Genomic DNA, 131,082 nt, shown 5'->3' with positions numbered 1-131,082 from the left:
CAAAGGCATCTGTCCCCTGTGTGTGGCAAGGCAGCTGGGCTGGGAGGGGACAGACGCCTTCTGAATTTCCAACTTTTCCTGCATGCAGAAACCTTTGTGGAGAAACCAGAGAGGGAGAATGCCACACATTCTACAGGTGGCTGAGCCAGAAAGGTGGGAGCTTTACCACGTGCTGTGTGGATGACCAGGGAGGGGAAATGGTGGGCTGGATGACATTTGTCACTATTTCAGTCACGGTTTCTGGGTGCCCCCAGCTGCCAGCGCTGTGGCCATGGATCCACAAGAGAGGTAGGCTTTTGGCTGAGAAACAAAAGCAAAGCATGGAATTACTGTCATCAGAGGGGAGCTAATGCTGCTCCTGACAGGAGCAGAGACCCTGGGCCGGGTGTCTGGGCCCCGTGCAGTGCAGGCAGAGAGCACTGGGGGATGATGTGGTGCCCGGCTCCAGAGCAGTTTCCTCGGTGTTGAGAAGCCCAGGCAGCCTTGAAGATCCACAGCAGGATGCTTCCTCCCTACCTCCTTATCTCCTTACTAATCCTTTGCTTTCTGTAATGGGATAAAAGGTGTGGCAGACACATGAGACATTGATTGCTTGCTACTGGGACTGAAAAAAGAGGAAGGCTAATCCTCCTACTTTCCTACTCTTTTTTTTCCTCTAAGTCTCTGTTCCATACATCATGTGGTCATAAGAGAATCTAATTTTTCAGCTAAGAAAAGCATGCCATTCATGTTAGCTAGCACAGAGAAAAACATGAAAACTCTGAAGTGTGAGTCAAAGACTAGATTCAAAAGCAAATGTACAGAATTCAACATTACTGGTTTTATTTTTTCTTAATTATGTTCTTTAGGTGACTGACAGTATTTTGGAGCCTGTCTGTCAAGCATTTGGGATTAGCTCTCTTGGAAGGGCATGGATGTGGGCCCTCTAGTGCCACTTGGGAAATGCCAAGATACCAGCCTACAGCTCCTCAGGGAGAGGTGGTACTTGGCAAGTACCAAGGGCATAATCAGAAATTTGGGAGCACCCTAGATGGTCAAGGAGAAAAACAGATCAGTTTTTCCCTTTAGTTCTCCTGCATGTGGCTGGTCCAGCTGGATAACAGATCCAGTGGTAACTCATAACAGCAGGAAACTCTGCCTGTTCAAGGCTGCCTGATGCCCTGTGTGAAATGAGAGTTCAGCCAGTGCTGCTTTATTTATCTGTGGATGGACACTTGCTATCTCCAGGCCTACTAGAGTGAGCACTGTTAGACATATCAAAATAAGTTTTAAGAAATCTTCTGACTGCAAAGCTCAGTGCCTTTCAGTTTGTAAGCACTGAGCTGAGAAATCATGCCCACTGACTGTCACTGAAGTCAGCAGCTGTTGGCCCATCAGTACAATGCCAGGATGCTGGGCAAACTTCTGCCCCTGCTCGCAAGTTCAGGTGTGTTTGAGATGTGCAGCTCAAAGATGACCAGTCTGTTACCTCTGATGTTGGTAAATCAATGGGTAAAAATCCTACAGGTTCAAGATGTGGTGGATGCGACTGTGTCTGTTGCAAATGGAGCTGTTCCAAAATGCAAGCCAGAACTTCTAAGTGTCATTAACATGCTGAAGACCCATTGAAGAACAGGTGTTGGGTATTAGATGGTAAAGGCTTTCTTAGTGAAACTGTTCATAAGAGGAAGTCTGCTGATGGAGGGAGGATCCTACAGTGACCTCCAATAGTATAAGCAGAATGAAAAGCAGCAGCAAAAGCCAATAATGCACCAAATGTTGTGTTCAGCCTAAATCAGACCAATGAATTAGCTGTACTGGTGAATTAATATGCTAACTAATCCACATCTCCTGAACTCTCAGCTCCAAAGCTCAGCCCAGGCAGAAGGTTGTTGCAATGATGATGCTATGGAGAGGCCTGGGGCTCTGTCCCATAGCTGAGTTGTGTATCTGTATGACCAGTTTGCATTTGTGAAGTGCATACATTTCACAGAGGTTGGCAGAGACCTCCAAGATTATTGAGTCCAACCTTTGACCAAACAGTACCATGTCAACTGAGCCATAGCATTAGGTTCTAGATCCAGTAATTTCTTGAATGCTTCCAGGGATGGTGACTCCACAACCTCCCTGAGCAGTTCATTCCAATACTTGGCAGCCCTTTCAGTGAAGAAATTCTTCCTGATGTCCAACCTGAACCTCTCGTGGTGCAGCTTGAGTCCATTTCCTCTTGTCCTGTCACTTGTTGCCCGGGCGAAGAGACCGACCCGCACCTGGCTACAGCCTCCTTCCAGGTGCTGACAGAGAGTAATGCAGCCTCCCATGAGCTTCTTTCCTCCAGACTGAGCAGCCCCAGCTCCCTCAGCTGCTTCTCATCAGAGTTACTCTCCAGACCCTCCACCAGCTCCACTGCCACAGAACAGAGCACAGGTGTGGCCTCACCAGTGCCGAGTACAGGGGGACAATCCCTGCCCTGCTGCCCACACCATTGCTGATACAGGCCAGGGTGCCACTGGGCACAGCTGGCTCATGTTCAGCCATCTGTTGACCAGCACCCCCAGGTCCTGTTCTGCTGAGCAGCTTTCCAGCCTCTCTTCTCCCAGCTCCATGGGGTTGTTATGTCCCAAGTGCAGGACCCAGCAGTTTGCCTTAATGAACCTTGTACCACTGGCCTCAGCCAATGATCCAGCTTGTCCAGATCCCTCGGCAGATCCTCTCTTTTGTACCAGAAAAAGCAAACAATAAGTGGTTCTGTGCACATATTAGACTAAGAAGAGTGTGCGTATTTGTGTGTGCTTGTGCTGGCTTAAGGAATTGTCTGTGTGCACAAGAACAAGTGCTAGTGAACACGCAGCAAGACACCGAGTGGCCATCCCACATCTGCGTGTGAGCTCTCAAAACTGTGGCACAAACAGTGAGCAAGGGTGAGCGGAGCTGTGAGTGCTCACTCACTGTGAGAGCTCACCGAGAGGCTTTGCCAGCCGTGGGGAGAGTGGGTCTGTGCTGACAGCAGGGCAGAGGAGCCCCGTGTGGGCACAGGCACCCACACACGGCGAAGGGAGCGGGACGGGCGCGTGGCACTGCGGGGCTGCAGGGGAGATGCAGGACGGCTTTTCCCCTGCTGTTTATACAACACGGTTTGACTCAGCAAAGCATTAACATGGTAAAGAAAAGTCTAGAAGTGCTTTTGCCAGCTACAAGCAGAGTGATCAGCATACACAGGATGTGGTAAGAGCTAAAGGCGTCCCGTTATTAACTTCACTTTTATTTCAAGGGGATTCACTTCTCTGTTCTGGTTCCTATTTGAGATGTGAAACCCAAGGTCATGGTACCATCACAAAAGAAATACTGGTCACAGCTCATTTGTTTTTCTGCTTTATTATTATCTTTTAAAAGTTACTTTTCTTTTCCTTGAATGGAATTTATTGAAATTGCTGGTAACACATGAAGTCCCCACTCTCTGTTTCTCTGCTGAGGAATTATCCCGTTTGCTCTCATTTGAAACTGTTGACTCTGAGGGGAGTGTTTATAGCTCACAGTATGGTGCAGCCCAGAGCAGAGGGAAAAAGGCAGGTTCCTTCTAAGCACATCCAGCGCCTGTGCACTGCTCACAAGGTGCTTTGTAAACATTTATTCATTCTTGTACACACACCGCCTTCCCTCCCCCATCAGGTGAGGAAATATTATTGTCACCATTTCACAGATGGAAGAAGTGAATGCAGATAGGTCTGGTGACTCACCCGTAACCGCTGAGGCTGATTTAGAGCTGAGGCGTTAAGCTCCCAGCCACCTAATTTAATCCAGCAGGTCACGTTCCCACCCAGGCCTGACAATCTAGGCAGTGCCAGCTCCATCTCCCTGCCACCCACTCGTGCTGTGAGGCAGCAACACTCATCTCTGTGCTTGCAGAATGAGATCAGATTGCCGAGGCTCGCTGCATGCGGTGCTGTCATCAGAGCGCGATGTATCATTATGATATCATGATGTTATTGGCCTGGAACCCAGAACACAGGTAGGCAGCTGGAAATCAGCGGCCGTGTGCTCCTCCACCACATCACAGGCACACACCCTGTACCAGGGTGTTGGTTGATTCCACCACACTGCAAGGATCTGCAAGCAGTCTGCGTGCTGGGCAGGGTCTCCCCACCTTCTCTTTTGGGGCCTGGCTTCATTTCTGGCCATCCAGTCCTGGTGCAAAAGTCTGAGGGAGGAAAGATGGCTCTGCGAGGAGATGGAAGGAAAATGTTTGCCTCTCAAGTGGAAATGACTCTCACAGCACAAGGTCAGGAAACAAAGATCATGGCCCCAGTTCTTTGTGAGGGTAGTTGTTTTTGAGTGCTGAGCACTTACTGGAAACTAAGCCTCCTAAAAGTGGTTCACTACAAGCATTGGGAAACAGAGCCTTCAGTGTCTCATCACAGCTGAACATCCAGGGCCACATTTGCCACTGCTGTTTGCTTTTGCTTTGCTATTTAAAATCCTCGCCTATGTTGTTACCCTCTCCCACACAGAATCAAGAACAACAACAATAATAAAAAAAAAACAGCTCCTTATCATCTTCCTTTGCTTTTCACACTGTTTACACAGGGCATGATTTCACTCATGCCCAGCTCATTGCAGACGACTCAGATTAGTCAGTTCCCCTTTCAGAGCCTGGCTGGTCTGGCTGGCTGGGACTTGGGCCCCATGAGATGCTGCTGCACACAGCTTCACACTGCTGAAGGGGAGGTCAGCTTTCCTTGCATAAATCTTAACTTCTGTTTTAAAATAAAGCAATTGGCATTCTCATCTTTGGAATATAACCTTTGCAATCAGTCATTTCAGCGAAGCTGGTGTTGCTTTTTTTGCCTTGTCACATGCAAAACTTGTTTGCATTGCCATGACGAAATTTGTAGAAAGATCCATCTTGATTTCTGTGGGCTTGGGACCTGTCTTTCAGGGGCTGCTACTGTACCTGTTGAGAGCAGTGGCAAAACGTCCACAAACTTCAAGGTGTGAGAGATAAAAAGTACTCAAAAGTACTTCAGAGTGGGAAGGGAATGTATTTGAGCAGCAAGACTGTTCAGAGGCCTCTCTGCACGTCTTTCAACCATCATGTGTGGGTTTGAGGTGCATTGGGACTTTGCAGGGAAATGCATGAGTCTTGAGCATCTAGAAGGCAGATGGGAAGTTCTTCCTCTGGCCCTCCTTTAGGAGCCGAGTGCCACTCACATCGTGCCAGAGACGTGAGCTGTAGAGAGTCAGGGCAACACCTTTATGGGCTGTTGTCTCTGGAGTTGAGCTTTCTTTTCCTGCCTGGGGGTTAAATGTGGTTTTCCTCAGATGGCAGAGCAACTAGCAGCAGGAGAGCTTGGACCGGCATGTGGAAGAGCCTCAAGTCAGCACCGTTCATCCACAGAAACAGAAGATTCATTGTTGTTGAACTGGCAGAAAGTTAATCTCTTAGTTAAAGTATTACTGGGCTCTACTTGCTCTTATCCTTGCACAGTGCAAGGGGCAAGGGGCTCAGTAGGTCAGCTGGCTGTTACCTGACAGCAGCTGCAGGGACCCAGCCGGAGTGTGACCTCTGCCTCCTTGCTTAGATCCTTTTCCACAGTTCCTGTTGTTCCTGTATAGCCCCTGCTCATGCTTAGTGTGTTCTGTGCTAAACAGAACAAAGTAAGAGCCCTGCAGAGAAGAAAGCCCAGGCCAGAGCTAGGTATGGCTGGCACATCAGCTGTCCTGCAGTAACAGACGCTGCTGAGAAGGGAACTCCAGTCCTTAGAACAGTGCAAAACACAGCACCTGCATTTCAGGGGTCCCCAGCAGGGAAGGCAGCTGTGCCAGCTATGAGAGACAAATAAAATGACTAGCTGAGGAGTCACAAATTCAGAGCAAACACCCAGGTAATACCCCACCTTCTCTAAGTGGCATAAGTCAACACCCAGTGGCACAGGTAATCAGAGCCCTGAACAGCACGGGGCTTGTTTGCTGCTGGTGTAGCTGCTGTGCCTACCCCAGCCACAGACCCCTACTCCCAGACCTAATCCACCAAGACAGCAAGTTATAGTTTTGCTGGCCAAAAAATTTCTAAACGGGAACAGGGAGCAATCCTCACTATCTCTTGCAGGTTCCAGCTCAGCAATGTGTGCTACACCCATTCATCTAAATGCAGAATTAGTTCTGAAACTAATGATAAGGCTTTAAATGCCATCACACAGCTAATTTATTTCCCCACTGTCCCAAAGTGCTTCCCAGGTGCTGAAAAGCTTAGCTGCCAAAATCTCCATGGCCTTTGTTGTCAACCTCAGCAAGACAGCTCTGCATTGCACCACCTTTCCCATCCATGTTGGGTTTCAGCCCTTAATGTGCCAAGCCTCAGAGCCCCCAGCAGTGAATGAGGGGGCTGTTCTTCTCTGACACAGCTGAGGAGAAGCAGCTTGTCCCTGCTCACAGAGGAGGTGGGAGCTGGAGCACCTCCATCAGCTGTTGCCTCCTGTGCTCCACGTGAGCCTGCCCTGCCCGGAGCAGCGAGCTGTACCCTTCTGTCAGTGGGGCTGCACAGAGTGAGCAGTGATACCACACCACAGCACACTGCCTGTGCTGGAGGCACAAGGTCAAACCTCCCTTGGGAAGGGGGGGACACGGGTGTGTTTGCACACACACACGAGCACACCTCGGTGGCTTTGTGTAAACACGTGTGCCCACGGAGTTTCCATCTGGAGACGTGCTCCGTGTGGCACGTATCTGTTCAGGCAGAAAAACAGCACTGCCCCAGTTCCTGCAGCAGAATCCTTTTTTGTTTTTTTCTCTCTTGGGTCCTGGAGTTACTTCTGGTTTACAAAAATATCACCACGGGCCAGCCTTCCTGATAGGTGGAATAGTTTCCCCTTGAGAAGAAGCTGGTGGAAATCCCCTCTCTTGAGACATTTTTAACTTTGCCAGAAAACGTACGGTGGGAGTGACTCCTTTAACTAGTGAGCCGACTGGGATGAGCTAATGGGTTTTTCCATATCTGGTGTCTAGTTCCAGGGATTTCCATGAATTGCTGTCAGGACAGAAGAAGGCAACAGATTGCAACTGTGGGATCTGCTGTTTCAGCTCCACTGACACGTCATTCCCCCAGGACACCCAGTGACCTGGTTAATCTAGTTCTTTGCTTCTGACTTCTCGTAAATGATTTATCAACTGGCGTGGATCCCTGTTTGCTTAAGGGGGCGTGTGATGACCTCTGGCAGGCCGGCTGCCCCGGGCTGCAGCCCACATTTGGCACCCAGCTGCTGGTCCAGCTCGTGACCCTTGGCCCTGGCAGAGCCCGTGGCAAGGAGTCCTGCAGGGCACTGTGGGTGGTGTTTGCGGCGTTTGTGGAGAGCCCTGGTGACTAAGCCCTCGGCTCGTCGGGGAAGGCGCTCGCAGACCTGCCCCGGCCTGTCCTGACCCCCTCGGTGGGTAGGTGCTGGCTGGGAGGCTGCTCTGTGAGCTGTGTGCAGACTGCAGTCCCGGCAAGCATCAGCTGCTGCACCAGCACCAGCCTTTGGGACCGTGCACTCCAGAGAAAAAATGACATGAATGCCTGCCGCCTTGTCCATCCTCAGTGAAGACAGCGCTGTCAGAACCAGGTGCGGCTCTGGAGCTCTTTGTCATGCACAAGCATAGGTCACTACCCACACACAGAACGCTGCAGCTAAACAGAGCATTGTACAGATCCAAACTCAAGTGCTCAAGCCAGGGAGATGAGGGATGATCCTGCAAGCTTTACATCCTGCCTTTGTAGGTGAGGCTAGAGTGTGAAAAGAGATCAGATACCACAAATCAGGCACCCCACTAAATACTGACCCTAAATGTGGGCAACTCCCTCCCTGCCTTTCCTCCAGGCCAGTCATTGCTGCTTCCTGCTCTGATTGTTTCAAATCTGGTTATCTTGAGTTATGCCTGTTCTGGCAAATATGGTGCAGCAGAGGGGAGGTCCTGTTCTCATCAATGCTGTATGCATGCCACAGATCACAGAGATTAGCATGGGAGGAACAGCTCAGATGAGCTGCTCGAGGCAGGCATTGGGAAGCTTACAACAGAGCTGCGTAATGTTTAGAAAATAAAACTGCTTAACAAAATCTTTGTTGTGGAAGATGGAGAGCCATGGTGCCTTTTCAGGTGGCTGGGGGCCGTTTCCCAGGGGCAGCACCCGGCAGAAGGGGCAGCTGGGGCAGCCCTGCTCCCAAAGGCACAGTGCCACACAGCAGCAGCCAGGGCTGGAGCAACCTGCAGCCACACGTTGGCAAAGCATGGGGTGTGTTTTCTTCTCACACAAGGGTGGATCTGGAGCAGCTTTCAGCTTCCTGGGACCTGAGAAGTGGGGTTTATTTTTGTTTATAATCCAAGAGGATGGAGGGTGCAGCTCCTGTTCCCTGTTTTTGGTGGCACACCAGCACCTTCCTTGCCTTGTGCCTCAACAGGAACCTCTGTGTTCATGCATGACAGGCTCCCAGTCTACTCCTCGTGAAGCATCACAGAATGACAGACAGCTGGTGGGATGTGTGAGGGCTGTTCCACCTCCCCAGGAGCAGTCATAGGTACCCTGTGACTCAAAACACCAAAACCACACCCCCAAAACATATTCAGTCTAGGCTGAGCCTACATTCCCTCTGATAATCCCAGTCACAGAGCAGAGAAACAGGACAGGGAAAGAAAGGAAGGCTAGCAAATTATCCCAAGTTATATTTCCAACCTTTAAGTGTGGGTGGAGGTACTGTAGGTAGAGTCTTCAATGTGAATTTCCAAGTATTGATAGATATTTATATGGGCAACTGAGGGTTCAGTCTTAGTTTCAAGCCCAAACTCAGTGTCCATACCACCTCTTCCACACACAGACTTACTCTCCAAACAGCAGAAAAAATCCAGATCCATGTAGAAATGATGTCCTTACCAGCAGCACAGGTACTCCAGGCTCAAACCTCTTGGCTTTGCAAACTCAAACTGGTTTGCTGAGGACAGCACAGGTGTAGAGTGATGCAAGTGCAAAACTCCCCCAAAGCACTCCTCTGTCCCTAGGGCAGTGAAACAAGAGCTGAGTTTTCTCATTGAACTCTTTTGTAGCAGTGGCACATTAAAAAGAGTACCCAGTCTTTGGCAGAGCTGGGGTTGGAACCTGCTTCCTCTCATCTCCAGTCTCCCAGAGCAGGGGAAAGATTGCTTCCAGGTGCCTGGCCATGTTCTAGTCCTGGCAACATCAGGCCATTTGTCTATTCCAAAGGGGTCTTATTTTGCACCTTTTGACTACAACCAAACCATTTTATTGAGCTGTTCTGGTTTTGCTGTGCTAAAATCACCCACCTGGCAGGGCAGTTCAGTGCAGGACAGAGAGGTCACGCCTCTCAGCTGGGTGTTACCACGAGAGATCCTGCCTGGATGCTCCAGCCAAGGTTACAGCTACCTGCCATGCAGTCAAGGCATCCTCCTTTACCACCACTGTCCTTGAAAGGCTGGCTCAGAGGTAGGAGGCAGCTGATCCCAATGTCTTATCCAGGTCCACTGCTGATGAGGCTCACATTGAATCTACTTGCAAGATTTAACAAAACTGCATGCAGAAGGGAACCGTTGTGGATGAATTGAAGTTAAGGGAATAATAACCTGCTTTTCTTGGACCTGGTCCAGTATTCACTAAAGGGACTTCCATGAGCATTAGTAGGATTCAAACCAGACCATAAATTTCCTGCAAATTTTCTTTTGCTTTATTACAGCAGAAGAAAATCCCAGACAACCAAATTAGAAAACTATCTCAAAAGTTGTTTCCCCTTTCTCTTATATATTTATCCTCCTTTACGCCCCTTGGCACTGGGCAAAGCACATCCCCTCTGACAGGCCCGTGATCTGAGACCTTCCTGTAGCATGAGGAATGCCTTCCTGAGCCCCAGCTTTGTGGGCCCTGCAGAACTGCCTTAGCCCTGCTCCACTTGTCACTCCTACCAGGCACCAGCACAAGAGAATTACACACCAAGAGGGCGTTCTTCCTACCTTATTATCACCTTCCCAAGCTATCAATTAAAAGATGTCCGATTTCTGTACCCTGTGGATGTCATCTGCCTCGTTTGCACACTTTGTCCTTGCAGGGTTTTGACACACACTTCCCATGAATCGTCTGAGGAGTAGTGCTGCAGGAATCAAGGCACTTGAAGATGCTGTCATAGTGTCTAATTGGATTTCAAAAGGGCATTGCTCCTGCTGTCTCTTGATGTCAGTGCAGGTCGGGCAACTGTACCCCAGTCCCCACCTGTAGGTACTGAACACCTTTCCAGTCTGGGTCACAGTCTCACTCGCCTCTTAGACACAGTACGTAGCTCTCAGCATTTTGTGAGGATGCAAGAAGTGATGATGATGAGTTTTCAGGAAATACAGAAATGGGGTACTTCCAAGCAAGTTAACTAAGTAACTTTAATCAGAAAGACAATTTATTAACATTTTCTGTTAATAGCCAGATCTGTAGATTCCTATGACTCCCGCTGCCAACATCTCTAGTACAGAAATATTTACGACCCTTCTCCTTCAGAAGGCCGGGTTTTATCTCATTTAAAATAGAGAGAGAATGAAGATTCATTGGTCAATGTTAGCTATGTTAACTCTCCCTTTTTGTCCCCATGCTTCAAAAAGAACAGAAGCATTCAAACCTTAAAATGGAATCGCAGAGAGTCGCAGCGGCTGTGAGCCATTAAATGCTTGGCTGTAGTTTTTTATTGAAACTATTAAAGCAATTTACTGTACAGGTAGCTTTGGCAGAGTCGGGTTTAGATTCTTGTTAGGTTCACAGCCCTGCGTCCCCAGAGGTGAAGCACAGTGTGCTAAGGAGACTCTGGCTCTCCTCCCAGCAGAGCTGCCAGCGCAGCAGCCAGAGCACAAAGGAGCGTGCGCGAGCGTGAGGCCTAATGGAGCTGCTATCGCTCTGATTTCCAGAGAGAAAGAAACCCGAAGAGTTTGTTAGAACGCAGTCTCGAGTGCCCTGAGGTTTTGGGTAGGGAGTGTGAGGCCTGTGTTTATGGCCCACTTTGGGAAGGAGGGCGTTTCTGTCTCCGGTGCGCCGGGGGAAGCAATGGGGCTGCCATCTAGAGGCCAGAGTGACCTTCCAGCACATTCCCTGGGACAGCCTGCTCTCCTCACCACCCACCTGTGGGGTCTCAGCACCTCAGGACTGAGGTGCAGAGTGACCGAGACCACCCTTGGGGGGCTCGGGAGTCCTGGAACGTTGCCAGAAGTGTCTGGTGGCTGGACTTTGATCCTGCACGGGAGACAACACCTGTATGAGGATGGGAGGATTTCACTGGGTGAATGGTGAAGGGATAAGTTAATTAGAGTGTAAGACACAGGGTTTAGGATTTCTGTACAGGGGGGTCTAAAGAAGTAAGATGGAGGAATTGGGGCGTGTCCTGTCCTTCTTCTTCTTCTTCTTGGCCTCCATCTTCTGTGGTGATGTTGGCACTTTGGGATTGGTTATTACTAAAAGTGCACCGGTTAATAAGGGTAAAAGGTATTGGGGAAAAATGATAAATATTGTATACGTAACTTCGAGTATAAAGATAGGTGACCACCCCGGGGGCTCTCAGTGTGCTCATGGCTGGCTGCTGTGCAGACCTCTGTCGGGCCAAGAGAAAATCTTTTGGATAAACAATTAATAAACACCGAGACCGAGGAAAGATCAGAAGTCTCTCCTCGTCCTTTGAAGCGCGGGCTGTCCAAGGCCACCCTGGGCCTTTCCAGGCCACCTAAACAGCCGAGAAACCGACACCTACCCATCAAGGATTCCTCATTCATAAATGAAAGTGCCACACTACAAAGCATTTCTCCATCCATATCTCTCATTCAAGGATTGAATACGCTGCCTCAATCAATCCAGCTCAAGAATGGCCTATAGAGATAATTGATGCGTCTGCCATGGGGATGAAAGACAATATGAAATATGAGATACAAAGAAGAATCTTGCAGAAATACTTGAGAGATTCCTCTGAGGAGCTCTTGGTTTCTGGGAGTATTAGCAGGAAGACTTAAGCATGGGACAGGGTTTGTGTTGCCTATTAGGCACATCAAGCCCTATAGCCAGAGTAAGCATGATTTTCATCTGCTCATCCCATTGCTACTCCTTACTATTGCCAGGCTTTGGAAGAGTTTGCTCTGGAAATGCCCCAGAACTGTATCTGGTTTGGCTCAGAATGTGCTTTTCTCCCATCCCTACAGTGATCTCATTCCTCTCTGACAATAAGGTGGGGAACCAGATTTGCTGTGACCAGGAGCAAGCTCTGGGTGCCTGTCCTTCCCAACCTGTTCCTAAACTGAACACTGCAAGTCAAACCCATCTGAACCCCTGGCAACTGGAGCCAGTCTGTAACACGTTTTGGTGGTTACAGCCTGTTCAGAAAAGTCCTATCTTAGCAGTTGCTTCTTTACCATGGCTGCTCCTCTACTTTGCTGCCTCATCTTCTCTCTCATCTGGGTTAGGAATGGCCTCTCCCCTATGCATGTCCCTACAGCAGGTGTAGGAGTCGTTTAGTACTGACAAATGTTAAAGGAAAACAGGCAGAGGACTCTCAGGGCAGCCTACAGCTCTCCAGAGTGCCCCATGCTAATCCAAGGTGTGTTACACCCTGCCACCTCCACACACCTTGGGCACACGAGGAGGGTGAAGTGGAGTGGGAAGGTGAGGGCTGCAGGGCAAGGATACCCTGGTCTTGTAGCTGGGGAGGTTCAACCAAAGGCCCTCACAAAGCACGTCAGTTTTGCTTGCACGCTGCCTGCCCTGCACCCTGCACCCTCCACATTGCAAAATCCCCTGCTGATGTGACTGAGAGTCACGTTCTGCGGCCTCAGCATTGGCTTCCACCTCTCACAGCCCTGAAATGGAGACAGGGACGTGTGATTTGCTTTCTCTTCTCCTTACCTAAGACTCTCTGACCATGGGTGATTTATGCCCGGGGGGCTGGAGGGACATTTCTGTCAATACTGTTGTATTGACTAAATAAAAACAGATCTGAACCTCACCAGTGCTGCTTACATAAAGGAAAGAGGAAGCAGCCACCGACTCCAGCAAGCTCTAGCAAAGTTCTGCAATAAGCTGCTAAAAATAGGGCTACCCCTACATTTCCATGCTGCCTTTGACACAGTCACAGCTTTCACATCCCATTGGCCTCGCCATTTCCTTGTGGCGGGCTCGCCTCACGCCCCAGCGTCACCGCCAGCCCTTCCTGCCCGCGGACAGCCCCAGCTGTCAGCTTTGAAGCGCAGGCAGCTCCCTCCCACCCTGCTGCAAGCAAACACCTCCCCTGCCCTCTCTACCTGTCCCTCCAAGGAGAAGTGGGGCAAGTCCCCGTGACAATCTCGCCCTAAAAGTCCCAGAGGTACTGAAGACCAGAAAATCTTTCCACAGTGGAGGGTTTTCTCAGTAAATGAAATGGTGGAAAGTGTTTGTTTGAGTACCCTGGGTTAATGTTCCCAAACACTGCCTTTTGACTGTGGCACTTATTCTTGGAGGACTTGGAGCTGAAAATGACCTGAACCTGCTTCTTGGAGTAAAAAGGAAAACAAGTGAACCCAGGGTAGAGGATGGGATGTGAAGTGAGCCCTTCTGCATGATCTGAGACTCAGGTGTCCCCATCCCTGGAGCCAGGGGGTGCCTGTTAGACAGCCAGTGGTGCTGTGTGCATGCTGGATGGCAGCTCCTGGAAAATGGAGATGCATTGGTAATGTGCTACAGGAAGAGCAAGAGTGCTGCCAGTTCTGCTGGTGCTGCTCCTGAGGGATGAACTCAGAGTGGATGGCATCACTGTTAAGCTGAGGAGAAAGCAACAAAGTCTGTGAAGCCTGGTGAAATGGAGACTGTTGAAAATTACCCATGTTGTTTGCCCAAGGTTTTCCATATCCTGGGGAAGTAATGCCCATGGGATTTTGGGCCAACAGAAAGATCACTAACATTTCTGTTTTCCCTGTTTTTCAGTCCAGCAGGTACCAGAAAGGGCAAGGCAGAACATGCTGGACTCTTGAGAGACAAGAGGGATCAGGGAAATCTGGGACCAGAGCTCTGCCTTCCTCTCTGGACCACAAGATGATTAAGCATCTGACCACCTTGTTGCCACGCTGCTGGAGCAGGGGTCCAGAAAGTCTGGGAGCTGATTCATTCCTCCATGAGTTTGGAGTCTGGCTGTTCTGGCCTCAACCTCTCAAGCAGAGGGATGGTATCTTGAAACCACACAGACCCTGATTCTGCTCCCAGGTGCCAAGAGTGAACCAAGAAAGCCAGCTGAGTCCCCCTGAAGTAAAAAGACTGATGGAGAAGAAGACCTGAACTCCTTCTGTAGGGGCTGTGGATGTTGTCTTGGGGTAGCCCTGACTTTGGAAGGGGACTGGAGTGTGGAGAGGCTGCCTTGAGGAGTTGATTGGTAGGGGCCAGAGGTCTCGGGTGAACGCAGGGAAGGAGCCCCCAGCCAGCCAGCCTGCAGGACAGGAGTAACAGCCCTGTTGTAGGGTGGTTAAACACAGCAGAACACCATTCTGCTCAGAAGTCACGCCTAGGCAACAAGACATTTTCTCCAGACCAAGGCAGAGGTTGTTTCCGGAAGCGCTGTTGTCAGCAGACTCCAATATCCAGCGTGTCCCTACCACTGTCCAGAAGCCGCCCGTGGCCCAAGGGTGCAGCTCCCGTTGGGGGCAGCTCCTGTGGGTGCACGTGAGGGGGAGGAGGAGGATGGGCATGGCGGTGGCCGCTTCCTCAGCAGACAGTTCTGTTTCTCACTCTAGTGCAGAAGAGAAGCATTTGTTAGCTCTCACTACTTCTGAGCCTATGTAACCACTCTCCTCTCAAGATTAGCGGGTGTAGGTTTCCTGGGTGGCTGCAGTTTCATACCTGGATCTTAATTCAATCTGTCCATCTCCCTCCTTCACCCTGCCAGAGCTCACAAGGGTGGGCAGCCCGACCCTTGGTGAAGCTGTCGGTCTGTGTTGCTAATAAGATGTTGTGGGGATCGGGGGAGCGGCCCTGGAACCACCACTGGGCTGGAGAAACAGGTCCACAGCCCTTCAGAGCATTTCTCACCGTGGCCGTCATGACAAAGAGACTTGCAAGGGCTCGAGGAAATGCCAGGGAGTCCAAATGATGGGACCTGGATTATCTGCACACACAGACGTGCCTTCCAACAAGCAGGTCCTTCAGGAGATCCGCACGTGGCTCACCTCCATGGCTGTATTCGAGCCTCCCCCGCCGCTCCTCCGCCTTTCCTTCCGCTCCCCGGCAGGTGAACGTGCTGCAAACCACACGGGCGGCCGAAGGCAGAGCTCCGTGTGTGTGTGGGTGTGTCTGTGTGTATCTGTGTGTGCCGGGGCGTTCCGCAGAGGCAAAGCTCTGGGTCACCCGCGCGATTTTGAGGCGATTTTGATGCGATTTTGGAGTTTCTGGCGGCGCGCGTTCCGTGAGGCGGTGCCACAGCGCCCCCTGGCGGGCCGGGCCGCGCGGGGCTCGCTCGGTGCCCGGGATCCGCCCCGCGGGAAGCGGCGCTGGCATTTCGAGCTGGGATGGCGCTGCTGCCGTGCCGGCAAACCCCGCTGGCACCTGAACAGCGCCGTCACGGTGAGGAAGCGCGTGGGCAGCCGCAGAGCCCAGCCCGAGGCAGCCCCTGCGCTGCGTCACAGCGCAGCTCCACCGCAAGCACACGCGTGAGCCGCTCCCAGCGCACCCCTCTTCCACGCACTGCGGGCGCTGCTGGTCAGGGAGCAGAGATGCTCGTGGGAGGGCAGCACAGCGCACAACGCGGGTTTGTGAGGCCTGAGCAGGGTTAAGTAAATTCACTCAGGTTTTGAGGTGTTTGCGGTGAGATTTGGGGTCTCAAAATATACTGTCATTGGTTCTCGCTGGGAAATACAGTATAGTGCAATAATCTTGGTGCTCGCAGATAAGAGAGACGAGGTGCTAGACTAAAGGAAATTCTAGAGTGTGTAGAATAAGCAGATGTGGGGTTTAGACCATCCAAGTGCCAGAACTGGGGAAAGGTAAAGTAAATGGAAACAAACAGAGGGCAAGTGTGGGCAGAAATCTTGCAGCAAGCATTTTGGGCAAACCTGGAAGGCCAGTCTACACGATCAGTAATGGTTCTTGCACAGTGCTAGAAACAGGCTGTGACAATTTGAATGAAAAGAACAGGGAAACTTTAAACATGTAAGAAAACCTGTGTGTTTTTGAGCACATCACTTTTCAGCTAAGGCATTCACAGGAACTGGCAGTGATGCAGGGAACATGGCAATGGCCGTATGTGTAAGAGACAGCAGAGCTGCTTGCCTATACTTGTTAAACAGCCAGTGTGACCCAAAGCTTTACTGGGAAAAATACATAGAAAGGACAAAACCAGTGCAACCAACACCAACACTTCAGACTGAAGCACTAGATGTGGTCTTAAGTCCATGTCTGGTGAATTCCATTTTTGGCTGGAGGCATGAAAGGCATAGGCTGTGAAGAGAGGCCCTTGAGCCTTTGCTGGAGCGGGGCAGAGCGATGCAGGTATGGATCCTAGGGCTGTTCCTACTCGGGATCATGTTGTTCCTCCAGCACGGTTTGGAAAGACAAATGTCTTGTCCTCGAACACAGGCCACACCCTTCTCAGCCCCTTTTCACAGTCCCAGGAGCAGTGGCACAGGGACAGCCAGTAGATGGCATGAGCTGGAGCCAAACCTGCTCAGCAAGGAATCCTGGCCTTCCTGGCAGGAATATTCCTCATCCTCCTCCTCCTCACCTCCTTTTGTTTGGCAACCACATCTGAACACACAAACAACACTCACTTTCCTTTTCTCATCAATAAAGCAGAGATGTGATGTGGCCAAGCACAATAAAGTTTATCTTCATGAACCACTGGGATACCCTTGGATCAAAAGCTGTGTGTTAAACTGACAAAAATGTCATTAGTAATAAAGAAGTGCCATAAACATCACAGAAAATATGCTCTTGTTTTGGGGGGATGATGCAGCCAGTTGCTGAAATGCAAATCATTGCAGTGCTTGACTTCCAGGTGACTGTACCCCATGCTGCAAGCAGTTTCATGCTGTAGGATAAGGCTTCCTTCCCTTGGGAGGAAAATATCCTGTGGTAAGAGAACTGCTAGCACATCATGCCAAACATTGCAAAGAATGAAAGAATAGTTTGGGTGGGAAGCGACCCTAAAAATCTAGTTCCAAACCCCTGCCATGGCAGGGTCACCAGCAACATGGCTTTACAAAGGGTGTTAGCCTTGAAGCCTTATATGTACACAAGTTGTGTAGGCAATCTAAGAATCTCCAGTACAGTATTTCAGAAGTGACAAATGAATTTACCTCTAGTAAGATTCTAATTCCCATGGCCATTTGGTTGTTGGTTCCTCTGTTGAAGTGTCAGAGCAGAAGGTATCACACAAACCTGTGTGCAAGGACTGCAGAAAGAATCCTTTTGCCATTTATTCAAACAGCCACTGCTGGCCATGACAGTAAAATCCTATCCTGTCCTCCAGTTAGTCAGCATCTCGTCACTTACAACTGGTTTCTATTTTCCATTTTCTTGCTTCTATACGGGTATACCTACAAAAAAATTTCTTCATGATCGTGTCAGAAAGACTGAAGTGAGCTACAGCAACAATTAAACAAAACTGCAAAATAAGCCAGAAAAAGGATTGATTTTATTAGGAATGGTACATTTAAATACATGTAAGACTTTGGGATTAATTTACATATTTCTTCCAAAAATGTTTCCCTTCTTTGACAATACAGAAGTTAAAAAAAAATATCTAATTCCAAATTGTAAGAACAACAGTATTTGCAGTGGAAATTTCTAATAATCAAAACAAGTGTGCATTCCGGAGATTTTGACAACACTTTTCCTGGGAATTTTTTTTGCTGCTCTCATTACTAAAATAACCTTCCTTTCCATCAAGACTATTGCTAGTCATACACATGTTATTCAGTATCACACTTTTGGGTATGAAAGCTATGTCACTTTTATAAACATCAAAAACATGGACATGCATATTGACATTTCTGTGCAGTTTTATGAAGTCACCTGTCAAATAAGGCCTATACATACAATACCACATACTAGTGAATTACTGTAAAATTATTATAATGGATTCCCAATAAACCTGACATCTGGATGGTATGTCTTACTTTAACAGAAAATTCCAGCTTTCATTACTGCTTAACATTGTATTAATCCATTATCCAAGTGAGCAATATTCAACTAACCAATGTGTATTCCTGAAAGTCTTTTGCAAATTAAGCATATTGTCAAGGTCATGTAAAGCTGGAACTTAAACAGCCTGTTAAGCCAAGCAACAGGGAAAAAGGGGAACTCTAAACTAATTTTATCTGGTCCATTCATTCTCGCACAGAAAAGTAGCCACAGAACCTTAAAGGAATTAAATCTATACTTCCTGTTCTCAGACTTAATACCAAGGACAAAAGCTAACATAGTATTTTGGAAGTCAAAGGCCTTGGAGGTGGAGGGGAAAGTAGGGGCAAGAGAGGGAGAAAGCAGCGTATTGTCTCATCCCATTACCTCAGCATTATGTGTACATAATATATCTATGATAGAAATGTTTACTAATAGCAGGGAAAAAAATAAAAAAGACTTCCCACTCCAGACTTCACTGAAAGAAGAAAGCTGACAGCCAGCCCCTCCTCACAGAGATGGCCTATTTGATGACAGGCACTTTGGCAATGTAAGAGGAGGTCACCCTTTCATCATGTTAACTCTTCCCCTCCCAGATCTCACATAAAACTTGTCTCAAGTCTTGAAGAAACTTGAATCAAATTAATTAATACATCTCTCAAAGCAGGTTAACTACGGCTGTGAGCAGAGCTCGACCTAGAACGAGATTTTCTTTTAGAAGAAGAGGGAGAGGGGGAAGAAGCTATCAAGCTGGAGCGGTGGCTTTTGTGGGAGTAACTCTTTTTGGGAGTGCGACTGCGAGAGCGAGAGCGGGATCGAGAGCGAGAGCGGGACCGAGAGCGGGAGCGGGACCTGGAGCGGGACCTGGAGCGCGAGCGGGAGCGGCTGTCCGAGCGGGAAGATCCCGTGGACCTGGACCTGCTGCGAGATCTTGAGTAGCTCCTCGACCGAGATCTGCTTCTAGAAAAACAAAATTAAAAGCTGTAGTCTCACCTCTTGCTAAATTTAAAACAATCGTGTAAAATTCACAGCTTCTCTGTACGCGCGGCCCATCCATGTGAACCTGTGCAAGCGCTGTTCACAGCATTCAGCCGTTTCACAGGGCTGCTAGGTTTCTGCTCTGCTCCATCATGACTGCATCTTCCTAGGTGAAGGCCAGCAGGAACTGCTGGCCTTGACACTCTCTGCTAGTGGCACAATATGAACTGCCTAATAAAAGAGGCCTTTCCCCAGCTCCTGCCAGGAGGAGAGAAATCAATTTTTAGGCAGGGGAATCTCTATCAAAGAACAATTCTTTGTCTGCAAACATCCTGCCTTGAAGTATCATTTAATTTATCAAGAAAAACACAGAAATGGAACTTTATACCTGTGGTGTTTATTCTCTGTAGAAATGCCATGCAAACCAGAGTTTCTTTCAAGAGGCTAAGTATCTAAAGGTGTGGATCACCAGAACACTTTAAGGCCGTAGAGTTTTAACACCTTCACTAGTAATGCATCCCTTTTTTAATGGAAAGAGATAATGAAAGAGCTGCAGCCAACATGTTTTTTAGTGACTGAACAGCAGAACTGCTTAGGAAAAATGCAAGCAAGCTAACTGATTTTCTTTTATTCTCACGAACAAGTTGGCTTTCAAACTATTTGAGAAATATTTCACAGGACTGTGAAACAGCTTTCCTTTAAATTAAACGTTTTTAACAACAAAATTCATGTTTTAAGAAGTTCCTTCTTTATAACACCACAGTTTGTCTTTAAAAAAATTTTACTCACATCCAAAAGTGTTCTTTTTACCCTGTTTAAGCAAGTTAGTTCTTATCTTAATCTGTTTACACTGCTAAAAAGTGGTTCTGTGCAGTGATATTTAGCTTGGGGCCAAAAAAACTACATAATCAAACTTTGGCACAAATACTACCCAAATCCATGCCCTCAGCAGATTTTTATCATGCCAAGTGACATACCTATGCCTTCTGTGGTCTTCAGTCAGTTTAATTCTGCGTCCATTCAGCTCAGTGCCATCCAGTTTTTCCAGAGCACTCTTCATGTCACTGTAAGATGCAAACTCCACAACCCTGTATACCATAATAAAATGAAAGAAAAGTTACAGAGAAGCAAAAAAAGTAAGGAGAGCAAGTGTTTTTTAATCTGTTTATTCACAGCTGTTTTATCTTCTGAAAGCTAGTTTTTAACATGGTTAATAAGAAAATATGACACCAACAGTCCTAGTTATCCATACCTCTCACATCTACTTAAACAATAGCAGAACTGCCATCTGCAAGGAGATGGAGAAAGTGCAGGAAGCTACACAAACCTGCATCAGCTGAGGAAATACCTTTCAGTCCTCCACTAAACTGCATCCCAAAGCTGCCCATGAAACAAAACAAGTCTGCACTATCTTCTGACCTATTTAAGAATTTTAACAGTGAATAGACAAGTCCAATCTTTGTGGTTTTTAAAGTTTGAACTCAAAAAAGGGTCTATGTTGCATTGGTTTGCAGTGGTCCAAGAGCAGTTCTGCCAGCACAGACACTTTATTCACCCTTCCTTCCCTCCTGCTTTGTTGTGCAGGATCTTTGTAGTCTGCAGAACTGAGAACAGAGAGTGGGCAGGCAGGTATTCCCCATGGAAGTTGGTTATGTTCATTTCCCATGACTCTGACTGCTGAACCAGTGTAGAGCAGCCACAGACAGGTGGTGTTTCAGCCTCAGGCCTCAGATCATAAATGATTATATAAAAATAAGACAGCAGGGCTTAACATTTGAAAGGAATTCGCCCTTCCTTTCCTGCTTTCATGATCGAGAATAGAAACTGAACTCCTAGTTACTATCAGTTCATGTTTTGGATTGTTTTGGTTCCTTAACGGGAGAAATTTCAGCATCTAAGCCGCCCCATAGATCTGTATTTTCACTTCTTCTGTATTAGAGGAAAAATCATGCCCATATCACACAAAGACACAAAATGAACTTACCCTTCATTCCTGTTGTTTCTGTGTGCATCCACATAAGTGACCTCCCCTGCCTTTCTCATGACATCTTTCAAGTCCTACAGCAAAAGTTAACATTTTAGTTTGAACGGGACACGAATCAGTCAGGTAGCAGAATACTCCCCTAAAACTTTCCCTGCTGAAACTGCTTAATGCTTTTTAATTTCTATATATTAAAAAAATATATATAATTTAGAAAAAGTTTCTGAAACAGCTTATGAAATAGCAGCTGCATATAGAAAGGATGCATCATTTTACAGCTACAGTGAATAAACCACTGCTTTCAAGATAATCCTACATCCCAAAACCTGCTGTTATGAAAACACAATGCAATACTTAAAATACCAACATGTCCCCTGAAATCAGAACTGAAGAAGTGCAGTAGTATTAAATCCAGATTTTCATAACTAAAGTCTCAGTTAAATGACATTCCAAAAAGTGTAGACAAATTCAACCTTTATGCTCACCTCCCCCAGTTTCAAAATAAAATTAAAAGCAAAAAGGTCTAACTACAATGTAATTAAAAATTTTACAAAGGAATTTTTCTTTAAAAGTTTCATTTGAGTATCCGTCACGCTACAGTGTCACATCAATGGACATCCTTGTCTTAAACTTAACAGAGGCTAAACGTGGACAAGTAAAATTACTTGCTTAGCAATAGGAGAAAGTACAAACAAATAATGCAAGAGGTCACAAAAAAGCTAAACATTTGTCTAAGTTAAGGCAGCACTTTTACCCAACAGTATCTGGCATTTTATAATCCCACACTACTTACCGCAGCACACCACAAGTGGCAGGTGATATAAGAAGGTACCTTAAGCAAAGAGCTGCTTGTCCAATACCTAGCTGGCCAAGAGGAACTCTCTTACATGAGAAAGGCAGTGATGGCTCATAGCAATATGCTTCACGGAGGTACCAGAGGCCCTGAAAGCACTGGACATAGTCTCCAGTCTCCAGAAGTGGCTAAAGAACCCGAGGATGATCTGTGCTAGCCAATCGAGATCAAACCCAGGCAAACCAAGATCTAGACTGCCAAAAAACAGGAGTGTCATAGGAACCAAAAGGAAAATTCAGAACAGGCCAAACCCTAGAATTTCAGCCACTAGAAAACCCCCAAATCTTTGGTTCTTTTTCCTCCACACAAGAAAAATGAAGGTTAACCAAATCAAGGTTGTTAGAAGAAGTTCAAAATGCACTTGGTTAGAATTAGAAATACGCTTCAGGAACAAAAGACTACAAAACAAAAAGCCAAGAAAAAACTTTAGAACATTTGCCACAGAATATAAAAAAGCTCAGTTTTATCTAGTATTTTGATTCAATAGTTTTATGTTAAAAACTGGTATGTGGAAAGTAGTAGATATTCTCCTTGTTTCACAGGTCTTACTATAAAGAAACCCTAACAGCAAATGAAAATCGGTCCCTGTTAGTACCATTAAAAACAATACTTCAAACTACCTCAATTTAGAGATGATAGACAAAATTTTGGCTCTGCTCAAGTCAATGAGACTTTAACCAGACCAGGACTGGTAAGTCAAAAGGGAGTTAAAAAGTGTTAATCTACACAATTATTTCTCAAATCAGTAACTTTAGGCTTTAAGACTGAGGCTCCCACAAGACTGCCATACTATGTGCTGAATCCTAAGAAACATTAACATGAAATATCATTTGCAATCGCAATGTCAACACAATTAAGACGCCAACATTATTTCTCAAAAGAGGAAGTGTGCATGTGTTATAAAATCTCAACATTCTGTAGTTAGGGAAATGTTTTAAAAGTTACCTGGTATCACCTAACCAGTGCAACAATCAAATTTTATCTTAAGTTTACTGTTCTGGGTCACCTTAAATAGCACAAGAAAACCCTGTTGTCCTTAGCACCAGAGAGATAATAAGGTGTAGGGCAACCATAAGTACGAAAATATATCTTGATGTAATACAGACCTACTTTTCTCAACTGCTTGAAAATTTGATACAGGGAAACTGATAAGGTTGGTTGGAAAGCTCTAAACATGCAGAAATACATGTTTGCTAAAAAAAAAAAAAAAGGAGAACATCTAGCAGTTTGTCCACTACTTAGAGATGGGATTATCTATTAACAATACAGTCAACAATCTGAGGAAACTGATCTGAATAGAAATTTTTCTGGCTTTTTCTATGTTTAAATATCCCAACACAGTAACTTTTAAGGGAGATAAATGTTCTCAAAGTATGGGGATCTGGACACACCAAAGATTAAATTCTGTGTGCAAGTTTAAAAACAACGTTCCATAACGTGTGTGCTTCCTAGCAGGGATTAGAAGGGAAGAATAATGGCACTACTGTTAATGGATTAGCTATTTTAATGTGTTACAAGTAGCACAGTTAGAAGTTAAAACACTATAGTCAGTACCAAAGCAGTACAACTTCAAAAGTAAATGTAGCTTGCATATGGTTGTTACCTTCAAACAATGTCTGCTTATGCAGGTATCGAAAAGTCTCTTATGATAACTTATAATATATTTAAGAGACATTAAAACATTTAATTAGAATACTAAAAGATTCATCAGTATGAAATCTGAATTGGGTGGGCTTTAGATTAAAATGTAAGTACACATAAAGCCATTATAAATATTCACAAGTAAAAGAAAGTTACAAAAATGTTAATTTTTTTTCAAGTTATGCATTTAACATTGAACAGCCTTATAGGATTCGTTTTCCTTAACACTCCAGTATAGCTTACTTCTCTGGTCCCTACTGTTGTTTCCAAGTGACAATCTCTTCATATATGTAACTGCGTAGCAAACCCAGAAGATATTTAGATTAAATCCAGTTGATGATCACCTCAACTCAGCTGGTTTTCTTTAGTTACTCAATAATTAACACAACTGTTCTATTACAAACCCTTTGAACCTGTCATGCAGAAGATAAACTGAGTTCGACCGTTGATCTAAGTGGATTGCACCCAACTCTTACGAAACACATCAGCAGAGCTCCAGGCAAACCAAGAAGCCTCCTTGTGGGGAAGCAGCTCCAAGGCCGAGGCTTTGAACATTCAACATGTCCTACTGCATCTTTCAGGACTTCAACCAAAGTCTCTTTATTCAAAGAATATATAGCTTAATGAACAACACTAAACTCCACTATTCACTCACCTTTTGTAAATAGCATCTGTTGCTATGTCCTTACAAAGTGAACTTCCTATACACTGTACACTACACAGAACATAACTAAAACAATTGATTACATGGCTATTCTGTTAAAAGCCAGCTAAATATTAGCAAAACATTAGCAAGAGGTGAAAAAACAACAAAAAAAAAAGATGGTAAGAAAGCTTCAAATTACAAGTACTGAAAGTCTGGGTTTTTAAAAAAAGGATCTACAATAAGCATAGTCAACATAGTAGCTCTCTTAAAATTTCCTCTATTAATGATGTATTACCAGAATTCTCAATCATTAACTGGGTCACAAAAATATTTTGCAAAATGTAAGAAAAGACTATAAATTACAACCAAAACAAAGGCATGCATCTCCAGGTGTAACGATACAACAGAATGACATAGTTTGAATTAATGCAATGTTTCAATATTTTAGAAACAACTTAAGAGTCTTCCAAAGTTCTATCAGCTGGCAAATAGAATCAGGAATCTGTTCCCAACTACAAAATCTAGTTACAGAATATTTGCGCAGCTTTGAAACAAAGGACTTCTGTAAGTGCTTGAATGCTAATTTTCACCAATCCCTGAAGCTTTTTTCTTATTTTTTGTTGACATTAAATATTTATGATGGCTTTATTAAGAAATTAGACTGAACACAGTCTACTTACGGAGTAGTAAAATAAGGTGTAAAAAAGCGAAGGCAAGATGCTAACTCACCTGCCAGCTGATACGGGATGAAAGGTTTTCAACAATGATCCTGTGTTCAGTACGAACAGGAGGCCCATACCGGCTGGAAGAATTCAAAGGGGACAAAAAAGAAAAAAATCTCCAGTGTAAGGAATGTAAAGCTTAGGAAATCTGACATTTTCTACAGGTCGCTGAAAGATTTAAGTAATTTCCTTATTGCTGGACTGCAGACTTGATTCTTCTTAGTCAAGAGTACATTTAAGACTCCGCTAGAATAGTGTCCCGAGCTTTTTTGGAACACCCGGATCTGCCAAGTATTTAAACAAGAGGACTCAGAGATATAAAAGTGGCAGGATGACTCTCATTTTTCCATTATTGCAAACCTCTTCTTGTCTAGTACTAGCAGTCTGACATCATGAACATGACCACAACGTCAGATGCCCACGACCTTCAATCAAACAAACTTGCTACTTTGAAAGTTCACTTGTAGCCTGGACCTTGGACCAATTACACCACACCAAGGTTACTGCCACTAAAGTAAAAAAAATCCAATTAACACGCTTGCATATGCAAATCAGATGTTCCAGACATTGGTTGGTAACTGGCAGCAATTCTGACTTTGCAAATGATGTGAAGGTTTATGTCCCATGTACCTTCATCTTTCTTCCAAACTCTACTCTGCACAGGCCACAGCTATGAATGTTTCTACAGAGTAAATTCTTCCACACATATTTCCTTCACACAGGTAGATATAAAGTGAGAAGATGTAATGTGTAGTTGGCTGACAGAATACATGCAAATCTGCAGAACTTTCACTGCATGTTGGCACAAGGTTCACCACTGGCTCTAATCACTGAAAGTGAACAACTCCACAAATACTGTGTGTCCTCTAGAGGTATTCTAGAGATGAGCTGTGTCCTGGTTTGCACATTCCATCACTGGAGAGAGACTCTCCTGCTTGGTCAGCAAACTTAGTCAACTGGTATTTACTAACACATGCAGAAGTGTTTATCTTGTGCCCTAGAACTGCTCCTTTTCTGGGCTGTGCTGAAATAAGCATTTGGATAATCATACAACTGGAAATGTGAAAACTTGGTTAGACAGTAAATACCTTGAATTACTGCTCTACAATATCCTACTTATCATGTAAGCTCAATTTGGTGACAAAAGCTGCAATAGAGAAGCTCTGCATTTCTCCTGACTTGGTGTTAAAATCAGCCAATCCAATTGCAGCAATACTCCTTCACATCATTTACATGACAGCAGGAAACAGGACCGGCATAGTGCCTACAATATGGCAAAGGCACATTTCATAATAGGTTTGTGAACCTCTGCGAGACAGTGAAACTGCTTTAAAATTCCCACTCTCCTCAGCCTGAGAGGGCAAGTAATAGTAATGAATCTGCAAGGTTTGAGAACATAAAACTTTTTTTTGTGAAGCTATACAGGGAACCAGAGCTGGATCCCTAAATCACATAAAGAAAACTCCAGCTCTTTTGTGACTGGAAGTGGAAAAGGACACAGTTCTTTTGTGACTGGAAGAGGAAAAGGACTGAGAGCCCAGACCACCTACCTAGATCCACTCTGCGACTGGTAATAACTGAACCGTTGTGAGAATCTTCCCCTTCCTCTTCGGGCTCGAGCATGTTCAATTGTGACCCTTGTGACAGGAACAAAAAAAAAACAAGCACATAAAAAAAATTAAAACAACAAACTTCAAGTATTTGACATTGACTGGAAGCAAATGTGCACAAGCAAGAATTATCTTGCCCTTGCAAGCAATGATTTATAACACAATCACTGGCATTTCTTAAAGAGCCAGACCAGTGTTTTTTCTCATTGGTCTCCCTCAGATTTTCATGAGAATTGTCATTGAGTCTGTAATTCAGACAAACACTTGAATATGCTCAACCAGTCCAGGAGTACTCACAAAGAGAAAAGAATACTAAAATAACCACCAACAACCTAATGACCTAACATACAGCTTCCATAATCACAATAAAAATTACTGCAACATTCAGTGACTATAGTTCACATTGCTGCCAACTGAAGGGCAATGATCCAAATGGTAACAGGCTATCATCAGCTTGTCTTCCGGTCAATAGGCAGATAAATACCAAATAAGTTCAATTCACTCTTACTAATTTTCCTAATGAGAAGATCCTGAGTTACCTCTGAAAGAGAACTAAGTGCAAGTAGAGAAAATGGTCAGCCCTGCTCTAAACTACTCCTCCCCCAGCCCCAAACTTATCTTTGCCTTAAACAAGACTGGATCCCAATGACTATCTTTAAAGTTATGGAAGGTACATCCCACCATAGAACCACAGGAAATGGGTGTCAGAGCACAAGATGATGCACTGCATTTAGATGCAAAGCACTTTTTCTATTCTTAAGGGAAAATATGGTATCACACTTACCTTTCATCACACAGCTCTTTACCATTTAGTTCATAAATTGCATCATCAGCATCCCTGTGGTCTTCGAATTCCTAAGAAGAAAATAGAAATAAAAATGTATTTTCCCTCACGGTACATGCAAGTACTAATAAATATACTTCTTTATAGATTTTACATTTCTACAGCAAGTATCACCAATAACTTTGAATAAGGAAACTAGTTCCTGGTACATTTATGAGTGAAAAGCCAACATGTTCCTAGTCACGATAATTTCTTCTCCCTCCATCCCACAAACTCCTTTTGCCTCCCCAGTTGTTTCAGTATAACTTATTTGCAGGACCTATTAATTAAACTACCTGGTTTGCTAACAAATATCTAAAATACTTTTGGGGACAGGTAGGGGAAACTACTTAAAGGCATATAATTTAAAACACAGCTCCACATACAGGAAAATTGAATATAACAGCATGAGCTGATCAAATGCGGGAGAGCTGTGCACTGCCAAAACTCCCTTAAGATTAAATTCTTGCTGAACCGGCAAAGAAAGAGTGAACCAGAAAAAAAAAGCCCTCCTAATTTTTTCAGAGTGAATTCAGTGACTAGCTGGGCAAAAAGATGCCCATGTAGGAAGAGTGTGAAACATAAGCCCTTCCTCAGCGCTGGCCACCTGCAGGTCCAGATCAGCTGTAACAAGCACAATTCCCTTCACTGTTGCAATGGAATCTGTCACTTTGCTTTTGGCAGAAATGCTGCTTTAGTCAGCCTGAGTAGCCTCTGCCCACTATCCAGCCTACTGGTTCTTGGCAAAGCTGCTTGCACAGCTCTGCAGGAAACTAGGTCAAGAAACCTACCCAGATGAAAAAACAGCCCACTTTGTGCAGGAGGTGGGGGTCAAAAAGTGTTATTTTTCAATCAGATCAGCTTCCCAGGTAGGTTCATTATGTGTGGCTGGATAACTGCAGCAACACCACGAGAGGCAAGGGGACAAAGGAAAGAAATAAAGCAGAGAGAACAAGCAGCTGGGTAGGGACTGCTGGCAGCAACAGTGCAGATGGAGAGAAAAAATTGTGGAACTGCAGCTTGCAAGGAACGAACAACAGAGAAGAAGCTTCCCAAGTTGAAGAAAGTGTTTGCATAACTATAAACAGCTTTTCAGAAGCAATACTGGCTTAAGCAATCTTCCCCCTTCTGCACTGAAATTTGCTTCACTACCAAGTGAAACATCACACACCCCTGCATAATGATGCAAAGATTATCTTAAAACACATAATTTAAGTCCAGCCCTTAAAAGTATCAATAGCTGGCAACTACAAGTTCCATTATGTCAACTACTTTCTAACAAATTGACCATGTGCAAGTCTATCTAACTTTATGGTTTGAAGTTTGAAAACACTATGTTCTGAAATCTACAAAATTTAAGTAAACATAATTAGTTTCAAAGATTAAGCAATGATTTTAATCAAGCACAACAAAACATGCTTTTAGCACTATAAGAATGTTCACTTGGTTTTATAATATGTTTTATAAACACAAGTCTTAAATAACAGAAAATAAAGATGGAACTGACAGCACAAGGCCAATAAAGTATCATGAAGGATAATGCCATTCCATGTGTTTATAAATGACATGGATGACAGGATCAAGCACAGCCTCAGCAGTTCTGTGTCTGACACTGAAGTGGGAGGACAAATAAATTTACCAGAATGAAAAACCATCCCACATAAAGACCTTGATAGGCAAGCAAGAATCACAAATCCTAATGAAAGATGGTCCATGACGTGCTGCATGTGGTGTCAGACAATCCCAAGCAGCAGAATGCGCTGGGGGCTGAGTGGCTGGAGAGCAGCTCTGCTGGAAAGGCCATGGAAATGCTCGTGGAGAGTCAGCCAAGCATGAGTCAGCAGCATGGCCTTGCTGCAATGGCAGCAAATCGTATCCTGGGCTGCATCCGTAGGAGTACAAGCAGCAAACTGAGGGGTGCTATTATTCCACCCCACCTGGCATTTGTTAGGCCACACCTGGAACACTGTGTCCAGTTTTGGTCTCTCCAGCTCATAAAAGACATTGAAAAATTGGACTGAGACTAGCAGAGGGCAACCAAAACTCATCAGAAGGTTGGATAACAAAGAGAAGCTGAGAGAGCTGTGTTTGTTCAGCAGGAAGAAAAGGCAGCTTCAAGGGAATACAGTCAGTCTTCCAAAACCTAGAACATAGTTACACAAAATGGAAGTGATTTCTGATATGGGTGCACAATGATAGGATGACAAGTATGGGAAGGAAAGTTGTTTAGCTGCAAAAAAAAAAGCATTTTATCCTGAGAACAATTGCATTATTTATATAAATTCATGAGACAATTATTCAAGCTTACTAGTGATCTTTGCAAAGAAAATGGCTCCACCTAGGAACTAGAGAGGAGGGAGGACTGACTGACTCGCTTACAGGAGTTGAACAGAAGCTGTTCCTGAATGAGTCAACAGCCCTGCCCGGGAAGAGAAGAGGAACACTCAAGGAAAGGGGACTGAGAAATACCAGCAATTGGAAAGAGCACTCTAAATATAAACTCAGGCTCGTGTCTACATCAGCCACTTACCTCCAGACTTTTAAGAGACGGGTATTTACCTGCTGGCAGCCAACAAGCAGCTCATAATGCAAGGGAACCAGAAACTACTATGTGTAGGAGTTAAGGAGCAATACTCACATGAAACTAAAGTAGGCAAAGCCTGTCCTTTTGTTCCTTTCCAATAACTTCACTCAAGGGATTGATCTTGGCAGAAAGAGTGACATGTAAGCCTGCCATTATGTGAGGGCAGTATCAGCCTTTCAAGTCTGAACTAAGTGCTGCACAACAGCTAATTCTCAATTCTCATGAGATAAGTTAAAACACAGGCTGATTCTGAGTCAATCTGTAAAGCTGCAAAATTTGGACACTTAGGAGCAGAGAGCTCTAGAAAGCAGTGGTACGTAACTGAGATACAATGAACTGTCTATTTAATTTCATAGTCTGGCAAGCATATATGCCCTACAAACATGTACTGATGATGAGTATGTTGAATTTCAGCTGCACAAGCCTTCAAAGCTGTGCTAATTGGATCCACCAGCCAGCACCCACTACACCAGCTGTCTTAGCCAACTAGTCTGCTTTTATGACAGGCCATTATTTAAAAAATATGACCAAGCAGACTGCAAGGGCTGCGAGTGGCACTTAAGTGGCTCTTATAAACTCTTCTTCTGGGTCAAGACTGCAAAACTTTGTACTGCCATAACAGAATATTTATACAGTCTTCAGAAATGAGGGGTAAATGTTAAACCCATGGAAGACTATGATCAAACAATGTATTTAATGTAGCTGGAATATTACAGAGATTTTAAGCAAAACCTGGCCATAACTGTAATCCAAAATTATGAAAAGCCTTCTGAAATGTTTATTAATATTTTCCATTTCCCACTGCAAATATTATCTTAAACATCTTCCTTCCTTGACATCATCCTAGCAAGGTTAGTACCTGCAAGAAGAGCAAGGAAAACAAAGCTGTAACTTACCACAAAGCCAAATCCATTCTTCAGATGGATTTCTCGTATGCGCCCATATCCCTTGAAGAACTTCTCCACATCCCGTTCACGAGCACGGGAGCTCAAGTGTCCAACAAAGACACGGCAGCCACTCATCTTAAGGGTGATGCTAAAAAAGAAAACAGCACCGTTTATCAGATTAACAAACTTTAAATAGGGTGATTAAGATCACTTTTACATCTCAGAAATCTTCGTTAAATAGGATTTGATTTTACTGCCCTCCAGGTACACATGTTAAAAGCCTGACTCTCTACAGCCAGAGAAAGGATAAAATCCTGTCTTGCTGACTTCTAGCAGAACCTACAAAGAACTTCCAGTTTTGCACTTTTTAATCATAAAGCTCAAAATCCCAAATCTGTAATTTCAAAGATTTTACTGCGTTAGCAGCTGCTGGGGAAAAAAAAAATCGTATGCTAATCATTAGAATAACAACAACAAAAAACATTCTTAAAACTTTTGCTTTCATCTAGAAAAATCTCTGCAATAAAATTTTATCAGCACACAAACGATAAATGGTAGCCATCAAATTATTTTCATTTCCAGTAACCATAAATATAAGTTACTTTAACAGTCTATCACGCTTTGAAGAAGAATTTTGCATTATGAGATTTCAACAATGGCAAAAATAAAAAAGGCTATTTGAGGCACTCAAATTTTTAAAGCTATCCACTGATCCAGTATATGTAATTCGAGATATTCTATGTAAAACTCTATTTTTAACCTTAAGGTGTCGCTTTTTCAATTTATGTGGTTTAAAAAATTTTAACATCTCATACCTGGAAAATATTAATTATTTGTCTCACTCAATGCACCTGCTGGCATAGAAAAAAAGCAAATATTTTGAGCCCTAAGGCATGGAAATATGACGTGATCTTGCACGACAATACTGGGCTCTAATGCAGGCAGAGTAAACAGACAACACGTCACGTTAGCTGTGAAAATAACTCCCGTCAGTCGGGATGCAGTATTTTGAATTAATGTGATTTACCTTCTCTGCTACCGTACACCCATTAGGTTTCTATCGAATACTTTCTTTACTCAGCCTTACCGTGCCCTCAGAGAAGTGCCGAAGCTTTGGAAGCCTGGGTACCGGGCGTTTTGTGGGGCGAGGGGTTGCACGGCGACAGCACTTACTTAGACCGGCCTCAGCCCCGAACCTCGGAAGAGCCTACGCTGCCCTGCGTAGCCATTCTCTCCTTTGTGCTCACCCGTGCACTGTGATGCCCACAGGGAAATCCAGTCCGGGGGGCTGGTTCAGCTCCCTCGCGGAGTGCCCGGGGTTCCAGCACACGGCTTCCCCGGGCACCCTGACCGCACCGGCACCGGCCCGGCCAGCCGCGGGCGTTACGGGAAAGGCAGGCCCTCGCAGAGGAAGGAAGGACAGCCTTACGTAACTGTGTGCTTTAAAACACGGCAAGAACAGCCACTTTGGTAACAGCGCTCGTTTTGGGAACAACAGAGATTTGAAAGATTAAAATGACAGCGTAACTGCTGTTCGATATTTTTAGTTCTAGAAAAATAAAGCGGGGAGAAGAATCACAAAAGGAAATGAACACGGGGTGGGTGGGTGGAACCGATCACCGTTAAAACTGTCAAATATACTGCGAAAGACTTACGAACAACCCATCCGCGCGTTATTTACTCATTATCAAGGAGCACAATGGATGCGAGATCTGCACTGACACCTGCGAGGCGCGGAGCTTCACGCGTCGCTCCTACCACAATGAAATCGAGCTCGCTCGCTGACGACTCAGTAGGTGCGGAAAAGCCCTCGGGAAGCACGGACCCGCAGCAAGCGGCCATCTGCTCCGCCCTCCTTTCGAGCCGTGAGGATCCGGGACTGCGCCAGGCCTGCGGCCTGCCCAAGGCGGCCGGGCCCTCTTCACACACAGGCCCGCCGCCATCACGGCGCCGGCCCACGCAGCGGCGTCGGCCCCTTCGGCTCCTCGAAGCTTTGCGCTCGCCTCCAATCCGCGACGGCTCCTCGCGGCCATCCCGCCGGGATCAGCCCCCCCGCTCGGGGCAGCGATGGATGGCGGTCCCCCCCCTCCTCCCCCCCCGGCCGCGGCCCCGCCGAGCGCTCGGGCCTGCGGCGCCGCGCGGCGCCAGCGCGGCCTCCGCCCGCCGCCCCCGGGCCTCGACCCGTTCCCGCCCCGCCGCAGGGTACCGCCGCCAGAACCCCGCCGGTGGCTCCCCGCGCCCGCCCCGGCCCCCCCGCGGTGGAGGGGCGGCCACGCACCGTCGCGGAGCGGCGAGTCCTGCTGGCCGTGAGGAAACCGCTCTGCGGCCGCGGCGACAATGGCTGCCGGCTGCTCCACCGACCGACCGCCGCGCGACCGCCGCGCCTGCGCACAGCCGCGCGCGCCGCCCCGCCCGCAGCGCGCCGCGCGGCACGACGGGAGATGTAGGCGCGGGGGGCAATGGCGGAGCGCCCCGAGGGCATCCCGCTCCCGGCCGCCGCCGCCGTCAGGGACATTTCCCGCTACACCGGGATGCTCTGAGCCCCGTCCAGTCTGGCCTTGCACACTGCCACGGGTGGGGCATCCACAGCTCCCCGGGGCGGCCCGTTCGTGCTGAACTGCCCGTGACTTTTTGTGTAAGACCTGGCAAAAGAGATAAAAACAATTCCGCTTTACACGTGGAGGGGAAAAGTCACACGTGCGGAGAATTCATCCGGAGTGATGCCCTCGGCAGCTCAGCCCTGCCAACACTCGTGTGCCGCGGCCCTCAGCACCATCTTCCCTTGGGCGCACAGAATGATCCGCTTTGGACAAGGCCGCAATGTTTATTGGGGATCGCTGACACCAGGGGGAAACCTTGGCTGGGGAAAAGCGTCTGGTGCACGTCCAGGCCTGGATGGCACAAGCAGTTTTTCCATGAATAAACGGCACACTCCTGCTTTATCAGTCAGATATATGACTTTATGGACTTCTTACAGTGTCATTAATGACAGTTTACAGTATGATGACCAAGATGAAAATTATCTCTTTTGTCAATGTAGCATAGCTTGTTAAGTCTTCACTGTCCCAATGCTTAAAATATATCTACAGTTTGGCTTGCCCATTTTTCCCCCCTTGTCTGACAGCATCGTGTCCGGATTTCCTGTTTTAACTTGAAGTAAATATCTAAGTTGCACTTATGATATTGCGTGTTAGATTCAGGCATCATTCAAATTTTTTGCCCTCTCTAGGAGGGAGATAACCTAGACACTAAACATTCACATAATAAATAGAATCTTTTAGGTTGCAAGTGATCCTCTTCATTCGTTCCCACTCAGGTATTGAATCATTCAGCCTTCTCCAGCTGAGCAATCCCAGCTGCTTGGCCTCTCCTTGCATGAGAAGTGGTCCAGTCTCACGCTCATCTTTGAGGTGATGTGCTGGATTTGCTTCAGTGAGTCCACGTCTCTTTTGTGGAGATAACACTCCAGATGTGGCCTCGCCAGTGCTGTGTAGAGGGGCAGAGTGGCCTCTCCTGACCCTCCAGGGACGCCCTGGCGAGTGCAGCTAGTGCAGCCCAGGATGTGGCTGTTGCCACAAGGCAGCTGATGTGAACTCAGAACACAGCTAGCTGTGATTAAAATAGAAAATGTGGGTAGCTATAGCTGGTGCAAGTATGTCTTACAACTTTGAATACAATGTGTAGTTGTAAGGCTGCTTTATTTGATGAGACAGTCCAGGACACTCAAAAGGCAGTGCTGTGACTTTTTGTGCAAATTCTGTGTAGGTGGCAGAGCTGGACTATTACAGGAGCAGCAGCAAACTCTGCGAGACTGTGTGCTTGAGCTGCTGTGTTAAGAAGCTCAGAAGCAGAAAAAAGCTCCTTAAGTGGCAGTCTTGGAATGGTGTGGATGTAATAGGGACTGGAGTTACTGGCAGTAATGAAGATAAGTCATGCTAGAAGCCCAGTTAAAGATTTTTTGTTTTATCTTGCTTCTCCTCAGCCTCTGGGATGGTGTCAGCAGGGAGGAATGCAGCTGTGCATCTGGAACACAGCTCTGCTGCTCCGGTGGTGCCTGAGCCAGCCTGGAGTCCTGCTTTCCTTTCTTGGACACCCTGCATGGGTGGTGAAGGCATGAAATACATCAGTAGGAGAATCTGCTGCATTGCCTCTTGTGTGTGGGTAGTGTTTCTGGAAGCTATCACATGCAAAATCAACTTTAGTAATAACGCTGTGTTTTAGCTCCCTCGTTATTTTGCTTGCACTGAAACGTTGGTCTCTCAGAAGCACATCTGAAAGCCCACTGGGAACTATTACTGTCCTGGCTGCACATCTACAGATGTAAACAAACACTTATCTGGAATCAGAATACTTAAAAACCACAATCTGTTTATTGTTGGGGTAAATTAACTGCTTTCTCACTTCCCTGAAGAAGAAATTTTATTTTCTCTGTCCCAGAAAGCAGGATGCTGTGGCTCAGCACCACAGATTAAATATTATGTCCAATTCATTAAGGAGTGAAAGTCTTCAATAAAGTGATGGTGATGATGATGATTGAATGTGCTTAATAATAAAGGTATACAATGCTTTCTTACCTCTGAAGATTAAAGCAGTCCTTATTTTTAGGCAAATCTGTACAATGAAAGCCACAGGGTGATACAAAAAAGCCACAACAGCCATAAAAAATCTAGGGGGTGGTCTGAGAAAAGGTTTTAACTAGTTGTGGGATGGCTGCAGCACTCAGGCTGGAAGGTGACGGAGCTGGGCCAGTTCATTGCTCCACCAAGAACCTTCCTGAGCACCACAGGCAGGTCACCCCTGCCTGGGGGCAATAACCACTGCAGCACTCAACAGGTGCCAGCCATCCAGAGAGAATCCAAGCCACGACGTAAAGCTAGATCTTGTACAGGACATTTGGAGACCAAAAATGCCAGCAAATGAAAATGCAAATGAGTGGGGTGCTGCTAGGAAGCCCTGGTGAGAGGTGTAGGTCTGAATATCCTGCCCCTGCTCAACACAAATGCACCTGCCTGCAGCTGGTCCCAGAGCCTTCTTCCACCTGGGATCCAAAGGATGGTCTTGTCTCCAAGAAGAGTGCCAGCTTGTGTTTGTAGCAGGGACTAACTAGGGCTTGCTCTCTTCTTTGGCTGCCAAAAGATATGTACAGACCAACAGCTGCATCTTGTAGAATGCCTTGTCTTTTGGAACACTCATTACTCTGGAAGCTCAGGTTTGCTGTCTTCCTCAGACTGAAGATTCAGGCTCCCACCCACCAGAATGTCCTAACCTCTGTGTGAGCCTGTGCTGGTGGAGGAGGGAGGCTCCTCTCACTCAAATTCTGCCACTGTGGAGCAGAGAGCTGAGGGAGGGCAAGTGAGGGAGAGGGAGGCCCAGTGCTTGGGCCTGTTTCCCATCCTAAGGGTCTTTATCCTGTGGCTGTTTAATAGAAAATACCTAAAGATACCTCTGTCAGGGACAGAAATGCAGCATTCTTTCTGCAAACCCATTGCTTAAACCATGAGGATATGGGCTCATTCTTTCTCTTCTATTGCTTGAGTGCTTATTTCAGGGAGACACTGAGTGAGGGCTGAGGAGATGCTCCCTGGCCCAGCCATTAGGTTTGCTGCTGGCTAGGGTGTAGGGCTAGGAGATGTGCATCCTGAGGAGGGATGAAGTGTTGAATTTGCATTATTCCCCTAATGTGAAGATATTTTAGGCAGCTAGGCTTCTGTGGAGCAAATGGTTGGCAAACCCACCTTGAAACGTGGCAAAGGAAGCAGCCAGACTTGCTGGGCTGTACTGCTCTGTATACATGAAGTGAGATTTGTGGCCCCTGGTGATAATGGCTGTTTGCAAGAGGGGTACTTAGGCTCTGAAAGGGTCTGTCCCATGGGACCAGGCGTCCAACAGTTTCTATCTCCCACTCCAGACATGCCCTGAAGTAGAAACAGATATGTGCAGGGAATGTTTAGGTGCAACAGGGAAACAGGGAAAAGCCTAGTGAGCAATACCTCCAGACCCGAGCACCAGTTTGGATTGCAACTGTAAATAAAGGCTTCATATTTCTACCTTCCAGTGGCATCTAGCCCTTTTCCCTGTGCCTTCTGTATGTGCACAGTGGGAGTAAGACTAGGTGTGTGCTGCAGCAGCAGTGAGAGATCATGTCTTTGCAGACGCTCTGAGGGTCAGGGTCACTGAGGCATGATGATAACTAGAGCTCCTCAATATTCTGCTTGAATGCTGGCTTGGCCACCAGGATGTGAACTACTAATAGAAAGCAGCTGTAAAGAGACTTGCTGAGAAGAGGTGAGAGGAGGTAGTGACAGGAGGTAGTGCATTTTGTACCAACATATTTTCATGCATGTATGTCCCAGAAGTCAAAGCAGAGAACAAAACTGAGACCCTATTTTCTGGCTGTGGCATGGTATTCAAAGATGGGAAGAATCTATTTTAATATCTTATTGGTGAGATCTAGTCTGTAGTAGCTCAGAGCCCTCAGAATATAGAAGAGATTATTTTTCTCCTGTCATTTTCAGTGGGTTCAAATTGCTGAGATTTGTAGCTATCTGGAATAGCCTTAGAGATGTACAGATGCAATCATCCAACTTCATCCTTTGCAATGGCTGACTTCTCTACTGAGTGCAGCACTTAGCACATTTTCCAAGTGTCTGCTGGGGAATGTTCTGATCACCTGCTTGCACCAGGATATGCCCTAGACTTTGTTAATCTATGTTTACTATGCTAAGACTTTCCCAGCAGCTTAGTGCTAATGCAGAGGATTTTAAGGGTTTGCACAGTAGCAACTCTTTCAGGAGCCAGAGTCACCTCGAGGGTTTAATTAATTCAACAGGATTAAGTTTTTTTCGTAATCTGTGCTACCTCAGTATCTGTAGTGCAAGTAATGTTGTACAAATAATCTTCAATAATGTTGTACAAATAATCTTCATGTTGTGGTATGAAAATTATATTTGCATTCTGTTTTCTTAACAAAGACATTTTAGTTCATGCTATTCCTTTTCACAGCCATTACAACCCCCCACCCACTCCTTTATTTCCCTGATAAGACCAGTCAGTCTGATTCGTCTGGATGGAATCTCCATGGATATATAAATACTTCTTTGAAACCAAGTTCATTCAAGGTTGCAGACTAGTTTCCTTTCATTGTCTTCTGAGACTTCTGGCTCTGCTCCTGCACTCTGCTCCAAACCAGATGCTGGCAGCACTGAAGACATGCAACAGTCACAAGATTTGAGAGGCTTTGGGAAATGTGGTTGACATTCTGGCAGGCAAGACAAGACCCATGTTGTTTTCTGCCCCTGTACTATCAGACAGACAGGCTGAATAAGGCAGGTCATTGAGATCTCAGCAGCCAAAGATATCAACAGTCATGAAAATAATTTCTTGGCTAATTTATTCAAAAAGTATTTCAATTTCCACACCTGAAACAGTCAGGATGGGAGACTGACAGAAATGGTTTACCTTTGAATGGAAGGAGTGAGCTTGAAGTGGATTGTCCACTTTTTCTGTTCCTGGCAGACAAAGGGGCAGTTGCTGAGCTGCAAACAGCTGCTTCCAGAGAGGAATTTCTTCAAGGCTGATGCCAGGCCTTGGCTAAAGAATGGTATGTTAGCTGCAAAACCATGAGCCTAATACCAAAAGCTGCTTTCACATTTCAGCATACTAAGTGCCACAGACTGTTAGGCCACACAATTGCAAGACAAATCTTGTGCTGCAGATGAGGAAGGTGAATGTCTTGCAGCAGGTCACGTAAGCTCTGGCCAGTTTGTTGGAGGCTGTGCCATCTGAGAAGAAACATGCCAGTATATTTTAGGCACACCTATTGCCAATATTTTTACCCCATTTAAGTATTCAAGTACTCAGAAGCACAGGCCAGACCCTTCTGTTGCTGTTGACACCTCAGTTTCACCAAAGCAGTGCTGGGGTGCCAACTTTCACAAGGCTGGAGCCCACACATTGCCACCAATCTGCAGTGTGAGCAGGGATGAGCCACCTGCTTTCTGTCATAAAACTAGGAATACTTACACCCAGCTGGTGTTTCCTGTTAACACCTGGTCACACATTGCAACACTGTCACAGCTCAGAAAAAGATTTTTATGAAGACCTTTTGGAATCTCCAAGTACAGACTTGCAGAGTGCTTGTTGCCAGGATCATTCAACATAATTTGGCTTCATTCTCAGAGTGGTGGTAGACCTGGGCCCAGAGTCATGGCCCAAGGAGCAGCTATGCTCTTTTCTACCCCTTTTGCAGAATAACATGGATCTTTTCTCCAGACAGTGGTCACTTAATAGCACAACAGATATTCCCATTCTCCTCCACCACATTTTTATGTTTAAATAAGTAAATAAAAAGTATTAGAATATCATTGCATCTTCTGGAAGAGGTACAAGCTAGAGAGATAAATTTTTTTGAATCAATTTTTTTGACAGTGCAAATGTCCATTTTTGGTGCAGCAAATCAAGAACAGGGCAGCTACCGTGGAAAAGAGGATTACCAAAGCACGGGCAATGGATATTCAGAGGCAAACTTCAATATAAATTATCTGTTCAGGCCTCTAGTCATCCTCTCTGCTGTTTTAGCTTTCAAATAGATGAGTACTATGCTATATACTTTAAAACATGGCAAGGGGAATCAGTATACCATACCTTTGAAGAGGACAGTCCCATTTGCAGCAACATAGTAGTGACATAGGTGAAAATCAAGTGGATTAAATACTGGTCCAAGTCCTACATTACTGACAATTCATATCAACCCCTCCAGGCTTTTTAGTATCACGGGTTTCAACACAGGAGGCTTCAGCTCAATTCCAGCCCTCATTAACAACACAACGATAGCTAAGTTGCACAGTGTCTCCTTTGAAGACGAACTGTGTCTATGTATGAAGCTAAATGGCATTAATTTGCATGTTCCCTGTGTTATCCAGCCTGCAGGAGAATGCAGGTCTTGGTGTATGCTGGAAAGAAGTGTGGTAGCAGACATTAGCATCCCCTGTCCACACAGCAGGCAGATACTGTCATGTTGGGACACATCACATGGCGCTGCTGTAATTTGTACTGTGTCCTACTGAAGGTCAGGAATAAACCAGAAAGCTGTGCTGAATCCCAACCCACACTGAATAATACCTTCCTCAGGTGGGTATGCTGAACCCAACCATGTACAACACCTTCCTCAGGACTCAGCTCCGTCCTGGGGAACAGAGGACAATGTTACCAAGAAGCTCTTGGCGAATCTGACCAAAAATCCACCATTCCAGCAGTCGTTACTTCAAAATACAATCTGCCTTTGGGACTAGAGACAGAGGTATGTGCTTATACCTATAAAACACTTACTGGAAACCTGTCATGAAGCAGTAATGTTATTTTAATGTTATTTCTCCTAACCCTATGTTTCCTAAGAAAGTTGTGGGAGGGCAGGAAATGCACCTGTAATATGAGATGGCTGCTCCCCTTTGCCGATTTCTGAACACATGCATGAGTGTGTTACTTTATGACTGAATAAAACTCCCACAGGAGTTGTCCTGAAGGCTGCTTTCTTTTGTATGTCCAGTAGAAAGATGACCCCTGGAGGAATCTATGATGTCAGAAGATGCGGAATCAAAATCAGTCAGATGTTCAATATTGAGCATGGAACAGTAGATGAATTTTTCATGGATGGTTTAAGATATGGTGGTTGTTTGTACAGATCTAGTAACTAATTCTGCGCTAGCTTTTAAGGAGTAACAAGAATAGTGCTTCTAAAGATAGGGGTGTATTTGGGATTTAAAGTGGTCATTAAGCTGTGACAATTTCAACATTATTCAGCAAGAATGAAAGGGCTGTAGGGCTGACAACCATACCTTTAAATGTAGTGTAACTTACTTCTCCTTACCACGTTTAACTAAATAGGATTAAACTATTTTACTATACAAATGAATAGTCTAGAGTTGTTATCACAAGAAGTTTTTAATATGATTTGTGACAAGCAATATCAAAGTTATCAACTCTCAAGCTTCATGTTCTGAAACCAGACAACTCTCAGCAACAAAAAAAGTTGTGCACTGATAAACATAGGAGGCGTATTGTATTTTTTAATTAAATATGAAAACATGAGCTGTGTACATTATTTTTTCCCTAGAAAACACAGCAATTTCAAAAGTTTATCATAAAATATTTTCATGAAATGAGTGAACCAGCAAACACATGCACTTGTGTGCCTTCCCCCCTCCCAAGATAAAAGTGATGAGAGAGACATACGCAAATGTAATAGTTAACAGAACAAGTGGAGTTTTGCCATAGTTTGGTTCTTTTTGGAAAGGATGGAATGTAACATTGTGCTTGACTTCCTATGTCACAACAAAAAATATTTGGCGCAATATTTTAACATTTTCTTTTTAAGTTTCAATCTGGTGGAGAAAAATACCTTTTTCTATAATAAAATATGTCTGTTCTTTTTAAAACGTAACTTTTCTGCACAAAATAATTTTGTAAACTGTTATTTCAAGGGCAAGGTAGGCGGTCCCGTGTCAATGTCCTCCCCCCCACTTAAAAATGTGATCTGTTATCTGAAGCAAAACAGGAAAACACAAAAAAAGAGCGGAGCAGAGGTTGCTTTGCAAAGAGAAAATAGGGCGTGTTGGACGGGGGAGAGGGGAGGGAGCGTGTGGTGCGACAGAAAAAAGTTAAAGGTCACTTTCGCCGTAGAGCGCTGTGGAGAAGGACATGTAGTCCAGGGCACCGGGTACAGCATCACGGCCATTGTAGGGTGCCATCCTGGCAATGCAGTATTCCGCCTGGTCAGGAGGCAGCTCCCGCCGCAGCTCATCCACAGTGATGTAGTTCTGCAGTGAGGACAAAGGAGAAGGCACTCGTCACTTCCTGGAAAGTGACTTTCCCCCGAGGGACCACCACCCCCCTGTCACACCAGGGCAGCAGGCAACGCTCAGGGACAGCATCCCAACAACCAGACCCGCACACCCACACAGGGAGCTCTCTGCTCTTACACCCTGGGAGGACATGCACTCCCCTTCCCGACTGTTTGGACAAGCAAATGGTTTTTACAGTGAAGATTGGTTTTGCAGGAGAGATGCTGGTGCAGCTAAAGAAAGACCTGGAGATAAGTCAGGCAGGTTATTAGTGTCAAGAATGTGCCTTGCCGTTGACAAAGGAGGTCCTGCTGAAATTAGATGGGAGAAAGCAGAAATTTAAATTGGATGCTGTCGCTCACCAGCAGGAGGTAGCAGCTGCTTGCGCTCCTTGGGAGTTGCCATTCCCTCCCTCCAGAGAAAGGGAAGGGGCCAATCCCCACTAGTTCTTGCTAGTGCACCAATACAAGCAGCAGACAAGCAAACACTTTGTATTGATTCCACAGCTCCAGCAACAGTCTTTTTACTGTGGACATTTTTAATGAGCAGGCAAAACTTATGTAAATTCAGCTTCTGGAGACTCACTGTGCTGAGCTGAGCCAGCCCAGCCTCCCTCCAGGCAGCAGGTAACAGGAGCTGCCTGTTTGCTAATCATAATCACTATGTTGTCTTTAGCTAACTCACTCACGGCCATTTGCAGTCTGTCTCAGCAATAGCTCAGGTTTCACACCATCCCTCTCTCTCCTGTGACTTCTTATAATTCCTTTTTCCCTTTCACTTTAATGACTGGGGTATGAGGGACTTTTCTTCATAATGAAATATTAATTCATGTTACAGCCACCAGAGCATGTTAAACACTGACAAGTGTATGTAACATACTGCACAGAGTAAACAAGTTAATAAGTAATACTGCATCTCAAAGTACTTATTTATTCAGTGGTTAGCTTATCTGAGTAACATGGAATTTTCTGGCCTCAAAAGACAATAGAACTGGCTTTTGTCAGGTATATGTCTAAAGGACAGGTATCATGGGTTTCTAGATTATGATTAAAAAAAGATCCTTAATGAAGAATGGAAACCAGTACTGAACTGAAGGATAACTCATTACAATCTGAGAAATGGTATCCAATATTTCATGTGAGATAACTAGAATCATTAGCAAATAAAGAGATACATTAATATTACACATACATATTATTTGTTCAGTCACATAAAAGATTAGCGGGCATTGTTATATAAGAAAAATAAGATTACATATTTTATCAGCTGCTTCCCCTGATGATGTAAATTCCAAAAATTAATACTTTTCATATCACCGTAAGTTTTCCTACATTCAACCAATTTCTATGGTTAAAAGATGTCCCCCCTGCAGATACAGCATATCCTTAATGAAAGTCTATTGATTGAATATCCTCAATGAAAATGTATTGATTGTGTAACAACTGATAGTGACATGTAGATCTGAGAAAGATTATCTCAAGTTTACAGCTGTCAGTAATGAACTGTTTTCAAGACTAATCAAAACCATCTGCTGAACTTGTTGATTTTAAAATAACAAATTGCGACCAAGCTCTTAATTAAAATTTTGAAGCAAGAGTGGGCTGCAAAGTTCTGACAGCTGAGCAAGGCTTTTGAGTGCTTTAAGAGACTGCTCATTAACCCACAGTTTAACCTTGCACTCCTCCAGCACTACAGAATGCTCCTGTGAAAACACCCTCCCATGGCAGAGTGCTTCCCTTGACACTTTCTCTCAGAGACAAGAGCAAAAAGAAAGCAGAGGCTAAGCAGATAGAGGAAACTGAGGAGTGGAGCCTGACCTTGTCTCCAGCCAGGATCTTGAAGGAAGCCATAACCTGGTCAGCAGTGTCTGTGTCTGCCGTCTCGCGGGACATGAAGTCGATGAAGGCCTGGAAGGTCACGACACCCATCCGGTTCGGGTCGACGATGCTCATGATGCGGGCAAACTCTGCCTCTCCCTGCAGGGCAAGAGAGTCACGTCAGCCTGGGGACTCAGGCAGCACTGCTACCCAAGTGAGGAGAAACTGTTCAGCAGCTCATCTCACAGGCTAGGAAACAAAGCCAAACAGAAAACACCTCTGGGGTCTTTTTTTAATCAGGATGTTCTTTTTTAGCTTGCTGTTGTGTACAAATGCTTCCCACTCGTTTGTCCTCTGAAATAAAACATTGCCAGCTATGCCTGAGGATAACACCCAGATCTAGGACAATGCTCCTGTTGGGGAACAATACCAGCTGACTTCAGAGGAATACCCAAATTTCTCTATACATGTGCTAGATGTCTGTAGCAGTATTTGAAGATATACACTCCTCAAATCCTTTTACTTTCATTTACTTAAAAGATAACTTCTACAGTTTTTTTCCGCTGACAGAACAGAAGAGACATCTCTGGGGTATTTCATAGTATTGTACTCATCTTTAATAGCAGGCTTTGCAAAGAAGGACTTGCATATCTGGAGTGGCCCAGGGAAACAATCTCTACAGGGAAGATCCTGTAGATCCTTGAAGAATTTAAAAAAAGACTGGATGTGGCACTTGCTGCCATGATCTAGCTGAACAGTTAGAACATCGGCTGGACTAGATGATCTTATAGGTCTCTTCCAGTCTTGAAAATTCTGTGATTCTGTGATCCTACACAGAAGTTTTACTACAAAAACAAAACATTATAGTGTAGTTTTCTTTATTTCCTTCTGCATTTAAATCAAAGATCATCTGTTCTCATCTCTGGGATTCCTTCATCCCCAGGTAAAGAGGAGGGAAGAGTAGAGCAGAGTCTTCTCCTGGGAACAGGCTCTCCTAACACATTCAGAACATTATACCTTCAAGAGCAATTAAGATACCTAATCAAATGTTACAGTCTTGGCACACTACACCCAAGAGTCTGCATTTATACTGGGCTGATGAGTAAGATGATTAAACACTGCTTTGCCTGATATCAGGAGTAAAGACACCAAGAGTGCCTGCACTGTGCTCTTCCCCTGCCCTTTGATGAGCATCAGTCTTTGGTGAAGCTCTTCCTATTAGCTGTCATGCCTCTCAAAGTGCCACAAGTTACCGCTCTGAATATTCAGGTATTCTGGTGAGGAAAAAGCTACAGGGAGAATGACTGGAACTTGAACTTACATGTCCAGGGAAGGAGATGTGAAACAAATGGCAGGAATGAGAGGAGCAGCATTTTGAGTGCATTCAGAAGTGAGGTCACATACACTTCTGAATGATTTCAACTGATATTCAGGGCTGGGGAGGTTGTGTGTGCTATGCAGAGAGCAGGCACCAACATGAGGAAGTTTACTGTTTCTTCCACTAGTAGCTACATAGTTTGATAAATATAATTTTTATTTGAAACATACAGGAATTAGACAATTATTTCTATTTTTGTACCTCTGGCTAGAGCTGTGAGACAAGAGTTTTACATGTACAACTAAAACTAGATTTAACAATGCTGATAATTCTGGAAAATAAAGCTATATTTACCTTGATTCACTACACATTCTCCCTGTATTTCTGAAGGTGCCTACAGAATCACTTTGAATAGGAGTGACAGAGGGCTCTACATTACCATATTGTAACCCATGGAGATAAGGCAGGCTCGGAAATCTTCACAATCCATCATACCAGTCTTCTTCTACAGAGAATGACGCAAAGATGGAAAAAGCCAAAAGAGAAAAGGGAGACCAGTCCAGGGAGAAATGAACCCAGAGGAGATGTTATAAAGAATGAGTTTCAGGGGGGAGAAGATAGAAGGAGGATTTACAGGACAATGAAATTAACAGAGGAAAGGTAGTTTGTGAAACAATGAAGAAGCAAAGGTGGTTTTGGACATGGAATAGTTTATACACAAGAAACATATTGGTGATGAAAAAAGGACAAGAAGATATTAAGCAAGACAGATTGAGGAATGGACAATGAAAGGAGTTTTAAGTGACACAGAAGTAAACAGAACAGTTTGAAGACATAAAAGAAATTCTCCCAAGACAAAAAATTAAGGAATTAAAAAGAAATAGATACCAAAGTGCATTTAGAGAGGAAGTCGTATAGAAAAGTGATGTATATATAGTCAAACACAAGAACAACAACAACAACAGATGGATTAAGACAAACAAGAAAAGAAAGGAAAAAAACCTGTTATTTTCCACAGTTTAATATCTGGCTGTGTTCACCACTAGCTTTCAGTACCTGTGCATCGTTTCCAATATCGTAACCCAAGCTGATGAGACAGGCTTTGAACTCCTCAGGGCCAAGTGTGCCGGAGTGGTCCTGGTTATGCGGTGTGCCAGGCAGCAGGACATGCAGTGCCAGCGCGGTGACGTGTGCGGCGCGAGGAGGGGACACACGGGGCACCAAAGGCACGTGAAAGGACAACAAACAGGTGCACCATGCAGTGGGTGAGGAGAGAGGAACAGGAAGAATGACATGCAGATAGAAAGACAGGGAAGAAAAATAAAAAGTGCACAACATTAGATATCACAATGACATTTCAGGATGTGCTAAAAATGCTCTTGGAACAGTTCCTTCTCAGAGAGCTCATGTTTAGAGCATTTGAATGACAAAAACAGCTGATGCTCAGAAGCCTCAAGATCTCAATCTCCCAAGTCAAATTACTTGCATCACTGCTTGTTATCCAGTGTCAGAAGCCCTGTGTTTCACTAGTAACCCAGAGTGCAGGTAAGCAGGAAGAGGCAGTGGGAAGCATTGCCTTAATCTTATAGTCAACAGTTCCACTAAAGGAGTAGGTGAGGGCAGGTATGTTTGGCAACACACCCCAGGAAGCTTAGCTGTATCCCAGGAATAGACAAAGAAAACCAGCTGAAGCTCAGGGGAGCAGCGTTATGGCTGTATTTATGAGACCTGCACAGGGGGTGGAGCTTTGCCTGGCAAAGCTATTTCAAGTGCTCAGCTCTGCCAGCAGCACGGATGTACAGTGCACACAACACAGCCTGGCAGCTGCTCCTCCCTTTGCTCACTGCCCGCTCCCCCAGTATTTGGATGTACCTCTCAAATAATACACAAGCTACTACAGGAATTAAGAATCCCCATCCATCCTGCAGAATTTTAGCTCAGAACAGACCCAAAGCACTGAAGAGCCCCTGCCTGCTGCCACCACCTCTGGACAGATCAATGGAGTTACAGACAGGATGATGGGGCCAATTTCAAGTGACTTTCTTCAAGAAAAAACAGTTTTTAAAGTCAATGTTAAGCCTTCATAATCAAATAGTTGAAAGTGGGAAACCCCTATTCTGTCTGCATTAACATTCAGACTGCTGTGAAGGAAGGGGCAAATGATATGAAGGTCAAAAAATAAAATCTTCAGGGCTTCATGGGTCCCTCTCCTAAGAAAAGAACCCATGGTTTATTTTTCTTAGACAGCTAGAGAAGGGCTGAAATAGCCAGTGTTCAGCAATTTAAAAGCATTGCCAATCTCTGAGGTCAGGCTGTCCTCAGATATAGCAGAGATGGTATAGAAGCTGGAGAACAGATGGTCCCAAGAATTTTATAAACCAAATAATTATTTGCTCTCTGGAGAGGAATGGATAAAAGTCTAATTGCCTAAAAAAGCCTTCAAACCTCTCCATAGTCTTGCTTTATCAGGAAATTTTGCAGTTTCCTATGAAGACATACCTCTCCCAGGCTAACAATCACTTGGCAGTCTTCACAGAAATGAGTGATTCACAGGAGTGGCATTTTTAACAATGAAACATCTTCTGTGACCCCATTTTATCAATGACTGCTTGTTTTTTATTGCACTGTGCAGTCCACATGGGAGCTTGTAGCTGCAGTCAGCACTGACTTACCCTGTCAAAGTGGTTGAAAGAAGCCCGGAACTCATTCATCTGTTCCTGGCTGATTCCTTTGGCATCACGGGTCAGGATCTGGTTTTCCACTTCGTTGATGGTTCTAGCAATTGTTGTTAGTAACTGCTCCCAGCCCACACGGATATGCTAGTAAAAGAGGTCAGGACAATATCGAAATTAAGAAGTCGCTCTTCTGCTTCTGAGGCCAGTGGACCAGATGTGCTACTTATTGCAAATTAAATGATCCTAGTGTGCAAGGCAGTCCCTGGTGTCCATTCCTCAGAAAAGATTCCTTCAAATCTGCACGTGTTTAAAATCTGAATTTTAACTGAAAAAACCCATACTGAAGAGGCCAATTTCTGATCTTTCTTTGTCTTTCTTAAGAAAAACTTGGTCCTATTGCAAAATTCTTTTGCCTCGTCAAAGCAGCATATTGGAAGCCTTTAACACAAATGAGAGGCAAGCCCAGTGCTTCTAGGACTTAAGCAGAAGACTCTCCTTACCAAGAAACTGAATAAAACACAGTGCTTGGAAGACACTAGTGCTCCCCTGCTTCTGCTCTTGATTAATGGAAATAGTCAGAAACAAAAAAACAAGTTTCAAAGCCTGTGTTCAGCTGGACTAATGTTGAACTCGGATTGCTCCCAAGAAGCCTCACATTATCAACAGGAAGCCAGTCTCTGACTTTAAAAAAAACTTCAGTTGAACTTGTTTCTTCTGCCAGGTAGTGGCAGCTCAAAATCATCAGCACTTGCCTTTCTAATCCCAGCTAACACAATCAGGTGGCAGGAGAAATGAGACTTGTCAATTTTTCAAGGAACACTGTGGGATTCAGATTGTTTCTGTTGTCTATATTTGGAAGTAATTGGAATGGGTTGGCATGAAGTACAGTAGGGCAAAAATGAAATTCAGTGACATGTCACTGCACGCTTGGCCATATTATCAAGCTCTCTGCTTTCCTGAGAACCCCAGCACATTGCCAGAGCTACACGTGGCTAACCCTAACTGGCCACAGCAGATGAGGCTGTCTAGTTGCTGCCAGAACTTACCTCCATGGTGTAGTTGGTGTGCTTGTTGTCAAAGATAAGCGCCTCCTGGATCAGCTGGTGGTCTCCTTCCAGCTGGTCAATCTTTGGTTTGTAATTCACAATGCTTTTCTCGTACTGCCGCAAGTGGTTGAGCTGGTCCTCCAGGGTCCCATGCATCTCTATTGAAATGCGGCCAATCTCCTGCATTAGCAAAGCCAAAGGAGTTAAGACTCCACTGAAAGGACAAGCCCCAACATGCTTGACATTTATTGCAGCAATTTCACTCTCACACAGCACGATGATTCAAAAAAAATAATCTCAGGGAGCAGTTACTTCACAGGAGCTGAGACAGTGTCAGCAAAAAATTTAGCACAGTGATGAACATTTTTCAAGTGAGGTGAATCACGTAAGATGTGTCTAATACAAGGATACAAAAGAAAGGGAAGCTGCAGACCATAAACTAGTAATCTACCAAGCCAAATCTTTTTCTGATGTATGGTCTGCCATTAAGTTAGTTCTTCATAGAGATATTGCTGTAACTGCTCTCTTCTTTCCAGCTCCTGCCATCAGTAATAGCTTTGTATTTTTACATTTTATCAACTCCAATGACTTTAATTCACATCTTACCTAAAGAGAGATCTCCCTTAAAAATGTCTCCTATGCAGATGTTTGGCATATTAGTTGTATTTATTTAGTCACATGTATCAAGACCATTGGTGTGTAAGCAATTACACAAACTGTCTCAGATTTAGGATTTTGAGTTTGTTGCATATAAACACAAATCTTAAAATACCAGTGTTCCCCATTGTAAGTAAGTAGTTTTTTCTGATACTACAGTTGGAGGAAGAAAAGTACAAGCGCCTCAGTAACCAATATCAATCTTGGGACTCTCGGTATTTTCTATGATGTTTCTCTTTTTGTACCTTGAAGAACAAATGGCTGTGACGGTGGTCAGCAGAGATAATGAACAATAGTATCAGTGAAGAACTTTGCAAAGCCCTACCTCCATCTTGGTCTGGATCCAGGGTCCAATGACGTTGGCCTGTGCACCAAACTGCTTACGGAGCCGTTCGTTTTGCTGCTGGCGGGCGTGTTCCTCCATCAGGGCTTGATCCCTTCTGGGAACCAGCTGCCGCACCTACGACAAGGAGTGACAACTCAGCGTGCAGTTTGGGCACACAAAGGCACACGTACGGGAAATGCAGAAGTCGCCACAAGGGAGGGAGGAGTGGGTGCTTGCACTGAATACAAGCAGTCACGTGGTTTAAGTCACGGTGGGCAAGCTCTCAGGATGTGAATCCTATCTGCTGTAGGATACACACAAACTCGTGTCAGGCCATGGAAGAGCAGAAGCAGCTTCCATTCATTATTTGGGATTTTGGTGGCTAATGAGAACTGAGTCGCAGGATTCTGTTCAGATCTCACATGGGTGATTTTGTTTGTTAGTAAGAACCATAAGCACAATGGGAAGGGACAGTAGCTGCTCTTTTAGGATTACAGCAGGGAAAGGCTACTTGGCTGCAGAGACAGAACATCTGAGGGGCTGAATGGTGACAAAGGATACTGATTCACACGCTATACTTACCTGTAGGTCAATTGAAGACTAAAACCCTCAAAGCTTTCAAATTTAGCAACTTTCATTTAAAATTAGCATGTAAAAGGAGGTCTGTGCCTTAGGCAATTGTACCAAGTATCTTTTCCACTTTCCAAGTATACAGCAACAGAGCCAAAACTAAATGACAAAACCCCACTAAACTCAGCAGTGAGCACAAGAGGGGAACTGCAGAGTAAATAATCCATTTCCTGAGCCCACAGTGTTTGAGCAGTGACACTGTCCCCCACTACCCTGCAAGGCTGGAAAGAACTCACATGTTCCCATTTGCCATTGATCTCATGTGGGGTGATTGTAGTGTAAGGATTCGTTCCTGCCATGTTGACATGGTATGTCTGGACAATCTTTGAGACTTCATTGTGGATTCCCAGGATGGCTTGTCGCTCCTTGTCCGCATCTGGCAACGTGGCTTTGAACTGCTCATGAGCTGTGGTCAATCCCTGCAGAAGGAAGGCAGCAGCAAAGGGAGGGTAAGAACATTACTTATGGAATAGCCTCTTCAGCAAATGTACTCCTGAAGTGACTGCAAAAGCTAACATATTCCCAGGACACAATGCAGGCTACTCTAATACACTTTTCAGGTTCTCTCAGTATCATTAAATGGGAAGTTTTAAGTAGATAAATTATGTGAAGTCTTGTTTTCCTTCTCTTTCTGTCCCATGTTGACCAGGGACAGAGACCACATACCAAAAAAAGGAATAATAATGACTATAATTTAGGGGAAACTATTTCTCCAACACTGCTCAGTGACTGCTTGTCAGCCTCTTTGGGGAAGAAGATCTGACTACCAGAATTACTATTAAAAAAAGTCTCACTAGTTTAAATGTGCTATATGCTCTTCTCCCACGAGGTATGCGCTATTTCTACACCCAAAGTAACTCCAGGTGAGTACTGAGGGTCAGATTCAATTTGGTCAGAGTCAGTTAGAACCAGGTGAAGGTCTTCCAGCCAACTGCAAACTTGCACAGGCATCAATGCTCCTGCTGCTGGAAAACAGCTCCTTGTTCCTGACCACAACAGGCCCTTCCTGTTCCCCATCTCGCTGCGGTGCCCGGGCTGCACTCCAAGGACTGAAGTTTGGGGCGTGCTTGCTGGTAGTTTGTAGCCAGCTGACAAGCCAGCTGCTCCTGGCTCATCTGCCACTGCTTCTACAGGCCTTTAAGGTACTTCATCCCAGAAACCTAGAAGATCAAGCCTAGGGAAAGAGGCAGGGAAATGCACGGGAAACAGAGGTGTACGCAGGGATAAGCAAGGGAACAGTGTGGACAGAAGAAGGAATGAAGTAAACCATGTGATTGACTGCCCTCTCTCACAACACACACTGTTAACTACTTTCTGTAAAATTCCTTCCTTACAGGATGACTCATTGCTTTTTGCAGCTGCTGTAGTGGCCATAGAGATTAATACAAGTCTGGGGGCTGGGAAAGACATTGCAAACAGTCACAAGGAGATGATGGAAATGGTTAAGTGCTGTTTAGATTATTTTGCTTTAAGAAAGACTTAATGAACCCCTTTGTCCAGGAGGGAAGGATGGAAGAAACAAGTAACTGTCACACAGTAACTGTCACTGTCCTGGCTGTCCTGTTCCCTGTAGGGCTCCCATTTGCTGCCTCACGGATGGTCACACTTCTGTCAGCTATTCTGGCAAAGACCTGACATGGATTCTCTTCACAAGCCCATCAGGCAGGTGAAACAGAAGTCTCCACTACAATTCAGGAAAGAGTAATTCCTGCTCTCTAAGGTCTGCAAATTACCTGTGTATACCTCAAGTTGCTTTCCTAACATCCTTTCAGAAGGGGAAAAACTGAGATACTGTCTTTGTTGTCTTAAAGAAGACAAGACAACTTTGATTTCAAATGGTAATTCAGCACCAAAATGGACAATTCTGGTTTTTCTTGTGCTCAGCACCAAAAACCAGCTAGTAGCTCAGCTGTCCTCATGGTATGTCCTATCACATAGGACCAAATGACCTGGACACAACATTCCATGTGAGAATTGACCTACAGACCCTGTAAGCAGCACTAAGCTTTGCTCATGTGGGTTAAGAAAAATTCCACAAGACCCTAAATGGTTCTCTCAGTTTTCAGGTTTCCATTAATATGGCTCTGGAGTTACTCTGAAAAATCTGTTGTCAGTTTTTGTGTTCAGCTAGGATGATGTATGTATGCTTCATACCTATTCAGATCCAAGTTTTTGGAGAAAATAAAGGAAAAACAAACTTATTTTTGTTTATCTTGATAAGGCTCACTCAATAGAGCAGAAGCACCAAAATATAACCTATAAATTCATACTACTCTGAATTCATACAACCCAGGAGACCCCAAACTTCTCAAAGTCCCCACCTAACTGGTGCCAGTGACTGCTCTGTACCTGGATCTCCTCAATGGTGTGAACGATGAACGTGTCCTGCAGGTCTTCCATGGCCCCTTCCATCCAGTTATTGAAAGGGGCAGCTCGTTTGGCATACTCCAGGTACAACTGGTCAATTGTTTCCAGTAGTTTCTCTGTCCTCTGTGCATGCACAAAAAGAAATAAAAGAAAAAAAAAATCAGGAGAGATGGTTGGAGAAGAATAATCACATAGATACACGGGTTGTCTAAGCTGCTCCTTCCTTTCACAACTCCTTGGTGCTCCCTCCCAGGATGGCATGTCAGTAAAAATCTCTCTGCTGTTAAGAGATTACACACTGGACAGAATTCTTCCCTCTAAGGGAAATAAAATAAATCCAAGGTCCTTTGAAATAAAACAAAACAAGGCAAAATTTCAGGCAGAACGAAATTACAAAACACACTAAAAAGTAAAAATAAATCAATAGCCTGAGAAAACAAATGGCACCATATCTGAGCTGAGGAAGAGCAGCCTAAGTCTACTGAAATGTAGGCCTTGTTTACAGTGCAGGATGTTCCACGAGTTCACAAGTGAGCTGATATTGCTTGTGCCCACTGCAGCTTGGCCCCCATGAATGCACTACCCAGAAGGTCCAACTTGTGACATGTCTCACCTCCAAGGCTTCTCTACGTTTCTGGGTTAGGGCACCCAGATTATCCCACTGATCACAGATCTTCTGGCACCTGGCATTGACACTGGGAGAGTCGTAATAGTCCAGCTCACTGTAAAAGGTGGAGAAAAAAATTACAAGAAGTCAAATAATGACCTGCACAGAAATAAGAGAAATCTGTTAGAAATCTTCATCTGTCCTGAAGACAGATTCAGACAAAGAGCTCATGGTCACTGCAAATAAAGCAAGTCAGGATGGTATCAGGATCTAGTTTGGGAGACACTGTTATGCTGACCCAAACAGCATAGAACAGGACCACCCAAGGCCTCAACAAATACTGGGGCTGGCTATCTGATGGGAATAACTTGCCAAAAGGGGGAGGGAGCACAGACTTTTGCTCAAACTGGAAATAAGCAGATTATGATGAGAGCAATCTGCTCCTGTATTCTGCTTAAGAACATTATGCAGTCTAACAAACTGTGTCTTATACCTCAGAATGGAAACAGAAGATTTTATTAGGAACACTAAAAAACTGCTTAAGATTGCCTTAAGAATTGCATAGTACAGGTGGCAAGGAATAGCTAAATTACATAACCCAGTAAATTTATTTAGGACAATCCCAAAATAACTGTGTAGTTTCTCTCCTATATGGCTGACAAGAAGTGCTGTGCTGACATGTCTATAGGCTGACACTCAAGGAACACAGGCTGGTAGAAGTATGACTGGGGAAAGGAGAACAAAGGGGCACACTAAAGCTTGTAGCCTTGCATTGCTTCGTGCACTGCACATGGGCAAAGAGGGAGAAATCTGCAGAGGGAGACCAGCCAGTCTGGGAAGTGTCAGCCTTGAGAGAAAACCCCAAAATAAATCACTGGGAATAAATCACTGAGTGACCCTGAGCCATCTGATGAGCAATTCTTTAGGCAGCAATGCAGGTTACGCTCTTACCCCCCCCAGCCTTGTTTCTTCATGCCATTGTATTGCCCTCCTGGGGTACGTGGGCACAGCTGTTGGTGGAGTCCTCCAGTAAACTACCCAGGTAACTGATGTGCGCTAAAAATAATTTCATTCCCAGGTTTTTAATCCAGATCAGTTGCTTGATCTACTTTGCTGCAAAGCCAGCACTGCAGATGAAAGAACTCCTCCTGAAAGCCTAACCTTTAACACACCTGTGCTGGACCACTGCAGCCAAGGAGGGCAACATGCCATGGCCCCAGATATTCCCGCCAGGGGTAGCTGCAGTGGCTTCCTCCACGCCCTCTGCATCTCTCTAAGTGTGTCTCTGGGGGAGAAAAGAGCTCTGCCATGATATTTCAGGGCATGGCCTCTTTACTGAAATGGAGGATGGCTTTTACAACATGAGCAGAGCCTGCTGTTCTCACACTTGAGAAGAAATAACCTCTCCCACAGCTTAAGCCTCAGTCTTCCCTGTTGCTCCTAGAGCTGCAGCTGCTTTGGCTGACATGCAGTGTGCACTTTGGAAGTGGCAGGTCAGGTAATGCTTGCTGACTAGACAGACTCAGTTTTAATCTTACTGACATGGAGGATTGCCTTGAATCCTCCTCCTGTTCCAAGGTCAATCCTCCAGTGGAAAAGAGCAATTCTGTAAATCTCTGTTGTTAAAGAAGATAATGATCTTGATCCAATAATCCTAATTTTTTAGAGAAAAACAGCTCTTCAACCCAAGAGGACTGGTTTTGGCCCAGACTCCAGATAGGCTAGTGTGATGTATAAATCTTTTAAAAATAGGAAACAGAGTCAAAACCAAGTAGTTCAGACTGTTTGTTGCCAAGAAACATGCAGGGTTTCAAAACCTCCCTGTGCTGCAGCTGCTAGCTCTTTGCCTGCCTGGTACCTCTAGCAATCCTGATGAGCCCCTCATTTCTCCTGGTAACCTGTATTATTCCAGGAAAAGGAGTGAAGCTGAAGGTTTCCAAGCTGGAGTGAAGCAGGGAAAGAGCTGATCTGCTGCAATGATGCCCTGCAGCAAATGCTGAACAGAATGCACACAGTGCAGGTACTTGTGGGGGAATGAATGAGACCACAAAGGGCTCTTTCCTTCTGTTCCTGGAGAAGTATGACAGTATAACAAGTCTTAAATACAGCATGTGCCAGCAGCAGGTCAGACTCTTTAGGAAAGGGCTCATGGCAGCATAATGAACTGAAAGAGGATGGAAACTTGGCTTAGGAGTATAATTCTGCCTCCTCCTCAACAGCACCCACAGCTCATCCATTTTCCGGCCTGCTTTTCTGGTGTGTCCGGATACTGGATAGCAGTATCCTAGATACTGTTTGGAAACACTGGGAATTCCCAGCATTTTTGTATGGGGATGGATTTTTTGCTCTCCTCTCTCTCTAGAAGGCAAAGCTGATGAGCCTCCCTGGCCCCAAGGATGGGATGTGGCTGGGGTGCCGTACTTGAGCTCTTGTGCAATAGCAGCGATCTGTTCCACGCGGTCCTGGTGCGCAGCCAGGTCGCTCTCAAAGGCCTCGTGTTTCTTCAGCAGGGCCTTGATCTCCGACAGGGTTGCAGTTTCGTAATCCTTCTGCTGCAGCATTGCTTCCTTACCTGGCGAGGGAGCCAAAGGACACAAGAATGAAGGACAGGACCCGGTGTGGCCAAACCCAGCTCTTGCCACCCAGGCACCCTCGAGGGCCCTCAAAAGGGCATCGGCCTCACTCCAGCTGCCCCACCCGAGGCTTGTCCCCATGCCTGCTGGCCTAGAGAAGCTCAGTGCTCACTTTCAAACCACAAGTGTGAGTTTGCCATTAACAACACAGAAGGGCACATGATGTAGCTTAAGCCAGCACTGTCACAGTTTACACTGGACTTGTCTCAGTATGTGCAAAATGGGTTATGCTGATCCTGTTAGAGCCAAATCAGCATTTACTGTACAGGAACTTTTCCTCTGCTCTGTGGCTGCTCTCTTCTAGCCAAAGTTCTCACTTTGCCAGTTAGGAAATGCTAATGTTGACTGCATGACACAGAACAGAGAATAAGCTGGTTTCCATACACTGCTTTCTAATAAAATAAGAAATAAATCTAGCCTTCTCAAGAGGAAACTCTCATGGAAGGACCCATGCACAATCCATCTCCTCCTCCCTACACAACAGTCAGCACTGTGTCAGGCTACAGGAAGCATGCAGGTTGGCATTACCATCTGTCCAGGACTCATGAATGGATGCCTTCTGCCGGAACTTCTCTGCCAGGTGATCCAGCCTCTCTAGCCTCCGGATCTCATTCAATAACCACTCCTCGTAGCCTTTCTCAGCCTGCTCAAGGCCAGCCCAGGCATTGTTTATATCCTACAGACAGAAACATGAGAAGGAAAGGCAAGTTAGAAGCTGGAGGGAAGATGCTCACCAGCATTAATCTCAGTGAGCCACAAGGCTCCAACTGATGGGAGGGAGTGAGCATGGGCTTTTCATCTCACAGAGCTCTGCAGACAAGTCAGGGAGACAAAGTGTCAGACTTAAGGCAAGCAGGACTAGAAGCCCAGGATACAACCCTTTGCAGAAGAAAAGCCTCTTAAACACCTCTGGAGTTTTAAAGTTCCCCCACATCAAACTTCAATAAAACTCAACCGTTTCTGAATCAGAAAGAACAAAAGCCACTGAGACATCTCATAAAGACATGCAACTTGCGAAGAGTCTCAGAGTCTGATTTAGACACAGGGAAGCAACAATCACTTGATCCTCTCCTATCATGGCCTCCCTGATCTGTATTTTTCAGGGTTCCTCTTACAGAATATGTCACTATGAAGGTAGGCATTCTCTGCCCACCCACGAGCAGAAAGGAGTTGTCATTTTTTAGGCATGTTTGGGGTATACAGAAGCAGTCCCCCGCACTCACCGAGACCATTTTCCCTTCGGAGGGCATGAACGCCGGCCTATTGCTGAGGCGCAGCTTGGTCTGCAGGGTGTTGAAATTGATCTCAAGTTGGCACTTCTCCTGGACCTTGGGGGGTTTGTGCAGGCGGCGGTAGTCGCGGAAGTCCTCCAGCTTCTGCTGCATGGCCTGCATGGTGTTCTCTGGGGCCCGGTTCTCCAGCCAGGGGATGGTGCGACGAATCCACTCCAGCAGCTGCGAGGAGCAGTGACAAGAAGCACTGAACTGAAAATTGTGCTGAAACTGCAGGTGTTGCTCTGATTTCATAAGGGACCATTTACTTTTAGGTTTGCTGTCAGAAAGATTCTGCCACCAGCAGGGCTCATAAAGGAAAGTTGGCCAGCTTTTTTTGGAAGTACTTTTTTAAAATGAGCAGCACATTCCCTTCCACACTAAGTAGTATTGCTAGCTGCAGCAGTGCCAATCCAACATGCTCAAGGCACAGTTTTTGCACAAGCAGGACCAAAACCATTATGTTAAAGCCCTTAAGAATTTTGGTGGACTGTTGCATAACTAAAAGATGCTGTAAGCATCTTATCTCCAGAAGAATCTGACAGGAGAAATCAAGTTCTTGCCTTCAGTTCAGCCTTATACTTTTCCCACTCTAGCTTCCTCAAAGTCACTGTTGCTCCTTGAATATACCTCCATAACAAATCCATCTGGAGAGCTGGCAAAATGCTAATGCAATAGGCAGTCTAGAGTGTGAGTGGAGAAGTGCCCTATTAGATTAGGCTGAAACCAGGCTTATGGGTTATGTTTTCCCTTCTATTGTCCATCTTTTCCCTACTTAGCTACCACAAACATACTCCAGTCCACATTTGGTCTCTTGTAATTTCCCTGTTGTCAGTCTGTCAGCCTTCTCAGTTAACAAAAGCAGCCTCCAGCTTCTATCTGACACATTCTTTCCATTATCAGTAAATGCATATTTCTTTCTTCAAGTATCACTAATTTTTATTCTCTGATCCAACTCCTGACTTCTACAGTGTATTAAGATACAAGTTGTATGAAAGATGTAATGATCTTGTATAGTCCTGACAAATTCAAGTTAAACCAACTTGATTTTTCCTTCCATTTTAGCATTTCTGGGTTGGCTCCAAATAAACTGAGAAATTCAACGTCTCTCTGTGGAAACTTTTTGTTTTAAAGTAGATTGTCTTAAAGGTAACTTTGGTCCTTAATTTGAAGAGGAAAAACTAATTTTCTAGGGAAAATAGCAGTGGTTCAATAGCACTCCCCAAGATTACTTATCAGCATTAAATGCAATTCTTTTCTGCATATCACCACTCAGAAAACAACACCTACATCACTGGCCAATTTTTCATAGTCTTCCATGAGCTGTTCATTTTCTTGGTTGACTGCCAGCACCTTGCAGATCCGATTTGCTGCTGTCTCCGCCTAACAAAGAGAAGAAAAATGGAAGAAGGGGAAAATGAGAAAAAAAAAACACCAACGAAACCAAAACCTGCAGCTTAGCTTCCTGCTACATACCTGCAGGTACAATCTCCTACCCTTAGCTCTCTCAACCTATCTGTACTTTGAGACATCTGTCCTGACCTCTCTGCTTTCCACTTGGCCTTCTACAGTGATTTGGTTTTTCCCTTCTACAATGATTTGGTTATTCCCTTCTTCAGAGGTTCTCAGCTGTACTGATTCTACCCTATATGTTGTGGGACAACCAATGTTTCTATGCTTTTTCTGGAGCTGCTTCTGTAAGAGGGCCTTGTTGTTTGCTTACTACCCTGGCTACCTCTTCACAAAGACAGGCAGAGTTTCTGCTGCCATCTCCACATTCTGAGCTGGAACAGCAGCAACAGAGTAATGTCAAGCTGATGAGACTGTCTCCATACTTTTACCCCAGGAAAGAACTACCCAAACAGAGTTAAGCCACACCCTAGACTTACGAGAAAACTCCTAATTTTGTTTGGAAGATAAAATGGTAGATACTCCACTTAATCTTAAATTCTGCCCAGCAGAACTGTCTTCCAGTTTTCACTATATTTCTGGCACTGATTACAGGGCCACCTCCATGGTGAAGTGTACACCTACCATATATTCAGAGTCTTATGATCCAGCTGAGAAGAGGATTTCTTTTCCCCCCACTTTTCTGGGTGATCTTTCTGCTTACTCTTCCAAAAAAAGTCTCACAATAAAAAAATATCCTACTGCTACTATTTAGGTTTGGAGTTTTTTTCTTTCCTTCTTTCTCTCCACTGTGAGACCAAAACCTGGTTCTCTGCAGGGAGCTCAACGTGTCAGAAAACGAATTTGGAAAGTAAGGATCAGAAAAATCCCTGCTATGAACTCAGAAGCAGTGTCTGGCATGGGGGACACAAAAGCAGGCTGATCCTTGCACAGAATGTATCTGGGGGTCATCAGCTTCCTTCATCATTACCCATGGTGTGTGCCATGCCACAAAGCCTGAGGAGATGCTATGAACGCTGTGTCCTGCCTCAAAACTACATTTAGAACTGATGCCAAAATAAGTTTTGCTGAGTTTATAGCTGGTACATTTCAACCTTTTTCTATTTTTAAAAGACCTTTTATTATCTGTTTATTCAATCTTCAAGGACATTTGAGAAAAAAACTCTAAATTTTGCAGCTGATGTGAAGCAGCAAGAATAGCAATAAAGTCATAGGCTACACAGTGATGTATGGATTGCTAAGGTCCCAGGGGACACGGCAATCTTATCCATTTGTAGAATGAAACGGAGCTGTTAAAACATCTATTCAGTCATCTGCCCCTTCACTAAAGTGGACCAGCTATGAGTTACACAGATTATCAGCTAATTTAAAACACATCAGAGAGACCTGTACAGAAAAAGGAGCAGTTTCACTTAAAAAGAAACCTGCAAAAAGTGCAAACAATGGTTACATTTAAGAGAGCTTGTACTTTGACCTATTTTTAACTAAAGTTTGTACTCTAATGGAGTGGTTTCTGATATTCAGAGAAAACTATAGACATGGGACCAAATAGTATGGCAAAAAGACATTGCTAGAGCCCTACCATGATATGTCTAGTGACTGCAGGGAACTGGCAGTACCTAATGTTTATCTCAATCACTCCAGGAGAGGTATTCATTTAACTTTCTTATTTTTATACCCCATGAGCTCACTGCAGCAGCAGCCAGCTGTGCAGGCAGGATCCCCTTCCACTGAGGCATATTTACATGTATCTGATGATAGACTTTCTCCAGCTGCCCAAGTTTAAATATGTGTGTGTATATATGTGTGTTGAGCAACTGTCCAAACAAAAAGATCCCAAGAATGTCAGCAGTTACGACATTATTTGTGTTATCCTAATGGCAGGAGTGTAGAGGCTTTCTTTACCAGTACTTGCCTCGGAACTGCTACTGCTCCAGGCAATAGTGTGCTGCTGCTGCTGCAGCCACAGGAAAGGCTCTTGGTGGCCACAGTCACCATTAATAGCACAAGCAACACGTTACACTGTGCTCTGAGCACGCTAGGACAAAAGGATGCCAGAGCTTTCAGGCAACCTTCACAATACCCTCCACACTACTGCTAATGAGCTGATCCACAGTGATGGCAACCTCAAAACTAAAGTGAAACACTTTCAGGTAAAAGAAGAGTGGCACACCAAGATGTTTACATGAGGCCAAGGCAGCTCCCCCTACACCTTCATTAGTTCAGTGGAAAAAGCTGTTTTGGCTTTTTCCCCACACTGCTAAAGGCAACAATGCATTTAGGATGTTCATGCTACCTCCAAAAAAGCCAAGATGCCCACAAGGCACAGGGCTGCACTGAGAAGATGCAGAATCCTGGGCTCTGGAAGCTGCACACCTGTATTCTCAGAGAACCTGTGTGAGCTCAGTGCTGACACACTGTACTGCTTGCACTCAGAGTCTTGGGGAGGGCAAGCTCATTTTGCTCGATACCACGCTGCTGTGTCGATGCACACGCTGTCCGGTGGAATCAAAATGAAAAACTGAATGGCAGCAATTTATCTGACTTTTGTCTTTTCTGTGCTTCTCAACCATAACTTGAACTGCTGAGGATAGGTGTGGAGTTTGCAGTCTCTCTAGTTCATGGATCCAAGTCTTTCTGCTGAGGAGGACCATGAAGGAAGGCATTCCCACAGTGCACTATGTAGGGATGCCTGCCTGTTGCTGTCCTCTAGCCTCAGGGGAAGATGCCTGGCTGCTGCTGTTGTCCTCTGGCCTCAGAGGACCACTCCAAAATACTATACACCAAACACAATCTCTTAATAAAACAGTAAAACATTAGTTAGAAATTGCCACACGTTTACAAAATATTAAGCCAACCAGTAGTCGCATGCATTTAGTGTGAAAGTCAGAAGCAGTTAGAAAACAAGCAAACCAACCAAAGCAAGTATACCTACAAATATATATATTTAAAAAAAGGCATAGAGAAAAAGCAGCCATCTACATACACAAGTCAGGCTGGGGACCCTGTACCTTCAAAGGCTCAGGATAAGAGAATGAAAGAAGCAGAAAGCAGTTCATGGGACTCTCCCTTCAGGCCTGGTGGCAGTAATGAAAAATCTGGATGAAAAATTGAGCGATACCACAGTAAGTCATCTAACCCTGCATGAGGTGGCAACACAGTAACATCTGGGCAGGGGCTTGTACTCAGCAATCACTTTGCATTTGCCTGCGGGTTTGAATCTATGTCACTTAGCAGCTGGCTAATTTATGACTAGGGCAGCTCCAAAAAGGAGCTGTGCCCCTCCTGCCAGGGCACAGTTGAGTTGCTGGCCCATTAGGACTGCTAAAAAATGAATAATGTATTAAATCTTCACTGTAAGCCTGTTGGACTACGTGAGATTGAAATGTTAACACTAAGAAACTTCGTGTGTAGTTTTTGCCCCAGCTATGTGGCTCAGGTCCTGAGGCAAGCAGAAGACTGTTTTCAGTGATCCCAGCACACTGAGCATCCACATAAATTGCTGATCAGAGCATGGAACCTGCTGAACAGGTTTCCAACTCATGGAATAGGTGCAGAGAGAAAAGGAAGAGATTGGTAAGTGGAATGGCTGTTTCTGCAGCAGGCTACAACTCTCATATTGTGGTTTGATGTTTCCTCATCTGGAGCTCCTCAGGTTAAGCAGACTGCATGGAGCAGTCCCTCAGGGGCACCTGGCAAAAATCAGGCCTTTTCATGAGACTGGCATGATTTCTGAAACTACAGTCTTCCTGGGCAAGAATCAGCTGGCTGGAGCTTGCAGACTGGTCTTGAGTGTTTTGAACAAAAACCACAGGATCCTAGCGGAAAAGTCATGACTACACCAATTATGCCAAATGGGCAAGTCTGCTGCACTGCCGTGGGACACATTCCCAGCTCTTTGGAAACAAGACAGTATCATGTAATTTATGTGAAACTGGGCGAAGAACAAAAAGCTTGAACTAAAGAGCTGCTCCCTGGAAACTACTGCTTGCATTTACCCTCTGAAAGCCAGCATCAGCATGGAAACTGAATCAATGTTGGGACCATCAGCACTGCTTTGAACAAAAGAGATGGAATCTTTCTGGAGTCAGATTAGCCCTCAAGCTGGGCAACACAAAGACTGTGTTTCAAATAGAAAAGGCCTGTCTGTAACATGAAGAACATAGTCTTGAATTTTGGATTTTACTGATCTAAAGTCTCCTATTTGAAATTAGCAGTAATCTTGTGGAAGGGCCACAGCCCAGGCAGGTAATGACATGGGAGAAAAGAATTGACCTTTTTCCTTCATTCAAAGGACTGCTGGGAAATTGCTTCCCCAAAAGTGATCTGCAACTGTTTAGTTCCAAACATCCTGATGTCAGGCAAAGGGACTTTGGAGTAAAGACGAATCAGAGGAAGAAGGAAGGCCTGAAGCTATGGAAATGGGCAAGGCAGAGGAAAGATAAAAAGACATATAGGTGGTTTGGGAAACAGGAGAATTACAAGGGAGAAACAAGGAATGGAAGTGAATTTGGGAAAGCTGAAGGCCTGGTAAAAATGAACTTCGTGGCTGGAGCACAAAAGTGCTATGTAACCAGCTCACGGATGATTCAGCCTAGGAAAACCACTGATCTAGTGGAGTGTGGAAGGCAGGATGGCAGCCCAAGAGGGACAGGCTGTGATTTCCTGGAGTGGGCAGATTTGACTGTGGTAGTTCTGGAGGTGCACTGCCTGGTCAGGACAATGCCCACTAATTACTGAAAGGGTACTGCCTCTGTCAGAGCAAACATCCACTCATCTTCCAATGCCAGCTTTACCTAATGCTTTCTCCTCTGCTGTGCTGTGAGACAGGAGGGAAGGAGCAGCTCAAGTGTGTCCAAAAGGACATTTACATCACTTCTCCAGCAAGATTACAGATGGCATATCCAAAAGCATCACTGGATGCACTGGCTGCCCTGCAGACGCCCTGGGGCCAACGGGGGTCTGGCATTCCTCACTGGAGAGGACAGGTGGGCAGGGCGGGGTGAAGGGAGGGGTTGTTAGCAGTAAAGTCTCACCTTCTGTGCCCCTGAGAAGGCGTGGTAGTAACATGAGACATAGGTCATTATGGCCTTCTCATCCGGCCTTAGCGTGCCTATAATATCTGTGCAGAGAAGGAAAAGAGGTTGAAAGGATAAAGTAAGAAGCAGCACATAGGATAAAACAAAACAATCATGGGTGGCGTGAGAGAAGGGGAGAAAACTTCTCATCATGCATTGCAGGACAGGCCAAACAGATTTCCATGCGGAGAGCTGGGAACTCGGACCAGAAGGTGGCTAGCAGTGTTGGCTTGTGGCTCAAAGCGGCACCCCTCCCTACCCCCCAATCCAGGGGGCTCCTGAGATGAGGAGCTGGGCTCTGCACCTTCACAGCTGCGGTCTGGGGGCCCGGCCCAAGGATGCAAACAAGCTGTTTGGAGATCTGAACGCCCGCGCTCGAGGCCCTTCATACGCCAAGGAGCTGGAGATCAGAGCCTTCCCACGCAGTGCACTTCCTACACAGGAGCTGCTCTGCTGCAACGTGCACTGCCTGTTCCTACGGCACTCGAGTACAGGAGGCTGCTTGGTTTTGGCAAGAGATGTGTACAAGGTTTCACCTACAAAATGTTTTCCTTAAGTGACTCCATTATCAACAGGAAAATGGCTAAGCCAGAAGTAGCGAGGACTCGACTGCCTGGTTTCCAACATGGATGAGAAAGGAGGGGGGAAAAAAGGAAACAAATGAACAAAAACAGGCATCTCTGTCATGATAAGCAATGCTCTGTTTACAAAACCACCGTGGATGTACTTGTTAGACCTGCTTTATAAGCCCCAGGTGAACTGGGGCTGAATTTGTGGCACAATTTGAGAAAGCAGCAAGTTCAGACCTTAAAGCAAGGGTGCTGGAACCTGCAGCATACATAAGGCAAAGCTTTGGCCATTCATTAAACCCTTCATAAAACCTCAGTCAGCTCTGTTTCTCCATCTTTGGAAAAGACAAAAAAAAAAGTGAATAGGTATCTGTGTAATTTCCCATGGGGGGAGGCTGCAGTTTCCTGCTGGGCAGAGCATCTATGTGGTGGTCTTTACTTTTTGTAAGACCAAGCATCCTAGCTCAGATTTACCAGGATCAAGAAGTCCAGGACAGCAGTTCATAAGGCAAATGGAGAAGGCAGAGCTCCCCACTCCCTTAAATTTGCATGTGTGCCAAAGTGTGGCATACCTAAGTGCCACTGGAAGTACTGCTGACTAGAGGGAAATGGGATTCCTGGCTTCCTTGCCCCGTGTATTGTATTTGGGGCACCACTTTGAACCAACAGCCAACTCTACCACGAACATAATAATAAAGATGCCCGTAGCTAGAGAGGAGAGAGAGAAAGAAAAAAAGGTTTGGACATTAGCAACGGCAGCAGGTGTGCTCTGTGGAGGGAGCTTGGGATCCTGCGATACCTTCTGGGCTCCTGAGAAGGCGTGGTAGAAGCTAGAAACATAGGTCATGATGGCCTTCTCGTCAGGACGGGCAGTTCCAACAATGTCTGTCAAAAAAAACCTCACATTAAGAGCATGATCAACTGATGGGAGGAAAGCAGAGGAGGAGCAGAACCACAAGTGTTCGGGAGGCCTGCTGCGGCGCGGGCGTGTCACAGCGATTCCACAGCGCTTCCCCGGGAGATGTGTGTGTCTCAGAACCCAGGATCACCCTTCTGGTTCCCCTCCCTCATCATACAATCTCCTCCAGAGTCTGGCCAGGCTAAGGCAGCCATACATCAGCACGTTTTGTGTCACAGCACTTCCCTGTGCTGAGAACATTACTGTGATTGGTGGATTGAATCAACCCAAACTGGCATCAGGCTGACATGACTTTTATAGACATATTACATTGCAATTCCTCCGTGCAGTTCTCTTCTTCTGGAAAGATACTTTCTCCCTTCTTTTCCATTCCCTCCTCCATTTCAACACAATGATGGCTTGAATTTCAAAAGGCCCTTTCATTAGTTTCAGTGGAAACTCAACACCTCCAGAGATCAGAATTAATGGTGTGGAGGAATGCACATTAGCTTGACTCCATGAGGGAGGAGAGAGATCAGTAAGGAGCAATGAGAACTCCTGCCAGGGGCCCTCTTCATCACTGCTACTTTTGCTAAGATCTGAAGCTAGATCTGCTTATTTTAGAGGTATCTGTATTTCCTAAGGAATGGCAGGAAACGTTTGAATTTACTGGAAACCTCAGGGTTTTTTTTAACCTCAGCATAATGAATGCAGGGAAAGCAAAACTCATCTCTGGGGACGGGAAATACCTCCTAGGAATATGAACATCCTAGTTACTAAAATACAGGTTCACTGGGTTTGGCTGTCCTATTCCCACCTTTCCTCTTTGCTCCTCTCACTCCTTGATCTAACAAAAACATTTAACTGCTTCCCCCGTCCAACTCTAGTCTGAAATACAGCTTCTACCATTGAAGCCTGCTGGCTTTAGGCAAACAGCCAACAACCAGAGAACTATTTCAGGCTGTTGTTTGCACTCCAGAGTTACAGTCTTCAAAATCTGTTGCCAAGCTGGTCCTGACAAGACTCTGAAAAGTAATCCTGGCTGTCCCAGTGGCCTCAGGGATGCAGTTGTAATCAGCACCAAAAGCATCTCTGAGCAACACAGAATTCTGTCTTGGTCTCCAGACCCAGTCAGTGAAGAATCTTCATGCCAAACACTTCTGAGTAGTCAAGAAAAAGCAGTCTATAATAATGATAATAATATCATGCCCTCAGAAGGAAAAATACCAGCAATGTCAGAAAGACCACAGGAAAAAAAACCCCTGGAGCAAAAGGAACACGGGCCTACATCATCCACTAAATCAGTATTTGGCCTGATAATTAAAAGGGAACACTTCAGTCAGCAGATGACAGGTGTTAGTCATCTCTGCCTTGTGTGTCAACCCCAAGCTAAGATCTCCACGCTAGACTCAAAAGACTGAAGGACAGAGGAGGAAGAGGGAAGCAGAATATGTGACTCATTATTCCATTTTAACTTTTTCCCTATACATTTACTACACAGTCAAGCAGGGAACATTCCGAGGTTACTGGAATCTTGTACAAAAGGACTCCACCTAGAAGAAGTGGAAAATTTCTTGAGAAAACCAAGTTAAAAGCTGTTGGAGTGTACTTTACCTTCTGCATCCAGCATCTTCGGAATATCCAGATATTTCTCAGCCACGTCAAAAGCTGTGTTTAGATTAGTGAGAGGATCATCCTGGGAAAGACACAGAGGAAAAGCGTCAGCAGCAACTTTTAACAAGGTACACAGCATTTCTCTCAGAAAGAGCTTTGGTTCAGGTAACTGTGCTTGCCAGGCAAAAATTGTGTGTGAAGCCTCATGCAGCAGAATGAAACAATTGGCTTCCTTTTGAAAGAAGAGCCTGGAGACTCTTGGTATGATAATCAACATACATTCTATGCACTTGCAAAAAAAAAAAAATAAAGGAATAATGCATTTTGTCTTGAACCTAGTTATAAGTAATGTTAGCTTCACATCAAACTGATAGTAAATGATGAGACCACATCTCACATTTACATCTCATGCTTATATTGGGTTTGCAAGTTCCATTTTAAAGAACTGCAGAGCTGTGTATCTGTTAGAACATCTAAGCAATACTAAAATAGTAACAACATCTGCAACGGGTGCTGTCCTTAGCTAGTGTACAGTTTGTTGAACACTAGTTGAGTGGGAGGAAGAGAAATGTTCCAACAAATTGCTACAGAATAAATACATATAAAAGTACCCATTTTGCCTTGAGTATGGCTTTTCCCTCTGCATGTCTTGTAATTTCCCTAGTACATTTCTATTCCTTTCTATAGAAACCTTCTGCAGATTTTAAAGTGCAGAAACATGAAAAACAAATGTAATTGAAAATGAAAGACTCTGAAAATTGTGTCCAGCATTCAAACATAATAATCAGCAACAAGACACTTGACAACCTGTGTAAGATTCTCATAGCAACTTGTTCCTATATTCCTGCATAACCATGACACTTCATTATTCTGAAGGATCAATCCACTTCATAGGTGACAAATGACATTTGCTTTATCAGTTTCTGCTGTTGAGACATGTGGCTTCTACTGGATGAAAGGTTGTGCATAAACTGCTAGGGTTCACCCACCTTGTTTGGTGTCTTTTGGGAGGGAGGAAAGATGGGGTGCTACTCTCCCTATTGTCATTTGTGCTGTTCCCACTGAGACCCACACCAAAAACCAGGAAAAAGGTAGTAAAATTATTTCACCTTCTTTCTAGAGCAGCACCCATGTTCTGTTTATTTTCTATCTGAACCATGTGCCTTTGCTTATTGCACTGACTTGGAAGATGAAGCTGTGCCTCAACTCTAATCAACAGGCAGCTTCCTTTGAACACACCCAGCAGGAAAGATGAAGCTGGGTAGGCTTGGGCAGACAGGGTAAGGGCATGAATAAAACTTCCTTTATGGCACTGGTCATTATGTAGCCCTCAGATTACAGCCTCCATGAACTAGGAAACTGAGCTGCTCTGAAAAGCAGTTTCCTGCAGCATTTCCCTAGGAATCAAGCACGTATTAGGCTGGTGTCCAACATCAGCAACATATTCCTTTGGGTGAATGTCTCTCTCAGACCATGTTTCACCTATCAAAGTAAATCACACAGAAAGGCCACTAAAACAGACAGTTATCTGTATTAAATCCACTGGAACAAGTCAATATTAAGCAAGGTAATGTTGCACAGGCATTCTGTGATGAAGCCAGCAGCTGTCACAGTAGGACATAGTGTCAAATCCTACACTCCTATAGAATGGTGACTACATCAGATATATCTACATCCATCTCTTCAGAGCTGAGCAGTGGATTTTTACTATTCTCCAGCTACAAGGAACCATCCCATGCCATGGAATTAGAGGAACCACTTCAATTCCAACCTAATTGTCTTTTGTGCTTGGTGTGGGGAAGCCTCTGTGAACCCACAGCATAAGCAAAAGCCTTATCTGAGGAGGTGAGACTAGGTGGTATATAACCTACTTTGTTCACTGAGTGTAGACACGGCCCTAGCTTCATTTAGAGAGAAAAAAAAATAACAGATTTTCTTTCATTCAAGTGCAGGAGCATGCAGAAATGCAAAGTGGCAGCTCCCCTGCCAGTCTTCCCCTAGTGCATATGCCTTTTTCTATTTCTGTAGAAATGTCATCACTGTGTAGCAAATTTGACCCCGTGCTGACCGTGACCATCAGGGTTATTAACACCCTGACAGAGTGTTTAGTATTAACACAAACCCCTCCTTAGCACAGATCCATCTGAACAAGCTGCATGAAGATCTGCCAGCCTCTCCTGGAGGAAAAGGAGGAGCAAATCTCTCCCTGCAGATAGCTTTCCTATCAATCTGAAAGTAACAACACCAGGAGCATTCTTGCCAAAGGTCAAAAAGAAATTTTTGGCTGAAAGCTGGGAGAGGTTTCCTGATGGGAAAACTTACTGAGCTTGGGCAGTCCCAAAGGAAGGGCTGGAATCTTTAACGTGTGAGAAACTGGAGACTCACCTAGATAAAGCCAGCAGATTTCAACTTCAAATGCAGAAAGATGTGTGATCACAATATCTCTTAGGGAATGAAACTGAAGATAGCACTACTGAAAGCAAGCTACTTAAGTCCAAGACTAGCTTGGAGATGAGCAGAGAGCTACACGTGGAAAACCTTCACCCCTCAAGAGCAGTGGAGCAGCTCATCCCAACAATGACACTTCTTTGTGCATGAGCTGGGGTTCCCTGGGGCTCTTCCAAGACTAGGGCCCCAAGCCCTATGAAATTCCTCTCAATTCCACCACTTTCAGTTCCATCCTACTGTACACCAGCTAATCATTATTTCAAATCACCTGTTTCAGCTGATGCCCACGAAAAGGGGCAAGGTAATAAAGACTGGCCAGGCAGCTCCAAGCCTCACACTGAAGCACCACAGCCGCAGGGACACTTTAGGGACCCAAACACAGGAGATCAAACAAAAGACAAGCCACCTGTCCCCTGATTCCTTCCACAGCTGAAACACACACCCAGAAGAGCACTGACCCAGATGAGGCTCTGGAGGTGTCTTGGTTGCAATTCCATTTACATGAACATAGCAGTGGCAGAGGCATGAAAAGGAACAATAACTTGCCAGACTCTAGCTGAGCTAGCCACAAGGAAATCTATAGCTTCACCATGGAGGAGGTATTTTGTTTTAGTGGTGGCAGACAGCAAACCTGCCCTAGACAGACGCCAACCTGGCTCATTCTCTGCTTTTGCTGACTAAAGATTATCAAAGCTCTTCATCTTTCAACCCTAATTCATGCAGGGACTCCTCTCTTCCTCCAGCTATTTCCAAGTCCTTGCAGCACACAAGGTTGCCAAGGCAATTATAGCAATGTAACATAAAAAACATTATCTATTAACTAGCAATCAGGAAAGGAGATGGAGGGGAAGGAAAATTCAGAGAGAGCAAGCACTTATTATATCTGCCAGAACTGAAGACACTGGGAAAGAAATCCAAAATTCATGTTTTTAGAAATATCTGCATATAACACAGCAGTACACAGACCACAGTCCTATAATATTGTGGTATATGAGGGGGTGTCAGAGCCAGCAGTCAATCACTGTCAACACTGACAGAAGTATCTTAGATATAGCTCACAGCTGAGCTACAGTGAAGGTAAAAGGAGGAAGGGAAACCCCATCCTCTGCATACCTCTCACTTGCAGACCACCAGCTGAATCCCAAGACCTTATCCACAGTGAGCTGAACAACAGCAGACAGATCTGCGCTAAATAGAAACTATCTAACCAATTAGCTGGGATGTCAGGCTATCACCAACACCAAGCTGGACTTGTCCCTGTTGTTTTGAGGCCTAGACTATACAAATAACTTCAGCTAGGCAGTGCCTGTATGCAGAAAAGAATTGTGCTTATTCCTAATATAGCTAGAATAGGAAAAATAGCCAGGAACAAACTCAATACAAAAGAGTGCTGACAAAAGAAGTTGCTAAATTTTGGGAAAACATGTGGCTATACACTGGCTGGCTACCTTTTGCAAGTGCACACTGCCAATGCAGGCCTGTAGCCTAGACACAGCCCCAGTGACAGAGCAGAAAACACAAGCTGCAGAAGAATGCTGCCCAAACAAGAAGTACAGTGCAGAACTCTGGGCAGCTTGGACTGATTTCACCTCTTTATCTCACAGATTTCTGTGTATGTGTATACACAGAAACACACACAGCATTGCCAAAGGCACACACAACTGAGATGCCACCAACTGCTCCCTAGAGCTGGAAGAGAACTTGAGGTGGATCTCTAACCTACTATCCACTGCAATGGCTGTCTCTCAGCAGCCTCCTCTGTGTTTATATATACCTCAATTGGTTTCAAATATCTAGCATAAAAAAGGTTACCTTCCCTTCAGCACACATCAACTGCCATAGCTAAGGACTAGGCTCTTAAGTTCCTCCCAGCTATTTGCTCAAGATTTCAGCTGTTGTAGAGTTCTCCAACATACATTTAATCTCACCTCTTTAGAGTAACTGAGGCAGAACAACAATAAAAATGATACAGAGAGTGTGAGAAGACTTCAGAAGGTCGGAGGGAACCAGTTGAAGGATGGGATCAAAAGCAATCAGAGATCAAAAGATGTTGGTTCCATTTAACCTTACTCCAAAAGTAAAAATCCCCTCTCATGTACATGGAATTTGGCTAGAACAATCACGCTATTTTTCACCCTAAAAAGCCTGCAGTCAATATCAACAAATAACTCACTTTCCTTCACTCTGTTTTTGCTTGGCTTTGGCTTAGGGCTTTGTTGGTAACAGAGTGCTCTGCAGCATTTACCTGCCTGGGTTTGTCAGGCACACACACATTGCTTAGCTGCATTATTTTCCCAACATTAGGCACGGAAATGTTACTCTAATAATCCCTTTTCTTCTTGCTGCTGTTTGTGTAAACGGGTACAGTCTTCCCCCTGTGCTGACTCCAGACACTAAAACTGATCAGAAAAACTGATTGCTCTGGAAGACAGTAAAGATCTAAAAGGTTATTGAAAAGCAGATCAGGCATTGTACAATTTATGGCCTCTGGGATGCTAATTTGATTAGGTCATTTATATTTTGCTCATTTGCATGGTGATCCAGGAGCCCAGGTCTGCTGGTCATGGGCTTCAATGTTCATTTCCCTAGCTAACACCAAGCACACATGCACTTAAAAACACACAGTCCAGCAGGAGACCTGATGGACAAGCTTTTTGTGTTAGCCCCAGCAATGGTACACAAATTATGCTCTTGGTGACATTTCATTATGCTCTAGGTGACATGAGCACAGATACAATGAAAGTGGATCTCAGCAGACTGCAGGAATGCCACTAGGACAAGAACCCAGTTTGATCTTCTATTGCACTGCTGGGTCAAGACACTGGGAGCAGCATAAACCACTAAGTGGTTACTGCAATCATCCATTCAGCAATCTTGTCTCCAAACCACACAGGGAGTAAAATTTGGAGCAGCTTGGTATCACGCTACCAGAAAAAGTATTTAAGTAAAATTGAGTTTTCTGACAAATGCTTTTTTGGCACCTGATACCTACATGCTAGGAGAAGCCCAGAAGCACTGCAGACGACTCAGTGCTAAGCTGGAAGCATGTGACAAGTGTCCAGTGAGGGCACACAAACCCCTCAAAGAGCATTTTGAACACCAGAAAACTGGTTTCTATCCAGCTCTCCACAGAAATGTTAAGCCAGATTTGACTCACTAGTCTGTGACATTAGCACAGAACTATTCTCACATTTGGTGTTACAGAGTTTGCCAGCTTTTGCTCATCAGCTGGGACTGGGGCACGTGTGCCTCATACCAGGCAGTCTGAAAGCAGGGAATCAAGCAGGAAGCTCATTAAGTTCACGCTTCACCAAGAAGCCTGAATGTACTGATTCACCCCTCCTTCCTTCCCCCCCAGTCCTGCAACTGCCAGCTTGTGCTGAAGTTCTCCAATTATGTGTATCAAGCTAATTCTTTTCCTTCTTTACTTCTCAGGTGCCAAGCATCTGCTCTGATAGACAAATGGATTTGTACCTTTCGTAGCTTGCCGTAGTCGATGAGCTCTGGACGGTGTCTATGAATTAAAGCACAGAAACCAAGGCCATCCTTCCAACTATGAGAGAAACACAAGAGAGAACAATGAACATTGCTCGGCCATGGAGACACACAGTGGTGAGCATGAGGGAAGGCACCAAGGCAGTGAGACAACTAATTCTGGTTTAGTTTCCAACTAAGAGTGCTTCTGTTAAGTGCTGGGAATGAGACTGCAATGAAGATTCCTTTCAACCCCTATAAAAATCCATTGTGATTACAACTTGCCCATTGAGTTGGGACCTCATTTTTTGCAGTTCTCTGTGCTGAACCCTCTGTGCATGTCCCATGCAGCACACGAGCTTGAGATTGAAAAAAGGTGTAGACCCAAGCCATAAAGGAGGAACAAGGACATTCCTTAGGGAAAAGGCAGATGTCCCCAGCCAGCTGCACTGATGGCAGTTAAGCTTAGAAGTGCTTTACTTTGTATGGATCATACAAGGCTCCAAGATGTGCTGGAGAAAACACTATTATGTAGAATCTTCACTGGAACATCTGCTAGCTTGGAAATATGAAAAGCAGAGCAAGAGAACCTCTTCTTCCTTCCCAGCTCTGCCATACTACAAAAGTCAGGAGGCAGTCCTTTTGTCATGGCTGCTAAAGCATTCTGAGTTTTCACAGAGCAAAAGCTCTCTTGCTTAGCCCATGCCACAAATGCTGCTCTTGGAGGACTTAATGCCCTGAAGAATTTTATGAAAGGAGCAACTGTAACCTGAATGAGGTACTTGGATCCTCTTAGAACCTCTGCCTCCAGCTTCCTAGGCATCTCTCTGGACCACACTGTTATCTGTGTAATGTGCACGTGCATTGCCATGGGAAGTCTGCCAGGAATATTGTTGAACATACTGAGAGACATAGGAAAATAACACAGATTGTAAAACTAAGTTCTTGCCTGTAACTCACCTGATATGGAAGTTCTGGATGTTTACATTTTTGTAGGGGGCTGTCTTCCTCTGACACCATAACAAAAGTCCTTCTTTAGCAGATGTTTCTAGGGAAAGAAAGAAAAAAAGAAAACACATCAATTAACTGATTTTCTTAGAAAACAGAAGTCTCTGGAGCATATGCTAGAAAGCTATCACCAAATCCTCTTTGGTAGAGACTGCACTAAATTGTGCTTTATTAAATTTCACTTGTCAGAGAATTTCTTGTTTGGTAAAGTCTACTAGGATGGTTTTGTTACTATTATCTTCTTAATGAAGTTCAGTAATAAGGAGATAGCTTGTTGGAACTGGAGAGCCTTGTAGGACTCTTAAGTGATAAGTTTATTTTCAGGCTCAGTCATCCTTTTGAGCTACCCTTGAAATCTCTTGTAGGAGAAGCATCTGAAAAACTCATCTCAGTGTGCTTGAGCTTGGCCATAAATGTTCATGAGATGTCAGGGCAGCTTGGGAAGGGTAGCTGCCAAGGATCCTTTAGTGACTTACTTAAGAGGGCATTTTGGGCCATTTAGGTGGCAATGCCATTTAGTTACTCCAGTTTTCCACTACTGAACAGTGTCAGGAAAGAACTAAAATTTACCTTCAACTGAGATATCCTGAATGGCAAAACGAAGGATGATGGTCCAAATCATTCCAAGGGTCATTTTAACATTGCCATCCACAATTTCTGTGGGGGAAAAAAAAAAAAGGTAGAAAGAGAAGAAATAGACAAAGTTGCAACTGCAAATCCTTGCAAAAAAAGGAGCACTGGGGAACATTCCCTTTTGCATATGGAAGGAATGGAATTCTTGCTAAAAACTGTTTTTCCCTGCCTTCCCAGATGTTCTGCTGATAGGTACAGTAACCCATAATCAGATTTTGCAGGACAATACTGAGAGCAAAACAGACACAGGTGATCCTAAAGATTGGGAATAAGCACTGATTTAGATCAGTGTAATTCCCCACACAGGCCTAAAAGCACCTTCCTCCAGGTATAATTAGTACTACTTAGAAGTCAGAGAAGCCAAACCGGGAAAAGGAAAAGCCTTACTTCTCTTATCCCATATCTACTCCAAGTCACCTATAGAACTGCCCCAGCATAAACATACCAGAAGAACCAGTGACACTTCCCAGAGATACGACCAAGAAAACCATACACCATAAACATTTTGATTTCAAACAAGCCTAAATACATCAGACTTCCTGTACAGGACTTCTTTCAGTCATGTAATTGCCAAAGGACAATTTCTCAATGTCCACACAGCCTGGTGGAAGAAGAACCAAGGACTCGTGCTGAGCAGTCAGCACAGAACATAACATAAACCACGACTGTGAGCAGACTGTGCTTTACTGCTCATTAGATTCCACAGCATAAATCAGCAAGGGTCAACAACTTGGAGGCTTTACAAGGCAACTGTGTGAGCTGTGATCTGTTTAGGATGAAGGATCAAGGTCCTGAGAACAACAAGTGCTTGGGGCAATGCTGGCCCAGAAAGAAGCTTCCATCATGTATGGACTAGAGCCAAACAGTGAGCAGATGGGTCTCAAGTACTGATCCTCAACATCTACAAAAATTCCACAGATATATATATATATATATACCCACACACAGTTACAGAATTTACAGCCTTCACATTTTTGGATAGTGAAACCAGCTGAGCTGTTTTCTCCTACTCATTCTCTGACAGGTCCCTGTATGGCAGGATCTTTCACAAATAAATGACAAGTTACAAGAGTATTTTCAGTAAGAAAATGTTTGGAGGTAGAATAATTCAAGTCCCAGTAAGATTGTCAGAAACCATTTTTGTACTACTGTAGACTCCTCCATGCCACTTCTTTCATAAAGCTGCCCAGCAGGAATTGGGCTCTGGGGCAAGTACAACTTGTGGTATAGGCAATTGATGCCTGTCTGGATAACGCCACAAAAGTAACTATATTTTAATCTTTCCTTTTAAGCTGTTAAAAAATTGCTTTTCTTCTTATGAAAAAAATTCGAAATGCGAACCTCATTGTATTCAAAACCAACATACCAGCAGTACACACCCCAAAAACAGATTTTCAGAAATTGTGTCCAAATTCCTGAAAACTTGTGATTTAGAGATACATGTCATGCAACTTCCAGTGTAAATCAGAATTATAAGCTCTACTGTCCTTTGACATACATCTGAATTAGTGATTTACAGAAGCAGAAGACAGAAAGCAAGACATGCTACTTCATTCTACTGCAGTAAAACTCTGTCTCTGCTCCTTTCTAAACTTCAGAGTACACTAAGATCTTTCATTGGGTCATCAGTTTGCCCAAAATTAAACAGCCAATAACTTTTCAGTTCAGTACAAAAAACATACAGTTATTTTGCTGGCATGAAAAAACTGTGTTTGCCTGTTGATGGTTTTCACACAAATTCATTTTTTACAGACATTTTGAGGTCAGGGGGTTGTCTGCTAGGCTGATGCAAGAAAATGTCAGACGATGGCAAGCGTATTCAGTTCTGTACTTTTTGTATTCTTCGCCACTCCAGTAAAGCACTGCAATCAAGAAGGAGAATCCTCGCTATTTTTACAAATACCTGAGATACTGCAGCTAAAATATGCAAGAAAGTATCTGTATTTTCAGCTTGTTTGTTTTGTTAATGTGATTGATAATCACTGGGATCTTCAAAAATCAAAAAACCCAGTGCTTGTAAAACCCCCAACAGTTGGCAGGACTCTTCTAGGATATATTTAAGACCTGAAACTAAATGGAGCTCTTTAATGGGCTTGATTAAAATCTGATGACAATACTTTAATGCTGAAAATGCTTCATGAATAGTAATAAATCAATCAGTGAGCTGAAACAGGTAATTAATGTTACTGCTCCAAGGATTTAAATTGGAAATAAAGGTCCAGACACTTATATAATATCGACAGTGTAAAGTTGCTAACATAGTGTAAGAACTCAGCACTACGTTCTGGTCACATTCTAAAATTCTAAAGTCAGCTGGTGGAATTAAGGTGGAAGCATCCCTTCTTTCCCAGTGCTCTTCACAGCACAACCCATTTAAAAAGAAAGATGTGCTCCCTGTTCCCATATCTGATTATTCTTTAGCAGTGCACCCAAACAAAGCTGCTGTGGAGGAAATCCAGAATGTTTCTACCACTTCATCTCTACATGTCATTTTACTTTACACAGTGCCACCATGTACCAAGCAGATACTGGTGTCAGTGAGATTAGCGAGTGATCCATCCCAGGATACACATTTATAAAGCTACACAATCCTCTATCTTTTTTTGTTGTTGTTGTTGTTGCTCTTTGAAATAGACTTGACAAAATGGTTATTATTTATTAGAAGCAGGCAAGCATTTTTCATTTTTAGTGCTAAAAATCCTCTCCTGGAAACCTGGTTACAGAGTCAACCCAACTGATCACAAGACTCTATGCTCTTTAGCCCTCACTCACTTGGTCTTCCATCCCAGCACTCCCTACTGCCAACCTCCTTTTCCTTCAGAATTCACCACCCTGCATCTGCTGCCAGTCTCTTTCTAGTATAGTAGGATAGGCCAAGAAACAAAAGCGAAAAACACGGCTGCAAAACAGGTTTGCATGGAGCTTTCTGCTTTCCTGGTGATGAAGAAAAAGAAACTCCACAAGGATTGTTAAAAAGTTGAATACAACACTATATAAGGAAGACTCAGTAATGTGAGAGCAGTTCACGTATTTTATAAAAGGCTTGTAATCAGACAGTATTTTCTAAAAGCCTGACTCTGCTTTCCAAGTGCTCTTTCTAGGCAGGGCCTCTGCAAGCACTGTGTGCACTTCAGCACCAGCAGCTGTTGCAGGAACAGCAGCACAAGCACATGTTATCAATGTGATTTACATTCAACTTGAGGGTTGATCAATTGCTGGCTAAAGCTGGTGAAGCATCTGCATCCACTAGAGGGAAATTTTTTGCACCAGTGAATATGCTTTCACCTAGCTCCTATCACTGCACCAAGTACCAAGCAGGCAAGAACTACAGGACTGTTGGCCACAGAGACGTGCCTTTTGAAACGCCACCACCTCTTTTAAATGCAGGAACTCATTTTGAAAAATGCAAAAATTATTAAGTTTCCTTTCCTGCCACGGATAGTTAGAAGCAGAATCAGCAACACAGAAACTGTTATCCCCTCCTAGATACTTCTGAGCTGCCCATGAGAGCAGAGCCTTTGGTTACCCCATGGAGAGAAGTGGCAGGGCATGAACAACTGGCAGGGTAGCATTATGATCTGGGAACTGGAGACCTAGAACAACGATGGTGACAACAAAAAGGGCTGCTCTGCATTTTGTTTGTCAAACAAAAGCCAAACACAGCAGACAACTATCCATGTCCCTGTCTTCAGAAAGCATGTTGCTCCTGATGGTCCTGTCAGATTTAGGACAGACAGCTGGCATTGTTAGTGAGGGTGCAGCTCTCAAGTCTCTAACAGAGTGGACAGGACAAATAAATGCTATGCTTCACTCACTGACAAACGGAGACCCTATCTTCTCCCTTTTTTTAACAGTGAAATAAATGTATCCTTGCACTGCCTGGTGCTTCAGTAGGTGCTTTACTCAGTTGGGACTTTTGCAATCACTGAAATCCCTCAGCTTTACTTCTCCTTTTACTTGTGCAGGTGAGAATAGGGGTCAGTTCACCCAAAGTTATTTGTATGTTCAAGTAAGCAAGATCTGTTTAAGAAAACAGCAACTTTCTATGTAGATTTTAGTAAAAATAAACCAGTCCTAGGGTGACATACTTGACCTATTCAGCTTGTTAAAGCCCAGGAGCACTTGACATGAATATGGAATCTATTACAGCAAAAGAAGGCTCCTGAGGTGTCAGATGACAGTGAGATTTAAAAGCAGATGAAAACCATTTGGCTAGAGTCTTCCTTGATCCAGATTACACAGGTCTGCTGTATGCCACAACATACTTTGATTCTATACACATACTTTGATTCTGGCTAACAAAATGCTTAGATTAAAACAAAGCAAAACCAAACCTCCCAAAAAACCAGGACATTGATGGCCAATATGTACAGAGATCTACAGCTGGACTGCAGACCCTTCACACAGGACCTTGCTGCCCAGCAGACACACAGAGATGGAGGTAAGGAGGTAAGGAGTGTGCTCCCTCAGCCAGTACCACCACGCTGCTGCTGCATGCTGGTTTGCTTCTCTGGGAGAAAAGCTCCCTAGAAAACCTTCTACATCAGTCCAACCCGACCACAGCATCTACAGCTCACTGCTTGGTGCAGAATTATTACCAGCTCATTGGCTGGCAGACCTTCTACCTTGCTGCTACATGATGGCTTTTAAAAGTCTCAAGCAAGTCCCTAAAATTCATGCTTCAGAAAGGTTCATTATCCCTTTCATAAACAGAATAAACTTCCGTGCTGTCCAAAGTAAATTCCATTTTTACAGCCGATGTGCAGTTCACTGCCCAGCAAGCCCCTGACAGGCTGGGCAGAAGCCCCTGCAGCAGGCTGTGCCCCTTGGTGACAAGCAGAGTGGCCCTTGCTCTGTGTGCAAGGGCAGGCAATGGGGTGGGCAAATCCATGCTGTGACCACACTCACATGGCCTGAGAGGCATCACAGCACAGGCCCAAGCACTCTGTATAAAAATCAGAACTAACCTTAGGCTAAACTGCAGTGCCTTGCCACCTCTGGTAGTTTAAAGAAAGCCACGTGTATTGTCCGTATAGCTGCATAGGCACCAGGACAAAGGAAAGCCAGGAACATTTGGCAGGGGAGTTCAAGATCACTATTCAGATTGATGTGGATCATACTTCTGTCACAAAATGGCACTTCACAGCCTGTTTCTGAACAGGGTAACTGCTGTCAGTCCATACTGAGTAAGTGGGCCCTGGTGATCTTTGGTCACAGATCACTTGACTTGCAAATGACTTCTAAGTGCTGTGAGATGCAGTCACAGCTGACTCAGGAGATGAAAAAAATAAATCCCTCAGAAGAAGATGAAAAGAAACAAGTGCCGGGGAGAACAGGAGGAAAAAAGAGGGGAGGGGATTTAGGAAGAAAGAAAGATAGGGTTCCCTACACTCTGGAAAATTTTAAGGAGCCATTTAAGGTAGACCACCTCTAGGTGCAGATCCAGCTTCCAGTTTTCTAGTCTCAAAAGGGTCCAATACAGATATGGACTATTGTATCAGACACTGCATGCATCAGTCCTTTTGTAAAGGCACAAAATGACCTCAGATGTGTATTTGTGTTCCATAAACCATACTCACAGCCAACAACAGCCTCAGGTTTCTACTGCTGAAAAAGCTGAGAAATTTGAAGGAAAGTTTTGCATGCAAAAATCAGTATAATTCAGCCATTGACCCCTTGTATTTTGCTCTTCAGTACCAAAGACAGTGAAGAGGCATCTGCAATGTCCCTGACATTAGTTCCAAGTTATTCCAAAGTCTCCATTAGTTAAAGCAGTGTGCTGAGGTAAAGGTTTTGGTAAGGCAAACATAAGCACCTGCAGTGGCTGAGGTAATCTGCCTGATCTGACATGGAAGAAATGAACCATAGGATGGGTGCAGGTCTTGGAGATGCCCCAAGAGAATGTTTGAAAATTCAGAACTGGGGACAGCATGCCAAAACTGCAGTGACCTCATGAGCTGAGAACCGGCAGAGCTCAGCCCTGCAGCCCCAGGACTCTCCCAAAGAAGGAATACACATCCAGAACTGTATCATGGGCTCATTTCCTGGCTGTGTCATGAGTTTCCCTAGAGAAACCAAGTACTTCCATCTGCGAGGTGGAGATAACAAACCTCCCTCATTCTCCATGGTCACTGTAAAGACAAACCTAGAAATATCTCAGAAGCAGAGTATCTCCACAGCAACAATGACAACCTGAATCCATAGGAAGAACTTACAAACAGATCCAGAACAGAGAAAAGTGTCATGAAAACCCGTAAACCTTTCTGGAACTTGGGTGACATATCTGTGAAACATCCACCACCTCTGCTAAAAAGACAAAAATCCTACACAGCTGCCTGGCTTCTGCATGGTCTGCAAGTTCTTGAGGGCATCCCAGATGCTGCCCACACTGGTCTCTACACAGTCATAAAGGCTTCCAGCCAGAGCATCCAGCTACACAGGGTGCACAACAAGAAGCCTGGAAGCCATGAAAACTGGAACCTCAGGGGTCCTTGTCCTATCTTGGGGACTGCACTTGGCTTTGACCCATGCAATGTCCTCCAGCAAGAGATCCTTCTCCAGCAGCTCTGAAACAAGCTAAATACAAATAGTTGCTATGCTTCAATCCAGAGTTTTCTTAATTGGAGAAAGAAATATCTCAATTAATTTGTTTCTGCCATTGCTCAAAGTCTTCCTTAACTCATGAGAGCCAGGAGAAAAGCAGGATGACCTGACCATTAATCCCAAATGGAAATCAGGTTTGGCAGCCTGGTGTGAAGACCAGATTTAAATCCAGAGTAAAAGCCTACTATATCCCATTTTTAACTCAATTGTTTATTCTGCAAGAACACAGTAGGGCTAGGGAGGTGCAAAGGGAAATGACATGCTGCTATGAAAGAAAGACAAGGGCTAGGCACAGCTTGGGCTCAGAAAAATCAGATGGTTCCTTTACCTTCTGCTCCAATGGATACTAGCTTGACTCCTTTGCTGGCAATGAAATCCAAGGCCTTGTTCACATTGGATATTTTGTGCACTCGCATTTTGCCTCTTTCAGGCTTCGCCAGACGTTCTCCTAGTAAGAAAAGAGGCAAAAAAATAGTATTAGAAAACAATTCTGAACCTGCTCTTCCCTGGTGCACGTTTCCTGTGGTGTGGCAGAGAGACTTCCCTGCATCCCTTCAGGACAGCCACACTCACCATTTTAAGCACCCCCAGAAAAAATCAGACAGAAAAGTATCTTTTTGATGCATCCCAGGTAAGTAACACAGAACCTGTCCTTTTCAGAGGACATTTGCATCAGAAAGGAAAAAATCTGTTAAATCTCCACTGGGCTTGGCAATGGAACCAACCTCCTCTAGCCACAGATATCGAGGCCTGGAAAGAGCACAAACTCTCCCCCTACAAAGACAGGTGAGGAGCTCTCCTCCAGCATTTGCAACACCCAACTTACACAGCAAATCTCTCCTTGGAACTACCTACAGTCAGCTATGAGGGAGATCTTGTGCCTTGCCTTTTCTTTCCCCCAGCCAAGATTCAGACCTCCTACCTCTCTAGTCTCTCCACTGAATGGCCAAAACCGCCTGTGGCAGGAAATAAAATTACTTCTTTGGCAAAGTGGCTTTAAAACTGTAAGGACTGTCACATCAACTCCTTTTCTTTAAGTCAGATGTATTTCTAACTCCATACTAGGTCTTTTATACAAGTGCATTTTAAATGTTTATACTGAGGCACAAAGAAGGAAGCAGCCTAGAACAGGTTAATCTCTGACAGAAATCAGTCTTAGGATAACACTCAGCTCCTGACTGCAACAAAACTGGTAAATTTGGAAAAGCACTTTCCAACCTTATTTATTTGAAAGAAGTACATTAAGTGCAGTCATGTCCTTCTTGATAGACTGCTTGTAACTACAGTCTGCTCTTATTAACAATAACCCAAACATTCAGAGCAAGCAAATTAAAGCTTGGACAGGTGGACCTTCCAAAGAAACCTCTAACAGGAATATAATTAGATGGGATTTCAGAAACCACCTGTATATGACAACATTAGAAGTGAACATCCACTTCCAGATCACAAGCTCCAGAATACAAAAACAATCTAAAGAAAACCTAAGCTGGTTTTGTACTTAAAAAAGGTATAATTAAAAGGAGATCAAATGGGCAAGTCTAGGCAAGCCACTTGACCTATTCAGTTCCAAAAGTCTCCTGCTACATCTTGAACTGAATTTTTAAGTCAATGTAAGCTGACTCAAACACTTTTTTTGAGGTTTAAGTGTGAGAAAGAAAAGCACTTGGCTTGTTTCCTAACACAGGTGTGAAGAAAAGCTAAAGCAGAGAAGAGAATACTATCTCCATAACAATGCCATCTAAAGGAAAAATGTCTGGAAATTACAATCCTTTAAAAGTGTTTCAGTGCTTACTGTAAACTGGTGCCATTACCTCTCACACTAAAGCATAAAACTAGATTCATTTTTAAAAGAAAACACTGATGTCTGACAATTTAAGTTAAAAGATGTATTTTATGGTACTGCCTCCTTCCTAGGATTAAAAGAAAACCTGAATTCTTTTGCTTTAATGGAACCTCAAGTACATGCCACAGTAGACTGCTTTATTTTTCCACTTGGATAATGCTAGTCATTCTGAAAAAAAAGCCGAAGCATTTTTGTGACAGTTATTTGCAACAGTTTCACAATGACATTTTCATGTGTAATTTTACAATAAACTTAAGCAGTCTCATGCAGCCAAATGTCAACAGATGGGTTGAGCCAGCTAAAACTTCCTTCAGTTCAATGTGACTGTAAACTAGCCTTGCAAAAAGAAAAATAAAGACAAGTGATTAGGTTTCAGCTGGGACAGCAAGCTGATCCAGTTCACCTCGTGGCCCATGTGCAATGCCAGTGCAGTGGAGAGCATCTGACCTGCCCTCCCTGGGGCTGGGCAGAGCAGGATTGCTCCCCCTGACAGCCATGAGATCCTCAAGTCACTGATGTGATGGCAAACCTTCTCAGATTCTAATCCTTTCTCTGTGAACTTTTTTAGCTTTCAAAACCCAATGACCATTTCCTTCAGACTTGGACTTCATTAGAGACTTAGATTTCCAGAAAAAAGCATCATTTGGTTCCATGCCATACATTACTAATGATGTGGACTGTTAAAAGGAAGCTGGCTAGAAATATGTTCTACTTTGAGCTATTGGCATCACTGGCTTTATTTCTCAGTACTTCTCCTAGCTGACAAAAGCAAAATGGTCTACTGTTTGCTTCCATTCTGATTCTCATGTAGTAGCCCAAGGCTGTGCTGTAAAAGCCAAGCAATGCAAGGATGTATTGGCATAGAAGTTGTTCCCTGCAAATTTGCTTAGGGAAAATTTCAATTAGTGACTCTGTCTGTTTGAACGGGGAAAAAAAAGCACCTTACAACTTTATTTTAAAAGCACTAAATGTAAATTCAGCCTTTTCCAGTCCTGTATTATTTTTAAAATGGCTTTATCAGGGGAAGGAAACATACATGGTGAAAAAATGAAAGTGTATCCTTTGGGGCAGGGGGTTGCAGCTGTTACTTCAACCACAGAGGCCAACCAGAGAGGACCTGCAATGAAGAAATCCCAGCACAGTCCATGAACTTCCCCTGCTGTACAGTGACTGGGAACAAGGGGCTCTTGTGGGGCTGAAAGGGGACCTGTCAGCAGCACAGCTCACCACCAGCAGGTACCACACTGAGTAAAACTGAAGCACTCAGACCATCATTGCTTCCCATACTTTGGGAAACTGCTTCCCATACTTTGGGATGGGAAAACTGCTTCCTACCTGCCCCAGATGCCTGGCACCAACGTGTTTCCAAGGACACCTGTGAGGATGTCCCTCCCTGAAACAGGTTTCCCACAGTCCCAGTGCAGTCCCTCTTCCAGCCCAGGGTCTCGGGAAGCTTCCCTGCCGAGGCTGCATCCCTCCTGCCATGGCAGAGTGCAGCAGGCACCCTGCAGCAGGGGCACAGGGAGGGAGATAGTGCTCCCAGCCAGGTGGAGCAGGCACCCAGCTCCACATGGCTCTCAGCCAAGCTGACCCAGCCCTCTCACGGCTGAAAGCTCTCACAGCCTCCTACTCAGGGTTAGAGGAGATCAGCCGGACACAGAGTAACCCTGCCCATGCCAAATTCCCATCAGCAGTCCCCCAAAATATGTGAAGAGGAAAGTGTTGCTAGAGGAGCTGGCAGCTGGAAGGAGGCTCTGCATGAGCAGGGGGGCTCACAATGGATAAGGGAGCTGCAGTGATGGAAGTGAAATGAGGAAAACGTGCGCTATGTTTCTCTTTTTTTGCCACTGGACTTAGGAGAGCTGCACTGTAGCTTCTACTGCCTCTAGGGAGAGGATGCTCAGCCTTAAGAGTGTGAAGGACCACGGCCTCTGGTGGGATGCAGTCCCCAGCTGTCCCCCACACCTGTGCCCCCTGGTCATGCAGCTGCAGGCACAGAGCCACTGTGCACAGGGACAGGGACACGCCATGCCCGTGACACTGCAATTGGAAGCCACTGGCTTCTTCTCAAACAGAGGTGGATCTGACAGGCCTTGCCAGTGAGCTACCAAAGGGACAACAGCAGAGGAAGAGTGGAAGATGATGCAGGGAAATGAAGCAGCAGGAGATACAAGATCCCTGCTTTAGCACCAAGCCTCATCAGCCTTCTCCTACACATCCTTCTCTCCCCTGCCTTCCAATCCAGCCATTAGAAGCTCAGCCCTCAAGGCCCATCTGGCCCAGGGTCCTCTCTGAGGGAACATAAATACAGAAAATACACTAACAGGACTCTGCTACCTCATTTCTTACAAGCACTGCAGAAACAATGTGCACACTGCATAGTTTTGATAGTGTTTCAAACTCAGATCCCTCCAAACCACCAGCATGGGCAAACTCCCTGAGATTTCATTCTATATTCATAACTTCTTGAAAAACACTGACAATAAACTGACAGAATCTTTACATAAAATGGGAAAAGGGAAGGTAAGAAAAGGGACATAGGACAAGCTGTCTGAGTGCTACTATCATGGTCCTTTAATTGAAAAATATACCAAGGTCAGGAATTCAAGTCACTGGATTGCTGTAACTGGCTCAAAAGCCATCAAAACAAAGTCTGTGAGCTGGGGTGAACAATCCCAGTTTGATAAATACAGTCTTGCCCTCCTTCAATCCCTCCTACAACACTTTACTAAGGTATTTATTTCATGAGCACATCAAAAGGGATTACTGCTTACATGAAATAATCCCTGGGAGGTATCTGTCTAGTAGTGGGACAATTGTGACACAGAATAAAAACAAATCTGACCTAACTTGTTCATGCCCCTGCTTTTATTTCAGAGAGATTTTGCTTTTCTTTGGGATTTTTTTTTTCCCCATGAAGGTTTGAGCATTAAGATCAGATTGAAACTAGAATGGAAAAACTTGAGTCATGGCTGAAACTGAATGACACAGAAGATTTACTGGTTTGACTCCCTTCTTCCAGTAACTTCTATCATACTCCCACTGCCATGATTTCCTAGTGCAGCATTCCCACACTTCCCAGAGCTGCTTCATCAGCCCTGCCAAGCAGTAAGAGCCACTGCCTGGATCTTCACAGGAGGCTGTGCATTCCTGACAGGCAGAGAAAAGCCAAGAAGCCAGAGCAGGAATGCAATAGGCAGCTTTGGAGCACATTCCAAAATGGCCAGTGCTGGAGACATATATTTGTAGGGAGAAATTTGTTCCGAATCAGGAAGCAGCTGTTCTTCCATTCCAGCAAAAACTGCAGCATTACAGCCCTTGCAATCAGCATTCTGCACGGGCAGCACCACACAGAACCTCTCTCACCTGAAATGACTTCCAGAAGTAACATGAGTTTAAGACCATCCCTGAAATCTTCCTCTATGTTCTCAATCTGCGTCCCAGCCTTGCGGAGGTGAGAATTACACCATGCTGTAAATGTCTAAAACACAGAAAAGGAAAGGAAAAAAAAAAAAAAGCAGTCAGTAATCTTCCCACAAACCAAACAACAGTTCCCAACCAAATCAGTGCTGTAAAGTACCATGACAAACACTCATTAAGTTCTCATCTCTCCATCCCATGTCCCTGTGGAGCACAAGCACTTGCACCTCTAAATACCCAAAGAAGATGCAGGATGTTTCTGTAGCAGAGGGAATCTGAGAGTCATTTCACAGCTCCAGCACATCTGATGTTCTGGAGAGGCTTCTCATTTTCTGTTTGGCTTAGAATACCTTGAAAGCGATTTTTAAGCATGCAAAGTGCCCAAATTGCTGAAGACTTCCAGTGGTATTAGATAGCACATACTAACATGAAGAACAGAGAACAGCATTCCAGATGATCTTGTCTCTAGAGAGGTGCTTGGGAGAAAAAAAGAACTGTTCTTCAACCACTCTGATCTACTCCATCCCCACCAACGCTTAGACACTGAAGCAGAGCCTGCTGAGCTCCTCTGATTTATGTCCTGGGCACATAAATCACATCCCGGTGGTGTCTGTCCCGCTGCCTCCATTATCCCTGACTAACTGCTAAGCAGACCTCCTTTTCCTGTGATCATCCCACCTTCCCCCCCATCACATACATGAGGAGTAAATACTTTCTGAATGAGGATAATATCACCCACTCAGCAGAAGCGCAGGTCCTAGAAAGGATACAGGTAATAACCATTACTTAGTGACACTACTGTCTAGCACAGCCCCAAACTCCCACTACTTGAGAGCCTCTGGCAGAAGCACCACTGCAGCCATCTCAAAAATGAAATCACAGCCACTCTGTAATTAGTGATACCATGCACCACCACTGGAATAACAACCCGAGTCTGAAGTGCAGGACAGACGGAGGCCCAAAGTACAATACAGCCAGTACTATGCAGGCTAAACAAAACTCTTTTTTGAAAGCACCTTCTGACTTCAACTAGTCAAGACAAAAGTATCTCTCACGTGAGAGAAATTAATTCCACCACAACAGATGACAACACATTTTTTGTGGTTGCGGTCTGTAAGCCCATGCTCTGAACAATGGGCAAGTGGGGCACTGACAGGGGAGAGACCATCTCTTCCAAGAGATGTGACAGGAGTTATCTCAAAAGAGTACCATGTGAACTAGTCTGAAAAGTTTCGTGATCAAAGCACAAGGAGCAAATATAAAACATCTCAGACACCTCTGTGTGGCACAGACTTAGATAGCTGAATCAAAGAGCTGAATCTCACCTGAACGTGCAGAAGCTGACACAAAACTACTGTTTGAAGAGTAAATGGTAGCAACCAGGAAGACAAGTTTGCTCGAGTGCTAATGAATGTGTTTCCCAGTGTTTGAATAGCAGACCAAGTAAACCCTTTCCTTTGTACAACCTGATAACCCCTCTATCACTCTCTAAATAGAAGTCTGAGGTTACTCAAAAATGAATGTATCCAAAAGCTCAGTGCTACCACAAGGAAAGTCTTCCCTCCCTCTCCCAGATGTGGTCCTGGAGCCAATTCAACTCACTGACCCAGCAAAGAAAATTGTTTACCCTCTTAAGGCTGGTCTTCTGCTCAGTAGTGCATGGAGGCAGTTCAGCAGAATTTTAACAAGCCTCTACAAAAAAAATTGGGCACACAAGGGCCAAGCAGGAGGGTGGAGTGGACCACAGCAGTCATGCCATTTTAAGCTGCTGGGGAACCACAGAAGGAAGAACTCACTTAATACTGAATCACAGCACAGCAAAAATTCAGAAAGGCTTTACTACTTATGCCATGCATGGGATTTCAAAAGAAAGATTACTCCAAATGACAACAGGATTGTTCTTCATTGTCTCAAAGCTGGGCTTTCACTACTAACCTGCTCTCATTTGAGTTCACCAGACCACAAATAGCGTGGCAGAATCTTTCCTTGGAAAAAGCATTGCTCAATAGCTGCCAAGCCTTCCACTGCTGTGCTTTGGCCTTGTTCTCCACTGGGACTGTGGAATGGAGCAGGATAACAGCACAGCTGTAAATACTTTTATGGCAATGGCCCTTTGGACAGATGCATGTATTGTGAAAGTCTGGGATCTCTTTTTTCAAAATGGCCTGGTTTCCTTCCAGATTTGGAAGCTTGGAAAAAAGAAGAGTAAGTAATTAAGCACCTTTTATTGCTTTTTATTATTAATCCCCTGAGAAGAAAAAAAGGTGGTGGTTTTTTTGTGATGTTTTTGGGTTTTTTGTGGGTTTTTTTGGCTTTTTTTTGGAATAAGAGTGGTTTTATTTGGAAAAGGGCCCCGTATCCTGAAGTACATCCTTTTGGTGCTATTTTCTTCATTCTACTACTTGAGCTGTATTACAAAAAGAGAGGTTAATTTATTTGGCTCCCTTTTGCAGCCAGGCTACTTCACTCTTCCAGAAAAGGCAATGAGAACAGAGATGCTTTCAAATGCTATACCATCATCATCACATGTCAAAGTATGAGAGTAAGTTTTGTCAGAAAAGTTATGGATGTCCATGAACCTCCTTCTCATATCTGGACAAAACACCTTGAGCTAGCGTCTGGACCTGAGTGACATTACAGAATTCATGTTGATTTGAGGAGGAACCCCAAGAGCTAACTCACAGGCCACAAGGCTGCACTTTTAGTTCCTGTCTGACTTCTCTGAAGTCATTTCAGTTTTGTTCTCCATCAGCCCAAAGCAGATCAGACATCTCTGCTTTAAATCACTGATAATTCCAATGGAGCTCTACAGGGCATCTCTCTGCACAGTTTGAGGGTGGAAGAGAGTCACCAGTTCTACACTTCGAAGAAACACAGAGGAAGTTAAATGCAAACCACAAATCTCCTAAACTTTGCTTTATTAATAAGCCTGGCAGAATAACTAGATCAGTGAGAGTATTTTTATTGCTGCAAGAGTCGCCTAGGGCTTGGTAGGAAACAAAACCCCAGAGCCAGCACCAACTTCTCAGCTGGAACCATCTCCATCTCATCACAGCCTCAGATAGGCTGAGTGACACAATCCCACAGAACACTGCCATTAGCCATGAGTGGCAGAATGGACACTTCAGCTCCTCAAGAACAGGGACCATGAAGAGTGAATAGATGGAGCACGGAGAGTTTCCATGAGACTGTTCCCAGATGCACAAACATTTTCTCAAAGCATCTTAAGGTCCCACAGGAATTCCAACGAGCATAATACTATAAGCAGCACAACAGCATATGTGAACAGCAACAACCAGCATCCCAGTGTGGATCCATTAGGCCATTTTAAAAGAAAGCAGGATTATGAGTGCATTTAATAACTGCGGTGGGACTCACAAACTCTATTCACCACAGATCAACCCAGAACAAAATCTATCAAAACATAATCTTCAGAAAATAGCTTTATGTTGCATTTGCTGTACATACTGCAGAGGGGTAAAACACCTTCTTATTCAAAGCAGTAAACCGGAAAGAGATCTGACAGATGGGAGAAGCCTGGAGAAATCAGAGAAGCAAAGGGAAGCCAGAGAAGGGAGAGCTGAAATTTTTGCTGTCCACTGAGTCTTGCAATCCTGGCAGTCTTGTTTAGAGCCAGTTTTACTGACTTGGCTTCGTGCATCTGCACAGGATCCTTTTTGTTATTCTAGGGAAGCTCCTGAAGCCTCCCACTCACCCCAGGCACCTTCTGGGCAGCGCAGCCGCTCCTCCGCACGCCTCGAGTCACAGCTGCCAGCGGCAATGGCTCGGGGGCAGCCGAACCCTGCCGTGCTGCTGGCACCAGCAAACAACTTCTCCAGAGTGGAAAGGGCTGTCCGAAGCAGCCAGCCACCTTTCTGGGGCAGGCCTGGCCCTGGGAGCAGTGAGGTAAGGAAAAAAAACACAAAAAAACCACCACGCCTGCATTTGTTGTGGTGAGGTGACTTGCACCCAGTTCAGAGGGCAAAAACACACTGCCAGGCAAGAAGCTGCTCAGAAACAGCAGAGGTTCTTCCTTGCTCTTTGCGGACACAGAGTCTGGAGATTTTTCTCCTGCTTACTTCTAGCTCCCTGTCCCAAAGACAAGAAAAGAAATAGTCTGTTAACCTTGAGGCTTATGGAATTTTTAGAGCTGGAAAACTACTTACTGTTAAATAATAGCACAGAAACCTCACACCATAAATTTTCTGTGGCAACTGCACAAGAGGTGCAAACAGAGCTGTGTTTCTTGGCCCTTGGATCTTTCCATATATTGTACTTGCAATTTTACTTTTGGACACAACAGATTGCCAAGATACCCCTGCAGGTCTGCCTCTTGTTCACTATGGAAGATGTCTGATGAAGGAGCACATGTGTTTGCAAGTACATGGGTGCATTTCTCATCAGTGCTCTCTGGACTCCCTGCTCCTATCTAGCTATGATTTGTAGCTTTTTGGGGTTGTGGTTTTGGGGTTTTTTTCCTTTTTCCATCCCAGCCTAAGCAAGATCCCTGACAACAAGATCAACTCTTGTTATTTGGCTGCTGGGTCCTGCACAAACAATAGCACATTGGTATTCTACCACAACACAACCTGTCAGATAACAAAAAGAATAACAAATATCGAAAGGAAGCAAATACGATTAACTGTTCTGCTGCCTCAGAATATTTACTGCTGAGGTATCCTCTGCAAGGCTACCTGTACGCCTATTTTAATAGTCATGCACACCCTTTTTCTTGACACAACATGAGAAGTCCTTGCTTCTTCACTGTATTAACCCTTTCCTAGTCACGAGCTAGTTAAAACAACAGCCTGGTGATAGCTAGTCCTGCAACCAAAACACTAATGAGACACCATCCTCAGCTAGATCCTTCCAGGTGTCTCTCAGTCCTGCCAACTGCAAACCTACCCATACCACTTGTGCATGTACACATGCACTCTCTGGTATTCTCTGCACTTCCCCAACATTTGCTTTTGTTCCTGAAAGCCAATAACCTTTCACCTCCACACTTATTTCCAATCTGAGTACCTTTCTGGTACCAAAGTGGCTCAGGCAGAAATCCTGAAACCTAGGGAAGCAGGACAAATAAGTGAACATTTTAAAGTTTAAAGAATGTTTCTTCCCCAAAAGCAGCAGCAGCAATACCACTTGGAGCAAATCTAGAGAGTTCTTTGCTGAAAGAAGGCAGTCATAAGGCACTTTGGCTGCTGAGCAATTTTAGCAGTGTAAATGTCGAAGCTACCACAGCCACATAAATAACAGATACTAAAAAAATAAATAAATGGTCAGTTTCATCTCTTTGTGGCTGTGACAGTGACATTCCAGCTTTATCTGACCTTTCCAGATGCCTTTTACTTCTTGCCTTGCTAAATAACCCTTCCACACAGCCTTGCTTTCCAAGGGTGAATGTAAACTTTCTGACACAGCCAAGGGACTGCCATATTTGTGTAAGAGCCCTGGAGAAGCTGTAAGTGAGACAGAGCAGGGCTCATTGCCTCTCTTCTGGCTGGAGCAGAAGAATTCACTGGAGCACTGCCTCTCCAGACCACCACCACCACTGTGCTCAAAGAGCAGCAGTGTTCACAGCCACCAGGGCACCCCTCATTCCTGGGATCCTGTGCTGGGGATGAATTTTAATCAAGTGCTTCAACACAGCTCTGCTGTTGAGATTTGTCCACTAAGGTTTGGCTGCTGTTAAGAGGGCGATAGAGATGCTAGCACACAAATCTCAATCTAGTGGCACAGTTTGATGCTGTCTGCACATGCTCTGCAAAGGGAGGTCTTGAGTGGGCTGAAAGCTATGGGTGCTAGCCCAGGCTTTCTTCTAGTGTTGTAGGGGAAATGACAGCAGGACTCCCTTTCCAGTCACCAGAAAAAAAAGCAGGATGTTCAAACAATATTTCATACATGGCTGAAAAACAAAATTAATTTACCCAGCTGCAAGTGCTGCACTTCTGCCAGTCATGCAGTTAGCAGTGTCCCTGGGCTTCTGACTGCACAGCTGGGCTGCATTCCCTGCCTGGCCTGACACAAACCCTCTGAGGCTCCTGTTTACTGCAACACCACACATCCCTTACAGCACTGCTGGGACAACGCAGCTAATTCTTGCAACAACTTTTACACCCAAGTCCACGCTGAAAGGAATTTTACTTAAATTATCTGAAACAAGGACTGATGCAATCATCTAATAACATTTAATAGTTTATTAGAGCAGGCAGAAAACTGCACACAGAGCTTTTTTTAAGCAATAGGGTTACTAATAAAGCAGTCCAGCTGCCCCTTAATGGGATCCTTTCCACCTTGGTAGCCTGGAAGCTGAACATACTGTGTCAATTAAGGATGCTAGCCCATGGCCACCACAACTCTCTCTCTCTCTCTTGCTACTTGAACAGAGAGACCAGGCCATCATCAACTTACTAACAGGGAGGATTTGGCTGGGGAGGCCATGAAAAATAAAGCTCCACAATCCAGTTCCAGTTGCCCTCATTCAGCAGTAACTAATTTACTAGCATTACCTCTCAGGGTCTCATGTGATTTTGCCTTTCCTAATGCTACTGCTCTGAATCCTCCTTTCACATCTTAAAGCACTGGGAAGAAATGCTGGGGTCTCGTGGGTGGCTGCTTAACACTCTCCTCCACACTCAACACAGACTCAATTGACAGGCTTGGTTGCAGCTTCTTTTTCTGCACAAGTCTGTGATATAAGCTGACAAGGAGGTGCTCATTTAATTGGGCAGCAAGTACAAAGTAACCCTAGATCCTGTCAACACCCTGGCAAAAGAAAGGCTGTGGCTGGACATAACAGATCACACCAACCACCCCAGTGAAGAAAGCTGGGCTGTTCATGAGATACAACTGAACCATGGAATATTTCCTCTGCCTATGTGATGCATGTGTCAGAAACTTTATACACATACATATTATTGGTTTTTAATAGTGATGGGTGAAGTGCAGACCTACTACAGCCTTACTTCTGTATACTGCACCTCTTGGATTACTCCTTGGTGTGCTTGGATATCTGCTAGAATGCCCAAAAATACTCCAAAATGGTTGTCCTCTCCCCTCAGGGGAGCCCTAGGAATTGCAGATCCTCTACACAAACCTCATCACAACTATAGGGAGCCACCCAAAGGGCCTTACATTCGAACCTGAATTAAGAGAAAAGTCACCATTTGCCATACTCCCCAATCTCATCTTCCAACCTGAAATACCTTCACTACATGCTGCTTTGCACTGGAAGCCACATTACAATTTTGAAAAGAAGAAAGGTATTTGATAAGCCCTTTTGGTATTTATGTTCCAAGCCCAGCCTCCAGGACACAGGGGTAGTTCAAAGAGCTTGGTTTGTGTTGACAAGTTACATTATCAGCAGCTGACCTCTAAAGAATTACAGGTATGATGCTCAATGAGATGTAGGCTGCACAATGAAGAGCTTTGCCTTCCAATAGAGTTGGCCTTTTAGAAGGGCTGAAGGAATTATATGGATATTCAGAAGGAATCATTACAGACACTCACAGCACAGTTTCACCACCTCCATAAAAGGAGTTCAGTAATACCAGCATCAGTGCTAATGCACTGTTCTGGCTTAATTGCAGCTGCTGAGTTCTAAGCTGAAAGACAAAATATAGCCCACACTACTTTCTCAAGTGCTGTGCCCTGAAAACAGGAGGTATCATTACACTGTACTGTGCAGTACCAGCATCTGCTCAAAGAACCATCTGGTGGCTGCATAAAAACTCACTGAAGGTGAAAAGGCAAATGTTAAGTCTACTAGCATTTACCAACCCCAGGGCACAGCCCCTGCAATTTGGAAACTCAGAACTCAGTCACTTTTTAGTCACTTTCCAAAACCCATCTCTGCAGCTCGGGATGAGTACAACAGTGCAGCAGTAATAGCTCCACCCCTGAGTGGAACAGCATAAGCCAGTTTGGATTTCACTGTCAGTGTGAAGTTCTCCACTGAAGTCTCTCTTTGTCCAGAGGAACTAAGAGCTGCTGCACAGAAAAAATAAACTCTTCTGACAGCCAGTTCAGCCTTTTGGTCACTGGCAATGAACGAGCAACACATCACTTGCAAGAGGCACCAAGTAAATTCAGGGCAGGAGTTTTCATTTTTGCTCAGTGGAATACTGTCCTCAGTGTCTTGCAGAGTTTTTAATTCTAGTATCCTGGAAGATAGGACAAAAAAAGGAAAAACCTAAAGTCTGTTCCACATGGGTTTCCCAGTGCATGGTGTTAACTGCTTTGGAGCCAGAACTCGCCCTTTTATTAGCTAACAACAGGCTGAAGTGGCGAGGGCAGAAATCTCAATCCAGCACACTTCCTGTCCCACACAGGGTAAATATTTGTTCTACTCTACATTTGTGCCTCTGGAGCCTTTAACTCCGCTTCTGCTACAAAGCTGCACCGTTTCATGAGGAATCTGCTTCTGGTATTTGAAAGCTACTGACCATTAAATCAATGAGTTGGCTGGTATTTCAGACCAGTAAAATATAAGCTCTCTTTATTCCTGAGTTACCAGAGAGCACTAATAGCTAGGAAAACACAAGAAGTTTTTGAACATGCAAAAACAATGAAAAAAACCCCAAAACTATACAAGGATATCAACTGGCTAGAAGTAAGGTCTTTTGGAGTTTACCATGAAGTTCAGACTAGCAAGACTCTTCATTATATTACTCTTTCCTATGAAATCAGCTCATAAATGTCAACTTGCCTCCAAGCTCTCTCGTAACAAAAATTAAACAGAGCTGGTCTCTGCATTTTATATGCTGAATTTCCCACGTGCTTTATAGCATTTCAAGATATACTGGAAGAAATCACTTTACCACACTAGGACGCAACTATTTATAGACTGAAAAGTGGCAGCAAACCACTGAAAGCCAGACTGTTCAATTCCTGGTAGCTGAACTCCAACTGCTCAGCACAGGATAGGGCCAAGACACCAGGATGAAAGCCTGCACAAGCAGCCTTCCATTCCTGATGGCAGCCTGCACCTTGTATCTCACCATCCGGGTTTATTCAGACCCAGTACTGATTTCCTGGTGAAGGTGAGGTGCCACCCACCTGGTCCCGGGAACAGGCTGTGGGGAGGACAGAGAACACCTGGCACTGTAACACAGAGCAGGACATGCAGCTCTGCTCCAGCCCTGGCCTATCTGAGAGCAGGGGCCAAAGGTACAAGACTTGTTTTAACTTGAAGCAGGTCAGGGAAGCACCTTCCCTCTGGTGGATTCCCAGGCAGACACAAACACAACTGCTGCAATGAAGACTCATCTTGCTCCTGCCATGAAGGAATATGTGTGGGACATGGCAGTTCATCCTAAGTCCAGAGATGCAGCAGTGCAGGAGCTGGTCTGGCTAAAAGCCCTTCTGCAGTGTAGCTTCAGAGACATCTGGGACTGCCCAGGGCTTCCTGGAAGGATTCACAGGTGGTGTTTTTCCTGGGGCTCTTCCTTGGCTGTTTACTTTGCTGATGATGGGAAAGGGAGGAAGAGGAAGTTACAGCTTCATTTATCCAGATTTTTAAAATACAGAGCTATGTAAACAGGTTGACTAATTGAAACAACTGAATGTATTGCCCACTGCTCTGTATGAACATTGCAAAACTACCACAAAGCACTGTCAAAAGTTTAGGGACTCTGCAGCTCTAGAACATAAAAATCATGAAATAATCTGGTTTTCTAAGGGCAAATGTTTTGGATAAAAGATATGATAGCTGCATTTCAAGCAAGAAAGGGCCTCCAGAACAGTGTTTGGCCTGAAGCCTTAGATGTCCCTGTCAAAGAGCAAGGAATCAGAAAGGATAGGCTACGTGGCATAGATGTACTATGCATTTGGGCTTCACTCCCATCACCAGTAACTCCAACTCTTGGATAAAACATACAGAAAAGAAGTAAGACTTTGGCTACATTTATCCCCTTAGCCATCATCACTGTCCCTGACACAATGTGCTGTCAACATTCAGAGCTCTCACAGTCATTTGCAACTGTGAAAATGCATAATTCCCAGCTCCAGAAGAGTCAAGGTCTGCAATTGTTAAGGTCATTCACCTGAAATTGGATTTTCCAAAATTAAGAAACTTGCTCCTGGGTCAAGATGACTCTGATTCACATGTGCTACCAAAGAATTAAGGGCCCTGAAGATGCACGAGGATGTTACTGTGCTAGAACTACCCTGCACAGGGCGAAAAGCTGCTCTGTGCTCCAAAGCACTTCAGTGTGACACTTGAAATGAGGGCTGAAGGAAGTAGGCAGTGTTAGTCAGGCTGCTTGGCAGTGGTCTCAGCACACCCACAGCCTACCTCTTGTCATTTTCCTATACCAAGATCATAGTAAACTAGAGATTTGATCCACAAAGACTGATCCTCTCCGAAAAAGGAACAGTTCACAACCCCTACGAGCGACACAAACGTGTCTGAACTGCAGCCCCCTGTGCCTGAATCCCCCCCCACTCTCCAATGCTTGGAGCCATCAGTGCTCTCAACAGCCACAACCATGCCACAGTGCATTCTGCTCTGCTTTGGTCCATGCTGCTGGTGCTGCCAGCCTAACCCGAGGGGAACGATGCAACTGTGCCAGTCTGCAGCAGATCACACCTAGCAAGTCAGGCAGCACAAACAAGAGCAAGAAAGCAATTGGAAATGCAACGAGCAGACAGCTGGCATCAGGGGCTGGTACAAGTGCAGGCTGATGTCTCAGCAGAGGCTGAAATAGGGCCTTAAACATAGGTACCTCATATTTAATAAAGTGAAGAAGGGGATGGTACTGAACAGACATGAACTGAAGGGCATGTTTAAAAGTGATGGATGACAAAAATTACTGCTGCAGCTGTTTGGGTGAGAGTGATTGGATTGCTTCGTGGAGGTCAGGAAAAAAAGAATTGCCATTACTCAAACATAAGATAATTGAGAGTCTTTGTAAGAGCGGCATGGAGATTCATCAGCCATTCTGGAATAAATAAAATGTCAGGTCAGAGCAGGGAATGTCACACCTATTGTTGGATAAAAAGATTTAACTAATCTGGGGGAAGGCAAGATACTGAATGTTTACATGAAGGCACTGTAAAAAAGTCTCACTGCTAACTCATGTGAGCAGTAAATGTCTCCTGAAATCCAAAATACAGAACTGAGCCTTGGGAACCCTGAAAAGGGACCATTTGAGCATCCCTTCTTCCTCCCACCTGCACCCCCTGCAACACAGAGCAACAGAGAGACTGAGAAGGTGGAACTGCTCCTCCATCTGTCCCCAGGCAGATGTGCTCCTTTCATTCACACACACAGAGCAGCAGTTGTCACCTTTTACTGCTGTTACCTCTGTAAAGCCGGCACAGACAACTGGGGTGGGACTGAGATCTACACTTTCTCAGGAATAAGAGCAGGTAAGTCTTTAGTGTGGCACAAGCTTTCCAGTGTGTCCATTCCGTGTCCAATTGAACCTGCAGGCCTTCAACAGTGCACAGACAAGCAGTGTCAGGATTATCAGATCCTCAGTGAATTGCTGGGAGTTGACCACAGGAATTTCGCCTCCCAGGCTTTAACTCTTAGGTGGCCTCACATATTTGCAGTTCTAGGTTCAACAGTTTTTTCACTTAGTTTAAATGAAACCACTAATAACAAAAAAATGATATAGATCAGTGTCTCTGTGTCCTGTGGTTGTGGGCACAAGTATTTATTAAGGTAATAGCCATATTTAAAATTAAATTGTACTGTCACTTTCTTTTACTTGGATACCAAAAGTATGAAAGCTACTGTGAGTGGTGAGATTATGAAGGTGGTCTTTTCTAGAATCCTAAGACATATTCTGTGCTTAGGCATGAATATGTCATCTAAGAGTAGACTAGAACACGATTTAAGCTCTCTACAATAGCACTGAATAACAAGCTATTTCTCAGTGAACATCTCAGCCCAGGATGGGTCTAATTGAGCATCTTCATGGGCCTCAAGGCACCTGCATGGCACTGCAGGCTCCCAGCACTGACTGACACCACACACAGCACAAGTGATGGGATCTCCTGTCTATCTTCATGCAGTAAATACAGTCCTGACTGGTACCGAGGTGAGCTTTGAGAGATCTGTGCCAAGGCTGTGAGTACACCTGGACAGCACAGTGAAAAGCAGTGCAGAGCATCCAAGGCAAGGCAAGGCACCAGAAACACTGGTGGTGGCACACAGCACAGCTTAGCAATGACTATCCAACACAGGGGCTGCAACAGGCACCTAGGGCACAGTCCCCCACAGAGACTGGCATCCAGCAAACAGGGGAACTGAGGCTGAGTACTACAACAAAGCAAAGAAGGGGAGTTCACATCTCCCCAGCATGTTGCATTCAGACCAGGATGTAGATCTTAAAATAAAGTCAGAAAAAAAGGACAGCTGAAGATTAAAAATTATGATAGGGCATAATTACAGCAGGAGTTCTGTTCCAGACTGCTGTGGTTCAATGTTTCAGACATGCCAAGAGACCAGTAACTGCATTAAGAGAGATAGAGGCAATGCTGGCTCACCCAACACAACATCTGGCTGAGGACAGCACAGCACTCTCCTGTGGGTCCTCCAATCTGCTGTCTTTGCTCCAAACTCACACTCCTTGGCCTTGCCCACAGCCACCAAAAATTCAGGCTGGGAGTCCTAGGGACAATATACTTAACTTTAAGGGGATGCAATCTTTAGAGTGTCTTGATCTCATGAGCAAAACCTTGTATTTTTATCTATTTTTATCTTAATTATATTGTCTTGAGACCGTTTATGTAATTTATCAAAGCAACAAACACTATCTAAATGAAGTCAGATGTGGGACTGATACCAAGGACTAAAACCAAAAGAGAAACATTTCAGTTTGTTGGGTATTTTTGTCTTCTTTCTTTGATCTTTTATTCAACAGGAACCATTAGCAAAGGCAGTTCCAGTTCTTTGGAGCACAGTAGCTCTGAGCTAATATCTGTTAGTATTGTTTGCTATTTTAAAAGGTTGTGCTACAGGTTTACAGCCGGATTTTCCAACACTTTTACGAAAAGTAGAAAGGAAGCAAGACTTAAAGACACATGCACCAGGGATCAGCAATACTTTGGGAGGGTGCTGAGCTTGTTAGAACAGCTGCCCTAGGTAAAGCCTGGGAAAGGCAGCAAACTTTCTGGACTTAATCCAAAAGCTACCAAGGAGAATGTTTCCACTGAGTGCTGGGAGCTGGGTCCAGGCCCTGCACTGTGGGGGAGAGTGGCAGAGTGACAGAAGAAGTCTGATGACTCTGACCACGTCCAAAGGAGCTGCTGCGTTATTTAAAAGCAGTCACGCAGAACGCTTCACCAGATATTATTGGGGAAAATTGATCTCTTTTTAAACCCAGCAGCAAGATTTCCACCACCCTGATGACAGGAAAGCCTAAGGGAACATAGCAGGAAACACGCTGCAGGAGGAACTGGGAGGAAAACACAGCTAACCAGCCAGTTCAGCCCATCAGGAAATGTTTACTCTTTTTTATTTTTCCATGTCAAAACGCTGGAGGCTTCAAACTATGCTCTCTGAGAGACAGAGAACAAAGGGACATGGGGACACAAATCCCAGCATCAATGTCCTGGCCAAACAGACATTGCCATCGACTGGTGAGGACTTGGGGACCAGCCCAGGACTGCCTTCTGTTAAAGTCATGCTCTGCTCCACAGTCACCCCCTGAAAAGATGTGACAAGCCCAAATGCAACCCATATTACTGACACCACTCTGCTGTGTCTGGCTAGGGAAATTGGCACACAGGGCAGCCAGGAAAGCACGTGAAATATCTCAACTCAGAAGCTGAATCTGTAGCAACTCCAGTGGCTGAGGACACACTGTGATTTAAGCACTAGCCACAGACACGGTCAAATTCCTGCATTTTCCCATTTCTAGGAGATGAGGTCAGAGAGCTCACCACAAGAGAGGACATATGATGTAAACTGGATAGTAAGTGCCAGAACTATGCAGGGTTTTTTTTTCTTCCTGTGCTCCACACATATCCAAAGCCTTTCCATTTATAGGAAAGGCCATTGGTATAAAAGGTGCATTCTACATCAGACCAGAGGAGGCATCATTCTGTCATTCTGGGTATGAAAATGTTAGCTCAGTTAAGGAATAGGAGGAAAAGCTCCAATGTTTTCCCTCACTAAGAGAAGCCTTCAGATGGATAGAGGACTGAAAGAGAGAAGAAAAATCATTTATTTTCACTAAGTAGAATTTACCTCTGAGTTTATGGTGTGCTAGCAATTCCTAATAAAAAGCACTAGATAGCCTTTTTTTTTTTTTCTTAAACCAGCTGGAAAAAAGGGGATTGGAATAATTCTTATTTGCCCTGACAAATGTCCCAAGTTACTGTGTATTAATGCAAATATCTTAGAAAAGAGCAAAGACAGAAGAAGAGTAAAATCCCAACAGAACCAAAGTTAAATTTTTACAGGCAACTTTACATTATTGGTTAGTATTTTTACTTCCTTACTGTAGCTTCATTTCAACCCTAATCATACTCCCATATACTTGCTTCCTAAACTGTGAGTGTTCCCAACTAATGGCTGCAAATTCCCCATTTTTAGAAAAGCCAGTTTCAGGATAGCTCTTACAATTTGGCCTTTTTTCTGCTCTACAGAAAAGGGTCTGTTTACAGCAAGGGTGCATATAATAAAAATATTTCGCTACAAGTTGCAGGATTTTGCTCTAGCAGTGGAATTGTGGCATCTTTTGGGAACTGTAGTTCAGATGCATTATGCTCCCCCTTTCTTGTGGAAAGAAAGTGGGAGTTCTGCAGGAACTTGTTTAAAGGCACTGTCCACAATAAGCTACCCAGCAGGACGGTACTTTAAGGGAGTTGTAATTCCCCTTGGAGACCATCTCACAGCTACAACTGAGGAACTGCTGATGGACCCCTCACACACCAGCATTCCCCAAGGCACTGTCAGGGCACAGGGCACGCACACACACAGTGCTGCCATTCTGTCACCCACCATGCAGCTCCTCAATGCAGCGACAGCAGGCTGTCTCTAGGAGGACAGCCACTGGGAAGTGAACGTGGTGGCAGCTCACAAGATGGTGGTTTGCTGAAAGGGGAGGGCTGAGAGGCAATGGTAGGGCTTAAATTTCAATTCACCTGTAGGGAGATGGATGATGAATAGTTGAGGTGACCAATTTGAATAGGGTCAGGCAAAGATTATTATTTGCCTCTGATACTGTTTGAAAAGAAGAGGTGATGAAAATTGCAAGATGATAACTGCTATTGACTCGTTCTGGAACAGAAGGAGGAAAAAGGGGAGATGGGGGGCTCTAGTTCTGTGTATTCTTGCATGAGAGACATTGCAAAAATAGCTGAGTGAAGAGGGTTGTGTTACAAGTGTTAACCTCAGTCTGGCAGTGGAGGCAACAGGCTTTGGTCCAGCAGCAGCTGGAGAGAATGACCATATGAAAAATCTTTACCATACATGAACATAAATATAGAATTTTCCACTTCTCTTCCTTTTTCCTGGAAGCATATAGCATTTATTCCCAAAAGTTTCAAATGGCAGACACTGAAATGATCAGTGGCTCTGTGAGCAAGGAATTCTATTTCCACCTAAAAAAAAAGTTGTATTTTAGCCTTGAACATAATGAAATCCTGCAATACGAGATATATTATCAGGTGATATGTAAAACAAATTAATTTTTAACCTCCCTGTCAAACAGAGCACAGGAGCTCACTGTGAGTCCAGCTGTACATTTACAGCATTCATGACCACAGGTACAGTCAGTCCTTAGGGAGAGAACTCTACAGGATGTGCAAGCTACTGCTGGAGGTGAGCATTTGCACGGGTTGCATCCACAGGTCTCTGTAAAGCTGTGCTGCATTCTGATGAGCAGCTCACCCCACTACTGCTACTAGTTCAGGTTTCCTTTTGGCACTGGGCTCTGCAGAAACTGCTCAGAAACCACAAACAACATTTTAATAAACAAAACACATACACACAAAATAGAAATTCCACCACAACTAAAACTCAGCCATCCTTCTACTCTTTCCACCTCCCACACTGAGCTTCAAACGTGCATTTAGAAAAACCCAAAGTGACCAGCTCTGTTCAAAGCATTAAAAGCTCCATAGCTGGAGCACAGACACATCAGCAGTTCTAGTCTTTGTACATAGCCACTGGTAATACGTCTGCATAAACTCCTTATAAGGGTTTCTATACTTGCTTCCATTTCCAGGCTAAGCAGAATGGGAAGAAGCCACAATAAGAAGCAGCATTAGAGAACTCTAAAAGCTGGAGTGCTCTGCTCAGACACGTCAGCCCCCCAACAGGGCACCCCTCCACTCTGCTCAACAGCTGAGGAGGGATTAGTTAAAGAGGCCAGAGGGAGCACACGGAGATGGCTGCAAGGCAAACCCTCAAATCAGAGCTCCCCAGAAACGAACAGTTTGAGCACCCCCCTCATTATGCACCAGAGAGCTTCACTGTAAACACACCCTCTACTGAGGCAGAGAGCAGTAATACAAACCAGATGCTGCAGGGAATTTTTTCCCTCTTCGTCTGCACTAAATTTAAATACTGAGCTCCTCTTTTGCCAATTTATTCTTAAAGGGCCTGTATGCTACTCTTCACCTCTATACCACTTGCTTGAATTTAACAGAACTCAGCAACCCTCCGTGCACTTCAGCCACCCTGAGAAACACGTGCTCTTCACAAGGCCTTTCCAGCTACTGGGCCAGGACCGCTCATAGCTTCTCTACCCTTTCACCTGAGCACAAATGGAATCTTGCAGGTGAAATCATGGCCTTCAAAAGCTTCCTCCTCCTTGATATAAACTGTACTTCAGGTCTTTATCTTCTGAAGAGTGATGTGGTAGAAACAACGCAGGAGCTTGATTCCCACTTAGACAAAGTGTTTTGTACTTGCTTTCAAAAACAGGCCCGATGTGCCAGGCCCAATGAACACCAAGAAAGCCCCACCAAGAAGTTAGTTTAACTACAGTGCCAAGGGCAATCCAAGGGCAATCCACCAGCCTTCTAGCCAGGGGACCAAAATGAGAGTTATCCAACCACAGGCCTTGCCTCTGAGACAAAGGAATGGAAATCCATTGTTCAGAACACCCTGTCACATGCCTGTCTCGGAGGCAGGGGAGGACAACACCCAAGGAGCAGTGCCCCTGCAGACAGTGGCTCCCCCTGCACTACCCCCATGGCACTCCAATGTGCCCACTACCACAGTAGAGCTTGAGTGACTGCACCTGCCACAGGCACGAAGCCAGCACCACTTTCCTAGTGAAGGCTTTTTAAACGATCACGGCTAATCGTTTAAATGGAATCAAGCTGCAGCATCGTGGGAGCTGTGGCCCTGGCTCCTCTTCCCTTTGCTGGGCTATCAAAACCCACAGCTGCTTTGGTTATCAGTAGGACTTTTTCCCAGGAAGCTGCCTTAGCCACTGACTGCCTCTAAACATCAGCTGTCCTTGGCGACTCACACAAATCACTAGTAATGAAACAGACAACATGCCATCCTTGAAAGATCCAAAATAATGCCAGTGCACATTTTCCTACATACAGTTGTGTTCAATTCCTGAGCAGTTTCAGCTCTTCCTGAAAAGTAACACTTCATCCTCAAAGTCAAACATTAACTTATTTATTCTTTGATAACAAGCCATTCAGGAAGCAGCAGTACTAATGAATTCTGGCTCCCTACACTACTCCACTGTGCTGGGGTCTAGGTAAGGAACAAACCTATTTGGCTCATTACATCATGCCACACCTCTAGAAACGAGATGCAGCTTGCATCTTTCCTCTTTGTTGCCCAACGTTTGACTTATTTTCTCCATTGACATAGTTGACTTTTCACAGGGAAACAGCTCTTCTGGAATATAAACTAGGTAAAGGATGGAAAATGAAAGCATAAAGTGGCCAGTCTCAACTGGGGGGAGAACTAAGTAGGGGGGGTTACACAAAATCTCATACAAGTGCAGATATCACCTGATGTAATTACCAGTGATAGAGAAAGAAGATGATCAGTAAGGTGTAAACATATTTTGGTTTATAAATCCTAGCTGTGAAGAAATAGATTTAATCAAAGACAGGTCTCGGAGGCAGGGGAGTTACAACAAAAGTAATGGGTGATAACTCCTCAAGGATTCAGCTGTATTGGAACTACACAAACATCTTACTGAATCCTAAATTAACACCAAATAAACTGGGACAAAACTCATGCCCTTAACAAGGAGCAGTACCCAATATGTGAAACTGCAATTTCAGGTGAGGAAAGAACAGTATGAACAAGAATTATTGACATAACAGTAAGAGCACTCTGCTCATGCTGAGCCTGCATGCAGAGCACAGTGAGGTCCTGAACGTGCACAACCAGACAGCAGGAACAAAACATTTTTGTAAGCAAACTCCTTAAATCATCTGAGGTGTTCAATGTACTTCTGTTTTACAGTTCAGTAGGGAAAAGGAGGACAGAATTACGCAGCAATTGTTCCATATATTTACAGCACATTTTATGCAGCATTTGACTTAAGTGAAGGTCAGATCAATATTCTGTGGCTTACAGTTGGCTTGCTTAGCTCTTTTAAGGCAATACAAAGGCAATCTCTCCTTTCCTGCCCCTCCCTTGCCACTCTTGGAAAAGACATTGTCAAGGTACAGAAATAATTGTGGAAACCTAGACTTTCTGTGGACATTATGGTTGCATATTAACCACCAGCAACAATAGCAGCTCTGAGGGCAGCACAGGGAGGTGCCCTTCTCTCATACAGAAAAGTGAAACCATTCAAAGGCTGGAGTACTTTTCTACCTTGTGTATTGTGACCTGAAATAGTCTTACAAAGATACAAATTTTGGGTTGATATCAGAACTGGACTGCTTCAAAAAGTCCCCAGCATCCCCCATAAAACAGGGCATCAAAACCAGTGTGAATCATCACAACACATTATTTGCCTAGACTGAGTACACATGCAGTCGTATCTCTTAACTCATACCCTTCCTCAGATTTTTCTTCCTTTCTAGTAAGCTCTGATCTCATCTGAAATGTATGCTCTTTTAGCTGCAAGGTCCCCAGCCAGCATATGCTGCCTTTGAAACTCTCAGATGTGGCTCCTGACCACAGGAAGCCATTTGCAGTCTGGCTTGCAGTCAAGAAGAACAAAGTACAAGGATGCCCGCTGCTTTATACTTGCAAATGGGTAGCTGGAACCACTGCTTTTACCAGGACAACAGGCACACCTTGTTTTCTGTGATGCACAGAATCACAAAATAGTTCTGGTTGCAAAGGACCTTTAATCCAGTCCACCCTCCCTGCAGTGAGCAGGGACATCCTCAGCTACACCAGGTTGCTCAGAGGCCTACCTACTCTGACTTTAAATCTTTCCAGGTGTATATTTCTACCCAACACCTCTCTGAGCAACCTGTTCCAGTGTTTTATCACCTTTAGTGTAAAAACCTTCTCTCTTGTATCTAATTTAAACCAACCCTCTTGCCTGCACTGCAAAGGCCCTGAAAGCTACACAGGGTGCCTGCTTACACACCCCATTCATTTGTTAGACACCATTTGCTTTCCATCAGCTGCACAGCCTTTGGAAAAGCAGGTGCATCCAAGTAGCACTTATTTTTTTAGAACAATCTTTTTTATTAATTGCAAGGAAAAGAGAGTCAGCAACAACAGTACAGGCTTCTCCAGTGTCTGCCAGCAGCACCTGCCTCCTCCTTTGTAGCTTTGGAGAAACCCCAGGGCCTGTTTCACACTATGTTCATATGCATGGTGATGAAGGAGACACAGGAGGGACCAACGACAGCACTATTTCTGTGACAGAGCAACACAGACCCCTTACTACAATGACTGAAAGAAACTCCACAGGTACAGCAGGGAATGAGGTTGGAGATGCTCCCACTTCTGATGTCAAAGTTAAACATGAGGTCTCTGCTCAGGAAAAGGTGAATGTCTTATTTACACAAGACATTTAATTTGAGAGTAGGATGAGGTAGCAGGGACTCTGCCTTTATTTGTAAGCTTGCAACAAAGAGTATTCCTGGTAAGAGGACACAAAACCACATGGGGCAGACAGAATGACATTAACTGCAAGCCCAAAGCACAGCAAGTGACACCAGTGCTCATACCAGATCTGCTGAGACCCATCACAGTGATGGGTCCTCTCTCCACATCACCTCTGGTATCCTTCCATCAGAAAGGACAAGACTTGCAGAAATACCCAGGCCTCAGGTGGGAAGCAAATTTCAGAAAAAGATAACACCTTGCTGAGAACAGTTTCCTGCATGGCCTGGTTCAAACATTGAAGTTCTCATATTGGAGAGCTCCTGCTTGAGCTGTGCTGTCACCCAAGAAAAACAGCAATTCCTCCTGCCACATGATACACATTTAAGAGAGGAAAGGAGGAAAACGCAGGTACTGAGGAGAGCATGCTGTGGTTCCAACTGAGCCCTGGCCTGTAAAGGCAATGTAAAACCTCACTGCAACAGCAGGATACTGGGAAAAACAAAACCTCCACTTCAAGACTGGGCAAGTAGTCTGGGCAGACTACTACTAAGATGTACCTTGACTCTTCCTTACATAACTTTTTTTTTGCATAGAATTTAATTATCAAGTAAAAACTAGTGCGTAAGACATGTGCCAAGCACCTTCTCACATATAACCCAGTAGAAAGGCTCCTGCACACGCTGAGGTGCATCACATGTGCCAGTTCAAGGGAGGTTTCTTTTGCCTTTAATCATTTCTCCCATGAATAAGTAACACCTAATGAAAGTGCTCTTACTCTGACAGTATTTGTATTCTGATACCCAACTGCTGCTCATATGCCTCTCCTCAGACAGCCTCTTGTTAAGATTACAGCAGTAAGGGCAGGAGACATGTGAACACAGACACTGCTTAACACAAAGGCTTAAAGCAGTTTAGCTTAGTACCAATTTCTTATTTCAGACTTTATGCCCAAAGATTGCTGGATTAGCCCCCTTCATGGAGACCAAACACAGTGTTCTCTATAATATGTGCACACCTACACATGACATAATTAACCTACTTTATTGCAAATTCACCCTCCAGCTCCACAGCCAGTAGTACTGAAGGACCTCTGCAGACACCACACAGGGTCACTCATCATTTTGCCCCATCTTGCTCTGTATTTAAGGGTGGACACGCCAATACCTCATTCACACTTTTGCTTACATCACCATCAACCCTGGCATAATCCCACAGAAGGGAAATCTCAAATACAGTATTAGTCATGGTCCTCTCAGGTAAATCATGTATTTTAGGGGAAAAGATATGGTTTCATGATGAAGAATGACTAAGCCAACCAGATTTCCTCAGGTACCATGGTTGGATGGCCACCCAAATTCTTCACTGCTGCCCAAGGATTGGCAGCAGGAATTACCACCACATCAAGCTCTTCGACCCTACTGCCCTTTATTGGTAAACTGCACACAAATATCTATTACACACAGAAAGCCAGGCTAGCAGGAGCATTGGCAGACCTAGGGGATTAGACTGAACTTGCTTTGATGCCTGCTTGTAAACGCTCATATTCTTACATGTTTGTGTAAGAAAATGCCAAATCACTTAGTCACAGATAACACGTCAGAGTACAGCTCATCTCTCACAAAGAGTGCCTTCCATACTCACCATTCCTAATTTTGCTGTTGCCTGACAATTTTCCTTTGCAACAGTTGCTAAGCAAAACATTTGCAGTTCAGCTTAGCATCACAACTGACACTTGATGGCTGTCCTAATGGTTACACATAAAAAAATGCATGGCTGTTCAGTCTGGTTCAAACCACCGACAAGAAATAGACAACTCAAATGGAGGACATGCAGTTCATGTGCAGTCTTGATCACTGCTATTATGTTTGCTGTCTGTTTTCTCAAATAAAGAATCTTCTGAGCAAGGCGAGGTACACATAAGTTACTATGTGGAAGTCAAATTACCTTGGTACAAACAGCCAAGGAATATTTACTGTCACTTGTTTCAGAAGACCTAAATATTGTATTTCAGAAATGTCCATACAAGGTCTGTCAATATCTACTGAAAACAGGTATCTTGCTAGCACCCTAAGACATCTACCACAAGTCTTCTAATTAGAGCAATTTGACAGTATTGCTGGAAGTAGCTTTCTCTTTCTTTTACAACAGCGCAGTTAAGTGTAAGATCAAAATAAAAAAGATAATTCAAGATAGACTCAATGTGCTATATTTTTAATATCCATGGCTAAGAAACTGTACCACACATTAGCAGCCACAGTCACCACTCAACAGAACAGAAAGCAGGAATTCACCTCCTTTCCTCCTGAAGCACAAAGGAGTAGAGTCATTGAGGTTGAGAAAAAAAAGTGAAGGTCCTTCTGACACTACTAGCAGACATATGGATAGGTTTATTTCAAGCCTGTGCTTAGATCAGAAAACCTCTCCCAATTTTCTTCAGCCCAAGAGTTTCCTAAGCAGGTAGATTCCAACAACACACAGGACAGTCAAGAGAAATCCTTTTTCCATTAGCATTGGACTCATCACAGGGAACTGGGAAAAAGGTACACCTCTTCATCCTTCCTCTCCCACGCTTACTTTGTGTAAATGTTATCCATGGATGATGATGTGACTTTTCAGATAAGACAGAAAGAGGGGGGATGGAAAAAGACCTTTAGAAGAAGCAAGGGAAAAAACAGACTTCTGCAATCTGTCTTCAGAAATGGCTGCAATGCAGGTTGCTGCCAAGTGTTGAAGCTCTATGGAGGACAAATGACCTGCTACTACACCAGAGAATGGAAAAGCCACGGGCTGTGTATGGGCAGACATGAGTTTGTTAGGATGGAGAAGGAGACAGAGAGAACTGCCTTGTGCAGAAGGAGTAATAGGTAAATCACAACCTGCCGTGGGCCCCGCGGAAGTTTGCTACAGTAATGCCCATGCTGATAGCAAGAATAAAGTATAGATTGTGCTGTGAAATTACACCTTTCCTCTTATCCAAAACCACACCTCAAAAACTAACGTGAATTTTATAATTAGTTCTCCACCACTACAGCTTGTACCACTGAGCAATACCGACCCAAACCCCTAAGCCAAGGGGTTACAGTCTCATTTTCCTGACGGTCACTGTCGAGCCGGTGCTTTAATTTCAGACCGGGGTAAGGCAAGAACCTCCTCTGGTAGAGATCAGGTTGTTATGGTGTATGTCAATTTCTGGCAAAATTCCCCTGGCTTCAAGCTTAGACTAAAATGAATGTAGTATGGTCCAACCCAGTCTTCATCATAAAACTGTTCATTTTCTGCTCTCCCCATAGCTCCCTTTGAAGGCTGCAGGGAGAATCATGTCTCTGCAAGAGACATGATGGCAGACTGCATAGCTTCAGAGGAATACAAACATGACACACATTGTTTCAGGGTCTTTGGTTAAGTGCTAATCATCTGGATTTGGATGCCAGTCCCGATTATGAGAAATATGTAGTAAACAGAATCAAGCCATGTGATATGCGGGCTTAACCCTCTTCCTGCTGGCAGCTGCACGTCAGCACAAAGCTGCAGTGGGAACAGCAAAACAGTCTCCACAAACCTGCCGGCCTTCTGTCCTCAGCCTGGCGCTTGCCCCTGTCTCCTCTGCAGAGCCACAGCCACACAACAAGGCTGCAGAAGGATGTGTGCAGTTTCGACCACAATCAGCCCCTGGACATCTCATGTTTGGTGATCCCCCCTGCTCTGACCCAAGCACATGGCTGGGCAATACTGCCTGCAGCTTCACAGGGAAGGGGGTATGGGTAATTAAGATGCCACAGTGAGAGGCTGAAGCTGATCCTGTCTGTGGGCCAGGAAGAAATAATCTCACTCCCAACATGCTGAATAAGCCGTGGGTGGGCTGGAAGGGCAAGGGTACAGCTGTCCCAAGCCTTTCCTCAGCAAGCAATCAGGCATTGTCACACGCTCCGGTGGCACTGGCCATCGCCCCGGGACACCCTGGCTGCCACGCAAGCATGTGGCACAGGGCAGCCCTCCAGCTGCTGCCACACCACTCAGCACACGGTTATGGCCACACAGCCCAGCACCAGCACCGCCACGGGCTGGGGAGAGCAAGTGACCTGAACCAGCAGGCCAGAACACACTAAGTAAAGAATTTCAGTCCTCTGCTCCCGGGGGATTCCCTGCCCTTCCATGGGATCACATATGCTATTACCAAGGCACACAGGACCTACCTAACCTTTGCAAGACTCTTACTTCCTCTTACACAGTCTGATGGCCACACAGCATTGTGCTTGTAAGGGAAATACTTTCTTCCTGCAGAAACCAGACAATTCAACTCAGAAAGTAGAGTTTTCACAGATTAAATTTAACTTGATACTTAACTAGCCTAGCTACACTTATTAGTGGCCCAGGACCTCCTCACATCCTACCTCCTACATCCTATGCAGCATACTGGTACTGCCAGAGGAAGTTAGTCATTTCCACATTAGACAGCCTCCCATGCCATGAGCCAGCCAGCTCATTTCTGCACACAGGTAAGGTATTGTTAAGTGAATTAGAATTTATTTCTTCCCTTCTCAGCTGCCAAAACTGCTAAGCCACTTGCATTGCTTTGCAGGCTACTCTAGCACTTTTTTTTCCTGATTTCCTGATGCTTAAAAACCCAACCCTGATAATTTAGGGCCTGTCTCCTGCTCTCTGTTGGCTCCTCTGTATTTAGGACTGCTGTAGGCTGAGGTCTACCCAGGAAAACTCAGAACAGAGCCGTGACATGCTCATGCTCTTGACTTTGAACTACATTTGAAGCAACAGCTAGAAGAACAGTAGATGTTCATATGAACAGTGACAGGGTAGCAAAAGCAGATCAGAGCCCATGCACTGGATACGGGCTAAGGAGTCAGGCACCCATCAGTGGAGCCACTACAGCAAAGCATCTCCCTGCTGACAGGGAATTCCCACTGCAGCAGCAACCAGCCCTATGGTATTAACCCAAAGGGAAGCACCAGCTCCCAGGCACGAGGGTCCAGCCCACAGTACAACCCTGTGTTCCCCAAGCTCCCTACTGCACTCTGGCCCCCGTTTAAAGATGGGGGATCAGACTACTGGTACCTGTTCATGGAAGAAGTCTGGTATTCTGCAAAGCAGCATGGCAAAGTCTTCAGGTTTTGAGCTTTGAGTCTTGGAGGGCTGGAAGACTGCACTTGCTCAGCAGCTTTGTTGTCTCAAAGCTTCAGCAACTGAGTTCATGAGAGCTGCACTGAGCTCTGGCAATCTCTGCAGGGCCTAACAGGAGGCAGTTAACAGCAGCAGCTTCTCTCCCAGCCCAGCAGCTGCTGTGCAGCAGCTCTCTGACCAGGCATCAAGCACTCCTTCCAGAAGGCAGGAGACTGCACTGGACTTGAAAGTGAGACAGATGCCAAATCCCAGTCCAGGGCCAATGCTTGGGGAATCAGGCAATGTGATGTTCAGAACACAGATGTGTCAGTATTTATTTCCACATGAAAAACAGTCCAAACTGGTTTTTTCTTAGACTCTTTCCAGCTTTTTCCCATTCTCCTGCTGCTCCTTCACTGTGGAGAGCTATCTGAGTTTAACTCTTCTTCCTCTTATTGTTTTGGTAAATTAATTTTAACACCAATTAAGATTTTTCATCTGGCTCACAGTTCATGCCCACAAGTAGTAAACGTGGGAGCAATGTAGAGGCTGTGCCTTGCAAGGCAGGGAACAAACAGCTATTTCTCAGGCAGCTTTGGCTAGTTCAGCCCACTTACTCTGTCAAGCAGTAAGCACAGTCTCACTGCTTCCAACAGGACTTACTTGTGTCAGGCAGATTTCCATTCCCTACCTCAAAACCCTTCCTCAATCTCAGATATTTGCATGCCTAGAGGTGGGCAAGTTTTAAGCTACATTCCTACCTATGGAGAGTTAGCAGACACTTCATTGTTTTCACATGCAAACTAGAGCTATCACCTGGACCAAGCTGCAAAAATTCAAGGAATTTGGGCAGGGCTTAAGTAAAGTGGGAAAGCATTGCCTTGCTTTCCAACATAGCAAAAGGTGTTCAGAAGCCTGGAACAAAGCACAAACCTCCTTTGGCTGCCGGGAGCAGGGCGCCCTCTCCATTTGCTGCAGCTCCAAAGAGATTGGTTTCACGGCTGACATTGAGACTGCCCACTTAAATGGTGACTTTTCAATAAAGTGGTCACTCTCTGCACTTACCCTTCACTTCCCCCACCCTGCTACCTCCTTCTCTTTACCTTGGGCTCAGCAGTGATCAACCTCTGATCTGGCTCAAAGCTCACTTTTCCATAGCACATTCAGGTACTGATGCATCCAACTGAGAAAAAGTGACAAACACAGTCCGACTGGACTAGAGACTCTGAAACTGCATCTGGAGTTAGTCTTGTCCCAAGTAAATGAGGAAGGGAGAACATTCAGCACTTGCATATGCCAAAGTTAAATAAATTAGGTGTGAACCAAGATTTTGGCAGGTATTTGGAATCATCGGGAACTGTAAATTTGAATATACTTTATGTCACCCTCTGGCAAATTCTCTAGAATTCACTTTACAGACAGCAATTACACAATACATTTATTCACCCCTTTTGTAAAGCTGCAGAAGTAGCAAAGTTTACAAGTCAAAAAGCAGATAAGCACTATATAAACTACATTCAGAGCTCTGCAGTGCATTATCCTGAATATACATACGTGAAATATTTTGACCAACTAATATCTTCTTGGGAAAGCAAAGCAAGCAGCAAATGGAGGGTAAACTAGATCCCAGTTAGCTTGATAGAAACAAGCATGTCTAGTTAATATTTTTATTCTGTTCTCTTCTACTAAGATCAGAATGGTGGTGGTTGTTCTGGGCACTGCAGCTTCATGACAAATAAGCATCCTTAAAAACTGTGTTAAGGGCTCACATGAGAAGAGGTCAAAGGAGAAGATGACCTACCAATCCACCACACAGGACAGTCAGAGTGGAACAGAAACCCAAGTGAGCTCTGCAGATGGCCCACTCTTCATGACAGCATGAGGACAGCACTCATTCCCAGAGGCACACTTACCCAAGGGACACCTCTTACTGTGTACAGCACTGATGAAGAACTTTGCTCTTTGCCTAGAGAGCTGCTCCTCTGGGTGGGCTGTGCACCCTGAGTACACACCGCCTTCAATCCCCACAGCCTGACTGTGCCCAGTACAAACACTCCTCTACCTCAAGCACCCCGCTGCTGCCCCACTCACAAGCAGAGCAATGCTTGCTCAGAGGCTGCTGGAGCCCACTCCCAGTGTGGGGGCTTCTAAATAACCTCTGAAGGACAGAGGCACCCACCAAAATAGTCTCTAGGTGAAACAGATAAAAGTAATTATTAAAATCTTACTAACAAAAAGTTTTAAAAGCTCTCTCCAGCAGCACTTCATTTTGTTAATGTATCAGACCATGAAAGCCAGCAACTCACCTAAGCAGAACAGCAATCTTCAATCCAAAGCACGTGAGATCACTGAACACAATGGCAGAATAAGATGGGAACACATTTCCCTTCCCAGCGCCTGTTAACGAAGGTGAGGGAAGAAAAGAAAGGAAGAAGAGGAGGAGGTAGAATTTGGGATAGGGATATACAGGTAGAAAAAGATATCAAGGAGTACTACAAGATTGCTTTAAACTCAAAGCAAAATTTAACAAAATATAGTATGTGGTGATTTTATTTTCTGGTTATACCCTCATCAGAAATACACTACCGAATACTGCTGTACTATGCTAGAAGATTGAAAGAGTGTTAAGAAAGGGACATGTAATTGCAAATTTGTAGCGATGTAGTGAAAGCAAATATCTGGAGCTAAACATGACAGAAACACAGAAGAACCCCTTTGAAGTGGCCATCACTAGGCTTGGCCCTGAAGAGACACTTGGGAGCTTTAATCAGGGCGTGCTGACAGTGGCTGCACCAACACCTGAAACCAAGTCAAACACATGGCAGTAGTGCAGAAGAACATGGAACTGGCAATCATTTCTTTGAATCCAGCGCATTACACCCAAGCATCCCATACAGGATGTACTGAAATCAGCACAAGTGTTCTTGAAGTAATACCTAAAAGCAACAAAAACCAAGGTAAATTTAAAATCAGTTACCATCTTTTCAGAGCTTGTTGCCTTGCATCATCTGGGAACCACGCTCACAGATCAGAGTTCTGTGGTGCAGGCAGGTGTACAAACACAGCAGAAACATGGTCCCTTTCCCCAGTTATCCTGCAGCCTACAAGCCCCATAAGAGAGTGCAGGAAGATGCAGGGAGCTGCACAGGCAGACTCTGCTCAGGCCAGCAGGCAGAGACCTTGGCACACCTCTGGCCACTCCAGGACTTCCTCCCCACCTGACTGACCACTCTGCCCTGTATGGCAATAAATACATTTTCAACCTTCCACACAGCTCTGAACAAGTTAAGTATAGGACAGCAGCAGTGGAGGCTGACAACATGCACAGGGTCCAAAGGGGTAAGGACATCTCTTCTGTCCTAGGCTACATCCAGAGCACATGGAAGAAATACATTCTCATCACTTCTTTTTCCCCATTTGACAGGCCAGGGGCCATGGTGCAGACCTGCCTCTATTGCCCAGCACCACACAGGAATAAAGTCTGGAGACTGCACAATAACTTCTGAAGAGCAAAATGAAAACCCTGCAATGGGAGTGGGTTTTGGGTGGATACATTCTGTGTTATTTTGGGGTGGTTTTTTGAGGGTGGCAGTAGTAATCGTGTTTGTTTGATTTGGGTTTTGCTAGTGATAGTATTTTTTTAAAAACCTCCTCCTTAGGCCGGAAAGATTTTTAATTTTTCTAACTCCATCACAGGCCAAATATTGCCAACAAACACCTTCCACAGCAGCTGAGTACAGCATGCCTGCCAGCTGGACAATGAGGAATTTTACCACTGCACAGCCTTTGCTTGCTGTACTGGCATGTAGTCACCCACCCTCACTCCTCCTCATCCAGCAGGGCCCTCCATTTCAAAAGCTGCCCACACTCGATCCTCACCATGGCCCTCCTCCTCCTCCAGAAGGAAGAGCTCGAGTTACAACAGCTTCATCTCAGGAGGTAAACGTGAGGAAAGGCAACAAAGGCCAGAGACAAGCATGCTGACACTGCCCTCCTGCCAGGGTATAAAGGGAAAGCAGGTGAAGCCCTCAGGAAAGCTGTCTCACTGCTCCCAAGAGAAGTGGCTGAAGAAAGCTGCAAGTGATGTGTTTGCCTGGAAACCCTGCAGGAATGAATTTGCAGGGCCAGAAGCTGAAGTCCCTTGGCCTTGCCCATGAATTGAGTGCTTTAGCAGGTGGAGGGAGAGCATAGGCACCACACATTGGGACAAGAGGGTCCCTGACAGCAAGAAGACATTGAGCCTGCTGTGACAGTGATGTTCTACCCTGTATAAACCAAACGTTAAGTACCAACACATCACACCTTCAATGTCACCTGCTGCCCTGGGAGTTCCACCCAAGGCCACCATCTTCTGCCACAGCCTGCAAAAAGAAGGCTCCTTTTTGACAGCACCACCCTAAGCTAGGCACACCAGCTCACACCCACGGGGCTCTGAGGCAGCCCCCTGCCGTGGAAAGGCCACACGGTGCCCGCTGGGGCTTGGCACAAAGAGGCACTGGCAGCTGTGCCAGGCTTGTCCCCTGCATCCCTCTGAGACAGCAGCAGCAGCTACCTCTCACAGGACTGCAGGCAGAATTTGTTCCAAGCTCTGCAATCAGAGGATATTCTGCTTCAAGTGCTTTAATTACTGTAAGCAGTTCGCTAATTACAGTAGTAATGATTGGATTACGGCCAGTTAACAGCTTTAAAGAAATAAGCCATTATAGGAGGGGGAGAAAAATTCTCTTTTGGGTTTAGGATAGAAAAAGATTTCAGCAGTCCACCCTGTAGGAGGCTGTTGGTAGCTGGCTAGGTCAGACTATTTGCAACAAGCTGCAACAGCAAGGACCTGTGTCATGTGTCACTAAATGATATGTTGGCACATGACAATTATCAGTGTTGGAGGAGGTGAGTTTGCAGGAACAGAAGGTCTTCTGTTAGTGTGCTGACCCCATGTGCTCCAACACCTCTCCATGACTGGACCCAAAAGACACGATGCAGGCAGGTGTGTGCATCCTACATTATTGACCTGGTATCATGCCTGAGGATGCTTTATCTCATCATGCAAGTCATGAATACAGGCTTTTAGAATGTCTTAAGAGAGACCTGCTAGCTTGAACCAAATAGGCAACCACTCACACTGCCAAAAGCCAAAGGCACTCACCAAAAAGAACAGCAATTTCCTTTTACTAGCAATTGCTGCCAGCATTGGGAGGACCAGAAATCCATACAAGTAACAGGCAGGGAGGCTCCCTCCACACCTGACACATACACCTCCTCACTCCTTCCCTGACTACAGAGCAGCCTGCAGAAAAGCAACTGGACTAATGGATCCCTGCAAGAAGTCCTATCCCAAAGGAGACACTGAAATAAGGGGGACTGACTACCAACTCTGGAAGATAAAGTTTTTTGTGGCCATCCCTTTTCTGAGAAAGGCAAGAAGACTCTCAGATATGAGGCAGGCAAGATTACCAGACACACAGCCTCGGCACTGTGCAAGGCACCTTCCAGAAAACAGGAAAGCAAGATCCTGCTTTACAGAAGAAATCGCCAGTGTGTTGAAACTACAATAAAGGCAACAATACTCATTCACAGGTGACTATCCTGATGGCACAGCCAGCCAGCAGTGTGCCACGGCCCTGTGGGTCAGGTAGCTCTGCCTAACCAAGAAAAGCCAATCCCTTGCACCACCAGCAGCCACTTTTACATCTCTACTCGCCCTAGGAAAAGCAGGTCTCTATACCTCTTGCTAGCCCTCAGCACAACAGCCAGCCCTCCATGGTAACACACCACCATTGTACCCCCTGCAAAAGCTCTTCAGTTATTCCCCTTGCCTCCCCTCAGCAGTATCTCCTTCTGCTTAGTTTCCTTACTCTCTTTTCCCTTCAGAGCTCTTCAGCTGAGGACTGGCAGAAACTGAGTTTGGTATCACTGGCTGGAGGGCGAGGATTTCTGGCAAGAGAAAACCAGTAGATCTGGGCATCTTGCCCAGAGTGAGTTCACACTTGGCTCACCACAGCTGGAAATAGTCTCATCTCTGGCCAGAGTTCCCCAACGGCCCAACAAAACCCTTGGGAAACAGCAAGTTTCCACACGCTGCCCATTTTGAAAGAGCCTGGAACAGGGGTGCTCATGACTGCACTACGGGGCTGCACCCAGGCAGCGTCCATGCACAGGCCCTGATGAGAGAGCCACAGGCTCTCTGGCTTTGCGTGCAGAACCAGGTGGGGCCAAGACCAGAACTTCCTCTGGAGATGCTCCTCTTGTACAACAATATTGCAAGCAGGGCTAGAGGGAAGGCAGAGGCTAGCCTGGCATAAATACGCTCTAAACAGCTTCAAACAGCCTCCTTTTTTTGGCACTGCTTAGCAGTTAAGAAATTAGCTTGCTTTTTTTTTTTTTCAATCATGGAGTCACCTTTTACAGTTTTCCTGAGGATAATACATTTAAGTAGCAGAATTGACTTGCCATGTACTGAAGGGTAGATTTAAATAAAGTGAGTGAGGGGGATTACAGGTAAGGAAGTACTTGGGTAGCAAGATAAACTTTGCTGCTGTAGAGCCAAGGAATCCAGCCAGGAAACAGGGCTCTAGGATGTACACATCATTTTCCATGATGAAGAAAAGAGCACTCAGCTGGGATGCAGAGACCATACATGGTTCTCTCACTCTCTCGCATCTCTCAGAGGCCTTTATGGGCTAGCTCCTGCAGGGAAGATGTAACAGCACAACTTCCATTTACAGCAGCAGTGAGGTTCAAATGCTTAGCATCATATGAGTGAGGAGTAGCAAGTGCCCTGGCTGCCTGATCCAAAGGACATGGAAAGCAGAAGTCCTGCCTCTACTGCCAATTGGCCTTGGTTCAGCACCTCTGTAGGACACGAGGGTCATCCTCAGCGTTATAAAAGGAAACGCCAGTATTCTGTGTGAAATTTCTCCAGCCATCCAGCACTGTGTTGATGGAAGGAGCAGAGCAAGCCAGCTGCCCATTCACACTATGCTGTGTGACACACACAAGATTTCACAGGGGTCCCTCTGAAAAACGAGGGCCATGCACAGGACACATGAGCAGAGCCCACCTGTGCTGTCCAGAAGGGCAGGCCCCACACTGCAGCAGTGCACAGCCACTGCCAGGTCGGACAGATTGACAAAGCAGCAATCAGCTGACCATCGAGCCATCCCCTCCTTCCCACTGACCACATAAGTTATCTAGGAGCATGTGGAAAAAGCTGCTGCTCAAGAAGCCTGCCCTGCAGCCTCACCTGCCTATGAACTATCCACACTGGTGCTCCCAGTAGCCCTGGATTGCTGGTATTCAGAGCCCTACTTGAAACCACTGCAATCTGACTGACAGGTGATGCAGAGACACACATTAGTGGTGCTCACTGTAGTGAGTGTAGCCAAGACACGGTCTTTCCACTTCCCATCTTGGCTCTAATACCATAGAAAAATGACAGGTTTGCTGTCATTTCTCACACCACAGGGTTGAACACATTGCCAGTCTACACAGACAGAATGACAAGTCAAAGACTTATCTGGATGAAAGACCAAAATCCCCTCTGTTTATGGGCGCATTCCCCAGCCCTGCCAATGGAAGCTGTTTCAGATCACTGAGGGTGGAGAATGTCTCTGCATAGTCTCATCCATGTTGTAGTGCTTCAAAGCAGCCATGGATTTGGAAGCAGCATAAGAGAGGACAATTGCAGGTAAAAGCATGAAGAGAGCAAGCTGCAATACGTAGGAGAGCTGGCTTTCAAAGGCCTGACCCAGCCCTTACCAGTAAGATACACTCATTGCCAGCTGAATGGCAAAGACAAAATGACAGTAAGCCAGCATGGGGAAAAAATGGTTCTGCTTTACCACCTAATAGGGAGCCAAGAGGTTAAACTGGCACCAAGCCACACCACATCCTATGACCAATTTCTGCTCTCATACAGTAGGGGAATGAGAGCAGGGAAGGCAATGGCAGGAAAGGAATTGGAAGTAATTTAATTAAACATATTCTTAATTAATTTTTAAATTAATCATATTAATGCTAGTGCCTTTGTTCACCTAAGCATTTTTTTGATTGGCCCAAAACGTCCCCAGTTCTGTCCCAGGGATCTGAGTGACTTTTGGGAACCCGTATGTCAGTCTCATGCACCGAGGTCAAAAAGAAGTGGTGGGTGGTTCCACCGACTTCAATAGAAGGCTTTTCTGGCATGACTAACACCAGACAGACAGTACTGCTGCTGACAAGTCCATCCCACCACTCTTCACCAACTCATCCCCACAGATCCAATCTCTGAGTAACAATGCTTCAGCCCCAAAACGCCAGAGTCGGAGCAAATCCTATGTCTCTGTGAAGAAAAGGTGACTGCCTTTCTTGCTGATGTTATGTTTTTCCCACCCCGGCAGTTGTCAAGCACACTATACCTGCTTTTTCCCCCCTCAGGCACAGTTCACATATTGCTTTGATGGGATAACAGGGTTTTACATTGCTATAGAAGACTTATATAAAAGTCATGCTAAGCATATTCCTTATGATAACCATCATGCTTCCAACAGTCACACATGGCAAGAAATCAGTTTTATATTCCCATACAGAAGAAGAGCAAACTCTTGCACAGTCTTCCATCCTCCTCAAACACCATTTCTCAGACTGTACAAAATACCTCTAAAAATCACAGCAATCCATCCAGCAAGCCCATGGGGCTGACACAATATATTCAAGTGAGACCAGTCCATTGTATGTAGTATTTTTGCAGCTTCCCAATGTTTCCCCAGACAGTTCTCCAGCCTCTTTTCTACACTGACTGCTTTCTGCACCTCATTGTCAGAAAGAGCACAGCCATTCTCCAACAGCATAAGTGCACCCCAGAGAACAGCCTAAGTGTCAGGCACAACAGTGATAATCCACAGCCAGATGGAAAACACACTCAGTCCTTCACCAGCACAGTTTTCACCATCTCTGTCGCTGCTGTTTGTGCCAACCTTAACTCCAGGTCAATGTTCTTAGTGGATTTCAGTGAGTAGCCACAGAAAAGCACACAGGCTCACAAACTGTGAGGCCAAATGAACCCTGCTCCTCCTCTGTCACCTGACAGTGCATGAGAGCTGCACCTCTCATACTGCACACACGATAAGAGCAAAGTGCCTGCAGCAGGAGCAACTGGGACCTCGGGGCTAGGAAGAACAGTCAGTGGCTCGCTACTGTAACATACAGTTTCCAAAAGTGTGACTCCAGTGTTCACTTTTACCCTGCAGGTTTGCTGCCCCACATTCTCAGTTACCACCCAGCTATACCTGAATTATACAGACAACACCATCTCATACAAAAGCATGTGCTTCCAAGGGGACAAGTGGGGACACGTTCTTACCCAACACACAATAAAACTGGTTTCCAAACAGCTTCTTCTTAAGGATGCCCTAAGTAGCATGCCACATGCCCCAAGCTACAAGCACTGCAAGCGGTCAGGGCAGAAAACAATGTTATCCTCTCTAGCCTTTGCACTCAATGCATTGAAAAAATGTCACTACTAAATCACATGTACAAGAACTTAAACTGGTTGCCTGAAGCAGTCAGCAAGAAATTCCCCAGACAGACACACTTTACATCACTGGGCTGGTAGCTGGATGCCTTTGAGGTGTTTCACCCTTCCCTAGAGGGCTGGAAGGACAAGTTCAGTACAGACTGATGAGTACCATGTTCTCATAAACTGATCCTTGGGATCTGTTACAGACTCCCCCTGAAAGAATCTGCTGTCACCATCTTAACCCATGCCTGCTTTCTCCTTAGACTGCCCCCTTACACAGAATTCTGAACAGGAGGGTAAGTCACAGCAAAACACACACGCCTCATTCATCATCCACCATGAGGTTACAATGAATAATAATGTTCTCGTTAAAAAAAACCAAACACGCACATCCTGACAAAACCTGATCATAGAAAGTATGAGGCAGCTCCCACACTCAAGGACATATAACTGATCTACAAAGCCAGGTATTTCCAGAGTTCCCTACAGCAACTTCTGAGTTTAATGTTTTGAAAAGCAAGTATCTGGCAACAAGATACCTATGTTAAACAACAAAAGCTTGATCTGAAAGATAGGAGATATCTGGTGACCTATATTGCCTGCCTGCAAAAGAGCAGCTGAGCAAGCACTCTTACAAATTTCACCATTCTGCTTCAGCATCAATAATGGTCAGTGTGAAATAAAGCACGCAGGACACTTGGGTGCAGCAGGGCCACCTTCCCCACAGTGCAAAGACCATGCAAGGACCATCCCTTGCTATGGCCCACACAGGGTCACAGCAGCAGCAAAGCAACCCAGTGCAGTGCATTCATCAGCAATGCACATTTATTTACCTCGCGGCTGAATCTATAATGGCACTGAAAGAAATTTCAGCAATCTTCAGTTTAGGAGTGGTATCACACCTTTCTGTGGGTCCACAGCAGCTACCACAACCATAGCTTTCTGGAAGTTTAGATACCTTTCTCAAAACAGACCCTCTCTGGACAAGAGGACACTCAAACCAAATGAAAAGGAAACTATGATTGTGGCTCTTACATTTTGTCAGAGATAATAGTCACACTCATACCACCTGACTAGAGCATGCTTACCAGGAGGCTTGGAGGTGGGGCGTTTCTATGATGGCCCTATTTAATGAGCACTTTCTATCATTAGCAACTTTCTATCATTAGCAACCCCACCTCAGAAAGGTGATTAGAACAGCAAAATTCAAATCATAAATGCAGTAAGGCCTGCAGGATGCAGGCACAGCAGGGTCATGAGACTCGTGCAGTTTTTTTTTACCCTTGTATTTATGTGTATCTTTACATACAGTGCAGGGCACAGAATAGTGAGAGAGGTTTAAGAAGACTTGAGTTTCTAACAGGCAATTTATGAAAGTTCATGAACAACTGTACTTAGTAAGTGCTACTTGGCACAGAAAAGGTGCCACCAAAGTCTGTGCTATCACTGCCTCTGCAGCACCATAAATCTGACCAGTCCAGTTCTCTAAGCCAGAGATATCGTTTATTGCCACACTGTCAGAGATGCCAACATGGCAAGGCAGAGCAAGAGTGGGTAAAGCACATGGCACATCAATTTCACCAATTTAATTTTTTTCATATTTTTTAATTTTTTTTAAATAAAGATAAGCATTATTATAATTCCTTAGAGCATGAAAGTTGCATATGGCTATCTTCTACACACTGCAAATGAACACTGCTTCCTACTCCTAAGAAAGCAGTTGTCAGGTCAAAAAGAAATTTGGCATTTAAAGTTTCCCTGCCAGCTCTACAGTTGAGACAAGTTGCTTCAGGCAAGATTTTAAAATAAACCTGAAGGAGCTGTACCTTGAGCAAAGAGTTCATTAAGAGAGAATGGCCCACGTGAGAGCCTGCTGTATGGAGGACCTGAAAGCTGGACTCCTACCAATACCCCCAAACAAACCCAGCTTCACCTCAGTGTTATTCCTGACACTAAGGAGCTGGAGACTGTCCTTCTCATCATCACCCTTCCCCTCACCTGTGAAGATGAGCCAGGCATGCTGAACACCACCTGGCTAACCTAGTCCCTCACACCAAACCCACCAGGAAAAGTCTGAACGCTGCAGCTGATAACTTGTCATCAGGAGGTAGTAATGTCTTTGTGGGCACAAATGACAATCGCCTGACCACTAAACACCCACAGATGTACTTCTTACTAAGCAACCTTGTCTATCTTGACAGCTAGGTGAGTCCACTGCAATGGCTTTCAGCAAGTTTTGCTTTGCAGATCTGGGAAACGGCAGGATCAATCTTGTTACACCTTAGCTGCTGCTACTTTGAGGCTTGACTCCAGACAGGAAAGAAGAGAAGGCACAGAGGAAAAAAAAAGGCTGTTACAAGAAACTGCTGAGATGAGTTCAACAGTTCAAACTACTGAGATGTAGTTCAAAGGAGAAAGCATTTTAATGCCCAGAAGAGACCCCTGCTCCTGCACAAAAGATTGTCCAGAGGTTTGTATCACGTGAAAAGTAGCTGAATTTGCTTAAGAACAGCAATGCTGTGATGAGCTCTTTAAAACCTCTTAGAGAGTCACTTCTGATAGATATGAGAAACTGGCTTCATGTGGAAAGCTGCTTTCCTCCCAGGAACTGTCACTTTATCCCTACACTGTAAAACAGCAGCTTCCAAGGAAGGGGCAGGCAGGCAGGTGTGAAACCAGTGCTTCTCCTCTGTATCACATTCAAGAGGCCAACTTTCACCCTTCACATATGAAATTCATTCTGCAGTTTGCCTATTTACCCATTTCAAAGCAACATTCCAGACAGCAAAGGTTGTAATATCTGTCTCAGCACAGGTAGGAAACCTGCAAACCAGCTCCCAAAAGCTCAACAAACTTGTCCTTATAATGCTCCTGTAGAAGACATTACTAAAATTCAGTAATCTTCCCCCTTCTGATGCCTGCTGAGTTCTGCTAAGCCCGTGCATCCAGAAGGGGAGCTGGATTTAATTCACATTTGAGTAACTGGACTGCTCGCTTCCCAAGTCTCAATGAGTCCCAGCTGCACAGAACCGGGCAGGACAGCAAAAGTGGCACAGCTACCCACAGCCCAGAGAGCCTTACCGAGCCAGGACACCAGGGGCAGGGCTGCAAACAGCCAGCAGGACACACACACTTCTTGCACTGACATTTGTTGCTGCATTACTGGCCGTGCCATCACTTTAGACATGCTGTCCTTGCTCCCAGAGGGGGCCCAAAAAGCAAAGTTTAGAGTCTGCCTCAGCAGCTGGCCTCAGGGATACAAACAATAATAATGATGATAATTCAACAGCACTTAAATCAGACTTAGGTGAAGAAAAACCTAAAATATGTGAGTCAACAAGAAAAGACTGAGCCTGAAATGTATCTACAGGAATATTTGGTAGGCATCAATCTCTCTTTTCACACTCAGTAAGCTATTAACTAACAAGTACTGTACTGAACATTCAGGCTTAATTACTGCAGTGATTTCATTTCACAGGTAAGAAGGACTGACAGTTTTACTACACCACACTTTTTGCTTGGTAGATACTGTTGCCTTCTTACATCTGAAGGACCCAAGCCCCAAGACCCCAACAGGGCTTTTGGTCACATTCAGACCCCCAGAAATCCCTCAATATATGCACAGCCTGCCCCAGCTGGGGTGCAACCACCAACCCCTCTGAGGGCATATTAGCCTGATGGGCTGCAGCTGGGAAGAGCCATCACTCCCAGAGCTGATCCTCCAAAATACAGAGGTGGGGGGGTCACCATAAAACTTTGAGCTTGCACCCACTGCAGAAGGGAACAGCTTCAGCTGTTCATCAGCAGAAAGAGGAACAATAAAGTGATCCCACCACCAGCAACAGACATTTAACTACAGAGAGTCCCCCAGTCCAGCAAGCTGGAGAGCGACTCCCACCACATCAAATTCAACTGGTAGCTGTTGATCTGCACAAGAAGTTGGCTTTCATTACTAAAAATTCCCTCTTGGCTTCTTCCCTCTGCACAAGTAACCCACGTTAACAGAACAGCTCTCTGTCACCCTCTTGTGATAGGACCAAGAGGACTTAAAATCTCCTGGAAGGAGGTAATACTAAGAGAACATGACATTTACAGCATGTACAGCAACCCTGGGTTTAAGGCTTTTGAGTCCAAAGGTTCCACTCCTGCTTCTGACAACCAAACCAGTGTACCTCTATATATAAAATATTCTACCTCACCCGGCACCATAAAAGGCAAAAACCCCTACAGCGTAACAATCATTTCTCTTCACAGCCGTCAGCAAGGCTGGTGATCTTGCTCTGGGCCCCAGTAGCTGTTTCTAGATGTACTGGCCAGATACAGGCATAGGACTGGAAACAGAGATTGCAGCCAGGCAGAAGAAACTTCCCTCCTCAAAGGAGCGGAGCTCTGACTTCCAATAAGCCATCCACCACTCACAGCCCAGACCAAGACTGCATTCCTCACTTTTCCTTTGCCGAAATATAACCTCACACACCATCAACTCTTTCACCAGTAAATGCCCTTGATTGTGTACTTTAGTTCTCATGCTATCTACTCTTAGCACTCAAGCCCCTGAGCAAGGAAACCACTGACAGTAGCTCTGTAGCTATCACCTTCAATCAACTCATCATACTCCAGGGAAAAAACTTCTCAGTGGCACCATTTCAGACAGCTCTGAACAGGAAAACCTGAAAACCTTTCATCTCGAAGTGGAGGAGGGGAAGAGGAGAAGGGTTAAAGAGGAATAATAACCTTCCCACTGTTGTGGTCTCCTTCCCAACTGTTCCCAGCTTTCTACAGAAAGCCCCACACCTCAGGCTACATTATATACGTTAATATATCATTTGTGCTAAAAAAGCACTATCATCCCCTCTCTCATGGAAGGTCTGGGGTTCTCTTCCCTGCTCACAGCAAGGGGAGAGCAAGGCACGATCCAAAACACGAGCCAGTGACTGGCTGCGAAGCCAGCGGGAGCCTGCTGCACCCCGAAGTGCCCCGGCCATGCCAGCATCAGTGCCGCTCCAAATTCTGCTTTACTCTCGTCCGATGGAGTGACTAAAACGGAAATATTTCGGGGATTAGGATTCCTGAGTGATCTAATACAGGATGCTTTTGGTTTAAAGGAGGAGGGGAAAAAAAAATATAACTAGCTAGCGGCGAGGCTGGAGCTCCTCCTGAGCTCCCCTCCCCACCGCCACCCTTTCGGTTTAAAAAGGGGCCGAATGTTACCATTTTTGGACATGAGCTACGCGCAAGCCCTGCCCTAAACCACACCATTCAAACCAGCAGCCAGTGACTGTCCCGCCGCCGGGGCCGGGGCACGGGCGGCGCCGGGGGTGCGGGGGGAATGCGGGGGGGCCCCGCCACCGCCCGCCGGCGTCCCGGCCCCGCCCGGGCGCACCTGCGGGCCGGGAGCCGTGACCCGGCCGCGGCCGCCGCTGCGGGGGGACCGCCGCGGCACCTCCCTCCCGCCCCGCCATCACCTGCCCGCCCCGCCCGCCCCCGCGGCCCCGCCGCCTCGCCCCGCCACGCCGCGCAGCGCCAGCCCCCGGCCGGGCGCGCACCGGCCCCGCCGCAGCGCTGGAGGGGGCGGCGGGGCCGGGGCCCGGCAGCCCCGCGGGATGCACGCCAGGAGAGAGGACGGGGGTGCGCCCACCTTCCTCTGCTGCTTCTCCCAAGCTGGGTCGAGGAGCAGGTCCCGGTCCCAGTCTTCCTCCGGCTGCATGTAGTCATTGGTCTGCTCGTAGTGATCCATGGCTGCGGCCGCTGCTGCCCGTCGCGTCGCGCCCCGCCGCTGCCGCTGCCCGCTGTGTCCGTCCCGGCCCCGCGGCCGCTCAGCCCGAGCGCGCGGCGGCGGCGCCCGCTCCCACCTCTCCCTGCCTCGGCCGCGCGCAGAGCCGCGGGGGCGGGACGCGCCGCCCACCACCCGCCTCCGCGCCGCTCATTGGCCGCCATCCGCGCGGCCGAGCCCCGGCCCCCGAGTGTGAGCTCCTGTTTCATTGGTCTTCGCAGCCGTCCATCACAAGACATCTTGTGGGCCGTGGTAGGCGGGGCGCGGCAGCCCCGCCCTACTCACGGCCCTTCTCGCCACCCCGCCGGCGTGGGGCGGAGGCCGCGGGCGGGTGCGCCGTGCCGTGCCGTGCCGTGCCGTGCCGTGCCGTGCCGTGCCGTGCCGTGCCGTGCCGTGCCGTGCCGTGCCGTGCCGTGCCGTGCCGTGCCGTGCCGTGCCGTGCCGTGCCGTGCCGTGCCGTGCCGTGCCGTGCCGTGCCGTGCGATGTAGGGAGGCTCCGCGCCGCTGTGGGAGCATTTCTCTTTTGACGGCTCCGCGGCTGGATGGGGCGCGGGAGCCTGTGCTGGGGTGTCCTCACCGGCGGATCCGAGCGGCATTTTGTCACAGAATCACAGAATACTCTTGAATTGGAAGAGACCCACAAAGATCATCGAGTCCAGCTCCTAGCGCCACACGGGACACCCCAAGAGTCATCCCTGTGCCTGAGAGCATTGCCCAAAGGTTGCTTGAGTGCTGTGACCACTGCCCTGGGGAGCCTGTTCCAGTGCCCAGTCACCCTCTGGGTGAAGAACCTTTTCCTGATATCCAACCTAAACTTTCCCTGATACAACTTCAGGTGCATCAAATGCTGGCACCGTGAGGATGTTTCCGTGTGGCACAGCCGGTGCCCATCCTGCCGGTCCCGACGGGAGTGCTCGGTGACAGCCCCACAGTCCTGCTGCCCGACTCCAAACACAGCTCGGGCGTTGTGCAGGAGTGCCCGCAGCCAGGACGCAGAAAGAAGGGGCAGTGTCCCCTGTTCTGAGTTCCCTGGCAAACAAAACTCCAGGCTGGCATTGCCAGCACTGGCAGCCGGAGCCCTCAGGGCCCGAGGTGGGTGCCGCAGGCCAGGGACAGCCAGGGCCTCCCAGACGGCAGCACCTGCTGCTGTCTGCCCGCAAATATCCCGTTCGACAGGAAAACGCTCAACTGAAGTGCGTTTGGCTCATCGAGCAGCTTCCTAGAAGGGAAACACAAGTTAAGGAGTGTACCAACACGCAAATACTTGACACGGGCTTCCGTCAGTTAAACGAGTAGGGGAGGAAAAGAACAGCAGAATTGTTTGTTCCCCTGGTAGTCTCGCTGAGAAGCGCTGCGGCATCTCTCACAGAAGTGGAGGAAGCCCAAGGAAACGCCATTCCGCAGCATCATGATAACAGAGGAAGCAGAAGTTTGGAGCCCAGGAATGTGGGAGAGAGGGGGTAGCTGAGAATGGACTAGAAAGATGCTGCAAAGCACCAGGTTGAATTGAGCTGAAATGTTCCACATCAAGCTAGATTTAGCCCTAAATCACACCAATGAGCTCCACTTGCAAAAAAGGGAAAATTTTTTTCCTGTGTCTTAACAAACATTGGGAGTGAAACTAGATATATTCTTTACTTCTTGGTGTAAATAACTGTGCAGTCTATAATGAACAGATGTATGATATAATGGTACTCTGTACTGTTCTCTGTCTTCATGTGTCATATGATGTACCTTTATGTACAGTTGCAGATATCAAAACCACAAATATAATTATCAGAATTATAACAGTTCTGCACCATTCAGAGACTTGCATTCACTCTACCATGCATCACTCAAGATGAAGAAAGATTATTTAAATAAGTAAGTACAGTAACATTCATAATTTTGAAGAGGAAGGGCCAATTTTTATTTCTTACAACCATTCAGTGAAACGCCAGTTCACAAATTTAACAGAATTTGTGAACCAACAGCTACAGCCTGATCACAGGCGGATACAGAAACAACATGATGATAGAGAAACAACAAAGATGTCTAAAAGTTTTGTTCCTTTTTATTATTTATGAAGATATTTTCCACCTGAGGAATCTGGGAGAGTGTGGGTATTGGTAGAGATCTGGGGGAAAAAAGGAGGAGGGAAACAAATATATTCCTTGAAAGAAGTCTTAAGCTTTGTATTTTAAGGCAGGGGGTCCTACTTGCTTCACCGCCCCTATATTTTAAGAGCTCATTATTGAAAGCCACTTTTCAGACCTTCACAAATGTGGAGAGAAGTCTGCCTTTTAGTTAGTGGGGACTCTCAGCATTTCCCAGGAAATGGTCAGCACCACGGAGGTCCAAGCCCTGAGACACGCAGTAGGTTTCTGTGAGGCTGAATCTTCTAGATGCCGCCTCTTTGGTTACCTGGAGTTGAGTTGCAAAGCAACCGTGCCCATATTCATAAAGTTACTATTCTTACCTGTGTGAAATTCACCCAGTGATCTCTTACAGAGTCTGATGATACTATAAATAGAAAACTATTTTTAGTTGCCAGTATCCTGTTCATGTACCTATTTCTTCTTGCACAGGGCAAAGGATGGATTAGACAATTTAAAAGACAACATAAGTGCAATAAAATCAAGAACTAGTGTGAGGTTTCTATTGCCTCTCTCCTAATTGTCTCTGACATTTGTATTTCTAACTTCATCATCCTTGCTTCTAAAATTCTTTCTTGGATTTCTGGGAAATACTTAGTTTTTCACTCCTAAGCCCATCCCAACCATTAGCTTTTTATAAACTCCTTAACAAAAGGAAGTGAGTGTTCTTGGCCAGTTTTATGAATTTACGAGCAATAGTGAGGGGTGAAAAAAGACTGTTTCCAAACTTGGGATAGTTCCCAGATCCACTTGACCCTCTGCCCTTGCAAAGAGTAGTACCAGCACCACGAAGGGGAAGAGAGAAGCTTGCAATGGGAGAGGGAAGCACAGCAGCAACAGGACCCACAGAGCCCAGTGCTACTGACGGGAGAGGCACCTCTAACCCCAGCAGCACTCTGGTCTGCCTTACTTGCTGTCATTACTCCTAGAGTTCTCTTCTCTGTACAAGATTGCTGCTGATTTCCGTGGGCATTATTCCCACCCCGCTGGACCAAGTGGGTCTCCAGTAAAGTCTTTCTGATGCAATGAAGAGAGGGTGGCCTTTCTGCAGGGCAGGGGACAGAGTCACCATGAGAACAGCTGGACGTACACCCTACTTGTTCAGCCTGCAACAGATGAAAAGAGGAACAAGCCCGAAGGCATTAGGGTATTTCTGGTTACTGTGTGCTGCTCATTCTCTTTGTGCTTTGCATATTAGCTACAGGTCACGAGCTTCCCTGGGGACATATCTGTTTTCTTGCCAAGAACATCCATAAGCTTCTGTAATGAGGCCCGGCAGGTGAGCTCAGTCACTGTACAATAGTGAACAAGGCTGTGTTGGAATGGCCCTTGACTTTTGTTTTGGGAAGTCTCACAGGCAAGTTTCAGCACTTACATTCTGCAGATGCATAAAAACTTTGTTGCTCAAAGATTTGGCACCTAAATTTGCACTGTATGTTGGGCTGTCACAGTAGAGAATTCAACAAGTTAAATTCTTTTTCCTAATTTCTATGTCACCAATTCAGGACAGACTACCAGTAAGAGCTCAGGCCCTGGGAAATGCAGGCATTAACTTGGTTGAGCTCAGTGGGGTATACCATATATGATATCTCTGTCTGGCCCAAACAATAAAAAGACTCAGGAACCAGAGAAGATAAAGACAATAACATTTTCCATGTTCCTACAAGAGACAGGGAATGGATTAAAGTTTAGAAGAGAGCACACTTCAAACTGGACACCATAAGTACACACATCCCTGACAACTGGTGTATCCACATACAAACCTAAGGCTTGATCCAGGCCATGCTCAGTGCCACCTCTCCTGGTGGAAGCAGAGGAAGATGCTGCCCTGAGGCACAGGGGAAGCCACGGTGCAGCAGCTGCTGCAGAAGCTGCACACCTCCATGTGGAGTGCTCTGAAAGGCACAGCCAGCCAATGCCTTCCACATGGCAGCAGGAAGGCAAGAGCCTCTGGAGATTGCAAATTAAGTATGAGACAGCTCATTCCTGCTGCCACCAAGAGGGAGACTCGGGTTTGAGTATCTTGTTCTCACTTTCTGATTGTGCAGATCTTGCCTGATGATGTGCCCCTAGCTTAAAGAGGCAAGAGGCAGAATTTATTGTTTCTCTCACTTCCCAGGCACCGAAACTGACCATGGGAAAGTGTGACAAGCTTTGGAGGTAAACATTGTGAATTTTTTCTGGAAAGGGAACAGCTGCAACATGGTAGGAGAATAGCAAGCACATGGCTCCACCCTTGCCTTCACAGAAAACCTTTTCCTATGCAAGAGTCACTGCGCGCTCAGACTTATCATTATTTAGCTCCAGCTTAAAAACTTCACTTAAAATCCATTCACTTTGATGTTATCCATAATTGCAAGTCTAATATTTTGTAGTAAAATGCTTGAAAAAAACCCAGCCCTCCCCCATCTTCAAGGATATCACTATTACAGTGGTATCTTCAGGCTATTTTCAAGCAGAACCCTTTTCTGGCCATGGCTTGGAATCACTTTCCAGAGAGAAAGCCAACAAAAATTTAATTCCTTCTGAGCAAGACAGCTGCCTCATCATACTTCAGCTACAACACACTGAACTGGCTTCTTTCCCACAC

At 45.2% G+C, this 131,082-nt stretch overlaps 2 protein-coding genes across 7 annotated transcripts; both read right to left on the bottom strand.

Moving 5' to 3' along the window:
* Positions 1-17,599: 17,599 nt before the first annotated feature.
* Positions 17,600-33,213, bottom strand: LOC134419678 (serine/arginine-rich splicing factor 5-like). 2 transcript variants are annotated; one of them, XM_063159285.1, is made up of 8 exons: positions 33,113-33,213; positions 30,844-30,982; positions 27,325-27,395; positions 26,481-26,567; positions 24,938-25,010; positions 21,072-21,145; positions 20,065-20,175; positions 17,600-19,069 (listed from the first exon to the last, which is right to left on the bottom strand). In XM_063159285.1, the coding sequence occupies exons 2-8, from the start codon at positions 30,967-30,969 to the stop codon at positions 18,778-18,780; spliced, it is 834 nt and encodes a 277-aa protein (XP_063015355.1). In that variant the 5' UTR covers positions 30,970-30,982; positions 33,113-33,213; the 3' UTR covers positions 17,600-18,777. The 2 variants fall into 2 exon arrangements, with proteins under 2 accessions (XP_063015355.1, XP_063015354.1); XM_063159284.1 differs by lacking the exon at positions 33,113-33,213 and adding an exon at positions 32,490-32,692.
* Positions 33,214-40,754: 7,541 nt separating this feature from the next.
* Positions 40,755-126,367, bottom strand: ACTN1 (actinin alpha 1). Of its 5 annotated transcripts, XM_063159283.1 has the most exons (22): positions 126,223-126,367; positions 85,963-86,077; positions 81,082-81,201; positions 74,088-74,174; positions 73,470-73,557; positions 72,510-72,588; positions 66,588-66,669; positions 64,875-64,960; positions 58,309-58,401; positions 56,971-57,201; positions 56,276-56,423; positions 55,536-55,686; positions 53,121-53,229; positions 52,490-52,630; positions 50,377-50,559; positions 49,511-49,645; positions 48,529-48,708; positions 47,480-47,626; positions 45,864-45,944; positions 45,247-45,312; positions 43,490-43,648; positions 40,755-41,648 (listed from the first exon to the last, which is right to left on the bottom strand). In XM_063159283.1, the coding sequence occupies exons 1-22, from the start codon at positions 126,319-126,321 to the stop codon at positions 41,490-41,492; spliced, it is 2,739 nt and encodes a 912-aa protein (XP_063015353.1). In that variant the 5' UTR covers positions 126,322-126,367; the 3' UTR covers positions 40,755-41,489. The 5 variants fall into 5 exon arrangements, with proteins under 5 accessions (XP_063015353.1, XP_063015348.1, XP_063015350.1 ...); XM_063159278.1 differs by lacking the exon at positions 45,247-45,312; XM_063159280.1 differs by lacking the exon at positions 45,864-45,944.
* Between the last annotated feature and the right edge of the window lie 4,715 nt (positions 126,368-131,082).

Source organism: Melospiza melodia, chromosome 6, assembly GCF_035770615.1.
Source record: "Melospiza melodia melodia isolate bMelMel2 chromosome 6, bMelMel2.pri, whole genome shotgun sequence".
NCBI classification, from domain to species: Eukaryota; Metazoa; Chordata; class Aves; order Passeriformes; family Passerellidae; genus Melospiza; species Melospiza melodia.
The sequence above is the reverse complement of the archived record's forward strand: the minus strand, read 5'-3'. Positions and strand labels throughout refer to the sequence as shown.

Coding starts and splice junctions, on each gene's coding strand:
- LOC134419678 (XM_063159284.1), bottom strand. Junction 21,146..24,937: donor CATCCCGTATCAGCTGGCAG/GTGAGTTAGCAT, acceptor CTTTTGCTGTAG/GACTTGAAAGATGTCATGAG. Junction 20,176..21,071: donor AGAAACAACAGGAATGAAGG/GTAAGTTCATTT, acceptor TATGGTATACAG/GGTTGTGGAGTTTGCATCTT.
- ACTN1 (XM_063159283.1), bottom strand. CDS start 126,321: ATGGATCACTACGAGCAGACCAATGACTACATGCAGCCGGAGGAAGAC. Junction 55,687..56,275: donor TCATGAGTCCTGGACAGATG/GTAATGCCAACC, acceptor CTCCCTCGCCAG/GTAAGGAAGCAATGCTGCAG. Junction 45,313..45,863: donor ATATTGGAAACGATGCACAG/GTACTGAAAGCT, acceptor CATTCTCTGTAG/AAGAAGACTGGTATGATGGA.